The 142,511-nt window shown below is 44.0% G+C and overlaps 5 protein-coding genes across 11 annotated transcripts; 2 read left to right on the forward strand and 3 right to left on the reverse strand.

Annotated features, from left to right (window-relative positions):
- Positions 1 to 417: 417 nt before the first annotated feature.
- ZBTB6 (zinc finger and BTB domain containing 6) lies at positions 418 to 3,925 on the reverse strand. Its single transcript, XM_082068145.1, has one exon. The coding sequence runs from the start codon at positions 3,718 to 3,720 to the stop codon at positions 2,437 to 2,439; it is 1,284 nt and encodes a 427-aa protein (XP_081924271.1). The 5' UTR covers positions 3,721 to 3,925; the 3' UTR covers positions 418 to 2,436.
- Positions 3,926 to 4,024: 99 nt separating this feature from the next.
- ZBTB26 (zinc finger and BTB domain containing 26) lies at positions 4,025 to 10,740 on the reverse strand (the record flags this gene model as incomplete). Of its 2 annotated transcripts, XM_082068144.1 has the most annotated exons (3): positions 4,025 to 9,551; positions 10,336 to 10,416; positions 10,673 to 10,740. In XM_082068144.1, one exon carries the CDS (start codon positions 9,539 to 9,541, stop codon positions 8,225 to 8,227), a length of 1,317 nt encoding a protein of 438 aa, XP_081924270.1. In that variant the 3' UTR covers positions 4,025 to 8,224. The 2 variants fall into 2 exon arrangements, with proteins under 2 accessions (XP_081924270.1, XP_081924269.1); XM_082068143.1 differs by having other exon boundaries at positions 10,336 to 10,712.
- A 76-nt stretch (positions 10,741 to 10,816) lies between these two features.
- On the forward strand, positions 10,817 to 67,602 carry RABGAP1 (RAB GTPase activating protein 1). The gene is made up of 26 exons (XM_082067751.1): positions 10,817 to 11,492; positions 17,071 to 17,272; positions 20,916 to 21,147; positions 21,234 to 21,438; positions 22,062 to 22,236; positions 22,568 to 22,725; positions 23,687 to 23,797; positions 24,729 to 24,795; positions 25,672 to 25,774; positions 26,903 to 27,072; positions 29,750 to 29,924; positions 30,945 to 31,038; positions 33,160 to 33,310; positions 53,831 to 53,944; positions 54,177 to 54,251; positions 54,391 to 54,516; positions 54,668 to 54,811; positions 56,358 to 56,399; positions 56,683 to 56,811; positions 59,705 to 59,797; positions 60,134 to 60,244; positions 62,820 to 62,924; positions 63,385 to 63,468; positions 64,293 to 64,364; positions 64,874 to 65,071; positions 65,871 to 67,602. The coding sequence occupies exons 2-26, from the start codon at positions 17,123 to 17,125 to the stop codon at positions 65,991 to 65,993; spliced, it is 3,207 nt and encodes a 1,068-aa protein (XP_081923877.1). The 5' UTR covers positions 10,817 to 11,492; positions 17,071 to 17,122; the 3' UTR covers positions 65,994 to 67,602.
- GPR21 (G protein-coupled receptor 21) lies at positions 39,735 to 42,377 on the forward strand. The gene is made up of 2 exons (XM_082067728.1): positions 39,735 to 39,776; positions 40,141 to 42,377. Exon 2 carries the CDS (start codon positions 40,505 to 40,507, stop codon positions 41,549 to 41,551), a length of 1,047 nt encoding a protein of 348 aa, XP_081923854.1. The 5' UTR covers positions 39,735 to 39,776; positions 40,141 to 40,504; the 3' UTR covers positions 41,552 to 42,377.
- Positions 67,603 to 75,220: 7,618 nt separating the features above from the next.
- STRBP (spermatid perinuclear RNA binding protein) lies at positions 75,221 to 134,542 on the reverse strand. Of its 6 annotated transcripts, XR_014185592.1 has the most exons (20): positions 134,451 to 134,542; positions 112,365 to 112,540; positions 110,828 to 111,045; positions 110,209 to 110,374; positions 107,878 to 108,022; positions 102,457 to 102,551; positions 101,950 to 102,045; positions 101,119 to 101,230; positions 100,471 to 100,568; positions 100,272 to 100,383; positions 99,479 to 99,571; positions 98,418 to 98,617; positions 96,555 to 96,713; positions 95,210 to 95,344; positions 94,203 to 94,343; positions 93,198 to 93,321; positions 91,798 to 91,842; positions 85,600 to 85,664; positions 78,112 to 78,161; positions 75,221 to 77,016 (listed from the first exon to the last, which is right to left on the reverse strand). XR_014185592.1 is itself a non-coding variant. In XM_082067817.1 (19 exons), exons 2-18 carry the CDS (start codon positions 112,365 to 112,367, stop codon positions 85,642 to 85,644), a joined length of 1,965 nt encoding a protein of 654 aa, XP_081923943.1. In that variant the 5' UTR covers positions 112,368 to 112,540; positions 134,451 to 134,542; the 3' UTR covers positions 83,897 to 84,208; positions 85,600 to 85,641. The 6 variants fall into 6 exon arrangements, 5 of the variants coding, with proteins under 5 accessions (XP_081923943.1, XP_081923944.1, XP_081923942.1 ...); XM_082067817.1 differs by lacking the exons at positions 75,221 to 77,016; positions 78,112 to 78,161 and adding an exon at positions 83,897 to 84,208; XM_082067818.1 differs by lacking the exons at positions 75,221 to 77,016; positions 78,112 to 78,161; positions 85,600 to 85,664 and adding an exon at positions 88,831 to 89,277 and having other exon boundaries at positions 110,828 to 110,972.
- Between the last annotated feature and the right edge of the window lie 7,969 nt (positions 134,543 to 142,511).

Consider the following 142,511-nt stretch of genomic DNA (forward strand, 5'->3'; position numbering starts at 1 on the left):
CAATGTCTTGTTTGCATTTCGTTTATTGCGTTATGACAGGACAAGCGGTTACATGTGTGGAAAGGGCAGAAGAAACACCTTTAATCAGGTTTTGTTCACAAAGCTTACCAAGACATTCCAGCCACTGAACAGAACATGCTGCTGGCCCGTCACACAGCGCAATTCCCTCTCGTGTTTACATGCGATACAACAACAGACCAAAAGAACTCGCAGTCCTGCTCCCACAGAAGACGGACTTGAAGAGATCAGCCTCTGCTTCTCCTTTGATGCACAGGAAATACCCGTGCACACACCTGAGAAAGTCAGTCTGACAAAAACCAAAGAATGATCTTTTGAAGTGTTACCAATAATAACCATATGCCTGCCAAAAATGTATACTAACTGAAGCAACATAGGCACAGTTGAACCAAATCTGTACCATAAATGCACAATATATTTATTTACTGAACTATAGTAATAGGAGCCCAATGTAAAAAGGATGAGGAGAGGGAGTTAAACTTTTTCCTTGTTTTATAATTTCTTCCAGGGATGAAGAAGTCTATTTTAAGTAACTAAGATGGTCTGTAGACACACATGAAAAACTACATACAAACCTGTACGTATACCCAAGTTAACATCTGTAAATACAGGAAGGGCAAGTGCAGGTATTAGCATGCTTTTGAAAATCAGACCCTTAACTTTATGCAATGAAGAACCAAAATTAATGGTATTATGTGAAAAACAAGCAAACTGTACAAATCACAAAGGCTGTAAACAGTGACAGACTAATGAATGCAAACAGAAGACAGTGCTATAAAACACATTTTTTTTTGCAAAATGTCAGGCAGTTGTACCATACCTGACTCACAAACCTTTCAACTATAGTAATTATCATGACAATTAAAAAAAACACTCATGTAACAAGTTTTAAAACCTCTTCAGCTAAATTTTCCCATAGATGAAGACAGTAATAAAGCTGGTACAGCTGCCCATGTACATTCCAGATAAGAACAGGGACCTGCACGGTAGATGTTGTATCCACCTAACTCCTCTCGTAGCTGATAAATAAACCCCCAAACAATGGCTGGTGTACTCACACAGGGAAGGAAAGGAAATGCAAACTGTTAACTGACATTAACAACTATTGTCCTGTATTTTAAAACAGCCAGATGATGGAGCACACGGGCCAGACTTCAGGACTCAGAGCAAGAACTTTGTAACAGCACTTCTGAAACCTGGAGGAAAGCGTACCCTCATGGTAGAGGCACGAGCAACAACTACTGCTTTTTGCTAACTAGACAGCATCTAATGTAAGTACCATTACCCCATATTAACAACTGCATTGACTCTTTATTCATATCACATTAAGTAGAAGAAACACATTCCAGTCAAAGACAGGTACAGGATAAAGACTCTGCATTATGGGGCTTCCAATGCTTGCAATGAAACTGAAATGACCTTTGACAAAGTACAAACACATCTATCCAAACACACCTAGTTACGGGTTTACTGTATCACAGAATTAGAGTATGAGAAGACCTCTATGTCTAAGCCATTCCTAATAAGATATAAAGGATTATTTTTCAAAATTAACGTAGAAACTGCTATTACATAACAGCACACAGCTTAATGTTTCACATCAGTGTACATGTCTAGGATTTGTAAAAAACGAAGGCAAATGTTACAACTCAACAAACAGGACTAACTGAACTGGAATTAGTCACTAAACACTGGGATGACAGAAAAAAATTAGAAGAAGAGAGTTTAGAAAAAATCAGCACTCATTCATAAAACTGAAAACAAGTGGTTCTAATGAGACTATCCAGTTAAAAATGAACCGCAAGGCAATCCTGTTTCTGTTACCAATTCTCTATTGGCAAGAGGCAATTTGAAAGCTTCCTTGACTAGTTTTGTTTGCTTGTGCCGTCTTTCTTAAATATCACAGACTTGCTTATGAAAACATGCCTTCTTTCTGCTGAAAGATTAGCAAAGTCTGGGCAAGTAAGGAGGTGATTCCACCAGAAATGGTACATGAACTGGATGGGAATGACTCACTTGCTGAATAAACACAAACATCGCCTTTCCTTAACCATTCTACATCAGGAACATCACGGCTCAGGCTTCAGCTTATTGCAATATCACTGACAGTTTGAAAATCAGCAGCGCCTGCCCTTGAAACAGGGGAGCATAAAATATAACTGGGGGAGGAAATCAGAATGCGTCCAGAATAACGGAAGCGTGAAATTGTTTCCAATATTTTGCAGTTTACTTTCAACTACTAAACACCTTTTTCGCACTTAAAATAGCAATCTTAATGCAAAAGGCAAGTCTGCTTCTCACAGGGCTCTCTGCTCACCAGTCACATAACTGTGCTTCTCTCCATTATGTGGGGATCTGTATCTAGGATGTCACTAGGCAGGAGCTTTTTGTGGAGCCTGGCTCCACAACACCCTTCTGTTAATCATAGTCTATTTTAACTTTCGTAATAGTGTTCAGGTTTGGTTTTTCGCTGCTACTCCTTCCATGAACTGAAGTTAAATGCTTTTTAAGAGCGGACTTGTGTTTAAAGTCCATGTCACAACAGTGGCACTTGTAGGGCCTGTCGCCGCTGTGGATGTTCAGGTGATCCTGGAGGGTGCTCTTGGCAGTGAAGGTCTTCAAGCACACCATGCACTGGAAGGGCCGGATGCCCATGTGACCCCGGATATGTCTGTTGAGATTCTTTTTTTGCGTAAACGTTTTGCCACACTGCAAACACAAGAAGAGTTTGTGCATTTTCAGATGTCTGAGATAGTTCTCAAGATGCACAAATCCCCTCGGACACTTCGGACACTGGTGCCGCCACGAATTGCCAGAATCCTCCAGGCTCTGGAGCCCATTCACCAGACTAGAAGTTCCTTCTGCGTTGTCACTGACAAAAGCCTGGAAGTGATTTCCTGACATTTCTGTATTTCTGCTTTCAACTGTCGAATTTATCAAGGAATGCTGAGTTTCTGGAAAATATAAGTTGGTTTTAGAGGATGTGCAAGGCTGAGGAAAATGATCGTTTTCCACATTTGCTACGCTCATAGAATCCATTCTGAAGATACAGATTTCATCATCCTTGTATCCGATTTCAACCGTTGATATTTCTGGGGTTTTTGCGTCCTTTCTTTCTGAGATCAAGCTCTGCGCTGCGGGCCGTGAGATGTCCCCCTTCTCCTGTTTCACAGGGTATTCTACAGTCACTGGGCTGTCTTCAGAGATCTCAATTATTTCACAGTCTTTCTCTAAAAGCTCATCCCTGTTTCTCAGTTCGGCATCCGAGGAATGACACCCCTCCGCAGCCTGGTCACCGCTCTCCATGGAAGCATCGGTCTCCAGGTATTTCGACAAAGCCTCGGTACACTTCTCCACGATGTGAACCATCTGCAGGTAGCTGGCGGCGGTCAGGTACTTCAGCAGCTCCTTCTTTTTGACTTCCAGAGCCCCGGTGTAGCAGGAGAGCAGCAGCTTCCTGCCCACCTCGGCGCTCTGCAGGATGGTGATCCGCACCTGCCGGGACTGGTTGAGCAGAAACTGATCCCGCATGAAGGTGGAGCAGGCGGCGAAGATCACCTTGTGCCCCTGGAACTCCGTGTCGTTGATGTAAATGGAGACGTCGCAGAAGAGGTTCTGCTGCCGCAGGAGGTTCATCTTCTGCAGCACCGCATCGCCCTGCTGCTCGAACTGGAAGTGCAGCACCTCCGAGTCCGCGGCCATGGCGCCCGGCCCGCGGGGAGGCCCCGGCCCCGCCGGACAGTCCCGCCGAGCGCAGCGCAGCCCGCCCGCCGGCAGGGCCCGCCCAAGCCTCGCTGCCCCGCGGCGGCTGCCGGGCTCCGCGGAGCCGCCCGCCGCTCCCGCTCCGCCGCACTCACCGGCCGCGGCCCGGCCGCTCTCCGCTCCGCCGCGCTCCCCGTGCCGCAGCGCCCCGGAAGCGCTTCCCCCGCCCCTTCCGGCCCCGGCCGCCCGCCCCCTCCGGCGGCGCCGTTCCCGCGGCGGGCAATGAGAGGCGGCGGGACACAGAGTTAGCAGCACGTTTATTGTAAGACTTGGCACTGCTACAGCGGCTGCCGCCGGGACCGCCGCGCCGCACCGACACCGGGGCGCGCCTCGCCAAACGTCCGGTAGAGGTAGCAACGTATCGGCCCGGGCCGCCCCGAGCCGCCGGCCCCGTAAGGCATCTCGGAGAGGAGCTGCCCCGGGGCTGCTCCTCGGCCCGCCAGCGAGAACAGGCTGAGGGGCCGGCGCAGCGCCGGGCCGGGCAGCTGGCTCGGCCCCGGCCCCGGGAGGAGGCGGCTCCGCCAGCCACCGACCCGCCTGCTTTGGTTACAACACGTAGGATCAGAGTTTTGCCCAGTCACTGAAGAGGTAGCTAATGCTCAGTCCGTCGGTTATACAATCTCCAAGGAAAAACGTCCATTCTGCCTTCTCAACCCTTATCAAGTCAGGAGGGCCGACTATTTCCCCCCCTTTATGAAAAATCAACATTTAACATAACTTCAGAATTCAACAGTTTCAGTATGTACCACATTTTGATTCTCCCTCCTTGCTTTTACTCCTCCCAATGACTCCAGAACCAAAATCAGCCCCACACAATTTTGAAATTGTTTCAACAAAAGTTCAGCGGCAGCTATCTAAGTTTTGCCAAAAAGCTAGTGGAGAACAAGACTGACACTTCAATTTTATCAGTTACTAACCTGCAAAATATGTCTTCTAAAAGAAAAATAAATTAAGGAAAGCCTCATCCCTGATCTACACAGGAGGCTGTGCAGCTGCACCATCCGCTGCAGGAGCACATGCTACACAAGCTGCCACCACGCAGAAAAGTAGTGAGCCTCAACCTCTGGGAAACCTAAGAGCTCTAACATTTGCTTCTACATACAAAAAAAATAAATAAAATGCCAACATAAAAAAAATCCTAATATATTCAAGGAGCTACTAAAATATTTTTGTAATAGACTTCAGTTATTTTTAGGATATGCAGGAGGTTGTACAGCACATTGTGAGACTACCGACTTACCAGCAAATAGTATTCTACACATGAACACACAGATTATGACAACTGCTGTAGTCCTCGTCTGAATACGTGGCATCAGTAGCAACAACCAATGGGTCTAGTCTTTCACTAATCGGAACATTGAAATGAAAACATTTTACATACATGGACAATTAAGTTCATCTTATTCAATAATCGAGCTGCCTCTGTATATTCCATTTATAATAATTCTCACTCCATTTTAACCTGTAATTCCGAGAAGCAGCGTTAGCCAGGTTTTTCTTTTCTAATGCCTCATCTATGCTCTTCACTTGTCTGTTCCATATAGGGGCAAATGTCAGATGAACTCTACCACCAGTGCACTTTGCACCTTGCCATCTGTACATTGCCCTCCTAGACCTCCAGTGTTCTGGAGTCACGTAGCCATCTCCTGAGTACATTTCTTGGTCTGCACCCTTTTGCCAGGCCCAAAGCACAGACATTAGCAAGAAGTCACTTTTCATCCCACAGATGCGTCCATTTTCATTGGAGAAGCAGTCTTGTACCTTTCTGCATTTTCCTATTTATTTCTGCTGTGGTCTCACCAAATGAGCACAAGCAGCCTTTGAACTGAACAGCCAGCAGTCTCGGCCTTCTCAGACGTCGACACCACCGCAGCAGAGGGTGGACTGAACACCTATATATCTTGACCAAACAATTTTTTAGGTAAACCTTTGTCTCTTCATACCAGCTTCAGGTCACCCATGGCTACTTCATCAAGCTGTATTCTCCTTGCAGTAACATTACAACTTCATAATTCCACACAAAAAACTTTCCAGATAGAAAAAGCTCTCAACACTGTCCATTTTGCTGCCGCTTTTCCTATCATTTGTACAGTTTTATTCCTTTTTCTGGCAGAAGACCATTTTCTTTATCGTGTCCATATGCATATCTGGTTAGACTGTTCACTAGTCTCTTACAGCATGTTGACCTGGCTCTGCAAGCTCTTATTCTCCATGTCTATCTTCATTTTTATGTTAGTGCTATAACTTATTTCCATATAGTGAATAATATATTATCAAAATGTTTGAATAATACAGAAAATTCTGCCTGAAGACAAAACACAAGTGTCAGATGCAACCATCACAGTCTGGTTTAGCTCAGAACAATTCTAAAAGCAGGTTGCTTTAAGAGGAAAAACAGTTTTTCTTCCCATACAAACGTATTGTCTGTCCCAGGAACCTGAACAATAATTTTAATAAGTTCCAAATAGTTAGATTTTAGGCCTAAATACGTTTGCTACAACTTGAAAAATGTAATGCCCTGACTTCATTTCCATTGCTTCATAGCTGTCCATGTAACAGTTCATGTAACAGTCAAGTACAGTAGTTTAAGAACTCAATTGCAAGAACTGATTCACAGAATCACCTTGCTTTTCTACTTGAAACTATGTGGATTTCTGAAAACGTTCTGCAACATTAATGCTTTTTAACGTCCATCAGTGTAATGTCTGCATATGGAAATCCTGGCTTCTACACACACGTATCTGAAGATCAAGACCAACTTTTGATAATTACATACAAACCATTTTTTGCTCTAACACACCTTTGGTCATACCTGTTTAGCATTTTTAACCATACAATAGCAGCCTTTCACCCCTGCCCCTCATTCAAACACACAAACAGGACTACTTGTAAGTAGGAAGCATAATCTCAGCCTCATGGCAAACCTTGTGGAAAAGAGCTGCACTGGAAGAAATACTTACTCCAAATACAAACAGCAGTTCTCTACATAGGATCAGCCATTTGATTATTAGTTTATGCTACACTTCAATGTAATACGAGTGCTGTTCTACTGGGAATGGTGTTCCTCAGATAAATTAGTTTCTTTCAGCCTGATTGGGATGCGGATAATTCCACGGCACTTTTGAGAAGCAATACAGTATAATCGCAGAATCCCAATTAACAAGCCATTCCCGCTACATTTGATGTTTAAGGCGGTATACAAGAGGTATTGCTGAGTACAGTCTATAGCTGATATATTAACCTATGGAAATTGTGCTACCTATACCTCATCCTAGGCTCTGTAAAACACTAAAGGTCATGAACTATGCATGTCACTTAAAAAAAGTGTTCTTCGAATGTCTAAGAATTCAAAAACTTTATGTTGTTAATGTTCTTATGGTGGGTATTTTTGTTTCTTTTTTTTCAAGTTAACTGACATGTGGCCCTTATTAATGATCAAGGAGAGATACAGGAGAACTAAGGGTGGGGGGGAAGGAAAAGCGTGGAGTTGTTTTATATTGCAGCTTTTAAATCAGGTTCTTTTCACAGTGTCAGAAAGCAGTATTTCTCCACTCCAGCTTTGCTCACAAACCAACAACTGTTGTGGCTTATGTGATGCAAAATGTATGGAAGATGGATGATAATTTTTAGTTTTGAAGTGTTTAGCTTGTCTCACTACACACACTGGTATGTGCCCTTTAAAAATCCTACGTATGACAGCATAAGAAACAGGTCATACTTGCACTCCAGGCACCAGCCTCTCACATTCCAGAACTGAAATTTATTCTCATTTTGAACAGTTCTATGCAATGATCAGCTAACCCTGCCAAATCACTTAGGGTTTTATCTTTTTATAACGCATGTTGAGGTTAAAAACCCTGAGAGCTTTTAAGATAGCATTGACTGGCAGCAGAAGTTTCTTGAAATAGTTTAAAAAGGGCAAAAAGGTGACAAAAAAAATACTTCATTTCAACTGTAGGTGTCTACGGGTAAGATCAGAGAAAAATAATTTTAAGAGGTAAGTTTAAATTTAACTACATGGAGTGCTTTCAGTTATCCAGTGCTTAAAACAAAAAAAAGGGTTATTTCACAGACTTGTCCGCTTTGCTCTTTCCTCCATCTGCCCAGGCAGAGGCCTCTAACTGTACAGCAGATGGTTTTACTTGCAGCGCAGAGCAAGAGCCTTTCAAAACGTGTTAGTCTTGAGTCTCCTAATCAGAGAGAAATGAAACAATTAACCCCGTAATCCACAGTAGAGACACAGACAGAAACCTGAAGGAAGATTGCTGTTCACACAAAATATCAAGTAAGACTAAGAATGACGGCTGAAGACCTGCCAGGTTTTGCAATCCAACCTGCCATCCATCCGTAGCCTTTCAGGGCATACCACTAGTTTAGGTAAGAGCCCAAACCAACTTTTTGCTCCCCTCAGTCATGATCCCTTCAAAGGGCTGGTTCTAATTGCTTAATTGACGCAGGTACTATCATTTCTTAAACTGAGCACAGCCTGAGGCAGCTTCCCTGCATCCAGCACCTGGCTTGCATCAGCTTGCTGACAGACCTTACTGTCTGTAGCAGCGCTACATGTGAATGAATCGAAGTCCACTGTTATGTCTTGAACGTTTCTTTCATTGGCATTGTCAAAGCTGTTTTTACCATGTAGCTGTTTAAGATGTTTCCTCAGAACGGGTTTATGCGCAAAGACCATGTCACAGTAGTTACACTTGTGGGGTTTGTCCCCGCTGTGCAGGTTGAGATGGTCCTGTAAGGAACATTTCTGAGAGAACGTTTTCCCACAGATCTTACATTGGAACGGTTTGATGCCTGCGTGCACTCTCATGTGCCGGTGGAGGTTGCCTTTCTGAGTGAATGTCTTGCCACAGAGCAGACACATAAACAGTTTATGCATCTTTAAGTGATTAGCGTAGTTTTCCAGATGCCGAAATACTCTTGTGCACTTTGGACACTGATGATGCCACTGTAGACCTTTGTCTATACCGCGGTTGTTAGGCCCAAACATATCTTTAGAAGCCAGAATGATGTTATCGCTGCCAGCATAGGAAAGGGCGTAATTGTGGAGGTGGTTTTGCTCTATTTCGCTTGCTCTGTTTTCAACAGTGGAGTTGATAAGAAAGTGTTGAGGCTCTGAGGAATGCAGTGCAGTTTGTTCAGGAGAAATAAACTGGTTTTGATCCTTCTTATTCCTGACTTCTGTTACCTCCCCGATGGACTCCACCTTGATGATCTGAATATCGCTGTCCTCCATGTCCATGCTGTCTTCTGAAGGCTGGATACAAGGGGAATCTTGCTGCAGAGAGTCGTCATCTCCCTGATGTTCCTTCAGCTCAGAGGAGTCACTCTGCTGTTCACACTCCTTGCTCTCCAACGGCTGCTTCGGTTTTATAAATTTCCAGAGGGCCTGTGTACATCGTTCGACAATGTGGCTCATCTGCAGAAAGCTTGCGGCCGTCAGGTAGTTCACCAGTTCCATTTCAGGAAACTCCAGAACGCCGCTGTAGCAGGACAGAAGCAGCTGCCTCCCCACTTCTGAACTCTGCAGGATGGAGATTTTCACATCTCTGGAGTCATTTAGTAAGAACTGATCTCTTAAAAAGGGAGAGCCAGCAGCAAAGACAATTTTATGCCCATGAACTTCAATGTCGTCTATATGGACCACAACATCACAAAATTTGTTTTCTTCCCTCAGTTTGTTCATTTTCTGTAACATTGAATCTCCATAATTGTCAAACTTGAAGTGAAGAATATCTGATCTTTCTGACATTTTGGCACACCTAAGAAAAAGCAGCAAGAAAAAGAAAAGGATTTCAGACGCCTTCAGAAACAAAGGACCACGGAAAGTTCAGAAACACTGACACCATCATTGCACAGCACAACCGGTTCTGCTGAACCTACAGAAAGCAGAACAGCCAGGCTCGTACCCATCCCCGTTTCTACGGCAAAAAGTTTAATTTTATGAGGCAATAGCCTTCAGCAAGTATAAACAGTAGCAACAGATCATCGTGAAATATCTTCAAAGAATTTCAGGCATTACAGAACTATTTCTTTATGTTTTCTCTTGGAAGGCTACTTGTGAGCCTGTTTTTTCCACGCCATTGGGACACTACAATACAAATGCGGTGACAGTGCCCGTGCCAAGGTAACGCTGTACTACGCTGTTGACAGCGCACGACTGTTCCAGCCACTTCCTCGGGCAATTAGAAGAGTCACATCAAGAAAAACTGAAAATGGAAAAGAAGTGACTTGCCTCGACACACATTCAGTTCCCACTACTACTGCTCTCCAAGAAAAAAACATCAAATGAACGCCAAACCCTCCTTCCCGGGGGCGGCAGACCGAGCCTAACTCCGGGTTGGTCGGGACCCCGCCGGGCTCCGGGCAGCACCGCCCGCTGCGAGCAGGTGCCTCCTCGGCTTTCACCGCCGCGGATCGCCGCCGGCTCCCGAACCCGCTCTTCCCGCTGCTCCGGGACAGCTCGGCCGGGAGCCCGTGCGGCTTTTCAAACCGCCGCCCGAACGCGAAGCTCCTTCCACGAGCGGGGAGGAAAGGGACAGGTACCTGTAGCGCCGGGCCGCGTCCCCCCGCTGGCCCCCGCGGCCGCTCCCGCCGCAGCGCCCGCCGCGGCTTCCGGCTACGGACCTAGAGAGGGGAGGAGAGCCGCCGTGAGCCGCCGCCCGGGCCTGGGGCCGCGCCGCCCCAGCGCCAGGCCGGGCCCGGCCGCCAGCCGCGCCCCCGGGGCGGCCCCGCGACCCGCCGCGGCCCCGGCCGGGCCGAGCCGCCCGCCGAACCCGGCCCGCGGCACAGGCGGCGGCGGCGGGGAGCGCGGGAGCCGCGGCCCGTTCCGGCCCCCGCTCCGGGGCCGCCGCCCTCGCCCCGCCAGCCCGCCGGGACCTACAGCCGCCGCCGCAGCCCAGCACGGCGACTCGGAACCGCATTGTTCGGCCGCCGGAAGCGCTCGCGCGCCCTCCGCCCCGCACCCGGAAGCGCCTGGCGGGGCGCCCGCCCCCTCCGCGCGGTCACGTGGTGCGCGGAGCGGCGGCCCAGGCCCGGCACCGGGAGGCGGCGGCGGCGGCCGGGGTAGGTGGGGCTCGCGCTGCCGGCGGGGGCTCGTCCGCCCCGTCCCCCCGCGCTCGGGCCGCCCCTCTCCTGCCGCCGCCCGGCGGCCCCGGCCCGCTCCCGCGGTGCCCGCCAGGTGCGTGCGGGCGCTGCCCCCCCCGCCGCTCCGCGGCTCCGCCGTCGCTCCCCGCCTCTGACCGGCCACGGGCGTGCGGGAGCTGGGGGCGCTCCTGTGCCCCGCTCCCTGGGCCGTGTCGCCCTCCCGGTGCTGTCCCCTCCCGCCCTCTGTCCCTTCCACCCGGCGGGGGCCGCGGCCTCGGCGCGGAGCCGCCCGGTAGCAGGTGCGGGAGGCGGCGGGAGCGGGGCCGCCCCGTCTCGCACAGGGCCGGGCGCTGCTGGGGCTCTGGGCTGAGTCCCGGGACAGGTGGGGGGCGCCGGGCTGGGCCCGGCCTCGCAGCTGCCCCGGCTCGGGGGGGGGGGCCGGGGGACCCCCTCGCTTCTCCGGTGCTTCCAGCCTCGAACCCACCGGTGTCCCCGGGACTCCCTGAGCGCGAACCGGAGCCGCGGCGGGGCCGTCCCGTCCTGCGCTGGGCTCCTGTGGGACTGACGGGGATTCTCTCCCTGGCCGGGCCGTGTCTGTTGTTGCCTGTTGCTTCCAGGTGAATCCTAAAATGTGGCACTTGATCGGTGTATCTGTTATGTACCGTAACCTCCGTGTTTGTCTTGTTTCCATTTTCCATCCTGTTGGTATCGGCACGTTCGTTTCACTTTAAACATCTCCTGGATTGTGTCGGGGTGAAAATTAAGTAGAAACAAACAGACTCTGCTAAGTTGGTTTAAAAACATGCATCAGCAAAAATTAAGTGAAAATTGAACTGGTAGAGGTAGATTTTGTGGTTTTTTCTGTTTAGTTTTGCCTGTTCAAGGGATTTTGGGGGAGACCAGGAAAAGAAGAAAAAAGACTCAGGAGGGGTTTGGAGAGAGGGACAAATATTACCTTTATTTCTTAAATACAAGTTGGAGATCAAATACCGCTTACCTGCTTTGTTACACAGATACAGCTTGATCTATATTCCCAGTTTTATTCTACTTAGAGGTTTTGTTAAAGCACAACTTGATGGGATTTCTGAGGTTTTTGGCTACTTTATTAGAAAATATGTAGTTGCATAGACTTCCCCTTTGCTGACCAAATTACAGAAACACTGTATTCTTTTTAAAGGCCTCTACTCAACATTAAAAGGTCAAGGACCTGAGCAAACTTAGTTCTGTGGACACAGTAAACAAATTAACAAATGGAGCTTGGCAGAGGAGTTTCCTTTCGTTTTCCGGGTCATAGCGCGCACTGAGCGTAACTCTCCTTTTTTCAGTTCTTTCACGGCATATTTTTGAAGTGCTGTGTTTGTCTGGTAGGCGTAACTCTGTCTGTTTGCACGCTAACGAGAGCGGAGCTCCAGAAGCAGGCAGAGCGTCCTCCCCAGGGTTTGCTGGGCTCTGGGTCACCGCGCTGGCTCCGCCGGGTCCTGCTCCCCGCGCAGGCAGCACATGGTGCACCTGATGCTGATGGAGCATCAGCCGAGCGCGGATGAGCCGCCCGTTCATAGTTAATTCATTCCAGCAACATTCTTGCGATGGGCCAGCTAAGGCAGTGTCAGCGTTTCTTTTATAAGCCACGGTTTCCCAGGAACTGCTGCATATTTCTGGGGTTGGAGAATTTGCTTATTACAAGAGCCTAAAATTAGAGTTTTGTCTCCTAAGCAGATGGTTCAAATTAAGATTGTAAGCACAATTATGTTGGCAATAACTGTGAATCTGTTAAGGATTGTTAACAAAGATTGCATTAGCTTAACTCGTGTGTTTTGCCTGATCCCTAGTTTTGCATACAATGGCTATTGATTCACTCAGCTTCCTGAAATCTGTGCTTCTCAGCTCTTGGGAAGAGGATGAGGCTGAAATTCACGGCAGCGTTATCTCCAAATAATGATATATTTTTTCTGCCTGGTTCTTGAGTTTGGTGGGAACATCTGTGACTGTCAGTGCGTTTTAAAACAAACAGAAAAGTTAGTATTGCAGTTGCTATTTTTTATTAATTACTCTCTTCAGTCATCCTAAGTCTTTATTTTCACATGTGGTATTCCACTGGCTTTCTTGCTCCGTGCTGAGCATAAAATACTTCTCGGTGCTTTTGAGAATGTGTTTTGCACAGAGAAGGTGGATAAAGATCAAACATATGTTTTTGCAGACTAACCATGTGATATGTGAGAAGAAAAAGGTTGCTAGGGGTTGATCTTTCTTGTATGTTGTTTTTCCAAAAGCCGCAATAAAATACAGGCGGCGTGTATGTGCTCAGAAAAAGTGAAACCACAGCTTCTTTCCCGCGTGTCTGTCAGTGCGGTGCCACTTCTGCTCTTGTGCGTCCCGTGCTACTCAGACCGAAACACCTGCCTGACCACCTGTAATGACGACATGGTGCTGTAGCCTTTTCCAGGCTTTGTTTCGGGATTCGCTCTGTTTGTAAAACAATGAGTGTGCACGGCTTCAGTTGTGAAGGGAAAAACATCGTGGATGTCAAAGACTCTCAATAGTGCTGGCTTGTTTGACATAAACCAGCTTTGCAAAGTACACTGTAAAGCTTCTGAACTCTGCTACAAATTCCACTTTTCACTCGCACTAAGGTGATAATGGTGATAACTGGAATCCTATAGGAACTGCAGCTGAAGTGCAGATGCTGAAAAAGATATGAGTGGGGAGAAAATCTCCTTTCCTCTCTAGTTTGCATACCCGTTCTCATGCTTACTCTCTTTTCTGCCATGAAAACCCAAAACTTAAGTATATTTTTAATTGTTTTCCCCTCTAAATTCAGTGCTAAGGGTGCTACGTCTGCTGTTGACTTAAAGGTAACTGCTGTTTTAAACAGTCCAAGAAGGTTGCAGCTGAAATGTTGATGTTTCTGCTCACCCTCTGGATTTTAGTGTGGCTGTGGATGTTCTAAACACGGGGAAATGGGCACCCCTTGGAAGCGGCGTGAGACCAGCTGTAGTTCTGAGGGCCTTGCCTCACCCGTTGTGCATGTCTCAAGGTGGCATTCAAGCCTCATTCTCTTATAGTAGTGTAAAATGGAAGGGTTTCTGGTTTCCTTTTTATAATATACTGCTTGCTTTAAGCAGTACTTACAAGGAAAGTTTTGATCACAAGTTGCGGGTCAGGTGCCAAATACTTGGGAGAGGATAGGGAAGCAGAAACGTTTTGTCAACCTATGTCGCTAATTTCAGTGATAGGTTTGTTTTCCAGTTTGAGATCTTAGCAGGGCGAGTGGTGCCTTTCTGTTCCTCTGTACACTATATTGAGTAGGGAGAGGAAGGCAGGTTGCTACTGTTGTTTGATTGCTTTAAAGATAAAAAAAGAGAACATTTTTTAAAAAGTTTGATTCTTGGACTGGCATTGCAGCGTGTGTAGCAGTAGCAAGCAGAGTGACGGTGAGTTGCATTGAGAATTACAATTTTAAATAAAACTGAGAGCAGTGACCCAAGAGCCAGCTGTGTTGCCTTTCTCATTTTGCAGCTTTTTCCAATGGTCTTTTGTGTGAGGAGAGGCCAGGATACCCATTTAATTACACAGGCGAGCAAAGAAAGATGTTAATAAACATTCGCCTCTTAGTATATGTTTTACCTTGTCACTCCGTCTCCTGTAGGTGTGTGAAGACACCTTCTTGTGAGAAACATTAAAACTCGAGGTCTGCCCTTGGCCGGGGTCTTTTCTCCTTCTGCTCCAAACTGTGGGAACAGACAGTGCTGGTTCTTCCCCAGGCTGCGGGTGAGACTGAAGATCAGCCGCCACTCTTGGTTGTTGTTGTGTTTTGGTGACAGAGGAGTCATAAAGCAGCGTCACTGAGTTGCTCCGCTGGTCCCTGGTGTGTGCGTGCCCTTCTGGGCTGGCCCGCGGTTCAGTGAGCTCATGGGCTCTCTGCTGTTGGTTCTGCCATCCTGTGTTTTCCGATTCGGGTACAATGATCCGTCTGCATGGAACAAAATGTTGGCAAGGAACAGAGGAAATTAAAGGCATGTGAAACAAGGTACGGGGATGTGGAAATTTTCATTCACTTCAGACAGTACTTTAGCATTTTTAGTATTTGAAGACTCTGCTTTTGCACCTCGACTATTTGTGCATTAATCTAATCAACCTCAGTGGCTGATTCCAGCATGGTTGGATACACCAGCCTTGCTCGCTGGTGTATCACTAATAAAAGTTGCTTACCATAGTCTACTACATGGTCCCTTTCCTGTGCTCTCTTATCTTGTGTAATTTCAGTAAGACTTTTGCTCAATGTGGGGTTGGCAAAGTTGGGCTAATTGGGACCTTCTGCTGTTGCAATTCTGTGTTGTGAAACCGTGGCGGCGTTGGGCTGAGCCAGCTGTGCCCCAGGGTCCGTGCGCTGGCCGTTTACACCACGCTGCTAAAATCAGGAGTACGCAAAAGCACAGCATACTGCTTCTTTGATTTGAGTTAATATTGGTGAAAGGTGTCAGACTGAAAGACTTTGGGAATAGGTGAAATTAGCACTTCAAGACAGACGCACTATACCAAAATAAATTGCTAAATTGGATCCTTGACTTGACGATCTTTACAGCTGCTGGTGATCAAAGGCTGCTCTTCTGCTCATACTGTCTTAGTGTGGCAGATGAGTTTGCACTGTTTGAATGAAACAGTAAAAGATAAAGTGTTTGAAGCCTGGATTTATTCTGTGTTTCGATATATATTTGATATAGTTATTTTAAGATGATATGTGTATTATGTAGAAAGTGCAATAAGGAACTTCTATAGAAATGTTCTAATATGAACTCTTTAAGCAAAAGCATCTTTAAAAAGGAGATCTCTGCCCGGCCTTTACGGTACCTGTGAGTAATACCAGATAGATGCATACAGTGGGTAAAACTTTCCAAAGTATCTCCATTTCTCAGCCAGTAATTCTCATTGAATGCCAATGGATCTTAAAGTGTATTTGAAAATGATATCTAAATACCTTACATGCTTTTGAAAGCAAAACACAATAATCGTAGGTACATTGTTATCAGTGAACAACCCACATCTGTTCCTGCTCTTACGCGCCGCTTCAGTCGTCCAGTGAAACATGTTTCAGGACCATGAAGTGACTTTGTCGGGAAAGTAATCAGGTTAAAAATAACCCAGAGAAAAAAAAGCTTGTTGTCCTCCTGGCAGATTTTCAGGTCGTATTGAAGGCTGCGGAGGGAAGGGCATTGATAGAAATAAAAGCAGGCTTTGCTATTTTGGGTGCATTGTTCTTGGTTCGGCGAGGAATGCAGTGAGTGTGCGTGGGGCTGCCGGGTTCCCCTTGTGGGGACGGGGCTGGAGGCTCAAACAGCGCTTGGGTTTGGTCCCGCTTGGGAGTATGGAAAGACCCGAGCATTGTGATAAGGGTATATTTGGGTTTTTTGCCTATTTTTGTCACACAGTCTGTTTTGAGCCACAGATTCTGAGAATCTGCTGTAGAGTTCAAGGTGTGCGGCTGAACTTCACCTTTTGTTCCTTTCTTCAAATGCCTCTCAGTGCCAGTTCCAGCTTTTTAAAACCCTCTGTTGGCTCCGATTCTCAGTACTGATCCAGCTTACCCTGTTCTTCCTGCTTCCTGGAAGTCTTTTATTTTATTGTTCCTTACAGTACAGAAGATTCAGTGTAGAATCATAAAATGCTGTATGTCCCAAGGTTTTAGAGCATCCTTACTACAAAATATCAAGAGTTAGACCTAACTCTTGTTTTGGGGGAGAAGAATGGGAGTGCAGTGTACAGTGAGCTCTGATAGCTACAAAAGTCATTTTTGCATGAACACAGGCGAAGGCAGACAGGTTATCTGAGGAGAGTAAATGGACTTGATAGTTCTGGCCTTAATACGAGTCCTTTGTTAGCAGGTGTAGTGTGTGTTCCAAGGGCCTGTGTTGTGCTATGTGTAGAAAATGGTGCCTGATATAATAATGAAATACTGCAAAAAGATTGATTAACTTCCCTTCTGTGAGCTGTGGGAACCGGTGCTCTCATCGTAGTGTGAGTCGTGTGCTGCGTAGAACATCGGAGCAGGGCCACGAGTGTGCACCGACAGGAGCTGTAACTTGGTTATGCTGTCAGATGTGTGACTTTTATAACTAGTCAGCAAGCTTCTGAGAAGAAACGTTTGAGCATTTTAGCATGAAGTTTTATATAAGTATTTCTATGATTTTTGTTTTTCAGGAGTTTATAACATATTTAATCTCATTCATGAATCGAACTTCCTTTTTAAGTCATGGATGACAAGGCTTCTGTTGGAAAAATCAGTGTCTCTTCAGACTCGGTATCCACTCTTAACAGTGAAGATTTTGTCTTGGTTTCCAGGCAAGGGGATGAAACACCATCTACAAATAATGGTAGTGATGATGAAAAAACAGGACTGAAGGTAAGAATCGATAACCTGAGTTTGTTCCTTATTCTTCTAATTCAAACTAACCATAGAGAGCTTAAAGAGGGACTTCTTTATTGTGGAAAACTTGATGGAAGGGAGAACTTATTCAAGAATCGATTTTGCCGGTGATTTCTGCATTACTTTTGCTGATGTCGGGTGATAATTAGGTTTTGAATAAGCTGTCTCCATCACTACCTGTGGGGTTTTTTCCCCACTTTGCAGAATCCTTCATGAAATGCTTGGGATGAAACAGACTGACTGTCATGAGCTTGGAACTGTGATTTTATCACAGCTTTCAGATAGAAAGCAATATTAACATACACTTGATTTGACCATATCTGTCAATTTAAACATCTATTAAAGTTTTCCCCAATGCGAAATGTTCTCTTTAAGAAATGTAGAAGTGTAGTTATAACTAACAACTTGGCATGAAGCTGCGAACACAAGCTGATGTGGTAGGCTTGTGTGAATTGGAAGGGCGTTGACATCTTCTCACTTTTAAACGTGCTGTTCTGAAAAGAGACCCTTGTCACTCTGCAGTCACATCCATGTCTTCAAAATGCTGTCTTTAAAGATGATGGGAAGTCGCGTGTTCTGCCCGTTGGCCTGAGTGTTCCTCTCTTCCTTAGCAGCAGTTGTTACAGAGACTTTATTGGACGTTTCTTGATGCTTTTGCTCATCTTGACTTTACCTCCCAACTGCTTTGTTTGTTTTTCTTGCACTGCTATGAGTCCTGGACAGGACATACCGTTATACTGGCTGTTTCCTTTAACATAGGACTTCAAGCTAATTCTGTAACTTAAGAGTCTCAAGATCTTACTTTTGCTTAACCTGGCAAAATTATTCACTTATATTTTATTGCTAACGCAGGAGATTGTCACTTCACGTCATAGGATAGCCTAAAAAAACTTGCAGTTTTCTTGAACAGTCAGCCTGGTTTTCTGTAAAACCCACTGAAAGGCTGTAACCTCACACTTGTCTTTCTAGATGCTGCAAATGCCAGCAGCTATAAATACTTCAGAATGCAGCGTAGTCTCCCCAGTGGTACTCACCTTGAGAATGCTCCTGTGGCCGAGGGTGCGATGAGCTCTGGAAGTTGTGGTGCATCATTTGGGACCCCATCAGCCAGGTTCTCCGTTCCATCCCGTAACTCCCACAGAGAGTTTGGGAACATGAAGTACTGTAGTCAGCAACGCTTCTCGCTCCGCACAGGCGCTGTTGTATTGCTGGTGTAGCGGTTGCCTTGTTGTGGCTGTCCTGCAGCGCTTGTGTGACATGCTGTGTCTTTTTTAGTACAATCAGAGACATTGAAGAGACTTATATATAAAGTCATCTTCATAGAGCTCACAAATATTTCAGAGAAGAATATGCTTAATAAATTTCCAGCCAACTTCTGACATGTCCTTCTTAAATTTTCCTTGTGCGTTTACTTCCAAATGAAATGCTGGTACAGATCTGCTGTCTCTCTTGATGAGGAAGGAAGAACATTAGCACTGCTGCCTCCTGATCATCAACAACCACAAAATAAAGTTGTGCTGTTCCCTGATGTGTCACTGAATGGCACAGGGCTTTGCAGGTCTTAAAGATAAGCTGCTTTATGAATTTGGTGCCAAGACTGAGCACAATCCTTGAACAAAGTGATTCACCTTGAGCCTTTCAGTATTCGGGTGTTCGAGAGCCTGTGCTGTTTGGCTGTTGGCTGTGATCAGGTGCTTTATGGAAATACTAAACCCCAGATGAGCGGTCGGTGCGCAGTGTGAATTCCCCCACAGCGGCATCTTCCTGTTGGCCTCCTTCATATGCTTAGAGGGGTGAAAACTTTTGACAGAGGAGATGGGAAGACTTTTCAGCTGTTTGTAGGGACACAAATTGCCTTTTGCTGTAGTTCTTCAAGAGAAGAGAGATACCACTCTAGAATAGAGCTTTGTTCTTGGGACCTTTTTTATTTTCAGCTTGTAACTGGTCGCTCAGTAGCCAGCTTTACTGTGCTGTCAAACCCGGTGTGTGCAGGGCCAGCGGAGTTGTGAAGGTTGTCAAACATTTATTAAAAGTACTGTCACAGCGATATCTGAAAGTGTTTAAGCAGCATATGGAAAATTAATATTAAAACTACAACATGAGAACTGAGGTTATGTGTTTCACAGGAGCAAATGAGATTAGTTTTTTCAGGGAGAATCAATTACTTTGGTATTTATAACGAAGTCAATTTGTTTGTGTATGTTGGTTTTGATGTGCCCACTAAGAAAAGCAGAAAATAAGTTCAGGTTCATATTTGAACAGGTGTCTTTTTCTGGTGTTCCGTTTCTTTAGAAAAGCAGTTTGAGGATCTTACGTGGGCCAAATGCCGTCCGACGGTGATGGCACAAGTTTGGGCCTGTGTTTGCTGAGCGCGATAGCTGTGAAGTTCTCACATCAAACTTGAGGCTCCCATTTAAAAGCTGTTGATATGCTATAGTTTTAAGTAATAGTGCTGTGAACAGAATTAATGCCCATTTTTATTTTTGTTGTTTCTCGAGTCCAGACAGATAAATGTATCTTCCAAATACAATCAACTTGGTCATAATTAATAAATGTGGTTTTGCTTTTTGTCTATACTGAAGTAACATTGTTCAGACAATTTAAAAAGTGGTTTTCGGTGATTGTTTTCCAGAAACACAATTTGCTAGCGCTCTCTGCTTTCCAGTGTTGTTTCTGTGTCTGCTTTTGCCCCCTGCCAGTGGGACTGAGCTGGATTTACAAAGTCCTTCCTTGTGGAGCTGCAGGACAGGAGCTGTTGAAGCCCGTGCTGTACCGAGCCCTCCCAGCACAGCCCAGCAGCACCTGCCACAGGAGAAGGGAATAAACTGCAGTGCTAATAAATCCCCCACGTTGTTGTCATGGAAGTTTTGAAGGAGGCTACATTCTATTCAAAGGTTAAGGAAAATCAGTTTTCAGTTTTGTGAGAAATGGAGAAAATAATGACATGGTTAAATGGTTTCTTCCTTCTGCCTCAAGCAAACCTTCATGAAGCTTCATTAGGTATATCTTGTCCATTCTTCCCTTTTGCCCGTGGTTCTGCTGCGCTCTGCCACGCTGCCTCACGCTTCTGTGGGTTGCAGCAAAGTTCTGAGCTTGTTTACCCCTTAAGGTGCACTGTTCCCACCATGTGCTGAATTTATACGGTTGCATAAGAGACTTTGGTTGACATAGAGTTAGTCCTAGTTTGTATTTTACGCCCCGTCTCTTGGGCAGCTGGCTTGCTGCATTTGACTGGTAGGGCTATAAGAACAGCAGAGCAATTCCAGTCCAAAAGTATATGTGCTGTGTCTATTAGAATTAGTTTTTGAGGATAGTCTGGACTGAGATTGAAGGCTTTCTTTTAAAATACTTAAGATTTTGATTATGAGGTTCTTGAATAATTAGACTTTTCTGGCTTGTAATCTTGATGGAATAGAACATTTTTCATGTGCATTTTATGTTAATACCCGTCCCAATGAGCGTTTGCACGGTGCAGTTTGTGTTTACGGTTGTCACTAGGTTGAATTGTTAACTGCTGCTTTGGTTGACAGAAAAAGCCGTATGAATGACCCTGTGCCTGAGGGGCATCTTTTTCCACTTGAACAGTCTTTTTTGTGTCCCTACTCTTTGTGGCTCGTAGATTGTGGGGAATGGAAGCGAACAGCAGCTGCAGAGGGAACTTGAAGACGTGCTGATGGACCCACCCATGGAGGATCAGTCGAGTGAGCGGGACCATGGAGAAGTTACAACTGATGGAGATGGGGAAGAACCTGTTGTCCTTGAAGCTTCAGCATCTTCAACCATTAACCCAGTGTCGGTGGCAGGACTGCAGAAACCAGAAATGAGTTTGCCAGTGAAACCATCCCAGGGAGGTTAGAAAAAGATGGGGAATGTCTGGTGGTATATAATGAACTAGCTTGGTATTTCTTCTCACATTCAGCTTTGTGTCTCACCCTAGACTGTGAGGATTTGAGCCCTTTTACGCCTGTGACGGATGAGGACAGCGTGGTGTTCAGCAAGCTCACGTACTTAGGCTGCGCCTCGGTGAACGCTCCGCGCAGCGAGGTGGAGGCTCTGCGGATGATGTCCATCCTACGGAGCCAGTGCCAGATTTCTCTGGATGTGACTCTGTCCGTGCCTAATGTCTCGGAGGGAACAGTGAGGTATGAAGCTTGCTCAGGTGTACTCTCTGACTTTATGCATTTAATCTTATTTCCTTTTAGCAAAGGAAACGGGTGCCCAGTTTGCCTGGGAGGAGACATGGGCATCTTGGGATTTCATTTAGTGGAAAAGTGGGTTTTAAAGAGGTCTGACAAAAGTGATGCTTTGAATTTGTTTACCAAAGACATTTTATGCCCAAGGATCAGTATGAAATATTATGATGTCCCAAAAGAAATATTATGATGTCCCAAAAGCCATAGTGGGAGTGCTTATTAATGAAAACTTTGGAAATAGCCTGGAAAGTATTTAGTTTGTAGGGCTGGAAAACGGCTGATCCATGAGGCCGAACAGAGGTGAGCCCATCTGCTGCTGCCTGTTCCTGCGGCCTTTGGATGGCTCAGCCCTGAAAACTGTGCGGAAATTATTTGTGGTAATGTCTGTTGCATTGTAATTTTTTATGCTGTTCAATTTAAATATAATTATTCTGGTCAAGCTTTGTGGCAGTCAGGAGCTATTACAGTTTTTGTGATGTACTGAAATGGTTAAAGCTTGCAAGTTAATATTTGGCTGAAAGAATTATTCTAAAGCTGCAAGGTTTGTGTTCTTTTTCTGTCTCTTTAAACAGGCTTTTAGATCCTCAGACAAACACGGAAATAGCAAATTATCCAATCTATAAAATCCTTTTTTGTGTACGAGGGCATGATGGAACCCCTGAAAGTGATTGCTTTGCCTTCACTGAAAGCCACTACAATGCAGAACTCTTCAGGATTCATGTCTTCCGATGTGAAATCCAAGAGGCTGTAAGTTGGATCTTTCTGTCAAATGGTAATTATGTACATGTGAGCATTATTACTGAAATGAAACTGAGGATTTTTTGGCTCTTTAGAAATAATGTAATTCGTCGCTCTTTTCTACACCAAGTTAAGATAATTGTAGAAACCTCAGATGTGAAATAAGAATGCACGTGATGTCATAGTTTATCCTTTTAAGAAGTGCAGAAAACCAGTTAATTAGATGTTAAAACTGAATTATTTTCCTACAGTTGCTTCTCTTTCTTTAGTGAAAATTCAGGTAGGTTTCAACTCTTCTGTGTGTCTGTAGCTTTCTGACCCTTGGGCCGTCTCGATGCAGGTGAGCCGGATCCTGTACAGCTTCGCCACCGCCTTCCGCCGCTCTGCCAAACAGACGCCGCTCTCCGCCACCGCCACCCCGCAGACTCCGGACAGCGACATCTTCACCTTCTCTGTGTCTCTGGAAATCAAAGAAGATGATGGGAAAGGTTATTTCAGGTACAGATTCTTCATTTCTGTGCCTGCAGCATCTGGTTCTGTTGGAAAGTGAGTGAAGAGAGAGTTTGAGTCTGAGGTGGTCCCGGAATGATCTGTTTCGTTAAAATACTCACCTGTTCTGACCTGGCAAGTAGTGTTTCTTCAGCACCTCCAAAAAAGCTCTATGAACAAAGCTTGCTTCTAGCTCGTTCTGTTATTTGACCTAATTGTCAAAATTAAATTTATTTTTCCTCTTTTATTTCCTGAAGCAGGTGCTATTTGCAGGTGGTGGTGCAGGGTGAGGGTGTCAGAGCAGCTTTTCATGTTGTATCAGCTAACGCTGTTTTCATGTCAGCTCTTGAGGATAAACTTGAGTTTTTAAAAAGACCTTTCTTAGTTTATGCTAAAAACATTTTCTTCTGCTTAGCCTATGCACAGTGCCCATAGATGTTTTATGTGACCATGTATAGCGTTCTGGAATTGCCGAAGTGTCTTTATTTCCCTACAGCCTGACTGCCAAATACTCTGGCTTTTTGAGCACGTGGGCTCCTGGCCACAGCTTCAGAGTTGTTTCTGTTCTCAGATTTACATCCAGCTCAAGTTTTATTTATTAAATGAGTAAATAAATCCCATTTAATAATCCAGGATTTACTCGGTACTCCAAAGGACTGCTCAGGTGTTGAAACTGAAAAATGATTCAGCTGCAGGCCTGAGTGACACCAAAGTCTCACAACACTAAGCCCCACAGTGCAGAAACGTAGTTTTTAGTTTGGAAACTAAGTGTCCTTGGTTTTCACCTAATGATAAAATAATGTCACCTAGTTATGTTGCTGTTTCTTTCATGTTACTGTTTGTGGTGTGTGAGGAAGAAAGGTCTTGAGTGCCTGTCTACCTGGCTTCACCAAGTGACTGCTGCTGGTTTTGATACATGCGAGGAACACAGATAAATGACTGAGTTTTCTCCTTTCCTCTTCAATAACAGTGCGGTTCCCAAAGACAAGGACCGGCAATGCTTTAAACTCCGCCAAGGAATTGATAAGAAGATAGTGATTTATGTCCAACAGACAACTAATAAAGAACTTGCTATTGAGAGGTAATTTCATAATATAAAAAAATCTTTACCTATTTGCTGTTTTATGCTCTTTTCTCTGAGACAGCAGATGGGTATTTGTTCTTTGAATAGGCACGTGTGTAGTTCAGTTCCACACCTCTCCCTGGAGTGGGACTGTGCAGAAGCTCAGGTTGGTTTGTTCAGGCCTGAGCGGCAGGTGCAGTCAGATCTTGCGCAGATCTGGTTGTGGAATCAGTGGTCGCATCTGCTCTAAATACCCATTTCAAAATCTTTTTTTAAAAAACAGTGCTTTTATTTTCAGTGGCCAGTTTGTCTTAAATGCTGAGGCTATAATCAATGCCTGAGTTACACCACTTTGGTTTCCTTTCATCTCTGTTGCATCTGAGAATATTGCTGTACATGCACTTTGAATCTGCCACAGGCTGGAATTCTAGAATATGAAGCATCTGTGTAGGGAAGAGCTCAGACTTCAAATCTTTCCCTGCTTAGAAATAAACTGGCAGTTTTTGAGTAGTGATGGAGTTGAGTGCTGCTTATGCTACAGAGACAAGACACAGCATCTACCAGGATGTGTGTCTGAAATGAAATGCAGGACTGTGGTAAAGCAGAGGGCACAGTGGAATATACCTGTGTGGGCCAAAAGTCTTTGCAAAACGAAACCAGAAAAGGCAGATCCATGCACTACATCTGGAATTTCGTGATTTCTGTCTGTATGAAAAGGGTAAATTCTATGCAAATATGTCTCAAAAAAAAGGGAAGAAGAATGCAGGCATGACATGGTTTTGCTTGACGTGCTTGATGCTGCTTTCAAATGGCAAGGTTTGTTGACACTGTTATTGGATTCATGGGCTGCTTGTGAGGTATAGCAATGAATATTTAGATAAGGAATGTTAATGGTTTGCTTATGAGTAAGTCTGATTTTTGCAGTTTAATTTTTTGCCTGGCTTTGCAGGTGTTTTGGACTTCTCCTTAGCCGTGGGAAAGACGTCCGGAGTGGTGACATGCACCTTTTAGATTTGGTAAGGATCTTTTTTTAACAGCATTCACTAATAATTTTGATTACAATTGTGCGTGATCTCAGGCTAGACAGAAAAGATGTCGACTCTTCTGCTCACTTGTTGACAGGGACTGATGCTGTAGCTTGTGCTGCTGGGGGGGAAGCTCTGGGCGCCTGGGCTGGATCTCTGTCTGTGCTCTGGAGTTGGGACCTGACCTGCTGCTTGGTCAAGGGATTTGCCCAATTTTGCAGTGAGTTGGGGGCCTGAAATGAGAAACAGGCAACCTTATTTTTGGAAGTGCTGAATATTGAAGAGCTGTGCTTTGAACATGAGAAGTTTTATAGCATACTTAGCACTGTAAAAAACCTGAGGCCTAAGTGGCTTCAAATATAACACTGACAGTTATTGGGTGCTTTATTTTTCTGACTCACTTTTCCATCTGTAAAAAGATGATAGAGATCATCTGACCTCAGCAAGTTTGTTTTCACAACACACTTCTAGGATTTATGTAGTGCACACTTGTTACAGTAGTGAGTACCCAAGAAGGTCCAATACTACATGAGTAGTTTTGCTTTTTACCAGGCTTTGGATTGCCCAGAAAATAAGGTTGGTGGGAAAACAGACACGCTGAATGTGAAAGATAAAAATATTGATTTGGTTCTTAATAGTTTAATAACATGCGGTTTGTATAGTATAAATTGGCCTTTTTGTGTTATCGGCAAAGGGACCAAGAGTTGCATGGGAACTCTGTTCTTCAGAGATGACCTGTTACAGGACCGTGTCACGTGGACTGGAGATGCTTGCCCTTCTCTTGCCAGTGCTGTAGCTGTTTTATAGGGCTGAGACTTCATCATATAGAGATGTCTTTAAGTAAAAATACGTAAACTTGTTTCACAGGAGTCCATGGGCAAAAGTTCTGATGGGAAATCATATGTGATCACTGGGAGCTGGAATCAGAAATCTCCACACTTCCAATTTGTAAATGAAGAAACACCAAAAGGTATGAACTTGGCCAGAGCAAATGACTCGCATAGTGGACGTCAGGTCAGTTCTCTTTTCTAAGATGAATCCCACAGGAAGACCTTTGTCACGCTATGGGCCGTATTGTCAGCGGGAGGCTGTAGAGGTGTGGGGACAGGATGCAGGTGCTTTGTGCACCATTAGAGCTTCTGAAGAATCCCATAGAGAATCGCACTAAATGACTGTTGCAGTTTTTGTCTTTGCTTAGTTTCTGTGGTCAGTTCAGATTTATCTGAATCCAGGTTTTTAATTAAAAAATGAGACAGATTCCTGTACCTATGAAGATGGAAGTAAAACGCTCCCAGCTGTAACCTGAAAATAGCTGATGCTGCATTGCCCTCGAGTGCTGAAACAGATCTGTCATCACTTCTTTTAAGATGTCAGCTGAATTATCATCTTTTCAATCTGTTGTCACAGTTGCGTGCCAAGGGTTGGGGAAGTTAATGGGAACTGACTGGGCCAAGTCATAAAAGTCAGCTGCTGGGTCCAGTCTGCTGCTGGATTAAATGCCATCCTACCTGAAGGACAAAATTTATCACTTAGCACCAGAAGAGATCTCACGGATCACTGAGCCCAGTGGCCGCCTCTTGGAGCATCATACTGTATAGTCAGTTTTCTGAATCTCACAGCTGAGATGCTCTTAAATGCTGCCATTAATGTGGTGGGACTTAAGTGTTGTCTGAGTAACTTCTGAAAACACGAAACCAACTAAAATGTAAGTAGGCTAGATGGCAAGAGGTCTGCACTGGGGAGTTAAGTATACAGATCCTTTATAATGTTCAAGGAAGATCTTTGTATACATTTCAGTAGGATTTGGAAAAGCAAAATTTTAATTCTCTTTAACAAGGTCATTTTCTGGGCCTGAAGATGCCTGGACCCCTTCCTGTGTAACCTCAGCTGGGTGTTCCTGCTCCATGCGGGGATTGCACTGGATGAGCTTTCCAGGGCCCCTCCAACCCCTGACATGCTGGGATTCTGTGATTCATTCTGTGAAAAAATTATATTCTGCAAAAAGTTTCTGTTCTTTCCCGTTACGAGGAAAGCGGTTATGGACAACTGTGTTTCAAATATTTCCTTCAATACTATTGCATTGCTTTTTTCTCTCTAGATAAAGTGCTGTTCATGACTACGGCTGTGGATTTGGTGATAACTGAGGTTCAGGAACCTGTTCGGTTCATTCTGGAGACTAAAGTCAGAGTTTGTTCACCTAATGAGCGATTGTTCTGGCCCTTCAGCAAACGCAGCTCTACTGAAAATTTTTTCCTAAAATTGAAACAGGTAACGCTTTAAAAATAAACAAATAATCTCCGGTTAATTTGGGATTTGGCGAGGTTTTTCAAAGATAATCTGTTGTTCAAAAATAACTGCAGTATGGTCAGTTATATAGTTTCGAGACTTGAGAGGTTTATGGTATAATGCGGAATAAATATAAATGCATTGGAGGTAAAGATGAATTGTAGCTATTAGTGCCTGTTGGCGGGTCAGAATTTCACTATGGTGTTTCTCCCTGTGGTGAGTAAAACCTTCGTTAATAGAATGTTAATATGTCAACATCCTGCTCCTGACTCAGAGGTACAGTACACACTCCTCAGTTTCGGAAAGCTGTCCTTCCCGATGCCGGTCACCGCCGGCGGCCTCAAGTGCCTGTAAAAGCTGCATGTCCTCATTTCGGAGAAAATTCTGACAGCTTTGATGAGGCTGCAAAGTTACATAGTGGCTCATGGATCTTCCAGCCAAGCCACAGCAATAAACGGAACGGTGGATTTATCTGCAGACTCGGGCTATGCTGAGAGCTGCTCACTTGAGGGTATAGCAGCGTAAGTATGTAAAATTAAAGATTAAGAGAAAAAAAAGGCTTTAATATAATCCTGGTGACAAATAATCCAACTTGTTTTCTTAGACGAGCAAACATCCACCTCAAATTAGAGGGGAAAAATAAATATATTTTGGGAAAGTCTATTTTCCCCCTTGTGCATATTTGGGAACATGTTTCACACATACCCCAAGCTGACCCCGGGGGAAAAAAATGCAGCAAACCACAAAAAATCCCCAGAACTTTTAAAAAACTGTTTTCTCCAACTTGCTGTTTTACCCAATCTGCTGAAAAGGAAAGGATGCTTCCCGTCCAGGGTATTTGTAATAATGGGAGAAGACAATAACTTGGTCTCAAAATAAGGCTGGAAAGTTGAAGGTCCGTGTTGCTGAAGAGATGAGGTACTTGAAGGAGCTGCCGTTCTGCTTTAGGAATTATTGTTCTGAAATGAGGGTTGTGTTTAAAGCAATGGAAATAGAAGCAAAACCCACCGTGGGTGTGGGGGCTCTCTCAAGGTTTAGTCATTCTGGGCACAGCCCAAAGGGACAAGATTGGCTCCTGCTGCCTTGACAAGTGCTCTTCTTTAGAGAGGTTTGAGTGCGATAAGAGACTGTTCTTCGTTCTTTTTGCACTTGTCCTAAAGTGCTCACAACTAATGGCATTTTGGTAGTAACAAAGATGAGGTTCACTAAGCATTATTTCAGTGTATGACCTATTTTTTATGTAAAATATGAATAAACATTTTGGAAACTTTCCTTCAAAATTTAAAGTGGAAAAACTCTTCATGGATGAGATCAGCCTTTTTATGGAGGATATTTTTGAGGTGGAACATTGAGATTTCGAACAGTTAAGGCTGTTGGGCTATAAATACTCCGCAGCCTCCAAAAGGTGCCTGTTCTGTTTGGTGGTTTAAAGGAAGCTTATCTTACTTTGCTAATTCTGTATCTTTTGTCTGACCAAATTCACAGGCTTTGGGACTTATCTCAGCTAATTCTCTTTCTTGCACAGGCGCTGTCAGGTTGTCCAACTTGCAGTGTTTACTAATGGAAGATTATCAAAATTCATAGTGGAAGCAACAAATATAGAATGTACTGCCTGATAAGCCTGGAAGGGAAACCTGTTTCTATGGACTCATGATTAGTCTATTAAAAATACAGCTGTTGTAGAGCTGGCTTATCGTACTTTGGCAGTGTTTCTTTATTCGGAAATGGTGAAAGCAGAAGGATTTTACTTGCTCAGATTACATTTAGTGATTTAGTCATTTTTAGGTTTGATGCATTTCTCTTCATTTTCAATACTCCAAAGGATCAAACTGAGCACTGGGAGCTTAGTGTTGAGTATAATTATAAATCTCATTTCCCTCTTTTTTTACCTTCCCTTTTCTACTCTCTATTTTTATGCATTTATGAAAAAAATGTTCTAAATCCTTGTACTGTATTAAAACTTGAGAACCACTTGACAAAGGAAAATGTTCCTTTAAAGGAAAGGAAGGTATCAAAGCATTGAAAATTAAGGAGAAAACAGGGCCACATAATAGTCTTCGGGACTCAACAGTTTGTGTTCCTGCAGCTGTGTATACACAGATACCCTTGACTCGAAAACATCCCTGAAGACAATTGCCATGGTGGAGAAATAAATATGAACAATTTTTATTAAAACTCTTCTTTAGCCACCATCAGTATCCCCAGGAAGTTAGAGAGATAAATTAGACACAATTTTTAAGATTTGGCTTTTAATTTTCTGCTAATCTTTACAACAAGGCAGAGTTATTTCGTCTTGAGGAACCTTCCTCTCTTAGACCATTTGTTGGACAGGTGCATTTACAGCTTTACAAAAATCTGTGCCTTTGTGTCCAGTCCATTTCTGGTTGAAAAGATGAGCTCCCTGTGCCACTTCTGCTGCGTCTGTCCCAGGTCTTCGTGCCCTTTGGGTGCAGGATGCCCGCGGCTGCTCTGGGCGCTGGGGACAGAAGCACGTGCAGGATGCACCGAGTTGCTGTGGGGACCGAACAGTCCGCGCTGTAGAACGGGCTGCAAACTGTTTCTCAGCTCTCCTGCTCCAGGAAGAGAAGGCAGAGCCTTGGGAGGCAATCTGGGTGTTCGTATGGCTTTTCTCAGGAAAATGGAACTTCTTGTTTCCTAGATAAAGCAAAAGGACAGAAAGAATAACTCGGACACCTTATATGAAGTTGTGTGCCTAGAAAGCGAATCGGAAAGGGAGAGAAGAAAAACTACAGCAAGTCCCTCTCTTCGTCTGCCCCAGTCGGGGTCACAGGGCTCCATGATCCCTTCTCCTCCCGAGGATGATGAAGAGGAAGGTAAGAAGTGGGTTGCATGTTCTGTGTGCTTCAAAAGAAAGGGCAGTCAGTCTATAACGTAGTTATGAAATGTGTCGGGTCCTTTCCAATCAGAATCTGGCCTGTTGATGGTTTTGTTTTTCTTGCTCCAGTTCTGTGAGTGTTCAGTAACCGGTACCCCTGCATTCCTGGCGCAGCCTCTCCCTTGTCTGACACTTGGAGTTTGTGCTTTTCTCAGCCCAGGCCTCACAAAGCCTCTGCTGTGATATATTTGGAACAATGTGAAAAGAGGCTGCTAAAAATTTGGGATTATCATGTAGCTTCTGCCCCTCCCTGAGCAGCTGTGAACGCATTCGAGAGTAAAAATGAGAAGCTGATATTATTTGGAAATAGAAGCAAGCAGCGTGTTTTAGTGAAGACGAGTGTAGACATCTGTAATACATAAAACTATACCAGGACCTGCCCAGCTTGGAACTTAATGTGTTTTCAAGATCTTTTTCTTGCTTTTTAAAAATTCTCTTAAACCAAAATATGGACTAGTTCTGAGTTTATAAACACCTGGCCTTACAGCTCTGAGCTGCAACGCAGACGACTTGAGTTGCTGCGTTTTTACTTTTTCTGCTGGCCTTCTATGTGGCCTTGGGTGAATTGGTTCACTTCTGTGCTTTCATTGCCCTTTTGAGGGGAGGGTTGGTTTGAAAATGAACTCCTTTGCAAGGTGTCATTCATTAGCAATCTGACCATCTCCAATGACCAAGTTTCCACAACCTCTCTGGGCCCTTGCATCAGTTTGGCCATCCTCATGCTAAACTTTTCATTTCTGACTTTTAACCAGAATTTCATGTCTTGCTGCTGGTTTCCCGTCTCTTGTCCCATCACTGTGGGAAGAGGCCACTGCTGCCTCCTCCGAGCCGAGCGCACAAGTGCTGCGGCCGGGGTGAGGAGCAGCTCTCACCACGCACGGCACGCGGAGGAGAGCAACGGTGAATCTGGAGAGCGACGGCTGCCGAGCTCACGGCGTCTCTTCTGTTCTCTTGGCAGACAACGATGAGCCGCTCTTAAGTGGTTCTGGCGATGTTTCCAAAGAGTGCGCAGAAAAAATCCTTGAGACGTGGGGAGATCTGCTGTCCAAATGGTGAGTGGTAAAATCACGGTCTGAAAACGACAATTCTGAATATTCTCAGTCTGTTTTCTCCTTCTGCTCAGAGGTTTTGTTATTTCCAGAAGCCGGCTGAGATGGATTTAGTCTTCTTTCATCCCCATGACTCCCCTTATTCACTGGCTTCACGTTTTCTGATTTATTCAGGGAGTGTTTGAAATATTTTCAGTTTTGAGTGCAAGTTTAAATACCGTATAAAAATTCACGTATGCTGTCTCTTTAGGTGGTTCTCTCTTAAAATGAATATTTTACTCATCTCTGAGTTTCACTGGGATTTTTGTTAAAGAAAAACCTAATCCAAGTAGCATAAAAAAAGGCATCCCTTCCTTTGTCTTTATTTTGCACAGATCACTTCCAGTCCTCTTTGTAATTCTGATGTACTTCCCAGCCAGTTTTTCCTGCAGCTGTCATGTCTTAGGCACTGTAGCTTAAGAATGTGGGAGATTTGTACTTGGATAGCAAAGATGCTTTTCCTCCCCTGCAGGAAGATGCTGCGGAGCCTGCCAAGAAGGAAGAACATGGGCTCTTCTGGTTTTTTCCTAGAAAATGCCAATTTACAAGAAAAGCGTTTCTTGCCAGTCAAGTTGCTAATGCAACACCTGTCCTCCTTTCATGAAGGATCTTTTGTTCATCTTGAAGTAGCCTGAGCCGTTCTAAGAAACTGATGCTGATTATTGTGAAATTCAGTTGGTTTTTAGTTTACTCTTTTTTTCCCCGAAGGGGGCTGACAGGCACCACATCAGATGGAGCTCAGACGTGCTCCATCCCCACTCTGGCTTTAGGTGCTGCCTTCTGCTTCCTTGTGTCGCTGAGAAGCAGGGCAAGGGCTGTACAGCAAATCGAAGCTCTGAGGCACAGGACAGCAGAGATTAGAATAAGTTATGCACTTTAGACGAAAAGTATTGATGTGACCACTTAAACAGGATTCTCTTTAATTTAAAGTTATAACAATTTCACATTATTTTTTTCCATAATTACTTAGTACTGATTTGAATAAGTACTTTTGCACGAATATATTGAGCTAATTTGCTGGGAGAGTGACCATCAGCAATGGACAGTCCGTAAGCAGGGGAAGGCTGTGGGCAAACGAGATATGATCCCTTCGTCTCCTGGACGTGTAGAAACACCTTGAGCAGATGAGCTCTGTGCATCTGCTGCTGTGAGAGGGTCTCGTTGAACCTGAATTTGTTTGTAATTCTTCTGAGGGCTCAAAGACAACGAAGCCGCCTGACTGCATGCGGTGTTCTGGCAGCCCTGAGCGGGTACCGAGCGCTGCTGCTGGCACCGGCTCCAATAGGTGTTAAAGGGCTTTCCTTCTTAACTAAACCCCAGTATTTGGAAGTAATGATCCTTGAGGTTTTAACATAAGAGGATTCAAAATCATAAAGATCAGAGTTCACGTAGTCTTATGCTAGGTTTTTAGAATCCTGTAATTAGATTTTTATAGCAATTAAACATGCATTGGTATTTTGTGATTTCTAAATAATATTTGGCTCGTGTTTCCTAACTGCTGAGTCACACAATTTTTCTCCTTTCAAAATAGTTTGGAAGAACCTGGAAGTGTGTGGCTTTTAGTCTACGGCCATGCAGATCCTGTCTGTATTCATTTGAATTACTGTTGTGCTTACTCTGATCTGACACAAAGGCAAAGAAGTTTTATTGGCCTTAGCTGAATAACCACGTGAGATCCGTCACTCTGCGTCCTGCTTTCTGTCCTCTCCCCGGAGGTCCCTTGGCTGTGGCTCTGCAGAGCAGAACACGCTGCTGCACATATTCTCGGTTCGGTGCAGTTTGAGCCTGCGATCTTACACAGTGTGGGATCTGTCCTCCGGTTTTGTGCAGTGTTTTGGTTCGTTGAGCGGTTCATAACATATGTTTATATTATATTTAAATGTAATAGGAATCAAGGAAAGCGTTTGGAAAGTGCTTCTCCAAATCTGTTTTATTTCATAACTTGAATTTCACTTAATCTGGCAACATATGGACTGTCTTGAAATTCCTGTCATTTGACATGTCTGATGGTACACGTCAGTCGTTGCTCATGTACTCGGTTATTTGTGTTTGGTTGATAGTAACGGTCCCTTTACGCACACGCAGGCACCTCAACCTGAGCGTGCGGCCGAAGCCGCTGTCGGCGCTGGTGCGGAGCGGGGTCCCCGAGGCGCTGCGGGGGGAGGTCTGGCAGCTGCTGGCGGGGTGTCACAACAACGACCACCTGGTGGAGAAGTACCGCATCCTCATCACCAAGGTACAGTGCCTGTTTTTCACCTCTTTCCCCCCACGCACATCTGAAGGAACGAAAGCACAGAGGCCTGGGGGCGTGTACCCTCGCGCTGGAACGCTCCTGAGCGTATCTCCATACAGAGGATCAGGTAGCGAGGAGAATTCAGTCCCCTCGTCAACAAAAAGCCCTCACACGCAGGGCTGCTGGTGGCATTATCTCTATTTAGAGTGCTTTCTTTTTAGTAGTCCTGATTCTGTTTTGCTCAGATGAGTTCCGAGTTAGTTTGTCAAAAATTAGTATTCTATTAATTGCTTTCATAATTAACAGAGATTCAGGGAGCTCATTTCCTTTGCTTGTTTGGATTTCCTGAATGAAAGCTGAATTTTGCTGTATTGTCTTAACATTTATGCTAAAAATCCAACGCCAGTTAAAATCGCAGCCTTTTTTGATAGAAAAAACAGAACACTTTGGACATTTTTGCTCTAGACAGCAGCTTTTTAACTTATGTTGAATGCCGACCTCAGTAACATAGGAAAAGAAAATAATATATATACAGACATCATTCGGTGTTTCTCAAAGTTCTAGAGGAACAAATGGGTCACGAAATGTCCCTCCCTTAATCAGAAAACCAATCTGTTAATTTGGATTTGACCATTATAGGTATGTTGTATTTTAGTGCTTTCATCAAACATGCAAGTCTAGAAGGACTATATTAGAAATTATTAATGATGCAACTTTAGTACAAATATAACAGAAATTAATTATTCACCAGTTAAAAAGGCAGAACAACTGAATCAGCCTTTATGTATCTGTGTTCTGATGGCACAGATTCGTAAGGAGCAATTAAAGACCTTATTTTGTGGGCAAGAGGGCTTCTGAAATTAAACTCTGTTCCTGCTGGAATCATGCAGGAAGGATCCTACGTGATTTGAATGAATCATGTTAGATTAGCTAAAAATGTTTTGCCATAAGTACTTTCACACACTTATTGAATATAGAAGAAACTTGATCTGAATTTCTTCGTGGTGTTACATGTGTTGTAGAGCTGTAACTTGGATTTTATGGCGAATAAATCATACAAATAATGTGGAGGTTGAGTGCTCTGGCAAGGAGTGTATCACAGTTACTCCTGTTGTGTTGTTTTAATTGCCTAGTGAGTCGCTGACAGTGTCACTTGTTCCTCTGTTTCAGTGTTTTGGTATCAGAATGGAAAAGATGATCTCTTTGTGGCACAGTTGGTGACACATACTGCTACTATTTGTGAGCTAGAAAGGCATCGTGTAACGATTCATTTTTAAATCTGTGAAACCTTTCCACTCGTTTGCATTTGGCAGAGACAAAGGAAACAACCTGGATCTAATGTACTGGGAGCAGCTCTGGAGAGGCAGCGGCAGGCAGGCGGGCTGGCCAGCGCCGTGTTCTGCACAGGACCGGCCGCCCCGGTGCTCGCCAGCACCGACACTAATGATGGAGTAAAACAGGGAAAGAAAACGAGCACTGAATGAGCGTTCTCAGCCGAGGCGTGTGCTGGACTGCCCGCCTGCGGCAGCAACCAGCTCAGGAAGATGCTGTCTCCTAAACCTGGACGCACCTCTTAGCCCATTGTTGAGGCTGCCGGCCTTGTTGTGACTGAAATGGCAACGGCACCCGAACGTCTCTGCAGACGGGCAGATGGGTGCTGGGAGGGAAGTCTCTGGTTGGTTTGCAGTGGAACTGTGATTTCTTCAATTGCAGGCAGCGGAACAAGCGTGAGGTTTCAAAAAAGGTTATCGGTGTGGAAGTAAGAAAGATGCAAATAGGCAAAGAATACACAATTATTTGTGAGGCTGATGGGAACTTGAATTCAAGACCCAGGAAACGTTTGCAGACCCATTGTATATAGCATATGCTAACAGGAAAAGAAGTCTGGATTGTCCTTTGGCCTTCATTTATTAAATTTTCTTGCCTTTTATAGATTTTTTTGACAATTTAGTAGTTCTAATGTGACTCTTACTGCTCTGAAAACACCAGCTCAGTTATAGTCAGTATGCAGCAATGCGGGAGTAAACATGTCTGGGGAAAAAATATTTGTTAGTTGTGTGAAGGCAAGGGTCTCTTGCAATATATTGCTTTGCCATCCTTGTAATGCTTCACCATGGTTTTGCTTGTCAGTAATCCACGTTCATCTCTGGCAAGCGAGCAGTGATGTGCGTTACCAAGCGTTGAGGATGGTTTGTGTGAGAGCTGCTGTGCCGTAGTGCAGCAGCACAGCGGTGGGTGCAGAACCTTTGCTCTCCAGTGCAGGCGATGCCGCGAAGGCGGGTTGAGCGCCCCTGCTCCAGCGCCCCTGCTCTCTTCACATTGACCTCTGTTCCTGTAGCTGCATTTAATTTCCGTCAGGCTTTTCGTGACTCCGTGTGGCAGCACAGTCCCAAATTAATAAGGGTCTGTGGTGGCAGCTGCTTCGAACGCTTCTGGCCTCTTCCAGGGATTCTTCTCCCTTGTGAGCAGGGCGGTGGATGCAGGAGCCCCAGGATTTCTTGTGGTGTTTGCCTCCCTGTGCAGTTCTGGCCCCGGGTGCTCGGCACATCTGTAGGTTTTGCTTTCTTTTGCAAATTACCTGCTGCACGGGTAGTTCCTTATGTACCGTTGATGTGTGGCTACTGAATGATTGAAAAGGAAACATCTTTTGTTGTGTTCTGCCACTGAATGCTGTGTCTGGGTCTCTTCTTGAATCTGACTTGCACCTCAAGGTGTGCACATTGCATTCTAGTCATCATGACAGTATTAATTATTTGCTCCTTATTTCTTTGCTAAACATGAGCTGGGTTTTTTATACTCTGTGCTTTTGTTATTGTAGTAGTGTCTAAATTTCACCATTGTAGTGCTTCCACAAATTACTTCTGAGAATTTGCACACCATCTGTGTGCAGTAATAAAGCTTTCAGCAGCTCCAGATTGCCGCGCTCGTGCTGGGGAGTGTGGCTGAAAGCCAGCCCGATGAATTAAGGTCATGTCCCTACTGGGGACAGAAAGCAAACTCTAGGTAAAACGATCTAGACAATCCCTTTGAGAGGCATCTGCTCCCGGTAGGACTTTGGCAATCATGGTTATGGCTGTAAATCTTCAGGCTTCCAGCCTCTCAGAGGCGGGAGGAGAGACAAGGGGACTCGGGCAAGGTATTAACGGGCACCTGCAGGAAAATACTTAATGATGGAAAGCATTGTGGAGTAGAAAACTTGTGAAGCAAGCCACACGGCTTAAAAAAACCCCAACAAAACAAACAGCAAAAAACACACACAAAAAAAAAACCCAAAAAACAAAAGCAACCCCTCAGAAAACCAGGATACAAAGCAAAATAGACAGTAGCCACTTTTCAGACGAGGTTTTACAAAAGGTTCAATGCAATCTCTCAGATCAGTGGCGATCTCAGCGGAGGAGCACTTCATAACACCAACATTTTAGGAGCCTGACATTTACAATATTGAGGAGAAAATAAAAGGTTTTAGCTATAGGTCTGTGTGGGAGGAAGTAATGTTGAAAGGAGAAAAAAAATACAAACTGTTGTGCCAGATAAATGCACTATATTAAGCAAATTATGACATGAGAGGGACATACATCTTGTGGCACAAATAAAATAAAGTAATCCGGTGGCGGCAGGAGTATCCTGGAATGTTGCCCTGGGGTCACCGTTTCTGGTAGAGACTGTGGGCCTGCTAAGAAATTAATTTGCTCCAGTTTTGCTTATAGCAAGACTCTTGCTGCCCACTTCCTCATCTTCCCACTGTTGTGTCTCCCCGAGCGGAGGATACAGTACACAGAAGCTCTACCAAATATACTCATCTGGCTTGGTGCAAATGATACTAGTTTTTAATGAAGAAATAGATTAAAATGTCACTACCATTATTTGATGGAATGTGTTGCTTCATCAGCAGCATAAAATGTAACAATGCTTTAGCTGTGGGTGGTTAACACGTATTTTCCACTTCTATCACAATCACATTTCCATATGTTCATATAAATTAAGAAGAATACATTTAATTTTCAGGAGTACAAAGAGCCATGATTGTGTACAATCAACTGAAATGGAACCTGCTGTCCATCCGTGAATCCCGGTGTAGGAAGGATGGTGTAGCTGTGCTGTCGATGTGCTTGAACCTCGACATCCCTTGTTTGATTAGTTTCGATCACGTGGTGATAAAAGTTTAATTATCTTCTGCAAGCAGTAGGTTTCCCAAGAGTTCTCATTGTAACTTTGAACGATTTCTTGAATACTTTTCAAAGTCTTAGATGAGGTTTTATTGTATAAGTGGGAGAAGTCTCTGCGACACGGAAATATTTTCAGTGTCTCACAGCCCTCAACCACCTGAACCAGGCGGTTTCATGTCCGGTGGTTCACCTGGTGGCGCTTGGCCGAAGAGATGGTGAGTCCGTCTCCAGTCACCTCCCGGTTCAGTTTCGCGCCCTTGGGCCACATCGGTCCGGGCTCTGGCGCAGGGAGAATTACCGGAGGCATCGCTGCTTTGGTGGGTGTTTGGAGCAAGCAGGACAAGTTGGCATGAACGTTGAATAGTTAACACTCCCAGCTTTGGAGAAACAATAGAATGTCAGTTAAAGGAAAAAACAGCCCGTCTCTCCTACAGAAATACCTGTCAGCTGGGTACAAGTTAATCTTGTAATAAAGATCGAACCAGTGAGGAGTCTTGATGCATCTTTTGCTTCAAAATTTCAGCAGCTAGATATTATTCTGGTCATTCTCGCTATTTCCAATACCACCTTGGTTTTATATCTATGATACACTTAAATATCAATGTATGTTATTTTCGTAAAGATGTTTATAATGTGTCTGTTCATGCCTAAGGATCCAGAAATACTATTTGAATCAATTGGTATGTAAGTCATTCTCTGCTTTGGAAAGGTAGATCGTTTTTCCTGCAATGATTCAATCATAGCTTGTTTTCTGTATAACCACAATACCCTTCCCTAAATTTAATTCAAAGTTTGTTTCCTAGCTACAGTTCTCGTACTTCCATTGCCACAATCAGGAACACCATGAATTATAACAAAACTGAAGTATGATAGTGAGGGGATCTTTGAGGGGTAAAGATAGGGCAGAATAAACAAGCTTTTGTTCTCAGGCTTTTGCATGAGAATAACTAAAAATCTGCCAAGTCATGCTGTTGTCCAGCAGAGATTTTGGACCAACACTAGTGTATTTTTTTTAACTCCATGCCAGCTAAAATCCCTAGCGTTGCAGTGTGATTGCTGTGGGATCCGTCCTTTTGCCTGCACTTCATTTCTCATTAGGTATCCCACAAAATGTTTCACTTAGCTTGACTGAACCCTTGGGTCTGTTGGTATAGGTTGAATTCAGTGTCTGGACTTGCTTGTAGGGACGCCAGTTGTGCGCTTTCATTTTTAACAAAAGGAGGTTAATTGCTGAAGAGCCTTCCTGCAGTCTCTTACTGGTTTGGATGGTTCAAGGACCAGTTCCCGTAGCGATGGGCCTGTCCTGGGCTGTGGAGAAGTCTGGAATGTCAGTTGGAGAATGAGCTTCCACATACCATGGAAAGGTGTTTTCCAGCATGTCAAGTGAGTCAGGCTCTCTTGACAAGCAAGATATGAGGATCCTGTGCTGCCATCTTCACCTGGGATGCATCAGAGAGGTTTTTCTGGTTAAATACGCGTGATGGTATTAGCTTACGGTGTGAATACAAGGTTAGGCGCTGTGTTGTGAATCGCATGTTTGTTCTCTGAACGTCGTGTTTTCTAGTCTGTCCTGGTGTAGGCTGTGCCGGGACTGTCGGGGATGGCGATGCCTTTGCGTCCCGTGTGTGTGTACACGGGAGGCGCTCACCCGCCTGGCCAACGTCTGGATTACTGCTGGGACGCAGTTCTCAGCTTTGCCCTTGGTTTCGGGTGTCTCCTAAACACCACACACTACACCTGGAATAAAGACACCCGTATTCCAGAATAAGTATTTCCCAAACGGGCTTGGATGGAAAAGCCTTAAACGATGACTAAATGTTTAAATTCCCGTCCTTGCTCCGTCCGGTTGTCATTTGCCGCGCAGACAGGTGCTGAGAGGAGGAGCCGGGGTGCGGTGGGTGTCTGTCTGTCTGTCTGCAGGAGCAGGGCGTGGGTGTGTGTCTGTCTGCAGGGCCGGGCTGTGCCAGGGCAGGGCTGCCCGCCGGGAGCGCCGGGAGCCCCTTTGTTTTCCCGGGGTCGCGCCGGGTGAGGCACCTACCGCCATCGGCCCCCGGGGAGATCGGCCCCCAGGGCGCCGTGCGCGGAACCCGCGTTCGGGCGCTGCCGCTGCCGGCCGGGGGCTGCGGCCCCGCTCCCCGCCGGGTCCCCGCCGCGCCGCGCCCTCCCCCGCGCTCCTGCCCGCCTCCCTCCCCTTCCTCCCGCCGTCCCCTCCCCCCGGCTCCGCATCGCCGCGGCCGGAGCACACGCCGCCCGTGCCGGCGCTCGGCCGAGGATGCTCCCGGGCTTTTGTTCCCCCGCGGCAGGTAGGGGCCGGGCGGCGGGGCCGGGCCGCGCCCCGGGCCGGGCGGGGGCGGCGGGGCGGCCGGGGGGCCGGAGCGGCGCGGGCCGGGAGAGGCGGCGAACAAAAGCGTCGTGCAAAATGGAGCCAGGAGAGGAGGGCTGGACCCCTTCCCCGCCGCGCATCCCTCCGCATGGATGGCCGGCGGCGGGGCTTTTCGCCCGGAAAACCTCCCCGCGCTGCCCCGCGCCGAGAGCGGGGGAGGCGGCGCAGCCGGAGCCGGCGGGAGCGGGGGCAGCGGCGGGGAGCGCTGAGCAGGGCGTGGGGATGGAGGTGAGAGAGGGAGGAGAGGCGGTTCTGTAAAACACTTTCCCCTTCTCTTCTGTCAGCGTTTGGGAGGACTCTCGTCCTGGCTCGGTGAAGGTTCCTTCTCCCTCTTCCCCCAACCCCTCTTCCCTCCTTGACGAGGCAGCCCACCCAGGGGGCTTGAATATCAGCCCTGTGCCGGGTGCGAAGTTGCTGACATGACGGCTGCCGGGTCCCGGTGCAGCGGTGGCGGCGGGGAGCCGGATTTAAAGGGGAATTGTGCTGCAGACAATGCACAGCAGCAGCATCTGGAGCGGCCCTGGGGACCGGAGCTCTGGTTTTGACATTGCTACACACACAGCACCAGCCGCAATGACAGCAGCTGCCTGGAGTGGCTGCAGGCAGCAGGCAGGAGCATGAAGTAAAGAGATCACTGCAGTGCTCAAGATGAACTCCTCTTTGGTTGGCAACCAGAGTGGCCGGCCGTTCTGTCTCCTGGCCATTAGCTATTTGGAGACCATCAATTTTTGCCTCCTGGAAGTGGTTATTATTGTGTTCCTCATGGTCCTGATTATTTCGGGCAACATTATTGTGATATTTGTCTTTCACTGTGCACCTCTGCTGAACCACCACACCACCAGCTACTTCATCCAGACTATGGCGTATGCTGACCTCCTGGTGGGCGTGAGCTGTCTGGTGCCTTCTTTGTCTCTGCTGCACTACCCTATTGTTTTAAGTGAGTCCTTGGTTTGCCAAATCTTTGGTTATGTGGTATCGGTGCTGAAGAGCGTCTCCATGGCCTCTTTAGCGTGCATTAGTATTGACAGATACATCGCCATCACGAAGCCGCTGACCTACAACACGCTCGTCACCCCATGGAGACTTCGGATCTGCATACTGATCATTTGGCTGTACTCCTGCCTGGTCTTCCTCCCCTCCTTTCGCTGGGGAAAGCCTGGATATCACGGGGATGTGTTTCAGTGGTGTGCCAGTTCCTGGAACACCGACCCCTATTTCACCCTCTTCATTGTGGTGATGCTCTATGCCCCAGCCGCTTTCATCGTCTGCTTCACGTACTTCAACATCTTCCGCATCTGCCAGCAGCACACCAAGGAGATCAACGAGAGGCGGGTGCGCTTCAGCTCTCAGGACGGGGAGGCCGGGGAGGCGCAGCCCTGCCCGGACAAGCGCTATGCCATGGTTCTCTTCCGCATCACCAGTGTCTTCTACATCCTCTGGTTGCCCTACATCATCTATTTTCTGCTGGAGAGCTCCAATGTCTATAGTAACCGCATCGCGTCCTTCTTGACCACTTGGCTTGCCATTAGCAACAGTTTCTGCAACTGTGTTATTTATAGTCTCTCCAACAGTGTCTTTCAGAAGGGGCTTAAGCGTCTCTCGGGGGCTATTTGTGCCTCTTGCGCTAGACAGAGGGTGGCTAAGGACTCCTCTACCTCTAGGAGCAAAAGATCTTCCAATGGATGTCATGTCTAAGACTCCTATCAGCTGGACTGGGAAGTGCAGGGACAATTCTGTAAATTGCAAAATAAGTTAATTATGATTTTAAGATGTCCAGATTTGCAAAAAGGTTTATGAGAAATGCTGCTGACATAGAAGAATCAGGAGCACATATCATTGTGGTTTCACTTCAAAAGGTTATTGCTGTGGAGGAGGCTGTGGAGTTTCACCTCCATGTGCATTTTTAAGAATAAAGCTGTATCTTGACACTTACCTCTCCAGCTGGTGTGACTGAATGGAGTGGGTGTCTGAGAGCTTCGGCAAAATGTAGTCTTTCTTACAGCTTTACTAGGTTCTTTTGAGATTCGTGCTTCACATGCAAATGATAGAGCTGAAGTGGAAATGTCACAGTATATGGTATATTACAGGGATTTTTTTAATATATGCCAAAGTATATTGACACAATGTTCCAGCGTTGTACAGAAGGGGCCAAACAATTTGTTTTCCAGTGCTACCTAGACAGGACTTCTAGAGCAGTAGTGAACAATGTGAACGTTTTAGTGTGAGCGCAGAGTTTCCCTGAGCCGTGAGCGCAGCGCTGTGACCTGAGCGGCTGCACGCTCAGCACCGATCCGGCTGCGCGCCCGCTGGGGACGCGCGTGTGCGATGAGCCTGGCGTCTGCATGCGCCTGTTTGTTGTGAAGTTACAAGAAAAACCTGCATCAGACCAAATTTAGCAGTTAAATAAAATGTGTTTTGATAAGCTAAGAGAAAATATATGTTGCTTTATGATACCAGAGTTGTGGCAGCTACTCAAGGATGATGCCAACATGTGAAAATTATTCTCCAACCAGTGGAGAAATGCCACGGTTTTGTATGTGGAAATTTTCTCAAGAACAACTTTAAAAATAACATGTCCCTTTTTTTTTTTTTAATCTAAATTCTTCTGATATTTTACATACTGGAACTTAAGGGGAAAGGAAAGAAAACAATTGTCTTCTAAACAGCTAAGGGAACTATGTTGTAAATTTAACTGTAGTATTTGAGTTATTCATAAGTGCACAGAGCTAAATCAGCGACATTTTTCTTCAGCCTTCATGGGATTAAAGATGGTTCGAATATAGCAGGAGCTAAATCCCATTGGCAAACGCGTATCTAACCGGTCAGAGGCAGGATCTGAGAAACAAAATCTCATTGACCGCAGCTTTTTCAAGCTAGCTTAGATGGAATATTTTTTGAGTACTGTAATGCTGTTAAGAAGGCAGTATGGCCCTCAAATTGCTTAGTTTTCCTAAAGAATATCCTTTTACTGATGCCTTGTTTGGAAAATGAAAGTGAACCGTGTGTTTCCGTACGGATGGATTACAGTCTGCATCGTCTGCTCTCCCCGCCCCTGGTGCCGGGGGGTCCTCGCACCCCAGCTCTGCTCCCAGAGCAGGTTTTACACTGGTACAGGGGGATTCTCGCAGAATTAGGAATGCAGAAATACTAGGGAAGAGTAGTTTGAGGTTTTTTAGAATTGGGGTAATTCTCTTGGCCAAAGGGAAGACGCTTGTTAAATGGTTTCAGGTCTACTGTTAGAGATCAAGATCATCCTCTTTCCTGTACTCTCCGCTGTCCCTGCCGCGAGCACAGCCGTTCCCTCCCCTGTGCTCTGTCTGCGGGCTTTGCCCCCCAGGATTCCTGTTCCTGGGGAGGACGGGGCAGAACCCCCACTCTTGCTGCCCAGTTTTGGTTTGAGAGCCCCGTTACAGGGCACGTCTAAGTCATATCTCAGTCTGCTTTCCATTTACTTCATCCATAGTTGAAACCTCTCAAGTTCCTCCTTAGTTCATCTGAAATTTTAAGAACAAAAGTATCTAAACCCCGAAGCCTTCAGGAGGACGTTTCGTGTTACCTGCCGCACTAAAGCAGAGCGGGGCCGGGGCTGCCGGGGCCGGGGCTGCCGCTGCCGTCCTGCCCGGCCGCGGCACGGGAGGCTTGTTCTGCAGAGCTCCTGCATCGCGACTTTGAGAGACACAACAGCCGGGGGGGTGAGTCACTGCTAAACGGTGTAATAAGCCCACAGCACATCGGCTGCCTAATTGTTCTCAAGGGTTCTGTGGGTATTATGGCAAAGTTGGGCTTTGGGGAACAGTTTAAGGCTTTTAGTCACTAATATCAAAGCCTCTGTGTGTGGTATTTTTGGAACAGCCTCTCAGGTAAACTCCCAATAGCTTTTCTCTGGCTCTTCACCTTATCTAAGATTTCCAAGTCTTTGAAGTGATGCAATCTATCATTAAAATAGCATTCGATTAAATTTAATAGAAGAAAAGAATCTGCTAGGACTAAAATCCTAAAAATGGCCGTTTGAGGTTTAAGTGGAAGCTGGAGAGCAAAGACTGTTGTTTTTTTTTATTTTGTGGCATGGATAGAGGTTTAATAGGAGCATTGTGTGCTGGGTTTTGAGAGTATGGAAGAGTTTAACGAGTGGCGAGGGGTCTCGAGCGTGGCGTAGGAACTGAAGTGGAGGTGGAGCTGAGCGTGGCGGGCGAGGCGCAGGTGCGGGTCCACACCTGCTGCTGGTGTTGGTTTGCCCGTTCCCGACAGCCAGGCCCTGGTTCCGCCGCCTTGCTCTTCTCACAGTCTTCATCGGCTCAGGTGGTTCCTGTGAGAGGTGAAAACCAGAACCTGGAAGCCTCTTAGAGACGAGGACCAAAAGGAGGTGCGGGCAGTCGATGCGGTTGAGTTTCATCCTGTGTTTTACAGACACTTTTAAAATGTTGCCTCAGTAGTTTAGTTTTTGTGTAAAATATTTCTATTTTTTATCTGTGTTAATTTATTGACTTTTTTTTTAAATTAAATCACTTTTTTTTGTCCTGTAAGTTAATTTAATGTCGATTTAGGTTTGTATGTTATTAGTTGTTTTAAATGTTCATAGCATTTGAGTTTGTTCAGTAAAATCGCATGGGGGTGAATCTTGCTCATGGTGCCAAGTGTGGAAGAAATGCACGTCCTGTGTCCCACAGGTGACGGGAGGCGCAGTCCGTGCTGTGGATCGTTAGGCAGCAAACTCTCCAGTTGGATCATGTGCATCACGGTACATAGAGGGCTAATCCTGTCCTGTCTTGGACCCAGTTGTGCCTGATGCTTCAGAACTTGGTGTCAGGAGCGTTGCGCGGCTGAATGCCGCACTGTGGAGAGCGCAGAAACCAAACTGCATCTTCATAGAAATTGTGGTTTTGATGTGATTAAATGACCACATTTTAAAGTTCCATCTCAAGACCTTTTTTGTAATTATTTGTGTTATCTGCCTCACTTTCAAATGCAGCTGCTGGAAGGTTCCATTGCAGTGCCATGGGAAGGGTTTCTAAATGCACAACTTCTCAGAAGGTGAAAATTTGCTTCATCTAGAAGTTGTTTTGGTTTTTTGAAGTTGACTGGAAGTCCGGGTGTCATTATATTGTCATTTTTCCAAATAGGTGGGGAGAAAATCCGTGAAATATTTATTTTTTTTTAATAATCTGCAATCAAGTGACTATTTTTTAACTGAACAGGAATCTTTTGTGCGAAACAAAAGCTTTGCTGTTGTCTGCTGTTACCTTTCTTTAATTAAATGCTATAGTTCCTGCAGTCTTTATGTGTTATTAGGGGTTTTGTACTTGTTTTTAAGCTTCTCACCGCTCAGAAATCAGTTTCTGCCGTTGGGATTCTGGCCGGGTCGGTGTCACAGCGCCCAAGGGCTGCCTGCAGGATCTGTCCCACATCTTAGACCAGAAGAAGGTGGTCAGTGCTTTAACAACCATGGTTCTTAGGCAGGAATACCTGAGCATAGGGGTCTGCATTCAGACATTACAAACTAAAGACCCATTTAAAATTTTTCCAGTTACTTTATTCCACTATTGTAGGTTATTTTCATAAGAGGAGGCAGAGATTTTGGAGGACTTCTGCTGTTTTAACACATCTGTTATTCTAAGTACTTGAAGCACCCACTGAAGCGTTTGCCCTGACCTGCTCCTTATTTTGTTGTTTAGTTTAGAAACCTTTTTCTTCCCTTCTGTGACTCTGCAGGATACGATGACACGTCCTTTCTGTGGTGGCATTCGGGAGAAACTTGACTTTCACCTCAGTGCCAACCCCGTCTGAAGTTGGCAGAGCACACGTGTGTCAGTGACGCTGCTGAGATCCAGCAGCTCTAAAGGCCTCTGTGATTTTTATGCTTCAATGGGGGAATAGTTGCCCTTCAGAGTTAAAACTTAGTGTGTATAAAACCAGACACAGTTGTATTTAGAGAAAGAAACTGAAAGCTGCAGGCGGTGGAAACAAATGAAACCTCTGGGCAGATGTGCCCGTGCTGCCGGTGGACAATGGAGTATTTCAGTTGGGTCGTATCCCTTACAACATGTTTTTAGCAGGTGGAGTTTAAGCTCCTCGGGGCTCCCGCCGCAGACCCTCCGGTTCCTCTCAGGTACAAGGGCTGACACCGGCCTGCGTCGCGCTCGACCGCCCGAGGTGCTCCAGCAATAGGGAAATAATGTGAGGCAGTTTTAGTCAGCTTTTCAGGGTTGTTTTCTGTGACACAAGGTTTTCTAGACAGGTGCAGTGTTTTCCTTCCGCAGGCAGCTTTGCTCGTGGTTCTTCATGCGATAGTGACTTCTGCCACCTTTCAGTTTTTATTCCCATTGCAGAGTTTGAAACAAACCGCAGTCTGTGTCTGCTCTACACGCCTTTAGTGGTGGTTGCAAATGGAAACGTTTGCGGATTTCACCCACATCTTATTTGGATCTCTTGAGCTTTAGCCATTAATGAAAATGTTAAAGTAAGTTTCATTCCTGCATCCTGATCCAGGTTGTTCTGTTTACAGCCTCTGGTGTACTTGAGCCAGCTGTCCAGTCTAAACTGATTCTCTAGCTGTGAATTTGTGGTGATTTAATTGAGAAACAAGTTGTTGAAGCTGGCGATGGCTGCCCCGCGTTGCTCTGCGCCGCGGGCGGGACGGACAGGTCGGCTGCTTGGTCCCGCTGCTTTCTTGGTAGAAAGTTGTAGGATGAAGATGGTGATTTTGTGAGTCAAAGCTTTGGCTTCTCTCCGGTGGTCATTACTGGAGATCCTTTAATTAAAGAGTTAAATAAGTTCAAGCGACTCCTTGTAAAGATGAACTCAAGTCTTGCTGTGCATATGCGAGTCATTCTTAAACGTTACGAAGATCACGTGATACAAGCAATCAGATGCTTAATAAACCAAGTCATTACTTTTACGGTAAATTGAAAAAAAGTTCTTCTGGGATTTCAACTGTAAATGAATCCTTAAAAACCAATAATTAGATTAGTAAAGGATGACGTTTTAATATGCTGGCAGGAATATAGAGGGATTTGTCAGGGAAAGCAAAACCAGACTTTGCACTAAAGTGGCTTAGGCATATTTATAGTGCTAGTGATTTTGTGTGTGTGTGCGTGTGTGTGAAATCTTTGGACTATTTTAATATAATGTAAGGCTTTGAGCTTTAGCTAACTCAAATTGCTTGTTTTATGAAGTTACATTAGTACCACACTGTGAAGTATTTTTAAATATTAGCATTACTGAGTATTAAAAGTATTTCATAAGAACATTTTTTAAACATTTTCTGTAGATGCTGTCAAAGGAATTGATGTTTAGTGTACAAAGAAATAAAACCCTGAGGGCTGAAAGGTACCTGTATGTTTCTGATCACCTCGGTTTTTGAGGGGTTGGGTATTTCTTGAGGTTAAATTGTTGTCATTAAAACTTACTAAAAATCCTGGTGCAGCGAATCCTTTCAGCTGCCCGAGCGCGGCGTTACCTGCAGCCACGCGCCCGACCTGGCGGGAAGGATTTGCAGTCGCGCGTGTTGTCTTCACAGACTTCGGTCTTTAGCAATGCTGTACAGCACAGTGGTTTGCAAGTTCCTACGCTGATAAATTTCTCTCCATATGTAACCTTTGAAATCTAGTTTCTATTGTAACTCTAGCATGTAAACACTAGATTCAATTTTGTATTTCTCTAATGAATGCAACAGGATGGAAACGAGTTTGCAATTGCTAATTGCTTTTTTACTGTTCTTAATACTCGTGGGTATGTATTTTCTTCAGGGATTTCAAAACTGTATTAGTACCTTTTTAAATAGTTTTTCCCACGTGCTGTTTACAGTGAAGGCGCGAGCTGGGCGGCTGTGCCTGCATGTGCTTTAGGGTGTTGATGGGGCGGCCGGACCTCGAAGGGTGCTCGTGCTTCTTGCGTCCCGCTCGCTGGCCGCGCCAGCGGGACCCGCGGGGAGGGTGTTTCCGTGCGTTCTGCGGAGATTTGACCTTGTCGGAGGGTCCTTCTGAGTTTTGGTTGGGAGACAGTCCAGCTCCTTCCACGGGGAGCGTGACACTGCTGGTTCTTTGCTGAGTTCCAGTGAAAGGGCCAAGAATAGACAAAATCACACGTAAGAAAGCAGATGTGTTTGTTTGTAAGAACTTTGTGCACCTTTTAATGCTGGAAATTATTTCGTATTAAAAGATGAAAGAGGTGTGAGTGTGAAAGCCCTGCTGCGAAGAACTACGGAAAGGTCCACCCAAGCAGATGAGAACAGCAAACGGGTGGAGGATCCAGCCCGAGACGGTACCGCCGTGCTTGGTTCTGACCCGCGGGTGCCGGGGCTGCTCGGGCCCGCAGCTTGGCCGGGAGGGAGCTGGGGACCATGGTGCTGGACACGCAGAGCGGCTGAGGAGAGAAAGGGCGCTTGTCCTGGCTCCAGAATTACCTGGTTTGTGCCAACTCCAAGTGTTAAATGCAGGGGAGAGGGGGGACTCCTGCCCTGTTGTTTTAAGACGTTTCTGTAGCTGATACTTCAACTAAGACTAATAATAAGAAAAACTACAGTTGAGCCAAAAATGACAAATGTTACTGATTTAAAATAATACTTGGATATTTTAAAATATTAAATGCAACTAGATAAATTGGAAGCATGTAAATATCTGATTCTAAATCTTTGCATTCTTTCCAAGAGGTAATTTTGCTATGAGCTATTGAATCTCAAAGAAATGTATTATTCCCTTAGAGACGGTCTGTACCCCAGCTGTGTCACACATCTCTTGGCTTGTTTCCTTTTTGCTGTAGCTGTACATACGTATTTGTGTGCACTGTGTGACCGGACAGGGACTGCCCTGGTAAATTGCTTGTTTTAAAACATATATATACATATAAATACATATATATGTAAAAGACACATGTGCGTATGTATTTTAAAAGAACTAATTTAACACGGCAGTAATTGTCCGGTCACGCAGTTTAGGGCTTTGTAAAATATGTAATTTTAAGAATGTCAATGTGGTTCTTACTGAATTTTCTAAACACTTTTCTGAGTCTGTTATCAGCACATCCCATCCTAAGAGAAACTGCACATTTCTCAGTGATTGCTCCACCGCTTACATTTTTTGTCTGCCATTTGTTCTGGATTGATGTATCTTGATACTCCTAAAATTTCAAGGGCTGTTGGCGCATTTCACATAGCCTGGGATTGCCTGTTCTCCAATGTATGGATCATGCATCGACAGTACTAAGTAGCCTTACTGTTTTGCCTAAACGCCTAGCTAATTTATTGAATATTCTCTCTAAAGAGAGGTCTCTGGAAGGGGTAGCGTATTTTAGGACGCTCCTTCTCTTTAAAGGGAAACTCCGAATTGAATAGCAGTACTTGTTGATCAGTGATATTATTGTAGCCAAAGGATGCATGGGTGGTTTCATAGGAAGTTTTTGCTTCGAGTTTCTTGACGAAATGTAGTGTTCTACAGAGCTGTGTGGAGAGCGTAGTTTTTTATTCTGAAATGCACTTGTACACTTTATTTGAAAGGTCTGAATGGATCATAAATACATTTAAGAAATAAATGATACGTCACATGTTTTCACGTCTTGTCTGGGCTGGCTCGTGTGTCGCTCTGACGGGGGTGGGTTCGTTTGGCAGCGGGTGGGTTTATTCGCTGATCTCGGTAGCTCTGAATAGTCTGAGAGAGCAGGAGAGCCCGGCCGCGCTTCGCTCGGCTCCGCCGCTCCTCACGGAGCCACTGTGGGCAAACTCCGCTCTGTAATTTTCCTGTGGGAAACTTGAGCCCTAAAAGGAAACGAACTCAGTGAAATGGCTGCATATCACAAGGGATTCACTTTTATTTTTAGAATTGCACTATATTGCCATATTTGGACTGAAAGTATGCTGGATCAATGCGTTATTGTATCAAATTGCAGCGGTCCTGAATTTGTCTACATTATTCAGGTTTTTTTCCGCAAGTACTGTGTATTTGTGCATTTCTCAGTTGTGCCAGCTCCAGGTAACACGTACGTTCTGCAGACAGCAGTTCTTGTGAGCAGTTCACAGTGCATTGCTTCCAAAGTGGGTTTGTGATGTTTCCTTAAGGTCTTAGTAACAGGTGTAATTCTTATGGAAACCTCACAGTGGTTTGGTCGAAGACAAATGCAGGAATGTGTAGAAGTCGCTGTAAATATTGCTTATTGAAAGTAAACCTGGGAATGCTACCAACCTGCAGAACAGACGCGGTGGCACGGTGTCCTGCTAATGCTGAAAACAGCTATCGAAAGACCTTTTAATGTTTTCGGATGTACTCAAAATGTGCAGATCTGCTCAAAACGGCTTCTCCCCGTTGTGTAATATTACGCCTGCCGCTGCCTGTGGGAGCTGCGGGGAGCGCTGGCCCTGCGGGTGTCGGGCGGGCGCTGGGCCCGACCCGCTCGCCGGCTGCGCCAGGAGATGCCGCTGCGGATCTGGCCCTGGGCGAAGCAGGAACGTTCCGCCCGTCCACTGAGTCGCTGGGTCCTTCTCACTGTCACCTCTGACAAGTAACTTGCGAGGTCAGTGGGACCTTCCTAAGAAATAATTGCAATGTGAAAATGGCTGCCGTGGTGGTAAGAGCGAGAGCCAGGCGGTTTGGGTTGTGCGGTGGATGTGTCGGTGACTCACCCAGGGAGAACCACCCGTGTTTTGGATCATTCTGGGGTGAGAGCAGGAGGAGTCTGAAGTTGGGACTGCACCATTTGTCCATTTTCATGTCATTTGTGAAGTCAACCTGTGTCCAGGCAAAGCCTTCATGTTTCCTGCCCCCACGGGGTTTCCCCAGTTAGCTGGTGTTGATCTTTGAGTGCTGAGCCTTTTCCAGCAGGAAACCGCCTGCTCTTCTCTGCAGATTTATTTCAGATTGCCTTTTTCCACCGCAGACCCTGCTCCTTCAGCAATTCTTTGCTGTTGTTTCTTTACTCTCTTGGATTTAAGCAGGGGATTAGGAGGAATAAACCTGATCTGCTGAAAGCTGTGGGTAGATCAGCCCCATGCAGAGGTCCTAGGAGCTCCATCTCTTCTGTGTTTTTAATTGTGGCTTAAGCTACAGAAAAAGCTTCTAAAGTAGCACAGTGTCAGTGCGAAGAACTGCATGGTGTGGTCTGCAGATCCTGGGATGGGCCCGGGACATCATAAAAATACAAGGAAAGTGGCTTTAAGCGTGTCCAGTTTAGGATGCAGGAACCAACGTGCTTTTATAGACAGGGTATACAACAGATGAGGTTTTATCTGCTGGACGGCATCCTGGTTTCCATAATTACTCACGTAGTTTCTTTTTAAATCAAGCAGAGAGGAAGGTTTCAGTATCACTCCTTTAATATTTTAAAGTGCCTAGAAGAGAGGGAGGAAGGGTATGTTTTTAGTCTGAGCGTCTACATTTTCCTGCTTTCCTTTGAGCACTGAGCTGTTGTGAGAATTTTAATCTCCACTGCGCTTGCCTCAGTTCTCATGGCTCTTTTCCATTCTGTTTTCTTTACTACTTTCTTTTTCTTCCTGTCATTCTTAGCTTTCTATTTTTCAATCTCAGTTGGTGAAGGGTGTGGGTTCAGAAGGGTTTCCTTCGGTTCCCAGTCCCCTGAAAGCATGAGAAATTGCCCATTGAGCCAATTCTCACAGCAAGGTATAAAAATAGGAGTAAAGAAAAGGTTACACAATGCTTGGATTGCAGCAGTTTGTACTAATGGGGACATTTCAAAGCCACGGTTTGAAAAACATTTTTTAAACCTTATCATTTCCGTTCATTTTTCTCTCCCCAAGCTGTGTTTCAGCTGCAGGAACTAGCATTACAGATTACTTGAAGAATTGTGCTGAAACACAGGAGTCAAGTGCTGAACGAGTCACGCAAAGCCAGAGAGAGACCACTAATTAGTTCCCTTTGGTCATAATGAGCGATTTGTTTGAGAAGCCTGTCCTAAGAGTTTCCAACCAGATGCTTTGGGCTCTGCTATTAAATCAGTGGCTGAAAAGGCAGGTGGGTTTGAGATTCCTTTGCCGTTGTGCAGGATGCAGTGACGCTGGAGCAGCCCGGGTGGGTGACGCTGGAGCAGCCCAGGCCGGTGACGCTGGAGCAGCCCCAGGCCGGTGATGCTGGAGCAGCCCCGGGCCGGTGACGCTGGAGCAGCCCCAGGCCGGTGATGCTGGAGCAGCCTGGGTGGGTGACACTGGAGCAGCCCCAGGCCGGTGATGCTGGAGCAGCCCCGGGCCGGTGACGCTGGAGCAGCCCGGGCCAGTGACGCTGGAGCAGCCCGGGCCAGTGGCGCTGGAGCAGCCCAGGCCGGTGACGCTGGAGCAGCCCGGGCCGGTCCCGCGGGCGCCGCAGCGGCTCCCGTGTCTCGCGCCGCAGGGCTCTGCTCTGCACCCTGGGCTGGAAAAGCCTCGGAGAAGCTGGAGCTCCTCGCTAGGACGATATTCACGTGCTTTCGAGTTCTCAGAGTTGTTTCTGAGCATTGTCTTTCTCCACTCGCCGAACCAGCTGAAGCGACAGCTGGCCATTATCTTACTTGTCTGTGTTGACTTAAAGGCTTATATTTATATGAAATTTATTTAGCGTTTGGGTTTTGTTTGTTTCTGGTTTCCTTATAATGAGACAGACCTCTTTGGCTTGTTAATTATTATAAAATCGAAATGCTGAACAGTAGTTTTGATATAATTTCCAAGCCAATCCAATAACTTGGTTCTGCTAGCCGTGTAATTCTTTCCTGATGAAATGTCGGTATTAAGCCACTGAGAGGAGCATTAACCTTGGATTAAAATCTGAAGTGAAAATCAAGCACGCTGTGGTAATTTTGTTCTTGTTTGCAAAATCATTTTGTGAAGAAAAAGATCACCTAAAAGCTGTATTTAACGATCTTCACACTGATTACATCAAACACTTTTTTACTGTCTGTTTTACTTCCAGCCCTTTTCCGTTTGTCTAACAGAAACACGGGTTGTTTGGACAGAGTAAAACTTGTTAAAAACCAGAAGAGTCTCTCTTGCTTCCCCAGAGCATCGTGTATGTTGGCAGTGTTGTTAACCCGGACACTGTTGCTCAGTAATGGCACATGGGAAGGAGGTTGGCCTTTTATTAGTGCGTTCAGTCGCTGCCAGGGAAGCCACCTAACCAGGGAGCCGCTGACCCGTTCATTAGCAATGGTGGCTTAATGATTGTTGTGGCATCTTTTCAGATGATTCCTAGTACCAAGGAGCTCTTGCTCTCCTCAGCTGCCCAGAAAAGTCATCCTTGAAGCAGCAGAAAGAGGGACCGATGGTCAGCAAAAGGAAATACCTGCAGGCGAACAGAGGGCTTTTGTTTCTGGTTTATTTTGGCAGTTTGGGTAATAGTTGCAGTTGCGGTAATCAGGTGGATAACAGCTGGGTCCTGGCTGCCTCCAAGGCACAAGACATCAGAGCAAAGCAGAGCACAGAGTTGATGTTCCTCAGCTGCAGTGCCCGGCTCACGCGGGCAGCTCTCTCTGCCTTAGCTGATGTTTTACCATCCGACGGTGTCTGGGACACCCGTGTGTGCTGGTTCTGCTGCTCTTAGCTGATGTTTTACCATCCGACGGTGTCTGGGACACCCGTGTGTGCTGGTTCTGCTGCTCTTAGCTGATGTTTTACCATCCGATGGTGTCTGGGACACTCGTGTGTGCTGGTTCTGCTGCTCTTAGCTGATGTTTTACCATCCGATGGTGTCTGGGACGCCCGTGTGTGCTGGTTCTGCTGCTCTTAGCTGATGTTTTACCATCCGGTGGTGTCTGGGACGCCCGTGTGTGCTGGTTCTGCTGCTCGCGCTGCTCCCAGATGTGCTGTGGGCAGCAGATCCGTCAGGGCTGTGACCCGGGGCTGCCCGCCTGCAGGCAGCCTGTTCTGCTTGAGTAGACTCTGTTTCGTTACGTTTAGAACAGTGCGCAGAACACAGTGCCCATCTCTGAACTCTCAGTCCTAGCGGATTGTAATTTATATTCTTTTGATGTGTTTTCATTTACATTTTAATATCTTTTCTCTAATAGGAGTCTCCACAAGACAGTGCTATCACCCGAGACATCAATCGAACGTTCCCTGCTCATGATTATTTTAAAGATACTGGGGGAGATGGCCAGGACTCCCTGTACAAAATATGCAAGGTATTCTTTAAATTCTTCTTGACTGGTTACCATGACTTGTATTTCCCATCACTGTGACCAACCACTGCTGCTAGGTGTCCCAGTTTGATTTTCATACAGGTTATCCCTTCATTAGAATGGCAACTGATGCACCCCGTGAAAATTTTATGGAACTGTGTTCAATGCAGCTTTTTGTTTTCTTTGTTTGTAGCTCCAGACAGACGTGCTCTAAACTCTTCATTTCTTTTTTTAGGCCTATTCTGTCTACGATGAAGAGATTGGCTACTGTCAAGGCCAGTCATTTCTTGCTGCTGTGCTGCTTCTACATGTAAGTGGGGGAGTTTTCCCCTTTGTTTTAAGCTTTAAGCACAAATGCTGCTCCGCTTGCCCAGAACAAATGTCAGGGCAAATGGAACTGACATGGAAGGTTGAAATGCTTGTGATAAATACTCTTTTCTCCCTCCCAGATGCCTGAGGAGCAAGCTTTCAGTGTTCTGGTCAAAATCATGTTTGATTATGGACTCAGGGAACTTTTCAAACAAAACTTCGAAGATTTGCACTGCAAGTTCTATCAGCTGGAGCGCCTCATGCAGGTGGGTGTTCAAATTGGCAAACTGAATGGGTCAGAGCCTGCAATTCAAAACTGCCCGTTTATCTTACATGTGATGAATTAACTTTCAGTGCTTGTGCTTTTTTTTCCCAGTTATTTCCAGTTATTTCCAATTATTTTCCAATTATTTTTAGGAATACATTCCTGATCTGTATAACCACTTTCTGGACATCAGCCTCGAAGCGCACATGTACGCGTCCCAATGGTTCCTCACGCTCTTCACTGCAAAATTCCCTCTCTACATGGTCTTCCACATTATTGACTTGCTCTTATGTGAGGTGGGTGCTGTGGCTGGACACTGGTGCTGCTGGCAACCTCGGCCGGTTTCTCACTGTCTTGATTCACGTCCTTGTTTCGATCTGTTCTTGTAGAGCGAGGCACGTGATAATTACTTTTATGTAGAAGTGTTATGTTTCTGCAATGAGTTCTCAGCATTTTAAAGATATAAATTAGGAGTCAATATCTATATAACATATTATAATCTCCTATTTCTTGTAACACTTGAATGTCTGAGATTCTGTACAGTGCTCATGGGATGAGAGTTAATTTACAAATTTGTGGGTTTCTTTGCTGTTAATTGTATTATACGCAATGCTAACTTTTTTTTTTTTTTAATGGAATATTATTGCATGGAGGCCATTGTGACTAATATTGCCCAGCTAACTCTCACGGTGGTGATCTAACAAGCTTGGAGTTATTTCTCCTGGAAACTTGAAGTCTCTTTATACTCACAGCTTTAGGGAGCAACATTCTTTCCATGGAGATTTTGTATGTAATCACGTTTAGTATCTTGGCACTGTGCTGGTAAGTAGTGTAGTTTGAGTCAGAGCTTATAATGTAAGTGAACAAATCCCATTTTGTACTGAAGCATCCTTGAGTTATTCAATGATTTGCTTTCTCTACTCGCTGGTTGACATTGCACATCCACTCTTCGCTGGCTCTGCAGTTGTTCAGCTTTGTGTGCGGTTCCTCCACTGCAGGGTTCCGGCGTTCACGGTCTCCCCATCAGGGTTCTCACCCTTCCCGTGTCTCTGCTGCGGTGCCAGTGCAGTGGAAAGCAACAGATGGCACCGAGAAAATCGGTTCTGTTTGTTTAGGAACACATTTTAAATTCATATTCATATATTCATATTAGGAACACATTTTTTCAATTCATAGTTTTAAGGGGTTTTTGTCATGTAAAGTAATAGAGAAAGAATAATGTCGTGGGAAGAAGACAGAATCTGGAAATAAGGCAAGGAAGGTGTCTTGGTTGCCAAAGGTGCCCTTGAGGAGGTGTGTGCTGCTGCTGACTAGGGGATCTGTTTGTGTTTAATTGGGCAATATAAATAAAATACTTGTAACAAGTATTGGCAAAATAGATGATGTAGGAATCTGTCCTAAAGTGAGTCACTTGCTTTTTCTTTACATGAATTATCTCCATTTTTAACACCGGAACTTAACATACTGATGTATATATTGCTGCATTTGAAGTTTCTGCATGAAAATGATCTTGAGCTAACCAGCTAGTCCTGAAAAAAATGCAATACAGTATACAACAGTGCTTTCATCGTTTCAGAGTTTCAAATGGCTAAGAAGATACTAAACCCCGTGTTGAAACACTGTTCTCACTATTTATAATGGCTGTCCAGTAAAAGATATTTTCCAAATTGTTTGCAAAGTCCTTCTCTGGGCCTTTGATTTAATATAGTATCTGGTTACACTTGTATCCCCGTTCTTCTTTTCACAGAAACCACGCAAACAACAAAACCCGCTGACTAAATTAATATCTAGGCTTGTAAATACTGAGAAATTAATTTATCTTGTCATTGTTTTTCTCTCCAGGGAATAAGTGTTATCTTCAATGTTGCCCTGGGATTGTTAAAAGTGAGTATCCAGCATTACATTGTGTTTTCTGCACTATCACGCACAGTATAAAAAAGGAAGATGCCCATCACAAAACTGTTGCGCTGTTTTCCTAAGAGCGAGCGGGTCTGTGTGGCGGGTGCCGGGAGATGGGAGGTTGCAGAAATAACCACTGTTTGCAGAAGGCTAAAAAGTAGTTGTGTTCTCGGAGCTTGACAAAGCTCTCGTGGCTTTATTGTCCCTGGGAATTCAGTCATTGTACAAAATCTGCTTTGCAGTTACTGGTTTTCTTTCTTGTCTCCAGACCACCAAGGATGATTTGTTACTGACTGACTTTGAAGGGGCTTTAAAATTCTTCCGCGTGCAGCTGCCCAAGAGGTATCGCTCAGAAGAAAACGCCAAAAAGTTGATGGAATTAGCGTGTAATATGAAGGTAAAGATGTGATGGCAACTGCAGTCGTATATTGAATGGGCACAATTTCTGTCTCCATATGTAACCGCAGCTCTCCTGTCCAGATGCAAATGCTTTGCAGGTGCTTTGCAGTGAAACAGTAAAGCCCCGAGATTCTCAGAGTGATATGAACCCACCTGGAGAGCTCAAAACCAGCAGCAATATTCATTGCTACTGAAAATCAAACTGCTTCAAAGAAAAACCTTAAATGACTAATGGCGCTAATATAAAATAATTGCAGCCATCTCTGTGGCTCTTTGATGAAATCTTTCTCCAGTAGTGGCTGCAAACAGGCTGTGGTACCTTTCAAAAAGAGGTAGTGGGGCAGTGGCCTCGCAACTGAGAGTCAATTGCTTTTATAATCAGTAAATATTGTAACTAAAGCTTTATGTGGGCACTTTGGAGTAAGCCCTTAAAGTGAAATTTAATAAAAGAGTGACAGGAAGTTATTATTTCCTCTTTATAGTTGTATTGATTGAATTCTAACATGTTATCTTGATCATTTGGTTTGTGTATTTTGAGGAAGCTGAGATTCTTTCATTACAGTTTCACATAGATTAATTTTTAGCCAAACAGACTGGTGTTTTTCAAAGTATCCTTTTTCCCTAAAGTTCACCAGGGGAATTCTTCGTAGCATCAGTTCACAGTTGCACAGCTTCGCTAGTATGTTGACATGAAGGACTCCTGGTGCAGCAGCAGCTCACATAGCAGTGTTCTGTGTAGAGTTCAAGCATGTCTTCTATGATACTAGTGTAGAAATTACAGAATAATCAAGAGCACAGTAAGCTATTGTAGCTTTCCAATGATGTGACATTAGCCACAGGTAAGACACTGCACGTGCATCTGGTTAAGATTGTGTGTAATGAGCGCGTTTGCCTCTCATTTGCCAATAGAAACTTGTTCCTATTCCCACTCTGCCCGGATTCCCTGCGTGCCCGGCGCTGCGTGGAGGGTTAAAGCAGCAGGGGCGAGGGTGTCGGTGGAGCTGGGGATGAGGTGGCAGGTTGCGCAGAGCCAGCCTGTGTCACAGCTGCGTGTGATGCTCTGATGGCAGGAGTGCGGCACATAATTGCTTCCTTTGACCTAAAATAGGAGTCCTTTGCTGTCAGGAGAAATCTCCGGCTCTGTATCTGGAAGTGCTTTTGAGCAGAAAAGGGCCTGATGTCAGAATAAATCATTTATAGGAAGGGAGAAGTAGCCTGGCTAAGGCACGGTGATTACAGCAGCATTCTGCTGGAAAGGAGGTCAGTGAATGAGCAGCTTGAGACAACACTGGAGTCTTAAAGTCACCCCTCGGTGCTGCAGTCGATGGTGCCAGAGCTCCCGCTGCCTCCCTGCGCTGCTCGGCCGGCCCCGTGTCACCGTGCAGAGCCCAGGGCACTGTCCCTCTGCGCCCCAGAGGGGGGGACAGGAGCAGATCTTCGCAGCATCACCTCATTATTGGCATCTAGAGGCGAAACTGGTTTAATGCACGCAGAAAAATGGAAGATGAAAATCCAGTGGTGTGTCCGCCTTCCTTTCCTCTCACCTGATGGATGCCTCTCAACATGTAGCCTTTAGATAGCTTGAGATTTGGCATGTGAAACCCAAGAATTTGGGTCAATGCAGTGAAATAACTGAAGATATTGGCTTCATTGTCAGTGAAGGGTTAATACTCTGCATGTTTGGCTGGAGTGCTTAGTAAGAATAACTTGAGCAGTTGGGATGTGGCTGGAGTGACTCCAATTAAATGGGCTGGTAGCTCCAAAAGTCAGCGGCAGTACAGGAGATGTTTCTGTGCTGCCCTCGCTAGAGGGAGCTGAGCTACCAGTTCATTTCAAGTAAGGTGGTAGCGATAAAACCAGAGAGAAACTAAACATGGTTTCCATTCTGCCTGTCATTTATGCTTGTAAAATTAGTTTAACATGTTTCTTAGATGAGACTTCTTTAGAGAGGAAAACATAGACATAGCCTTTTAATTTACATGGTTTACTGAAATAGTAATAAAGGTTCAGCAGCAACTTGTAATGCTAGTGATTTAATTTAGATGGCTACTAACTTGCATGTGAAATGTTCACAGTGGTCTTGGCATGATCTGTGTTGCCGAACCACTGTAGCACCTGGCACAGGTGACCCCAGGAGAGATGCCAATTGGGATCTGTTAGAGGTTCTTTGTGTTCTCCATCCCTGTAGGACTCGAACACTGCACAAAATAGTGGGTTCCGTTTCTCTCCCTTCTCACAGAAGGGAAACTGGGACCCTGAGAGAGTCACATTCCTAGTGGTGTGTGTGTGTCAGAGCTGAGCACAGGGCTCCAGCGTCTCGGGCCGGAGCAGACGTGCCTGGGGCTGCCGCTGCTCACAGACACCTCGGCAGCGCTGGGACTGGGCTGTTGTCTCCCAGGCTTGAGTGACACTGGCAGAAATGTCAGCTGAGCCTGCACTTGCCCTTTCAGCATTTGCAGTCTCATGTAAACCAAACACTTCTGCGTGATGATAAATGTTACAGCTGGAGAAACCTCAGCATCATGCTAGTTCAAAAATAAAACACGTCCTGTGGGTTTCGAGGCAGGCGGTGACACTGAGCCGCTGTGGTATGTGGAGCAGCAAATAGCTGCGCGCACCAAGGAGATCTCGGGTAGGATGCTCCTGTGGATGCCTTTCAGAAACTATCCTGTGTTCCACGAAAGGATAAGAGGAAGGGATGCTTCTGGCATTGTATAGAGTGGAATGGAATTTTTGGCCATGTCTAATGGTTTGATACTCAAAACTGAATGAAGATAATAGCTGTGTTTTGTAGAAGGCAGGAGCTGCCTAAAGCTTGTACCATAACCATTTGCGAATTGTGTTCTTCTATTGATGTTCTGGGCAGGAACTAATGGGCTGCTTTTATTTAGATTAGCCAGAAGAAGCTGAAGAAATATGAAAAGGAGTATCATACCATGAGAGAGCAGCAAGCTCAACAGGAGGATCCAATCGAAAGATGTGAGGTAATGCTTCCCTGCTCCAGCCTGATGTCACACACGGTACCTGCAGGAAATTCCTGCTTTGACTCCTTTTTCTTTGAGGTGTTTTCTTTATTTTGTGCCCAAAATGCACACAACATGGGACTCTGCTATTATACATGAACATGAAGTGAATCTCTCTATATTGGCAATGTTCATCAGTTGTTTTGGGCCCACCTTCACAGTTTAATAAGAAATAGTATGAATTTATATTTGGGCATATACAACTGTGCGTATTTGTGCTTGGGCACAGTAAGCATTGTGTTTTATAGACAAACAGCTGGGAAAACCTTTTTTCTTGATTAATTTTGTTTCCCACAGCGTGAGAACCGGCGCCTGCAAGAAGCAAACATGAGGCTTGAGCAAGAAAATGATGATCTCGCACACGAACTGGTGACCAGCAAGATTGCTCTGCGAAAAGATTTAGACAATGTAAGACGTGTCTTGATGCTGTCTAGTGGAGACGGGGCACTTAGAGCTAATTCCTCACTCCTCCTCTCACTGGAGAGGAGACACACAAAGTAGTTCTTATCTGGGTGGGACAGGACTCTGCAGACTGATGATATATAGGCTGTGTCAGCAGCCCACGGGAAACGGGGCTGGGGACCGAAAGCATCTGGAGGCATTTGAGGGAGAGGAGAGGGTCTGAGCCTGTACCTGAGCAGTCGCTTTCTTCTCTATATTAAAGTCTAGCAGCAGCTAAGTCAAGTCTTTGAATTGTCACAGAGATGGTGACATGGATGCTGTATTCTGTTTTCCTTTAGCTGGTATTCTTATGAATAAGATTTTGCAGCAGACAGGGTTTGCAATGTGCCTAATAAACCTGAGAGTCTGAGTCTGTCTGTGGAATCAGATTCTCAGGTACCTTATGCAGCTCCGAAAATGTTTTTGTGGTTTCCACTTGGCTTGTTGGAATCTGCCCCTGTGAACTCATCATCCTGGGTTGTTTCCCATATGAGGAGGGCTCTCAGGAGGAAATGTTGGGTTGTCTTTGTGTTACAGGATTATTTTTTAAGCTTACTGTCCCATTCCCTTCTTTACATATTCATGTTTGGGAGATTTAATTAGGACATGCCTTTTATTTCACAGGGCGTGCAGAGACAGAAAGATACGGGTGTTTCTGGTGCTGGTGGTAGGCTAGAACGCAGTTAGTCTGTCTGCTTGGGGAGATGAGGGGAAGAGTTCAAGTGCTCGTGTTTTACCGTTCTCGTTCTGTACCAAGATAAGTGCATTTCTGAAATCTCAAAGGAAAATGATTTTTGAAAATCATACAGTGCAGGATTTGACAGGCTTCAAAACATTTCGCCTTATCTGCTTCAGAGAAGTCAAGGTTTCCCACGGTCTCCTGGAAACCTGCTGTTGGAAAAACATTCATAGTAAATGTTGATGCTAATGGGTGAATGTTGCTCTTAATGAGGTTGGGTTTGACTTTCAGGTTTATTACATCTCCTGCTCTTTAGTGTTAAAACCTGTGAATCATAGCAGTATGTTCTAGAAGCAGGTTTTTCACAGGGCATCGGTACGTTCACTTCTGTTCCCTTGGCCTTTTCCGTTCATTAAAGCCAGTTCGCAGCGGCTGTGCCGACTGCACCCGCGTGGACTCCAGCAAACACCTACCGAAGCAGCTTTTTGTGTCAGCTCTGAACTGTTGTTTGTGGCCGCTTGAGCCTGTGAGACAGTTGTGCTCTTACATTGATTTGTTTAAATGGAAAGCTGAGAGAGGAAAGAAATTAAGCAAAATCTTTGAGGTACCTCATTGGATATACAATAGTCGTGCCTTCGAAGATGGTGAATGATGTTGGCAGCGTTTGGGTTATCCGCAGGAGGAGATGGGTGGGTTTGATCCTACTTTAGGACCCTGATTAATTCTTCTAATTGGATCCTGAAATGATAAATTTCATTCTACTAGCCAGATGTCCTGAAGGAAAAGTACCAAAGGACACTGTTCAACACACCTTTTCTCATACCTTCATGGCATCTCTGAAATCTTGCAGCCCAAAAGATCAAAGCAAAGCATTTGGAAATACAAGAATTTCCTTAATATTCTTTGCACTAGACCAGAAAATAGGCTTCATTTTTCTACTGTTGTTGGAGTCTCACATCCCAGTTTTCTTTAGCTTTAAAACAGCTTAAAAACCATGTATAATGAAAAGATGTTCTCTTTGCCTTCTGTTTTAAAGGATCAGCAGGACATTAAGGGACTAAAATTCACTTTTTGATTTGCTCCTTTTGAAGGGAATTGGTACAGCTCCTTTCTGCAGATTTTATATATCAGTTGAGTTATTGATCTATTTTTATGTAGAACTGGCACACCTGTTGGGAAGTGCTGCATTGCTGTGTGTAAGACAGGAAAAGGTGTCTTGTCTTTGCAGAGAGAGTTTTCAGTGCTTTATAAAGAGCCAAAGATTTTCAGTGATACATCTTGACCCAAAAACTGCAGTGAAAAAGGATTGCACAGCTTCTGGTGGGACGTCTCTTTTCTTCGAGGGGGCTCGGACTCAGTGTGTGCTCTGGCAGCTGGCTCTTCTTGCAGTATTTTCTGGGTAACATAATAAAGATGGTCTCACATCCACTGGTAGGTGTCATAGAACTCTGGGGGTTTTTAACATGTTCTAGAGGTGGTTTTCATTTCATTTGCAAATTAAACGTAGGCCTAAGCTGGTTATAGTCATTTATCCATCTTGCACATTGTGATGTTGTCTTCAAAATGCACTGGTCAACTTCCAGTCTGGCTGAGAAAACAAAACTGATTTCTGTTACTGGATTTCTTTGCAGCGATCTCTGCTGCAGTTCTGCTAAAACTAATCACTGAATTCGAGGAGGAGTTTTGGAGCGCTGAAGTGTAGCGGTAATATTTAGAGAAATAGTTTTCAGAATGAAGTTTTATTATTAATAACAATGAACAGACCCATTTTACTAAGGATGAAAAGAATGTGGGCTTGGCTGTGTCCTGGCAGCGCTGGCACAGCCAGGGAGCCTCTGCTCAGCGCTGCGCTCTGTGTTCCAGGCGGAGGAGAAGGCAGATGCTCTGAATAAGGAGCTGCTAATGACCAAACAGAAGCTGATTGATGCAGAAGAAGAAAAGAGGCGCCTAGAAGAAGAATCAGCTCAGGTTCGAGGCTCTTCTGTCGTTTTCACGTTTCTGTGCAGTGCAGAAATTTAAAAAAAAACAGAAAGGTGACAAGTGTGGGAAGGGCTTAATGCTCTAAGTCATGCTTGTCCCTCTTCTGGAGTGTAAAGCACGTCAGCAAAGAAGAATTCTTCACTTTCCTGCCAGGTGCTTCATAGGGTAGTGAATTTCTGACTAAATCACGAAGGCGCAGGCGGTGCCAGAGGCGGCCGCACACAGAGGCGCTGCAGGCCTTGGGCTGCCAGCACCCGTTTTTCATACTTGCTTCTGTTAGGTACTCAGGGTTTTCTTCTTTGGTGTGGCCACCAAAGTCCAGGTTTGCCTTGTGTGCGTGGAGCTGAGCTGGACGGGTGTTCCCGGGTAGAGCAGAGCAGTGAAGGAGGAAATACCACCTGCTTATTTATCACACGGTACAAATAAACAACCTCTTTTTTTTCTGCAGCTCAAGGAAATGTGTCGCAGGGAACTAGATAAGGCGGAGTCAGAGATCAAAAAGAACAGCTCTATTATTGGTGACTACAAACAGGTAAGTACAACTGAATGATGATGTGGTTTGCTATCAAACTGCAAGACTTTCAGATTTCTGGAAATAAATGTAATCTGCACCATGCATTTGAGGAGACAATTTAGGTGTTTTAAATGGGAAGTTTGGGTTTGGTTTTGTATTTTCTTTTGCCGAGACCCCGAGGCTTGGTGGTCGGTTCTGTTTGCCCCTGGCGTGGGTATTTGTGGTCCTGAGTCAGCACAGCCTTGGCTACAGCCCGACGCTGTTCAAATGGCTCTTGGGTATCAAAGGTTCACCTCATTCCCTCCCAGCTTCCCTTCCTCCAACAAATGGTAACGGCACTTCAGAAATTAAAAAGATGCATTTTTCCTTTCAAAGATTTTGCTTTGGAATTTAAACTCCTGATCATAAGATATCAAGGGAGCATATTCATGTATTCTTTTAGTGGGCCAATAACCTTCAAATCATTGTGAAGTCTGCATCGCACAGATCTCGAGGAATGAGCTGGGGTTTTTCCTGCTCTGGCTGTCTTGCCTCGTTCATTTATCCTGAAGGCAACAAAAAGAGCCGTGCTATTCCTGACCTTTTCTGGCTCCTTTAGTAAGACCAAACTGCTAATAAATAATGTTGAAACTGCATCTCTTCCTCTGGGCATAGAAGAATATGTAGAGAATGAGAATATGTACAATGAGACAACTTAATGCAGCAGCCCAATTTTCCTGGCTTTCTAAGAGCCCTCAGACTATCCATGTTAATATTCCTGTAGCATTTATTTGCGCTTTAGCATTCATTTGGGAGGAAATTTGCATTTATAAATGGTCTGGTAACATAATTTTGCTTGTCAGATTTGTTCCCAGCTGAGTGAGCGACTGGAAAAGCAACAAACCGCAAATAAAGCTGAAATTGAGAAAATACGGGTAAGAGACCAAACAGATCCACAGTCTACAATGTTTTAATATCTTAGCAAAATAAGACTAGAAGGAACATTACTGAAATGGCGGCTGAAAGAGTTCATTACCGACTTACAGTTTTGGAAAGAAGGATATATGTCAGTCCTCCCATGCTATATCTGTTAGATACTAATCTTCATGCTGGGCAATAACAACTGTTAAATTTTGAAGGGTTTTCTTTTCTGGAGGAGATTTCTCTGACTGTCTCTTACCATAAAGTAACACGTAGGCAGTACAGAGTCCATTATTGTAGTGATACAGTTTTACCAAAACTACATCAGTGTTTTCCAGAGCCCATAAACGTGGGGGTGGCAGGAGCTGCTGCTTGGCTGTGCTTCCCCAAAAGTACCTGAGCTTGGAAGTCATTAGTGGTCCCTCTCACGTTGTGCTGCTCTTCCAGAGCAGAGGCAGGAAAAGGCTTTGATCATATGGGCAGCACTTCACCGCGAGCGTTCACAATCAGCTGTTTACTTTAGCAAAAAGTGGATGACTGCGAGCACTGCCGGGAGTTCTTCAATAAAGAAGGCCGTGTGAAGGTTGCCAGTGCTGCCAAGGACGGTTCAGATGAGGACACGGATGAGGAGAAGGAAACGCTGAAAAACCAGCTGAGAGAAATGGAGCTCGAGCTGGCCCAGACCAAGCTGCAGCTTGTGGAGGCGGAATGTAAAATACAGGTAATGCTTTGGAGGTTCATTGTGGGGTGTGTGTGGTATGTCTGCATTCCTAGAGAAAGATGTGTGGTGTAGAGGGATTGGAAGAGATCCTGTTGGTTGAAATTGTAACCTGCTATTTCCTGCACGGGTTATTTAACCAAACATCGGGTCTGGAACCGGTGCATGCAGACAAAATAATTGAAACCGCATGAACCGTATTTACCAGCTTCTGCAGCTCCCAGACATCTGCCTGGCTGCAGTGCAGACTCACTGACGGATCTGCTGCAACTTCTTGGAAGAAATCCAGGCTCTGACAAAGTACTGAATCATGCGTTTCTTTATCTCACAATTGATGGGAAGTGAAGAAGTAACATGTGACAAATGTTAGACATGTTTCTTAAAACATGATTGGAAAGCACTCCAGGTATTTGAGGTATTTGTGTAAAATGTGACAACGTTGTTCTTTTAGCTTAAAACCAGAATGTCGGTGCTGCTTGTTCACAGAAAGGTAAAAATGAGTTGGTAGAAAGTTCACTTCCTGTGGGAACGGCTCCTTCTAAGATGGGAAGGAATTAAAGGGCTTGATGTACTAAAGAAAGCCGAATGTTTCACTGAGGGCAATGACATGGCTTGTTTTGCTTTTCAAAGCTGTTTTTTTTCCTTCATCAGCTTGTTGTGCTACTTTTAATTTATGTAAGACTTGTTTAACTTCTAAATTGGCCAAGAGATTGTAGATGCCCTAGAGCCTTCTAAGTTTAACCTGTATAACCTTGTGCTGCGAATACATAACAAATTAATGAAATGACTCTTCTGTTTGCAGGATTTGGAGCACCATTTGGGTCTGGCATTGAATGAAGTACAAGCTGCAAAGAAAACGTGGTTCAACAGAACAATAAGCTCTATAAAAACAGTGACTGGAGTCCAAGGAAAAGAGACTTGTTGAAAAGCAGTTCTGTCAAACTCACCTTCTTAACACAACACCTTTTGTTGCCTTCCTTGGCCAGATGTTTAATTCTGTGACATGAGAGGACCAGAATGTAAATAAAATAGAAACACAGCATGTCAGGATTTCATTAGGTCAGTGATAAAGAGGATGGAAACACGAGAGAGGTTTTATTGCTAGACATGGGCTCTTCATACTACTGATATTTACCAGGTGATGTAGCTAGATGGAAGCTCTTCAGAGAAACACTCCATTCTGCCGTCTGGCTGGAGGCTTTTCACAGACTAGGTACGAGAACTTACCAAACCCTAATTGTTAAGTTTACATATGATAGGTTTTTTTACAGTTATAACCTTTTTTAATATTTTATTTGAAAGGAAAAGTGTCACTAACAAAGTTAAAAAAAAAAAAAGAAAAAAAGAAAAAAAAAAAAAGGAAAAAAGAAAAAGCAAACAACAAAAAAGCAACTCTAGCAAGAACTACTACAGCAGTGCCAGCGAGCAGTCCCCAGAGGTAGGATATGGAGAGTAGGAGGTGACATGTTTTGCTTTATGAATGGGGATGGTTTCAGCATTCCTGTCGAGCAACCCCACTTTTAGTAGACGCAGCATCCATCTCTCTGTGTTTGGCATCTCTTTCTGTTACTAATCAACTCTATGCAACTCCAAGCTTTTTTGGCATGGGCTGCCAATCAAATTCACCACCTGAGGCTGGAGACTTGTCCAAGTGCTAGACAAGAATAATCAGAATCCTGAGCAAATTTCCGTTTCACTTCTGTGTCATATTGTTTGATCCACATATCAAGAGCGTTAAAATCCCCAACACCGGGACTGCTATTAAGTACTAATGATGTGGATGGTCTGACATTTGAGTCTTTCTGTTTGTTTTTGTCAGGTGTTTTGTTCTGTGGTGCGTGTTCGTTTTGACGGGCTGTAGCAGGCCGCCTGGGAAGCTCTGCAAAGCTTCCGGGATTTAGTTTTGCACATAGGTATGAATGGGACAAAGAAACAATAAACTGAGATACATACGAGGCAAAAATCACTGCGCGAGTGTAGCTGCGAGCATCGATAGCTGTCCAGCGGGCTTCCCTGGTGACATGTTCCAAGGTTGTGTAGGTCATTTTTCACGCTCGATGCAGTTGCACTAATAGGTGCTAAACGTGCTTGGATTTCTTATTCATTGGATTGTCTTGAGTTCTCACCAGAAAGCTGTAGAATGGAGTTTTGCACCTTGTAATTTTTTTAATTTATAATGGTTTGTGTTATGCTGAAGTATCTATTGCATCAGTGGATAAATTTTTTGTGCAGTGTGAGTATAAGCTGGTAACAATAAGAGGCACTGGTTTGTATATAAAGATATTTGGTTTATTTTGTATTTCTACCTTTTTCTTGTTTACTGTACTAATGCTAGCTAATGTACTCTGTAACTACGGAATAGAACATGCTATGTCCAAGCTTTTTCCTTAACTGCATACATTATCTCTATTGTTTAATACCAAAAAAAAAATACTGTAACTCCATCAATATTAGATGCGTGGACATTGTGGTAGCATAGTTGCAGTGTGTATACTTTATGAATTGAAATATAAACTAGTAAAATTGTATAACTATTTTGTTGTTTCATTTCATTTTAACAGGAAATTAAACATTTTGCAATATAAAATTAGTTCTCAAAGTAGAAGCAGTAGCATCTGGAAGCTTCTCTAGGGCTGAAGCTAGAGTCATGCTGCAAAGGGCTTTGCTAAAAAAGTCTGCATGTTCTGAGTGTTGCCAACACTGTTTTATATAACAAAATCTAGGGTTTGCTTTGAAAAAAGAAACTGCAAAAATGACCTTGTGCAGCTTGAGGCTTGTGACTCAGTATTTCTCAAACATGTCCAATTTAGAACAGGGTTGTTTTCTTTCCACGGCCCTCCAAATTCTGCTTGGATCTGCAAAATAAATGTAGGCTCGCTCTGCTTATCATCATCAGTAACAAACTGTGTGGGGTCAAGTGTTGTTCGCATCCTGTTCACTGGGATTTTCTGGTCACAGCTGCATTGGGGTTCAGCCGTGCGACGGGATGGCTGCACTAATTGGGTCGCGGTGCAGCGCAGGCTCCCCCAGCTCCGCGTGTGCTGCAGAGATAACAAGGAGTGGAAATGTATTTTTGTCACCAAAACGACTAAAGGTGACTCTGAAAGCAGCCCTGCTCTAGGAGGCTGTTCTCACACTGTCACTTTTCCAACCGTACTTTTGGTTTAAGGAACGGCATTATAAGGTTGTGCGTGTCTTTGCTGCTTCGTCTTTCAGAGAGGTGCATCCCTTGGTAACTGCAGCTCTGCTGTTTCTCAATAATTACAACTTTGGGAGAAAGCGTGAAGCTAAATGTGGGAAGGAGAGGTGGGGGGAAGGAGGAAGAACTCGAGCCCAAAGTACTTGATCTACTTACCTTCCCCAAAGCGACTGGGAAATAGTGTAGCTTGCTCGTTCCTCCAGAAATGAGGCATTAACAGGAGGAGAAAAGCTGCCTTATTGTTCCGATCTCTTCCACTCCCTCAAGTAAAACTCAAAACTGCATGCAGCATATACTCCCTGTTTTAGTATGGACGTGTAACATGCATTGAGAAACTGATTTCTTCACAACATTTTGTAAATTTCTAGCTAGTTTCTGGTCATTATGGATTATTTTAGATATCTACCTGAAGGATTTTGATATTAGGATATAAATATTATCAATGTATTTCACATCTGACTCCATCTAAAATATCCACAGCTAATTAAGAAAAATGGATCCTGTGCTGAGATGCACATCTTTTGGAGTGCAATGACGTGAAACACGAGGAAGCAGGTCGTTTTGTAAGAGGAGGAAGATGAATTTGCAGATGTTCAAGACTATGATTAAGCAAGGTAAAAAACCCAAAAGACAGCTGCTATAAGCACCAGTATTTTACACAGCTGTAAAGTGAAAAGGAATGAGCGTATTTGGTAGCATTCTGGCATGAATAAGATGGTTAGTTATTTGCTGGTAGTCAATCACCCGTCTGTTCACATGAGCCTCTGAGCTGGTTTTGTGCACTGAACTCAAGATTAGTGCCCGGGTGCTGATGCTGGGTTTAAGTGCTGTGTGCTCCAGGCTCCGGCTTCCTAATGCTTTGCGTGTTTGTGCTGCATCATTAAGCTTCTTTGGTCTCTAACGTGGTAGCTCTAGTGTTACAATCTCATTTTTGTTGCAGAACTTCTTGGCTGCTCAAGGGTCTGCAGCTGGAAGTGGATACTCAAGTTCTATTAGAAAGTTTTACCTTTAGGCATTGCTGGTAAGCCTCCTCGAAATTTATATAACCACCTCCCTGACTTTTTTTAGCTGCCCTTCTTATCCACGGCAGTGATATAAAGTTCCTGTTATCAAGACGAGGATTTCGCTCCATCTGTTCCGCAGCTTGGCTCGCGTTCATCCAGCCTAACTTTAGACACTCGCAGAGGTGCCTCATGTAAGAGCCTAATCCAGGGAGGCTGCTCAGCCCTGGGGGGCAGCGGCGCCTGTCCCTGCCCTGCTTGAACAAGGACGCTCATGTGAGCAGCCAAACCCATGGTCCTTCTTAAATTTAAAAATAACAGAAATGCAGTGTCTGTGTGCACAGCGAGGATTGCCATCTACTTGAAATGTTCCTCTTTTTTTCCTCACTTTGTTGTTGTTGTGCAGTATTCCTTCTGTATTACCAATCAAGGACTCTGCCTACAAAAACCTCCAAAACGTTGCTAAAATTCACTGCTGCGTGTCCATATGACTTTGAGGAATGAGATCTTGATTTTGCTGCGTTTTCTGCATGATAATGAAATATGACGTGTCATCTTGTACTGAAGGGTTTTTCTTCAGGTAATGTGGCCGCACAGGTGCAGCCCTGTCACAGGAATGGCGGGAAAGGACGGACTGTGGGAAAAGTCTCCTCTGCAGACATTCCAACCCGCCTGGACACCTTCCTGTGTAACCTCATCTGGGTGTTCCTGCTCCATGGGGGGATTGCACTGGATGAGCTTTTGAGGTCCCTGACATTCTGAGTCTGTAAAAAGCATGATTGCCCCTGTTAAAAAACCATATTGCATTTAAGAACATTGGGTTTAATATTGAAAGTGTTTTCTCTCGATGTTCTAAGTTCTTGAACATAAGAGCAGCAGAACAGAGCTGACTTCGAAGTTTATCATGCAAATGATTGTCTGATATCGATTTACTTGAGAAGGGGCAGTGCGGAGCACCCGAATTATTCAGGTGGCAAAAGCCCCTCAGCGGCGCCACGCGGCCATCGCCTCAGCAGCGCGCGGCGCCCTCCTGACGAGTGGGGGGCAGAGCCCGAGAGTCTCGCAGCGATCCCTGATAGGCTGGCGCTCTGATTGACAGCAGGAGCAGCCCTTGAGAGACGGCGGCTCGTGCGGCTGGTGTTGGGTGTCACCCTCGGCCGCCTCCCACGGCGCCATCTTGTTTGCTAGAAGCTTCCCGGTAGGTGGGGCCCGGCGGTGCCCAGGGATGGGGCTGTGGGGCGGAGAGAAGGCGGGGTCTGGCCGGGCAGGGGGCACTGTGTGTGCGCGCACACACTGCTGGTATTTGTGTATCTTGCTCAGAACTGCTTGGCACCCCTTCATCTGAGGCCTTGAGGGCAGTAGGGGCCTTTCAGCACGGCAGTTCCCTCATTCCCCACGTAGTGTTTGTGGGAGCCCCCGTGTCAGGTTGCTCTCCCTGAGCTCTCCAATCATCTGCAGTGCCATGTGCTGGTGTCTGGAGAACGCTAGGGCAGGGGAAGATGATAGAGGTTTAGAAAGAAGTGTTAGTTGCTGGAGATCTATGATACTTTGGGGAAAACCTGTGCTGAGCTTGGTAGTGCATTGATGGTTTTTGTGGCAAAGACAAAATTTTGTCATTTGCATGAGATGTCGATGGCCTTGTCGTTTTTGTTGCCCTTCGCAGACAGCGCCGGAGGCCCCTCAGGGTGAGGAGGGTGCTGAGGGCTCTTCACGTGCCGCAGCAGCACCTGCTGCTCGGGGGGTTGCTCTTCGTACTTAGCACAGTCGGGTTTGTTCTTCCTTGCGCCAGCTTTGCTGTGGGGCGAATGGAGGCCTCCTTTAGTGGAAAGCTTTGAAATAGGATGTGAGAGCTAATAAAGCACTGTGCGCTTGAACCGTTTGATCTCCAAGGCGATGAGCGCTGCCTTGTACTGCTCTGCCCATGGAGACCCTGCACAACAAGAAGCCAATCAAATCGCTGGCTGCTGAGCAGGTCACAGCAGTTTGTGGTTTCCTCCTCCCTGTTACAGGCTCTGCTGAGTGTTGGTTGAGTTCTGGTGCTGGAACTACAGAAAGCTTGAATAAGGAAAAAAACTCCTTTTCTGCAAACGTTAGAATCGCTGCGGCAATGCTTGTATAGATGTGTAAAAGGGGGCTGTTTCTGTGCAGCACCTTATGTGTGTGGAAAAAAATTTACTACTGCTTATGTGTTTACGCATGTAATGCATACAGTGTATTTATACATGGTAAAATTATCGTAAATAGAACTTTTCTGATCTCTATTCCTAAAGCAACAGGAGAAGAATATTATTTATTTGATCTCTCACTGAGGACTGCCAGTTTGCTAACCAATTTTGTGAAATATAGTTTATTTTTAATTGAGTAATTATATTACACGCTTTGGCCCAAATTGGCATAGATGAAATTGCTGCAGATGGCATGGGGAAAGTCCTGGACCTTGGAAGACTTCTAAAGAGCAATGCTAAATAGCGAGGTTCTTAACAGAAATCATCTTTCTTGAATGGTCTTTTAATGTTAAATTAAATGTTCTCTGTGCTTCTAGGGAGCTAAAATCTGGTTTAATAAAATTCAGCAACTAGATAATTCAGGCAGTGAATTAGCAGAATCTGTCAGGATGCCAAATAGCATCCAGCCAGAGATCCAGATTTCAAGATAATATTTATCTTTGTCCTGTCTTATCCTTACTACCTGTGCTATTGCGTCTGCTTGGCGTGTCATATCAATTCTATGTATGTCAGAGAAGAGGTGAAGAAAGGAAGCACTTGAAGGTGCATTTTTCATGCTGCACTTTTTTTGTTTGTTTGTTTGTTTGTTTGTTTTTGCCTTAGGACACTCAAATCTGTGCTGCATTTCTGTGTGTCTAATGATTACAAGTCCTAAACCTTCAGTTTTGCTACAAAGCACCGTCTTTGATGAATATTTTCCATCTTATGATATGCAGATGTACAGTGTGGTAGAATGCACTGAAGGGTCACTCCTCCCCAGTGCAGGTTCCTTTGGTGCCAGCCCTCCCATGAGGTGTTGGTGCTGGAGTGAGCGCAGCAGATCTGCACCCGGTGGTCATTGCTGTGGTGCCACATCTTTAGTTTGCAGCAGTAGGGACAGAGTGGTTAAATTTTAACGTACATTTAGGCTCTTCTCAATCTAGTAGGATTAGCTCAAATGGTTTTGCAGTAAAGACATCCTGTAGCACTATCCTTACGACTTTTTGCTATATGTAACTCTGCTGTAAAACTGCTGCTTTTTGCTTTATATAGTGAAAAGTTTTTGTCATAACTGTGCCAGGAGCTTGATGTTCTGTAGGCAGGTGATGTAGGAAAGATGCCAGGCATTTATTTGGAGATACACTATTGCTGATTGAGCTTTTTCTAAGAGAAGGGTCTGCCTTAGGTTCTGTCCTAAAGGGTATTCAGAACTAGATGTAGATGTAGTTTAACTCTGTGCATGACTGTCTCTGGAGGCAATAACTATTCGGACTACGGGTTGCTTTACAGGAGTGAGCATGCTGTCTCAGTTATGGTGTTGCAGAGGGTTCACCTTAATCAACAGCTTGTATGACAGAAGTCGTGATTTTTAGGCAGGTTCTGCAGTGCTTCAGATGGAATCACAGCGTCTCTGGACTCTCAGACTCCAGAAGGTGCAGAAGTGATGAGATTTGCAGGCTGCCAGATAGGAGCAGAAGCCCTCATCATGTCGACTGTACAGTTAGTGTATACCATGAATACATCAAAGCTGTGTTTTTAAACTCCCTGCTGTGAGTGTCTGTTAATGCATAGAGTTGTCTGTGGAATCCAGGGTGAAGGACAGGCTTGGAGCCAGATACATAAATGAATTTTGGGAGGTGACACTAGAATGACTCCTGATGGGATTTTCTAATAAATCTGGCCAGTTTATCCCACCTAGGGAAAACTGCTGCGCAGTTCTTATTCCACTTCTGTGCCTGAGAAAAGCTGGTAAAGTACTTGCTGAGATGAGACTAAGAGCTGTGCCACTATCAGCTTTCATAATGTGAGCAAAGGGCTTTTATTAATTCTTTTAAGAATACCATAGAAAACCACTGTGGTTTTGGTGTTTTCTGGCTGATAAGAAAAGAGGGACGTGACTTAATGTCTTCTGTGCCCTGAAGGCTTACGCCAGTTTAAAGAAGAGGTCTTATGGTAATTTAATAGTGGTGCACCAGACTGAATGGATGGGAAAGAGGAGGAGGATGAAGGCTTGTTGCTTACAGAATAGTGTGTATCTGAGCTCCCCACCTACCCAGGGCACGGCAGGACTGCGGCATAATCCCCCTGAGAATTCCTTGTGGAACAAGATCTCATCTAGCATGGAGGGGAAAGGATAGTGTTTCCATGAGATGATGACTCTGTCTCCCTAAGGTGTTTTTTGCATGGTACGGTGAAGAATGCAGCATGCTGGAGGGGCTATAGAAGCCTCTGCCAGACTTCTATGAATTATGGATGAGATGTCTGCTGCACAGACATGAACAGCAAACGGTAGAGCTCCTGAGTGCCTGCAGTCTCAGCATTACAGTAACAGACTGTTTTTAGAATCCACTAGCAGCTCAACAGCCTGCTCTGATCTCTTAATGTCTTTAGAAGTTATGTGGGCAAGTTTAGGTTGGCTACAGCAGGATGGGAATAAAACTAAGTAGGAGATACCAGGCAGTTGCACAGTGAGGCAAGATGGATGTGCCCACCTCGTTGTTCAGTCTAGTCAGTATTGTATTACTCGTCCCTTATCTACCCCTGGTTTCATTCCAGTGAGTCTACAGAATGCCAGTCAGCTGCTGGAGCGGGCCCAGCTCCTGTCACAAGCTGTCACTAGCTGTCACTGACCAGCCATTGCCAGGCTTCTGCTGAAGAGCTGTCAGCCTTCTCAGCACCTCCGAGATGATAATCCTGAGGTAGCTTTCTGAATGACCTCTTAATAAGCTCACTAACGTTAAGCATGTACATAGGTACAGTATTATACTGATATTTAGGGTAAAACTGACCTCAGTTTCAGCTGACTGTTAATGATGTTTTCTTAACTGACTGTGTTCAGTTCTTTGTGGATCTTGCGTGCTAAATATTTGATGCAGCTCTGAATTTTAAGTGACGCATGGTTTAGTGGTTTTTGGTACAGTGGTCCCTCAGCAGTTCTTACGTGCATGACTGTTTGCCACACAAAAGCACACTCGGGTGGCTGCACACTGTTTTGATGAGTGCACCAAGTCTTATTCTGGTTATTGTATATACTAAGCTGTGGGGTTCCATACATCACATTTTATTAAGAGCAATCTCAGCTTTAATCAGCTCACAGCAGTTTTTAATCCTTCCTCAAGGTTGATCTCCTCTGAATTTGATTAACGACCTCTGCACTGAGACTTGAAATGCTGAATTATAGACCAGAAGAAACAATTCTAAGAAAATACAAGGGCATATGATAAAATGACTTCTCTATCTTCCCTTCTAGAGTAAAACTGTTCTGTAACTCCAGGCAACTGGCCATACTTGTATATTCCAGTAAATCTTGTAAATCTTAATGTAAGTTGCAAGAACCACAAAATTCTTATGGTATCCTCAACTCTTGCCCTCAATGGCTCTGGACAAGGAAATTGCTCAGATTTGTTTCAGACCTCAGGGGACAAACTGGGACCACAGGAATTAAATGTTTAGAAAATAGAGTGAAATGAGAGGGGCAGGAGAAGAAAAAAAGTTTGAGAGAACCTTACTCGTTCTTTATGTATCCAATTTATCTTTTAAGAAAATATACAATGAGGGTGTTTTTTTTTCTTTCCTTTTTTTTTTAGCCTTCTCTGGGCGTTGCTGTTGCCACTTCCATTGGCTAATGGCCGGTCGTATTTGTGTGCAGCAGCCCTTGCACAATTCAGTCCTGTGTCCTCTGTTCTCTGCCTTATTTGTGAAGGAATGCATCCTGCTTGTTACTGACTGAATGTGCTTTAGGTTTACATCTCAAAGTCACAACTTTGCTAATAATAATCTCTAATAAAACTGCAACCTTAGGAAGTGCTGTCTCTATGTTCTGCTGAGCCTATTACCTGACTGAAGTAGAAAGGACTTCTGTGGTTTGGCTTCCCAGGCTTCAAAAATCCTTAAAGCCAGTTTCCTTACTGTAAACAAAAAAAGCTCAACCCAGTCATACAGCCATAATTCCTGTTTACAGAGATAAGCCTTTATTGTGTGCTATTGGAAGCAAATGGGACATGGTTACGGTTTTATATACAGAGAAGTCTGTAGCATCGGGTTACAATCAGTGGCATATGAACCAAGATTACAGTGCAGATTGAAGTGTTGTGTACAGTTAATAACAGTGGCTGGCGTACACACCACAACACAGAAGCCAAATGAAGCCAAGTGTACAGGGTACAGCATCACGTGAGGAAGCAACTTAATGTACAAAGAGCATTCCATTTACTTTACATTTGCAGGCTTATTTTGGCTAGTGAGTAGATACGGCTCAATTTAAAATTCAGTGTGCAGTTATTTTTCTTCCCACTCAACTGCTACCAAATTAAGACAATTTGAATGTTCAGATTACATTTTAAATGCTATAAATAGCTAAGGTTGTCACCGAATTACTTTATTTGAAGTTGCTTTATTTACAGTAGAGTCAGGAATAGTTTGTCATTGTTCTCTACAGATTACAAATCGGGAGAAATCTTAAGTATTTTGAAAGTAGGCTGTAATTAGACCACAAGGATCTCCTGTACTTCATTTGGAAGTTTAATTCTGGGTAATTTCTTTTGAGAGAGATTTACTGGGAAGAAAGATGGAGTTGTCCACCATATTACTCATTTGTGGACTTCGTTCTAGTGTTTCAGGTTTAGATAGTTCAAAGGTCATACTTCTTTTTATTCCATGCCATATCCAATCTTAGTGTAAAAATAAACACTGTCCCTCTGTGGATAAATAAATCCATCTGTTGGCTGCAGGTCAGACCTCTATTGGTGAAAGAGATTTAGAAAAATAGACCTTTTCTTTAATGTTTACTATGCTGACCCACAAAGGAAAAGTGAAATTCATTCAAGTCTAGAAACAGAAATACAGTACAAGTGATTTATAGAATTGCATTCCTCCCTTCTACAAACTTGCTGAGCATGAAACACTGCCCCAAAGCACTGCCTCTGTCTTTTCCTTGTCTTGTGGAAGTAATTGCCATCAGAAAAGTAACATCATGCTGCACTGCCAGATTTCGTGTCTGCCTTCTAGTGTGCAGACTGGTGGCAGGGCTCTGCCTCTTGAGCATTCTCTGCTTAAGAGTTCTTTAGATGGATGTGTGGTGGTAGTTTGGGATATACAAGGGGGATGTTTTTGCCCAAATTAGCAGTAATTGTTTTAATGGATTTGACCGATGGTGATATTTGGTGAGTGGAAACTCAACCATTAAAAAAACAAAACAAAAAAACCCAAGAAAACCCAACAATGCATGAGCTGGACTTGGAAAACACCAGCCTTTCCTCACAATCGCTGCTTCCCACAGATGTCCTTCTCAATAGGGGCCGGCACATTTGGCAGTACAGATTTCATGCTCAACTTTGTCACCAAGAACTGGACAGGACTTCAAAAGCATACAGCCCATGGGGATTGCTCTGCTGTCATATTTCAGTGCTTTTGAGGGTCCCCCCACAACAGTGTTGCTCTCTTTGAAGTGCAAGTGTCCCAGAATGGCTCTGGGACAGCTGGAGGACAGGTGACATTCTGGAGTGGAAGTAGTAGTTGAGCACCAGTTGTTGGCCCCTGCAGAGGCTGGAGAACAGAATTGCTTCATGGAGAGCTTGTCGACCTAAAAAGCTTAGTCAGTTTGATCAATAAATATTGACTTAGGGTTAGGATCAGAAATAGGACACTGCACTTTGGAACTGGAAGACAGAGTCAGCTTCCTGCCTTTTCTGTCCAAAAGGAGACTGGCTTTAACACATCCGTCCTTAAGGACCTTTGTGATGTCTGATGTACAACTCACTAAGCGCATATGAGTGTATATGTCCCTTTTTCAGGGAAGAATAAATGTATGACTGGACAAAGCTTCGAGGCTTTCTTTTGCAGCCTTTTTAGTTTAAACATCTGTGTTGTGTTGTCCCTGAAGGCATATTTACCCACTCTTAAATTATGCAGCATTGCCCAGAGAATGGCTCTGTAGTTGATTATGCTCTCTGCAGTACAGCCTCCATTTTCTTCCAGTATATGTGTATTTCCATGCAATAGATGCTATTAGAAAACTACACTTGTCTTTATCCTGTTATTTTGAGCAAGGAAGCAGTGATTCTAGTTTAGAAGCACAGGAAATAATCTGTACAACAAATCAAAATTTTCATAATTCATATAACTAACTTTTCAAAAGCTGTACTGCTCTGAATGCTGTTCTTTAGCCCACCATTATTTTGCTTTGAGCAATATCACTGTCATCTTATAAACAGTTCTTCATGGAAATAATGGAAGAAGAGTACGCACTCTCCTACACTGACTATATTTTACTGTGTTAGTTTACAGGATGCCCTTACAGAACTACAAGAGCTATTGGGAGTGTGCAATACACACATTTCTGTATGCATAGATAATTAAATTGTAACAGTGCCAGTAGAAAAGCAAAACCTGCCAAGATGGTCTGTTCCTTTTAATTAAGCTTGATTTATATGTGCTTCTTGACTTAAAATGCAGTTAGTGTCCACTGCTGAGATGACACAGTACCCTGAGTAACTTTGTATTGATTATTCTTACACAAGCTTGTGCTTTTCTAAGAACATAGAAATGAGCACAAAGAAAATAAGTACATCAGGTTGTTTCCATGGAACACTGTTAATCAACTTATTCATAGCAGCTTCGAAGTATGAAGTTGAAACTTACCTTCTGCTCTACTCCCTTCGAAACAGCTGAGTGCTATAATTAACTCCCTTCTAGCTTAAAAAAATAGAAGTGGATAGAATGTCAAAAGATGCTTTTCTGGTAAGATGAATGTACTTTGTCATAACTCATTACACCAATATTGGTGACCTGAAATATGTACATTACAACATGTAGATGTGGAAGCAGTATCTGCTTTTCCTTGTTGCCATGCTGTTCTGTGTTAAAGCAAGTTGTCTACAGTACTGTGGGCATTGTGAAAATAAGTTACTAGTAGTCCTTTACGGAAATTACTATTATTTCTTTCCTTCCCTTCCCAAAATTCAGTTGCATGTTATATACACTGCCTGGAGCAGCCTCCCTATTTTGGATAGGGCTGCATCAGGAAATGTAATTTGTTCATTGGAATTTTCCTGTTCTTCCTCCTCTGAAAAACCTTCTGTCCTGGGCTTGTTTACTGAACAGAAAAAAAATTAATTAATTTCCTGTAGTAACATGACTAGCAGCTTTTGGTCTGTTATATGGCTAGCTTAAAACTCTTATCTAATTTCTTACAAACTCTTGAAAAAACAATACCATCTCCCCCTCCTTTTAGTTTACTGAGGCTCCTGGTTTACCAAAGCAGACATAAATCTCCTGGTTTTACCACAGACTCTATTAACAGACTTGGAAAAGGCAGTGCAATATTCCTGCCAACTTCCTATCCACAGTGCTCAACCTTTAGGGCTGGAGAAGGGCATTCTAGCTTCATTGTCTTTTCTTGCTCTCTCTTGCCTCAGTCTGTTCTGCAAGGACCAGATGTATTCAGCAGGCATGTGTTCAGCTAGGAGTGGCACTACGCGAACGCAAAGCAGCATAAGGCACCTGGAGCTTCTAGATCTAGGTAAGAGGCAGGAATGAGGCTTAAGTCTATGCTGGAATTGAAAACTAATTGCAATTCTTACTCATTCCAAATCCCCTGTACCAGTGAACGAAAGGTAGCCAATTACATTCAATTAATGCCTTTTAGTATTAGTGTAATTTGTTCAAGTAGAGATAACAGTCAAGAGGTTTTCACAAACATGCACTTCTGGCTAGCTGTAAACCACTTTGATGTTGTTTACTTACACAGCTTAGAAGAGACTGTACCTTCCATTTGCTTACTGCCACAAACTTTTGAAGTTGGAAATCAGATAAATTCAGTCTCAATCTGTGGTTAAAATTTTTACGTGCTCTTTAAATTCTTGCAACTCTTGTTTATCAATGGATTATTAATTAAACATGGAAGAGAACTCTCCCTCTGAGAAGGCTTCAGTCTTTGCAACAGTTTCTGTAGACTTGATGGTTTCTTTTAAAGTACAGTATGTATGACCTTAGATTGTTCAGAGTTAAGGCACCAAATAAAAGATAAAACAACATCTAAAATAAGAAACTTGCTTTAGAACTACACACATCTCCACATACCACTTCTGGACATTTAACTCCTCTTAAATGTGAATGTAAACGTGTGATCTGAATGTTTCATACACACAGGAACTGGAGAAAAAAACACTTTCCTAAATTTAAATCTTATACTGTGATGAACCTTTTCTCTTACAAACTCACACAGCTACTTCTGGTATGGCATTGTGTTGCCTACACAGTATGAGACAGGCCTAGCAGAAGCAGCACCCTTTCTCCTAGAAAACCCCAGACTAGAGGAACAGGCATATCTGTCCTACTCATGGTTTCATATCATCTTAAACATCAGTTACAAAGGAACAACTGAATCGGTCCCATTTCTATGAGCAGAATGGGAAAAAGGAGGATGCTTCAGAGCACTAGAAAACATGGACATAAGTATGGATTTAGATGAGACAAATAAAGCTAAGGAGACATAAATTCTGGGGTTAAGTAATAAAATAGCTTTATGATGACAATTCTGTTAATGTCAAACACTTAATTACTAGTGGTTAATGTTGAAGGGAAAGTACAGGTGAAAACTGCTGCCACAGTCCATAGGCGTAGGACTTCAGGGCTGAGTTTCTCCAGTTAATTGCTCTAAAATGACTGTAACAGAGTCTTCACCTTACAGTAGGGATCAGATTCACAGCAAACTAGATGTGCTAAAACAGAAGAATGAAATCAATGAGCTGCTAGACAAGCTGTCTCATATACTATAGATAGCGGATACAACTATAATACCCCTTTGCTTTGCTTTAAACAGGTCAATGAAGTATCTCATTTTTCAATAGATTTATTCAGTAGGAAGCCCAAGAGGGCCTGTATCCTGAACATCTGAGCTGAGTTACTGTTTTTTAAGATGGTCCAACCGTTCTTACAGAACTCCTCAGTGAGTCAAGCAGAGAGCTCGTTTTCGTTCTTCCGATGCCAGAGAGGTCCTAAGTCAGCTTCATGCCTGAGAACAGCAATCTGAACTTCATATTTACGTATCTCATCACGTATCCAAAAGAATCCACTGCAGCAGAGTTCTGTGATTCTTGTGTGGTTTCCCAGAGCCACCGGAAATAGTAGCTGGTTTTATAAGCTGCTTCTGTGACTTGGAACTCATCTGAGGCTGGGACATATTTTTCCCTTGATTAAGTAACAGGCAACTGTCTAGAGAGAATTTAGCTAAAGGCAAGAAGTTCTAATACTGAATAATACTACCAAGCAAAAGAGACAGAGGGAAACTTATAATTTTGTCTGAGTAAAGACTGAAATACTATATTGTCTGATGGGTCTTCATTTATACACTTCTGGAGAGGTGTTCAGGAATCCCACCTCTAGACGGTGATGATCTACAAGCTCTCAGAAGCACAGATGCCGAATTACAAATGAAGCAAGGGACACTTTCTTTCAGGGGATGGGTGACTGAAAAGACAGAGACTGCCAGGCTCACTCTCCAAGACATTGCTGGGACTAGATCTATCTTGGAGTTTTAGAACAAGTACCAAAAGTTTGATGTTCCACAGTTGAACAGACAACAAACAGGAGACTTTTCTTCACAGAATCACAGAATGTCAGGGATTGGAAGGGACCTGGAAAGCTCATCTAGTCTAATCCCCCTGCTGGAGCAGGAACACCCAGATGAGGTTACACAGGAAGGTGTCCAGGAGGGTTTGAATGTCTCCAGAGTAGGAGACTCCACAACCTCCCTGGGCAGCCTGGGCCAGGCTCTGTCACCCGTACTGAGAAGCAAAAAGTGGCAAAAAGTCTCAATTTTAGATTTGTGCACTTTTCCCCAGTTAAGTTCTTTCAGTGGCTACAAGATAAGAGTTTTTTATTAAGACACACTTTAGATCTTTTTTTCCCACCAGAAGGCAAGTGTTGTCATAGAAAGAATCCTAGTCTCCAGTGGTCAGAGATACCAGATCAGTTTTCACAGATCTTTCTAAATGAGTAGAAATAGTCCCTTGGCACATGAGTAAGTTGAAATGTTGAATACTTGATTCTCTGAAGATCTTCATAGGCTGATTAAAGGTTTTTAAGAAATCTAGAAACTTCTATGTAAAAGTTCTGTAATTTGAGAGAATCAGTTTTTTACTGGGATGTTAGGAGATAATCAGAAAAGGCAGGGAAGGAAGACAGAATTCACAGAAGCAAAGGTATTCAGTTGCACTGGAAGTCATGGCAGCAGGGTTTAAAGCACGTTAACTGGGAGCCATGATAATTGCTGAATCACCTAATTAGCTCACTTTGGCTACGTGACAGCAAATTAGACCGATTAGAAACCACCTACCCAGGCACTAAATTGCCTTTGTGAGGGCTGGATGGTGTACTGTGTCCAACAGAAATTGCTGGGGCAACAGAGGCTGCGTGTTCCACATTCCCTTGGTGAGCGTGGGCTGGCCCCTCTCCATCCAGCTGGCACAAAGCCCAGCAGTAAGGTCTCCGTGTTCCAGTTCCTGAACGTGTGCTTAAGGAAGCCAGCAAGCACTGGCAGAGGGGCCAGGATGGCAGGAAGCAGCTAGCCAAGCCCTCCAAGCCAAACTGCTCGCCTTAAAACCTTCCCTAGATAGAACGGCAAACAAGAGCAGCTAAAGGCAAACAAATGCCGTTGTAACAATGGAACAATCTATATTTTAATCTCCCCATCTGTAAATAGCCTCACTTTCCTCCTCCAAGCAGACAACTGAAGCTCACCAGTTGTTCTTCCAAAGTCAATGGTAATGCCATTCACCTCCAACACAGACAACACATTAACCAGGTCAATTCTTGTGAAGCTCTGGCTTCTTTTAATCCTTTAAGCGTCAGACACCCAAATACTCCCAAAATACACCCGATCATCTGGTTAGCTAAAACTAGAGCTAAGGTGGGAAGTGTACAGGCAGACTTTCCCTGGTGTCCTATTTATATATGTACTAATTGAAAGGAACTTTTTTGGAATTCTTTTCCATGAACCAGAAATTCAAGCTATAACATTTCTGCTTCACTGAAAAGGTGCCACAAAATAGGCAACAATATGAGCAGCTGCACAAAGCATATTTAACTAGGTTTACATGTTTGGCTGCTGGGTATATCCACCCCAGGTACCATTGGCCTTCCTGGCCACACGGGCCCAGTGCTGGCTCATGGTCACCCTGCTGTCCCCAGGACCCCCAGGTCCCTTTCCCCTACGCTGCTCTCTAATAGGTCATTCCCCAACTTATACTGGAACCTGGGGTTGTTCCTGCCCAGATACAAGACTCTACACTTGCCCTTGTTATATTCCATTAAATTTTTTCCCTGCCCAACTCTGCAGCCTGTCCAGGTCTCTGGATGGCAGCACAGCTTCCAGTGTCAGCCACTCTTCCCAGCTTGGTGTCATCAGCAAACTTGCTGACAGTCACTCTATTCCCTCGTCTAAATCATTGATGAATATATTGAATAATACAGGCCCCAGTACTGCCCCCTGAGGCACTGCACTGGATACAGGCCTCCAAATGGACTCTGCCCATTGACCACAACTCTCTGGCTTCTTCCCTTCAGCCAGTTCACAGTCCTCACTGCCTGGTCATCCAGACCGCACTCCCTCAGTTTAGCTGTAAGGATGCTGTGGGAGACTGTGTCAAATGCCTTACTCAAGTCAAGGTAGATCAGTCCACCGCTCTGCCATCATCCATCCGTCTTGTTATGTCCTCATAAAAGTCAATGAGTTTCGTCAAGCACGACTTCCCCTTGGTGAAGCCATGTTGCCTGCCCCTAATGACCCTCTTATCCCTGATATGCCTTGAAATGGCAGCAAGGATAAGTCATTCCATCAGTTTCCCAGGGATGGAGGTGAGGCTGACCAGTCTATAGTTACCCGAGTCCTCCTTCGTGCCCTTTTTGAAGACTGGAGTGACATTTGCTTTCCTCCAGTCCTCAGGCACCTCTCCCGTTTCCCAAGACTTGGCAAAGATGATGGAGAGCGGCCCAGCAATGAGACAGGTTCCTAGGCAATCTTGCGCCTTAGGATCTTATCACTGATTCCAAGTAGCTGCAAACCCCAGGATTTAGGAGTCTTAAGTACACTGGGTATTTCACGTGTCAGGAAATGGTGTCTCTCCTACTGAGAAGGGGAGCAGCAAAAGCAAGGAGACAAATTTCGTACGAAGTACATGCATGATGAACAAAAATGTATTAGAGAAATTTAATACCTTTTCAGTGAAAAAAAGAAGATCCAACAAAGCGAGAATTTTAAAAAAAGCAGAAGAGTGGAATCTTAGGATTATTAGAGTTAAAAGGGTAATGACAGAAAAATATGGAAATCCATAGTCAAAGCACTCCTGATGGAAACCAATACAAATGGATTAAGCTGCCAAGTACAGGCCACAAAGAAACAGATCAAATGAGTCAGCGAGACATTTTATTAATCAGTCCTTGAACTGGACAGTGCTTGTCAGGCTGGCATCAGTTAAGCCTAGGAAAGAATACTCCAGAGAAGTTCATTATAATGCACCTTAACATTGCCTTGACGCATAAAAAATACTGTCTTCTGAAGGAAACAGAGCAGCCCGCTGCTCCGCTGTCAGCACTGCTAAGCCTGACAGGCTGAAAGAATGAATTGAATTTTAAGTGAGCTTCAGACCAAGCCCCAAGTTTTCATCTGCTGTTATCTTCAAGGTGCAAATCTGCACCACCAAATGGAAAGGACGTTCTACTGGCTCATCACTTGCACCTGCAAATGTAATCAAATGGTTCTGTGCTTTCATGGCTCCTGAAGTTTGTTTCCCCAGGTGCAAATGTATAGGCCACTTGCAAGATCAGTTTTCTGCCAAGAGCAGCAAAGCTAACAATATTTAACAGCTATCTTTCTATATCTGGCCATGAATTCTATCCAGACATGTCCTGAGTTATGGATAACCTACACATGCAGTTATTTACTGAACTAGATGTTTTCAATACTGAAATGAAATCTAGTTTATTTTTGCTGTTATATTTTGATGCAAAACAACAAGCTCTGGGCCTGATATACTACTATATATTCCGTAACAAGTGTTTTCCTGTTTTACATCAGTATAAACTGTGATCAATCAGGGTTTTTTAATGCTTTCATCTCTGAACTGAGACCCTAAAATGCTGTTAATAATACAACATCATCAACTCCCTCCCTTTTGCCCCCCCCCCTTTTTTTACCTTTTTAATATTAAAAAAGTTGTTTCCAGCAACTTCAAATACTGCAGGTACTGCAATTGTGCAGTACTGTACGATGCAACTTTGCATAACACAAGGTTATATAAAGGCAAATTTAAAAAAACCCACACTAGTATTTTAAAACTACACATATCATGTGCACCATATAGGTCATAATCCAAAACAATTTTAATCCAAGTAAAATATTTGTTAAAACATTTACTACAGAACTAAAAATAGTTATTTATGGGTGGCTGTATCCTAATTTCTAGCCTTAGAAAACCACAGCGAGGCAAATTACTCATGCAGAGTTAAATCACTGCCTGCCTTCCTCTCCTCCCACTGCACCCACAAGAGGGAAGCAAACCTGGCTGCTTCATTAATTAATTTGGCCTAATGTAACTTGATCTCTGCAGATTTTAACTGTACTATCATCAAAGTCTTTCATTCTTCATTTGAAGTTTAGCTTTAATAGTTTAGGGAAATAATTTCTCTCTTTATTAGTTAGATAATATCGCACATTCCACTTCTCCTGATAACCATGGTGCAGCTTTCGGTGCAGCCATGGCTGTGGTTTGGTACCTCCCCAAATGTTCTCCCCAGGTATGCAGGGAGGGTAGTGCCTGACACACAGGCTATCTATACAGCTTTTAATGCTACACAAGAGAAAAATATTCAAAGGAGAACGGTCTGTTGATAAACCCTAACTATTTCTTAAAAGTGTTAAGTAATATTTTCTTTTTTAACTGAAACGGGAGTATTTGAAGTGGCCTTGAAAAATACAAAGCTGGAATTCAGACCTATGTATTATCTGTTCAAACATTTAGTTAGACAAGACAATAAAAACATGTCATATACAAGATTGTCACAGGTATATGAGATTATTAGAAAAAAAGCAATAAAAATATTCTTTAAGCTGAAAATAAAATCTCTTACCTTTTATATCACGATCTCAGCTTACAGTCACTACATTTCTGCTTATTTTATACAAGTGCATATGGCTATGAAGGTCCGGAGAGAATGAGAATAAAGTGGTATTAACCTGCTGAAAACTGCTTAAAAGTCTTAAGCTTCAACATATAGATGTTCCAATACCATTAAAAAAAAAAAAAAATCACCTTTCAGTTATTGCTGATTCACAGTCTCAAAATATCAACATACAAATATTTAAGAGGAAAAAGCTCAGTAAATTTATAGCAGCAAAGTTTTTTGAACTGGATGTTTACCAGATAACTATGTTTCCCTATCACTGGTGATGATTTTGAGAGACACAAAAGCAGTCTATTGGGAGGTCAAGTTCAGGCCTGCCCTTTTTGTGCCTCATTTAATGATGTGGGGAAGAGAGAGAGAATACATCATTTAGTTAGATTTTGGAAAAAAAATATATTCTATGTTTTTTCTTCTGCCTTTTTGCTACATTTCATGTCCGCAGACGTGCACAATGGTACAAAGCACTACTGCTGCAAGAGTGACCATTGCAAGTCTCTGTAGCAATTTTTATAGGAACCATGCAAATATAGTCATAGTATTAAAATTGTAAAGTACTTAGCTAGTGAAAGTGCAGCATTCGCTGCTTAAAGCAGGCACTGCGCTAGGTTTTGTTGCTTGGTTTCGTGCTTGTTCCCCCCCCCGCTCCCCACCATACCCATCTTTCCCTTCAGAAGTATATACACATCTATTGCTATGTACCCAAAGAAAGGACTGTGGCTTGGAGTAAGTATTGCTTTTCGTTAAATGGAACAAAATTCCACAAGTGAGAAAAAGCATTTAAAAAAAAAACAAAAAGAGAAGGAAAAAAGTTGAGATTCCACGTCTGAAGTTGAGAAATCTCAAAACGAACCACGTTCTTGCTTTTAAGACATGTACAAAATGCCATTTCGAGCCACACAACCTGATGGTTCTAGAAGTCAGAGAAGAAATCTTGAGGGCCCAAGTGAATAATAAAAGGTGCGATGCTGAGAGGCTGGCAATAGGGACTGTCAATGAAAAAACCACCTACAGTGGGAAAAGAGCAGAGAAGCAAAAACTTCATGTTAATTTCAGAGAGACTGGCTGAAGCTAAAGCTCCATTTAAATTTCTCTGCTCTTTCAGCTGCAAGTGGAATTTTCATTGTAAAATGGGCACTTTGAATTCTATGAAGGTATTGAAACATCTAACACTTCCAAGGTTACCACTTTCTAAACAAAGAACTGACAGCTCATTCATATTTTCAGTAAAGCAGAGAAATGTAAAATATGCAGCAAGGGGGCAAGTTTACAATGTGGTTAGTAACTCCCAACAAATGACAAAAATAAAAAATGACTTCTATAAATCATCTGAAATGACTGCCATCATGTTGGAAAAGAGCATAGCGCCCTCCTTGGTTTTAAAATAAGAGCAAGTTATTCAGCTTATGAATGTTCATCGTATAGAATTGGTTCAGAGAATATTTTGTTGAGAATTTTACAAAGCTGGGGATTAAAAAAATAACTACAAACAGTTGCCAATCAGGGGAACTCCAAAAGGGGAGGAGGGAGGGAAATCTGTGCAGAGGCAAGATTCCTTTAATGAATATTTGATTACGAAAAATGGGCTCTTATCAGCCATGCTTTTTCTGCTCCGTGATGGCTTCCTTTCATCCATAGGCCAGCAAAATAGATTGTGATTTACGAGCACCACTCATCTGACGACATCCCCAAGACCCTGCTCTTCAACACTAACGTGGATGACGACAGCAGGCTCACCACTACTTGTCAATACACCTACAATTTTTATTAAAGTACCACCAACACCAAACGAAAGTTAGAGCTATGGCAAAAGAAAAACCATTTAAGATGTAAACACAATCCTCAGCACAAATACTTAGTTTAACAGCTGCAGTTAATTCCAAAAAAAGCAGCTTGTTACATAAGCCACGGCTTATTAAGCTTTTCTAATGTTTCTTTGCCTATAATGGGGGATGTAGGGGAGGAGGAACTTTACGTTGCTTTAAGCACCGTTCTTACACTCTCTTGATATACAAAGCTCCCCCGCCTCAGCAGCGGAGCATGTTGGAGAACAGAGTGCATCAAGGCAAATCTTTAAAAGAGCTCGAACTAAAGCAAACCTACTGAAAAGCAATGGGTGAGGTCTGAGTAGAGAAGTGCAACCAACAACGCTGCTTATTTTGTGGGGTGATACCTTAATAAAGACTACTTGGCATCCGCGTTAGAGCCCACAGCAGCTTTTAATGCAGAAGTGGTGGAGCTGGGGCCTGTCCTGGAATTGCAGCCAGGTGCACGCGCTCCTCGGCGCAAAGAGGATTCCCTCGCTTTGAGCACCAACCCTTCGAGAAGTACTGGCCTATGGCTGAAGTGTGTCACTTTTCACAGCAGCACTCAACAAGAACTGGGACAATTAAATAGCAAGTTTCCATGGGGACCTTGTTGCTGCTTTAGATTCTTATAAATGTAAGGGGGAAAGAAGAAGCCTTTGTTTTAATATAAGATTGACAACTAAACTGCTTTCTGTAGCAATGGTGGATGGAAAATCAAGGGTGGGCAGACAATCTGAAAGTGAAGAAGGCCACAAGAACAAGTGCAATTTTTTAAAATTTTTTTTCTTCCTTTTTTTTTTTGTAAAAACAGAAAAGAAAGGAAAACAAGTCGGTTTTTTGAGCTCTAAAGAACCTGATTGTAACATTACTGTTGTCCTTTCTCTGGGCAATACAGACTTAGCTGTGCATCCCTGGAATTACATAACAAGAGTCTGTCTGTGGGAGCTTCCTTTGTTCAATACTTATTTCACAGAATGCAACCTAATACAGAGAGACGGCCTAAGATTAACTCCATTGGTTTTGTTTGTTTTTCAGTATTTCGTGTACGAGTGAAAAGCCTTCCTGGATAATTAAGACTGTGTCTAAACTCACAGTTACAGTAATGCTGATCTCAAAGACTACGTGGAAACTCAGGTACTGATGTTTAACTATAAAAAATAAGATAAAACAATATTTTAACCCATATTTTACTAAGTTTATTACACACCATAATATTTACAAAGTTAAATGTTAACTGTGAAGTTTCTATTGTGTGGGTTTTTTTTTTTCTAATTTTTATTTTAAGTAACTGTGCCCTGCATTTAATAACCCTACAGCAAGTACAGGTCATTAACTGAGTCTGTGTGACTGCATGAGGAAACAGGCAGTACTCTTGTGTTACAACAAAACAGTTTATTTGTGATCAGTGTTTTATATTCTATACATCCTTCACAAATTTAATTTTACATAATCGGATACTTCATTTAAAACGTAAGATTTAAGCTTCTAGTTCTTCCCTATAACAGAAGGCTGGTATAAGTTATTTGAAAATGAGGTAACATTTCACAGAACATTTTTTTTTCAAGTTTTAGAGAACTAAATTTGCATTTTGTTAAAATCAAAAAGTAGGAAAAAGATGTTTCTTTACAAATGACTTTGCTCAAGTATGTGTTCAAAGAAAACAGGATAAAAAGGCTTTTTTCTTCTAACATTCTGTACTGTACTGTGTTGTTCAATCAATAGGAATTAGCTTCTGCCATTTGCTAAAAGAATGAGTAGTGGGGAACAGGATATGTTGGGAATTTCATAACTGGTAACAGAACCATTCTCTTGGGTAAACCTACAGAGAGAAGAAAGGGAGAGGACTCCAAATAAGTTTAGTGATCCAAAAAAGTCAGACAAGAGCTTACAGTATTGTTCTCATTAACCTTTTCCAGATCAGTCAATCAATGTGATTTTAGGGTGCAGAGACCCATAAACAATAAAACTTCAACACTTGGCACTATTTCCAACAGACGATGAGCTTAATGTTTGCTTTTATTTTGGTTTTGGTGTTTGGTACAATTAAAGTAAGCAGAACTCTCAAAAGCAGAGTGTGTGCTTGGACTTGAAGCTCTATTTCATCATCTCTATGATAATTCATCTCTGCTATCTCATTCTATGCTCTGAGTTAATTTCATAGGCCAATTACAGTTGCAGACACTCTAGACAGGCACTGCTGTGCATACAGGAACTCACAGGGAAACTGTTGAGCACTTTTGATAAGCATCCAGGTAGGTCAGCCAAAAATCAAGCACCTACACTAAGTTCTGCATCTGTTTCATTATTCTGCATTTCCTCTCCTGTATTGAAGTGGCAAATCTGGAAAGATTAATATCTGCCTGATTTCATTATAATTACAGAGTTCTTGTGGCCTCGCAAACTTCTGCACAATTAAAAGGTTTTTTTGATCTTGCCTAGTTAAATTCTAGTATTTAACCTATGTATCCATTTAGAAATCACAAAGCAGCAACAGCAGGTATTCCAGAGCACCAGATGATCAAAGTGAAGTTTCCCAACATGCAACAGCTTACAAAGGCAAAGAGACATGTTTACCTTACAGCCAAAAAGCATTATCCCAGTACTTCGCATCACAATCGTAAGACATTAAAACCAGAAACTCTTTATGTGAAAAATGGGGGCATTCACTTCCACAATGCTTTGAAGTCAGTGATATGTCACATATACACAGCTAAGTGATTAAAATACAGCTCCCAGAACAGGAATCATGAGAAAAAAAACCCAAACCAAAACAACCACAAAGCAGAAGGAATGAATGAATGAAAAAAGCAAGAAAAGCTGACAGCAAAGTTGGTAACAATTGTACTCTTTCCTTCAGCAGGGAAAGGATTCCTCATACGTGTGCAGGTACCACTCGTCTTAGTTACAGTCAGTGACTACAGCTTGGAAAGAGCCAAAAAATAAATCTATATCATGAAGTAAGCCCTCAACTAAATTTCCTTTCATTTTTCCTTGAGAAAATGTGTAGCTGTTCCTTGTGTACTGCAACAGAAGAGAACACACGGCTGTCAGCTGCTGTGTGTTAAAGCACACGGCCAGTCAACAGGCCAGGAGTTCTGAAACCAGAGAGGTTTGCTTGAGTTTTGAAGGGAGAATCCCACAGTCTAAGTGCCGTCCTTGGGCACATTCTCCTTCCCCTTTCTGTTGCAAGAGTATAAAATAGGCCAAGCTGATCTTAGTCAAGAATAGTGAACTTCCACTGTTTCTAGCTTGTACTTCTAAAAGAAAGTAATGAAATCAATGTTTCTAAATATTTTAAACTTTTATAATGTTATCAGGGGAGTTGGTATTGCCCAAGCTATATAAATTTGAGAGTAACAAGTAGTATGAATGCTACAAAAGTTAGAAAATTAATAGCAAATTGCAGGCTTAGTTTCCTGTATGAAAAACCGCAGGCCTAGAACCATGCTCAACTTGTGATGTGAGCGGCAGGGTTTGACCCAGCTGGGGCCAGGCCAGGGCGCGGGACGGGCTCTGGGGGGCGCGCTCTGTGTGCCCGGACATATCACTGACTCCAAACTGCTTTGCTCCCATTGCCACATAAACCTCATTCAAAGTAACCAAAAGGGCCAGTTAGAGGTATGCATTGTTAGTCTAGCATAAAAAAAAAAAAGCTGCCGGGCAGGGAGAAGCCAAGTTAAGAAAACCCTTCCATCAGAGCTCTCTGAGTTTATTTACAATCTTCATGAAAGTAGTGCTTTGCCAGCCTGATATCACTACGTTTCTTAGTCAAAAGCCTTGTGGTGAATTACCGTGTCCTCGCTTCCTTGCAATCTGCGTGCTAACGGCATCCGCTACACAAACCCCATTCTGCTTGTCCCAAGCAGCAGTGTTTTAGCCTGCAGGGGAGGTGTATATGCACATACTGTACTGGAGATTTCAGAGAGTTGAGAGCATTAAGGAGCTTTGTCCACAAGCCACTTACACTTGGGGACAAACATTTCAACGTTACTGTAACGCCATTTAGATAAATATTGGTCAGAGAGGCTGAAATAGGCCCTTCGGTAGTCTTTGAATGGAGCACAGATTGGCTGTAAATAGTAGGAAAACTACTTCAATTCAGTTTCAGTAGGAAAGGGAACAGGCAATTAGAACAAGCAGTCCTTCCACAGATCAGGCAAAGCATAGGCAAAAAAGCTACTCCAACCAAAAAAGAACCACAAGGTTATGGCATAGAAGTGTTGTTGTTGTCATGGTGTAAGAGCTTTAATCTCTGAATTTCTGCTTGGACTGCCACATTTCGACCGCCACAACAGTTTTGATATAATTTCTAATTTGTTAATTATTGGGCTATACATACCGTAAGCTGGTGCAGCTGTACTGTACCCATATGGTGCTCCATAGCCTGCAATATAAACAGATAAGGGATGGGTTTCATTTCCTACAGTATCTGCAGACGGTGTTTGCACAGTGGCACGCAGGGAGGGACCCTTTCTGGTACAGGAGGCAGGACCACAGAAAAAACCAGCTCGCACTCGTATGTATGAATTTTGCTGAAAACACTAAAATCCTTCTACGTGGTCACTTGAAGAACAAGCTGCCCAATGACTTTATTAAGCTTCAGGATCAGAGAGTTAAATTGCACATTTCATTTCAGTGGTGTTTTCTTTCAACTGAAACCCTTAAATCTGTATTGTCCGAGCATGGAGTGGGCATGATCCAGACATCCCATCTTTGCTTATGTTCTTCCTAAAATACAGATACAATCTAATGCAAAGAATGGTAATTTTCCTCAATTCTATTATAAGGTAGACAATGCTAGATTCCTATGGCAGACACCACATCATCATCAGTAAAGCTCCTGCGAATTCTGCTTTCTCTGCCATTTCTAACAGACAAAAGAAAGTTTCACGAAGAACATCTGAACACCTCAAGGCAAACAGGGAACAGTATACTTTTTTCCAAAGAACTAAGCGTAACTCTGGAGCGAGACAAAAAGCACCAGTGGTAACACCAGTCTTGGTTACTACATCTTACTGGTTCGTGAAGGCTTTACAGTTTGTTTTTCTGGTGGGATCATTTGTGTCCATCACAAAAAGCAAGAGATTTCTGAGAAGAATAGGGGATGAAGAGAAATAATCTGTGAAGGCCAAGGCAAATAAAAGCTTAACAATTACAGTGACTAGGAAATTAAACCTATTTCTGGAGTAATTCCATGCTGGCAAGAAGCATGCCCCTGGCAGGTTAAAGTGTCTTATAAATGACTCTGTGGGCAGCAAGACAGTTCCAAACACAATGTTAACAGCCATTAAAAATGAATTACTGGTTTTTAATATTTATAATTACATCAACATACAGGAAAAATGAAGACAACATGCTGTCGACTGTGCCAGGAAGCAACAAGAGGGCTCTGCTATTAGCATGTGTCAACTGCTGAGGGGCACGATCATAGCTCAGGCTGTCATCCAAACACTTGGGCATGAGGAATATAAGTTTTATTTTTGGAAGCTATTGGATTTGCTTTGACTAAGGAATCTCCAGCATCCCATTCTTACAGATCTGTGATTCTTATTCCCAAGTAAAAGCAATGCCTAGATTCCCTTCACTTCACCTGCAAGACTCAGACACGCTACAGAGTCACAAAGAACAACACGCTTTGAAAAGCAAAGGGAACACTTCAGGCTCTTGCAGAAGTGACTGACATACATGGAAAAGAACACCCCACCAGTCAAAAATTAAACTATTAGTGTCATGCCTTACCTGGTGTTATGTACCCAGTTGCAGCAGCTGCCCCAACAAACGCCCCTCGTGTTAAAGCACCTCGTCCTCTGCCTCGAACAGCCTGGACTGCTGCAGAAACAGCTGTATTGACAACCCCTTTAGTCTGCCCAGAGTAATAAAAAACAGCAATTCAGAAAGTGAGAGCAGAGCTGGAAATACAAGGCCATCTGCATTAAATCATCATCTTTTAAAATCTCTTCAAACATGCTTGATGTGCCAGTCTTGTTAAAGGCAGAACACAGAATGGAAAAGTACTGTCCTAGAGAACAGGATTATTAGTTACAGAAAAAAAAAAAAAATGACCATTTTCTTTTGCAAATGTATTTTACGATACACTCTGCTCCAGCGTGAAATGACAAGAAAATCTAATTCTAATGTATTTGCACAAGAGACACAAATTGTAATCCTCAGGGCTTAGTTCAGACTGTAATCCTCTGGAGGAAAACCACTGTTGATTAGTTTCTGATCTGTTCAAACTTAATAGATTTGAAAGATCATTGTGGCTGTTAAATCTAATGGACAAGACCAAGCTTTTGATTATACAGGTCTCCCTCGCCAAACAAAACAGCTCATCTGAAAAGGTGCAAAAAAGTGCAAAAATCTCAGCTTACTCCAGAATCTGGAGTGAAGGCCTTTGCCTGGCTATACATGACTTCCAGGAAGAAGGAGCACGGCTGCGGCGGAGCTGCGGCTCCAGGCTGAAACACGGGATCTCACATCCTCACTGCATCAACCACTGACTGCACTGCACCTCCTCAGCACCTCTCTTTGTGCTTCCTTTTCTACTATATTTCCCACAAAATGGTCCCAACTATCAGATTATATTGTTATACTACAGTTATTGTAGAAGAATAAAAATAGAAACCTTACATGTGTGCATAAAACTGGACTGAAATCAGTGGTTTCCTGCAGAAGTTCCTGTATCATAAACCAACCCAGAGCTGTGATAACAGAGCAGTCTAAAAAGCAAATAACAAGTCTTACCTGAGGAAGAATCTTCTTTTTCTTGTTGTTTGCTGCGTTAGGCCCAGAAAACAGTTTTTCAAGTGCTGCTAATGCAGCACTTGCTTTTGCTACTTTCTTATTTGGGCCTGCACCTCTGAACTTCTGCCCATCTACTTCTACCTGAAAATTGAGACATGAGTTTATGAGTATTTATCCTTAAGAACGCCGTGCTGCACCACTGCTCACTGACGTGCCATCCATAAAGAACTGATGTGTCAAAATATCCTCAGTGTTTTATGTGACAAATTGCTATTGCTTCTAGATGAAGAAGTTGATGAAGTATACTTAAGTGATCCTGTGAACCATTATATTGCAGATATCAGAAATCTGGAATGTACAGGTGCAATTCAACAAGGACCAGTATATCTATTTGATACTAAATTTAGCCAATATGCATGAGCTTCTCAACACATGAACGATATCACTACAGAACAGGGGTTTTAAGATCATTTGAGGCTCTCTTTATCAGGCCCATATACCAACATCACTGCCAACACTATATGTACACGACTTTAGAGCCCAGGGCTACTTGAGAGATTGCACAAGTATATGAAGGAGAGAAATCGAATGAGTTTACCCACAGCTACTGTTATTCTAAATATCCCTGGCAAGCTGGCAAAAGGAGATTTGAATCAGGTCACTAACATGAGGTTACCAAATATGTTTGCAAATCAGATATTTATGTCAAGCTGTGGATCTTCTACTTCCCTCCTCCTCCTCATGTCAGGACATGATGTAGTTTGGAGCTGTCAGAATCTAGTTCTAATTCTTACTGTATCTTCCTAAAGCATAAAAGACATTCCTTTCCCTGGTGTAATCACCACAACAGCGATGAGAGATACAAAAACCTGAAACCATTGCTACCAGATATGTGCATTGCAAAAAGCAAAACAAAAAATCTGGACCGTAGCAGCAAGCAACTCCAAAGACAGAAGCACTGTTAATAAAACCACCTACCAATGACTCCATAACCCTGTTGCACTCACCTCCATCACAAAGCGCTTGTCATGGCTTCCACCTGTCTCAGAGATGAGCTCATACTTCAGACCTCTTCGTTTTTCATTGAGCTCCATCACTGGGTTTTTGCCACTTGCTGTGAGTATAGGACCCTGAGTTCTTACCTGGAGAGACATTTACAGTGTTGCTTTAGAGCCGCCTTCTCTTCAAAATGCAGACAAACATCTACAGCATTGTGGCATATAGTGCCACATGGGCAGCCACTGAGAGACAGCAGCATGATCAGCGTGTCAAGCCTCTGCAATAGCTTGTTCCTCCCACAACGTGCAAGGCTTCCCAGAACAGACCTGCAGCAAAGGTAACGCTGCCTTGGCTTCAGTACAACATGCTGTGCTAGAACACCAGATGGGAAGTCGCTTCGCTAAAATACAGCAGCGGGACAAACAATACTGTAAAAGAAGTCTTTATTTCTATTGGTGAGAGCTGCTGTCCTGATGGCCTGGCACAGCATCTGCACAGCACTGAACACGACACCAACTGCACGTGGAATTTAAGCCCTGAGGGTATCCAAAACTGAAGCCATGGTGTCAAGTTCCTTGAAATCGAAGGCTTTATCGCTGAGAGATTAGCCTTCCCAACCTTGCACACATCTGCTCGATCTAATTATGTCCTGGCACTCCTGAGCTGACTGAAGGAGTCTCACATCCCAGGTCACATGTTTCAGCAGAAATATCTGTAACTGTTTGGGATGCGAGGAAGGTAAAGCTGAGATCTCAGCAGACCAGCAATCAGCCTGCATCAGAGTGCATTCAGCTACAGCTACAAATGACTTCTCACTAGTGAAGAAAAAGATCATGAAGGGATCAAACCAAAGTTTTCAAAAGCAACATCTTATTTTGGATAAAGATCTGGAGTCCTGGTACCAGGACCTGCCCTTGGAAAGTAAAGTGTGTCAAAAGTGCAAACATGGAAAACTGGAGTCATGCACCTTGGGAGTATCTTGGTGATTTTAAAAAGCTGTCCCAGTCATAATGACGTACATAAGCTGACTACAAGAGACAACACCCATCTCAAAGAGTTGACGGTCTTAAGAGGACGAGATGGCTGCTCCACCTGAAACCTCAGGAAAGGAGGCACCAGGATCAGTTATTTGTCCACAGGGACACAAAGTCTATGGCAGATCTGAAACTGGAAACTATCTCTTCATTCCTCATCCACCACCCTTGCTATAAACGCCATCCTCTTCTGGGAGAAAAAGCCAAAACCAACCAACCAAACAACCCCCCCAAACCTCAGCCCCCCTCGAGCCCCCACCAAATACAAACACAAACCCCACATCTCTCCATCACTTCTACTTTTTAATGCAATACTCACCTCTAGGGTAGCAGAGGTGTCAGCTGTGGAATTTCCAGTATTATTGCTTGAGATTGAAGACGTTGTTTCATTTTTACCTTCAGTATCTGATTTTTCATCAGAACTCACACACTCCACATCTGCATCAAAACCAGTTGGATACCCCATGGCCTGTAAAACCTACAACAAAACCACATGAAATGAACTGTAAGACAGGCAGCGGTACAGAAACAAATACAAAGCTGATCACAACACAGAACAACGCTATACACCTAATAAAGGCAGATTGCTTAGAAATATGTTTCTGCCTGTGTTAAAATGGAGAAAAACATAATAGCAATGGGGAAAATAGTTCCAGGCTTCCAAAACTGAAATTAACACAAACAGAAAATCTGGTCTCAAAGACAGCAATGACTCATGAGCACCATTCTTCACACAGAGCCAAAAGAGTCTGGAAAGAACCTGAAACTCCCCAAGAACAAAGTTTTCAAAAATCACTATGTTCCAACATCAAATTGAGAAGCTCGGAAGTAACCCTGAGCTCAGCTCCCACACAATCGTAGGACATGTGGCTGCATTTTCATTTTCTAAACTTTAAAAAGGTCAGATATAGAAACAGAAGTGGGCACATTATTCCATCTTGTAGGTCTGGGAAAGCAGGACCCAGACCTGCTAGGAAAAAGAACAGGGGCAGGCACGGGAAGGCAGTCTCTACCACACCATCTATTTCCTCTTGGCTTGAATCAGGGATGTTTTGAAGTGTAGCCCAAAATTTGTGTATGTGTAAAATTAGAGAAAACAGAGCTGGGTACACAGCAGCATGGATCTGGCTGATGCAGAGAAGTTCAAGGGCAGAGGAGTCACAGCTTTTCAGGACAAGTTTTCTATGACTTTTTTAAAAGACTGCAGGGAGGGAGGCAAAATAAAAGAATGAGGCAGAAGGTCTGGAAGGACACACATGCAGAGAGCTACTTTTCCTGGAGGAATAACACATTCCCTTAGATACTTCTGTACACTTTGAACTTGAAAGCACATGGGACAATGGGATTTTCAAAACTGAAATCAAAGGAAAGCAGAAAGTTGCCAGATGAAGCTTCTAAAAAGGAAATTCTTGTTCAAAACAAAATGAAGCACAGAATGACAGATGGGCTTGTTTCTATCAGAAGTGCAGTTCTATTAAAAGAGGTTCTCTTCCATATAAATCTTCTGCAGGAAACTTCCATTTCTTCCGAGAAACCCAGCAGGCTTGTTCTGCTTTAGCAGTCTGAACTGGCCTCATGCAATACAACACGGATGCTCATGTTGGGCATTGCAGTCTATCACTGTGTTACAGACCTGAGCTCGGTCATGTAGAGCACCTACAAGAAGCAGGCGCAGGTTAACTAGTACCGGAATGATGCCAGTCCCTACTGCAACACCGACTGGAGACCAATCAGTTCCATGCACTGTTTCCCCCGGTGCGCAAAGGTGCTCTTCAGACACTGAAGACAGGAAACAATTCCATGTTTCCAGGAGCTCACAACCCAGAGATGGACACAGCGAATGAAAAGGAGAACAGGGGAGCCACCAATATGCCGTTTTTAAACCAAAAGGAGGAAGGAGTAGAACAGAACAAAACTGAACCCCTGAGCCCAGAACATAAGCACCACATTCAATCCATTGTCACAGGAGCTGACCTGCAGAGCCCTGGGACATTGTTCCTCCACATTTGCACATTGTCTCTCTCCTCTGCTGGTATACAACCAGGGATGCTCTTTGAGCCGTGCCCAGCTGTGTTCAGAGTACACGTTTTTTAAATTCTGAGGTTGTGTATCACTAGTTGCAACCATAATTCACACACTGTTCCAAGATCTGGGGTTAACAGGTCACTTCAGGCCATCTTACCTTCACTGCTACATGGAGCTTGGCTGTTTTCTTAGAAGGTCCTGATGCTTCATACGTCGTACCATCAACATCTACAGACATTGTGAAGACTGGGGCGTGGACCGGACCAGACTGCGACAGCAGCTTATACTGAAGCCCTGGCCTGATTTGGTTGAGCCTCATCAGAGCATTCATGAGATCTATTGCTTTACTATCTAGTACTAGTATTAGACAGTAGAAAAGAGGGGTGGGGGAAGGAGAGAGGGAAAAAAAGAGAAAAAAAAAGGAAAATTAAGAAAACAAGATGAACAGAAAAACAAACAATTTGCATTTCAGTGCCTTCTGTCTGTATAAAGGAGCAAAACAACGCCTCCGCCTCTCGGAGGTTGAGTATAGCCCTAACACTGGTACGTCTTTAATAAGCCATTTCATTCTACTTTGGGTAACAACTATAATTACCCATTTTTTCATATTGTTAACACGATTCTTTTGCAGCTAGCTATATTCTTCCTGGCTGCTATAAAAGGAGTAACAAATTTTATAGGTAGAGAGGAACCAGATCCAGAACTGGCAGCGAAGTAGCACAATGCAAATAGCCCCAGAACCGCCCGGCTGCCAGCAGTGCTGGGAGACTTGCAGGCTGTGCACATACGCAGTGTTGACGTTTTGTAGATTAAGCATTTTCTTTTTCTTGTGAGAGGTCTTGAGAGACCAACAACCAGCTCAAGAGGGGGAAGAATGCAAGAATGCAAATCTTCATGCAGCAAAGTCACTGCAGTGAAAAAACCCAACCTACAGGGACATTATCAATACAATACCTCAGCTGCTTGGGCAACTAAATTTTGCTGTAGCTTGATGGGGAGTCCCATTTAAAAATGAAATCATTCAGTTAGTACAACACATCAGGGAAAATTCACAATAAGAAAGGTGTTGGACATTCTGAATGTGGGGTAATAGAGATGACAGTTTTCGTGCCAAAGACTTTTTCACATGCTATTCCACAGCAACACGGAGAAGCTTTTAAACCAGCTCCCGCTGCACAACAGATCTTTGAGAACAGAGGGGAGAGGTGTCACACTTACTTTTCCTCAGATTACGCTTCATCTTTTTATTTGGATCTTTATCGTCCCCAACACTATCTTCAAATGGTCTCTTAAGAGCAGATGAACCTGTACCTAGGGTATAAATTTCCTTGTAATATGGATATGCTATTAGAAAAACAAAATTCCATAGCAGGAGTCTGTTCCTTCCCATACTGTTCCTTGCACGTTTATAATGAGAAGAACTCGACCATCAGTCAAAGCTTTCTTATCGTTACCCATAAGCCAATATTGGTTTATTACTCACTGTACCATGCCATGCCTGATACCTGTTTCCAACATAATGTGTGATATAAGCAGTGTAATTCTGCAGTGTTGTTTTTTACATTTAGTCCAAGTAAAGGACTGTAATAGTATTGTTTTTACAGAAAAACCTATGGAAGTTTATTTTCATTATATATTGTTTTCTAGGAAGAACTCTTGAGTAATTCTTATCATGGACACTTATCATTTGCTTTTTGACCAGTTTAAAGTCTCTCCTTCCCCAGCATAAGAATTATAAACACTACTTTTACTCTTCAGACCCCACTGCCTTGTGCCTAAAGAAATCACCGGCTGTCCTCTCCCTGGCTGCTGCCCCTCTGCTGCTGCTTCTAAGAGAACAGAACTGCCAGATTCTCTGCTAACAATGAAATATTTTTACAAAACCCCACATTTAACACAAAGAAAAGCCTTTACCTTGCAGTCACAGCGTATAGCTTAGGAATTTCACCCATTCTAAACTAGCCCCTAATTTATTGCCCAATTAGTGATTTTTGGAGCAAAAACCACCTACCTTCTTTGTCAGTTACTGACCAGGAATATTTCTGAAATGATTTATTTGATGGGAGGGGATCCATTTCCAAGATCTTATAGATCTGGCCAAAGGCTGATAATCTGAGGGCGTGCTAGAAGGTGACAGTAGAAACCTAAGTTACACCAGAGCACTCGTTGCTGGTAGAGCCCCCGGCTGCTCGGCAGGACACGTTTTCTACCTGTGCACTGTGCGTAATGGCTTCTTTTTGCTGAACTGTCATATAGGACAAAGCATCTGTTGGCTCCCGCTCACAGGGGTCGTGCAGACCAGGGCCTCCTAGGAGGGAAAAAGGCAAAGCAGATTGTTCAGAGTAAACAAGAAGCAATGTGAAAATGGGGACTGACGGATACTGCAACAGCCCGTCTCGCTCTTCGGCGGTACAGGATTCGAACACCGGACAAGGCAAGCTAACCCCAAGGCCACAGAACTTACCAGGGTTAGCACTGCACGTGTACAAGAGTGTCAACTAAAAGCAGTAGCTTTAATAAAACAAAAATTTCAGATAGAAAAGTAGATTTCGGTAAATCTGTAGAAAGCAGATCATTGTTAGGTTTATTCGTTTGCAACCACTTAATGAGATGGGGTTAATTTATACACAAACCTAGCATTCCCCATTAACTTCTACTGCATTGGAAGTACTCATTCAAACAGTTACAACTCTGCAACTTCCTTTTTTAAAAATTCTAAACAAGAAACCATTCATTTTGCTCCAGTGCAGGTTAGGAGTTCAAGGCAGGCATTTTTTCATCTCATCATTCAGCAGCAGCAAAACGTTAAGGCTGCCTGATCAATCTTTTGTGTCCCTGAGGTTAATTTGGCCCCTTACCAGGAAGGAGAATTCCAGATGCCAAACACTCCATCACTCGTCGCAATGCTTCCCCAGCGCCCAAAGGTCTGTTACAAGTACCTATAGATTTTTCACATAGAAGCTCGAGTGGCTAGAAGACATTAAATTGCAATTAGTATGGACACAAGGGTAACTGTAACTGCAGTTAAATACAGAGGGGTAGAGGGGAAGAACACTCCCGTCAGCTTGCTTCAGTTGGAATCCACTACGGCTCTGACAGAGACATCCATCCCAGGGCAATTCATGGCACATGGATTTGTTCCCTTTTGAGGAAACCAACTGCTCTCCATTAACTGCCCAGGAGATCTAAAAGGAGAAGCCTTCTAAAGCCAACTCAGGCAAATGTTCTCCTCCTCTCCCAGGGTGCTCAGCTCCACATGAGAGCAAACACTGCCTCCCGTGAGCTCCGGGCTGTTCCTCTCGGGTTCTGCGGTGTCTGGCCCTCTCCAAAGCCGCTAGGGTGAAATGGCACCTCTGGCAGGAGCAGCACTGCCATGGCAGCAGGATGGTTTGGAAAAGCTACACTTGGAAACAACGTGTGGGATTCTATGCAAATCCACAAGGATGTCCAAGGCCCCACAACATTGTGCCTCCTTCCATGGTATCTGTACCTCCTACAGAGTGAACGAGTACTCGCATTCTCTTTCCTCCCTGTACGCACTTTCTGCTCAGGTAACAGAGGTGAGCAAAAGGCAGTGGGGTTAAAGAGGAGTTCCACACAACGCGCTGTGTGCTCCAATCCAGACACCACTACAGTTCGCAGGAGATCCCAGACCTGACCTTGTGGCTTTCAACTCTTGCCGTACTTACCCAGCCTTTCAGGGGCGCCCATGTGGGGACTCTGTTGCACAAATCCCGCAGAATACGAAGGACAATTACACATGATTTTAGTCCATTTGCCCTGGCCTAAAACAAACAAAATGATTCCAATACACCTGCAAAAACCTGGCTTTCAATTTTGCTTTTCTTTTTAAATGCACAGAGTTCTGGGATAGATTTTTTTAAAAAAATTATTACTTAATACTTCATCAGCTTCATGCAAAATAAATGCAGTTACATTAAATACTTCAATTCAGAGAGACATAAGAAAAAGGAAGCAAAATGTCAAGTTTGCTTTTGTAGCCTCATGACAACTCTAGACCAGTTGGCTGTCTCCCTGTCACGTCTGCCCTGGTACAGTACAGCACTGCATTCCGAGTTCTAGACCTTCGCTCTACTAGGGACTAGTCAGAAATTAAAGAGGCATTAAAATTAAAACTGTCTCAAATTAAACCTCGTAAGGCTACAATAACAACAAGGTAAGAACAAAGAGCCAACCTGAAACCATTTGGCGTGCCGCAGAGACGCCAAGGCCTCCAGGCATTTCTGCCTGTCCAATAAGTCCGGAGGATCTTTCATCGCAACATTATCTACTGGTAAAAATGGGATAAAAAGAGACAGATACAATTTGACCAAGGGGTTTCTGTCACAATACAAAAAGAGCGGCAGCATCTCAATGAGATAATAAGACTCCCAGAATTTAAGTGCACTGTGTTATTTAATTTAAACAAGCCATTAAAAGTAGTAAATGTGCACATGTGCAACAGAAGCAAAGGCATTCACTCCTTGTAAAATAATAGTAACAATAAAGATGGCCACTGCTACAGACAATCTGGGATCTTATTAAAAATGCAGAACACATTTCAGGGCAGAAAATAGCTATATAGCACTTAGTTTTGTTGGGCTGTATTGGGCTTCTTTTTTCCTCTTCTTTCCCTTCTTTGTGAATTTTATTCCACAAAAGTGGCAGGGAATTTCAGAGACAAGCTGCTCTTCATGACACTGACATATTTTGGGTGGTATAAAGAAAAGAATCTGTAATAGGTAGAAAGTGAAGTTATGCCCATGCAATTGCTGAGAATTCCAAAGAACACTGAATATATTTGAAGCATTAGTGCATGAACAGTACTAGCCAATATAATTCAATGAAATAAATATACAATTAAATTCTAGTACGAAAATTTACAGTTTGATTAATCTTTCATCTAAAGAAGTTTGGTAGCGTCCGGATTATTAATGCATTAGAGAGTTGCCCCCTCCTGTAAAAATCTCTTCCCAACAGCAACCGAAATCAGAGGAAATTCAAAGGATTTGAGAGACAAGACACCGATATCTTCTGAGGAGGTTTACAATGGTTTATTTCTCCCTTTCTCTTTTTTTATCCAGCGTGCAACAAACTGCTTTTAGCAGTCACATCCGGGTCTGCATTGAGGGACATTATGCATCACTCCTTTCTTTCCTGATTTTATTTCTGTCATAAGGAGTGATTAGCACCCAGATTCTCTGGAAACTCTGCACAAGTGACAGATTTTGCATATCCGTGAAATCAGGTTAAAAATATTTTAGTTTTTGGCTGACATGCAAAGAACAAATTGGCTCAACTAAAACCCTGAATACACTCTCCTTTCCATGCACAATTACCCTTTATTTCAAAATAAATAACTGGGAAGTACAGTCTTTTCATTATTCATAGCAATCAGTTCTCCAGGTCTTGAGATGCCTATGCAGGTCTGGATGAAATATCCATTCCAAATTTAAGACTATGCTAGATAAGCAAAATCCAGCAAGACATTTAAAATATGAGGACAAGTTAGGAGAAAAAAGTACCATCGGTTTGTAGTACAGTTTATTAGTAACACCTCAAAGTACTTTTCATAGGTTTCTTTGGATTGCATTGGTTGCAGGTGCAATTGCATCTTTAAACTCACTTCACCTCCTGTGCCATTCAGCGGGAAGGTCACTCTGGCAAAAGCACATTACGTTATGATGGATAAAAGAGCCCAAAGCCAAAGCCCCAATCCAAGCTACAGTGTAAACCTGCAGAAAAGCAGGTAACTTGTCTGACAGCCCCCAGTTGCGTTGGCCCCTGCTGGCAGCGGGTGACTTCAGTGCTATAAGCTTATTTTCTAACCCCAGTGAACTTCACAGCAGATATTTGCATTGTTTCTTATTGCCCTCATCGACAATATTACAATATTGGGATTAATCACTCCTCTTGCCTGTTTTCCAAATACAAGCTGCAATGTTGGATTTCTATGAGCAGAAAAGGTCACTCTGGAACACAAAACTTGCTTCTAAATTTCCTTTGCAGTTTCATTATTTTCAGGAGTAATGTTTTGCAGCACACAGTTACTAAATGAACATCTGTATAGTTCTGTAAGAAAACTTTAATGTGGACAATATAAACATCTGCTTAAAGCTCGTGTATTGTATAAAACAACTAGTCAATGAATGATCAGAATCTTATTTTAAAACATTAGAAATGGCAAAGGTGACTGATTGCAAAATCTTTAGTTTATTGCAGTGAACTGGGACTCGAAATGCCGAGGGACTTTTAGTCAGCATTGTACAAGGCCTTGCTAAAGTGTGGTGCAGCCATTGACAAAGTAATTTTTCCTTTCAACTACACAACATGAATAGAATATGCATCATCTGTCATTCAGGTGAATGAAAAGGCTTTTCTATTCTCATAATTTGTGTTTTCAACAAGTTAGAATCTTACTTTTTCCTACCGGATTAAGGCTATTTCCAAAGATGTAAATTACAAACATCTTGGAGAATTTTGCCAATTGCAAATTCAGTCCTAGTGGCCTGAGCACCTTTCGCAGATGTTGCAGTCAGCCAGCTTTTGGGTGCAAGATTCTATTAAACAGAAAGATGAAGAGAACAGGCAGTGGAGAGGGCGAGCGGCTTGCGGCAGGCTCCCTTCCGACACCCCCGGGAAAATGGCATGTTTCTTCATGCTCTGCCAGTCAGGAAAGTGAGACCAAATCAAAAGTTTTAAATGTGATTGCAAAGCTTTCCTTTTTTCCCTTGTGCTTTGAACAAGGAGTTTAATAACAAGTTACTAATAAAGCCCTGACATTAGCTCACTGTGTGCAACACAGAACCAATCCTTCGGCAATTCTCTCCCCACGTGCTGTGTTTGTTCTCTCGGCACAGCGGCTGCAGCTCCTCTCACTGGAGCCCACGAGGAGCGCTGCCTGCTCCGCAGAGGCAGAGCCAACCACCTCTGGCTGGCGGCCCCTGGGGCGCGTCCGGCCGCGCGGGCGCAGCAGCGGCACCGCAGCCTGGCTGTGCCGGAGCTGCTCCAGAGCACGGCTCAGCTCAGCCCCGCTCTGCTAAATGAACTTGAGTATTACTAAACAAGCTTGTTGTTACCGTACACTCAGTAACAACAGCTGATTGGCAAGCTATGAGGTTCTGGTCTGGAAAGCCCAATTTATATTTGATGCTATGACTAAAAATTCAGTTTCTTAAGAAGTTTACATTTTAAACAGTTGCAAAATGCAGCAGTTTTAGATGCTTGACTTCTCGACAGGAGAAAGCAGAGCTTTATGGATAGCCATTTGTGAGAAACACCAAAATGCACACACACACTGGTCCACTATTTATTTTTGCTAACAAGCAGCAAAAACAAATAGGACAAACACCACATCTTAAACATGAACACTTTTCCAAAGAGGTGGGGACTGAAGAGAAATCCAGGAATGTTTTTCGATGCATTCTGACATCAGGGCATGAAGGCACACACAGCATTCCTACAGAACAACGGGGACCCCGAGGCCCCGGCCTCGCCGCCTTGGTTAGAGGAGAGATTAGTGCCCATCCCACCCAGCGCGAAATCTTGGTCAGCTGCCCGTGGGCTCCGCTCCCGGAGCGGCACCTGGAACCCAACGGCCCATCTTACGTGGGAGATAAAAGGCAAGTCGACGAGCAGTTTAAGCTCCTTCATTCAAAAGCTTGTATGGAATAACGCAAAACAGTTTTTAAAACTGCACAGACAGTGTATTTACATTTGTTTGCATTAGTCGGGGGTACTAAAAAAACATAGCAGGACTTTCTTGGAGATCAAGGTATTTTCACTGGACAGTTTCTCCGAGTATGTTTCCTTGGTATTAGATATGAAACTTTTTTTGGTCTGAATCTGAGTGAAAGTGACCTAAATATGGTTGGAAATATTATGAGAAAAAAGTATCCCCTCCCCTTTCAATTGACTTAGTGACACCTGCACAGTGTTTCACACACCTTTGAAAAGGACTATGATAAGTGTCTCTGTTCACTTGTTGATGAATCAACGTCAAAGAACTTGGGCTTTAATCCAAGATCCATTACCCTGTTAACTATCCTCATCAGCTGCACAGCAGTGACAGTGTAACACCACTCTAAGAGGGGTACTAAAACCATTTTAAGTTTGAAAAAAATCAGTAAAGAACTTTGAAAAATATTTTAAGGTACTGGAAACAAAATAGAACACCTACGTTTTAAATATAGGAAATCATAAAATTTCCAATCTGCATTCAGTTTAAGATTAATTTAGGAGTCTCTACAGTTTACTGCCACAATGGGATCACTTTTTGCAAGAAAATACTTGGACGGAAGCCTTTGTGCAGAACTGTATCCCCTTGTGAGACTCTTACAAATCCTTCACATTTGTTCTGCACTTTGTGCTCTTTGTCACAAAATTGTATCAGCTGCAACAACTACAGGGCTGATCTCAGCATCTTATGGGGAGCTGAAGAACAACTCAAGTAATACACAATTTATTTTTAGCGGTCTTGCAAAAGAGCATGGTTACTAATTTGAGAATAAACAGACATTGCAATAAGGGAATCTTTGCCATTCATCTGTGTTGTAAGATTTTTCTGCATCTAAGTGCTGCCAAAGGGTTCCAGGTCATTTGAGAAGGGATCCGTCCAGCCATCGCCCCCAGCAAACCAGCGAGAAGCTGACCAACATTTCCCATGGGTCGGGATTTCGGGGAAGGGAGGAAGCAAAGGGCTTGTGGCGAGTCTAGAAATGGGAGGAGAGCGGCAGGGAGTTCCCTCGCCCACTCGGGCCCGGCTGCCTCGTTGTCATGACAGAGAGTGGCCAGTTGGTCAAAGGTCTGACACCATCCAGTGGCAAAGTTTCTAGGGACAGGTTTGGGGAGCAGAAGCAGAAATTACTGTCAAGATTTTAAAAATAAAGTATGGCTACGTTTGCTCTTCTCTGTTTCTCTTGGTTCATATCCAACCTCATTGGTACTACCAGTCAACACTCCTTTAACAAGGGGCATGTAACTATATGGACATCGCGCAGTTAGGGAGAAGGAACAGAAAGAAACTAAGTTACAGTTTTCTATATCTATTTTGCTCTAAGGACATGAGGTACAATGTTCAATTCAGAAGCAGAAGTGCTGTATTGTAGGCACTGTAACTTCAGTTGTATCCCAGTTAGGAAATTCTTAAAGATAGAAACATACACATATGTATCATCACTTAATCAAAATTGAGGGCCAGGACAACATACTTGCGAGCTTTGCAGGAGAGTTTTGTGTCTTTTTTTTTTTTTTATGAGAAACAATTTTATGAGTTTTTCAAGATACTACAAACCAATCCCACTTGACTGACTTAATTTGATAACAAGACTGTGCAGCGCTGGGGTGCTCAAGAATTAATTAGCAAGTCTGAAAGAAAGAACTAAGATCTAATTGTATGTCAAAGTTAACACTATAGCAATACTGCTTGCAAATGAAATCTGCGTATTTACAGGAAAACCAAGTGACTGTCGTCTTTTTAAGGCACAAAATTTGGCAATAGCCAGTCTAGTTAGTACAGGATGCACAATTAAAAACCTACTTCCCAATTAACCCTGTGCTGCACAGTCAGGGCATTTAGATAGAACAGTCTTAAAAACAAGTTAAAACGCTCTGTGTACCTCCTTCCTTCTTCTCTGCTTCATCTCGAATGAGAGGGGATGTAAGGATCACCTTCAAAGTTAGCTTGGGCTCCTTTGTGTTACGAATAATAATAGCTGCCTCATTTACATGCTCCTCCACGAGATACTTCTCTTCTGTAAGTTTCTGAAAGTCACCAATAAAGATTTCAAGAACCTTCCAATCAACTGAAAAACTGCAGAATCTATGTGCATATGCCTTTTAACTAATGAGAAGCCTACAGGACATTGCAACAACAATTAAGGCCTTGCCTCCCTCATTAAAAACAAACAGAAAAACCCCAGTAACATGCTTAAGAAGAAAGGTCTGCAGCAAATTTAATGAGAATACCAAGTAATCCCACTACATTATCACTTCTTTTTTTTTTTAATAAAGACAGAAGCTGCTACTTCCTAGCTGCTACTGTGTGAAATACCACCAGCAGGTTGTTTTAGTACACACCTCTGCAGTAATGCTGCATCTAAACGTGACAGCCTTCGTGTGCACAATGACCGGCACAGCCGTAACCATCACTGCAAAGGGAGGACGGGTGCCAGCGCAGGAGCTGCACCGGCTCACGTGGCCCCTCTACCTGCCATGAATTATCACCCAATATACCTTGGCCATCTCTTACCAACCCCAACTTATTCTTCAGATGCCGTAGCAACAGAGATGTCACCACCTCTCCAAACAGTCTATTCTGATTCTTAGCCACGTATGTCATCTATATGACCTATTTTGCAACGAGCTTGCCCTTTGCTACAGTTCAAATTTAAAAATAACCATTAACGCCTTAAAGCATACACTTCCATTCGGTCTTGCCTTTTTCCAAACTAGATTATTTTAATTACATGGTTTTCTAGGTGCTCATTCTCATTTGTCTGTTTTTCTCCAGTTTGTCCATCCACCTCTCTCACTCCCTTTCTACACAGCACTTGAAACTGGATGCAAGACCTGACTGTCACCCACTTTCTCTCTAGACAGCACACCAGTAAATCCAGCGTTTCTTAAATTGTTTTCCGTAATTTTTTTCTTGCTTATATTTCTTTCGTAGGTAATACTACAAACTGTCTTTTTGTGCACCAATGCACCCACACCTTCCTTGTCCCTCCGGTACGGCTGTGTCTGCAGAACCTCCTGCCGTCCTTCCTGCCCATCATCGCTGCAGCTTGTTTCATGAAACAGAGTCCTCCTACCTCACCTCCTCTGCGATCCCTTCCCTCGCAGTGCTTCCCCAGAGGATCTTACCTACTTGTCCCTTGGATTTATTGCAGGCTCCATATCTTGTAATTATGTCTGTTCTGTCACTCTTTTTATGAAGTCTATGCTAACTTTTCTTATCACTTTCATCCCTTCTTATCTCACACCTCACTACAAACAAGTCAATGCACCCCTATCCTTTCCAACAAGTAAAATTTACTCTTTACTACTCAATAGTTCCTTAGCATTTTCAGCTATAGGTAGGGCCACATGTGCAGGCACAACATTATCTCACTAAAACAAGCCCTTTAAGTGAACAAACAAACAGTGAGAACAAACAGCTGTCAAGAATGGCAAAACATGTGGAAATAAACACAAGGCAGAAAAGCGGATCAGGAGAAAAGCAGATCAGGTTTGGCCGCAGTCTGGAGAGAGGCGCTTGCAGTGGATACTTGAGGGTGCCGTTTCTCAGCAACAGTGCGTGTCAGTCTGGAAGCTGGACTGATTATTCAGACTCAGAACTCTGCCAGAAAGGTATTATCCCTTGCTGCTCTAAGGAGACCAATATTAGCTGTAAGTGCTGCCTACTGGATGCCAACATCAGAATTAAATCACCATAAATAAAAATAATTATGAGCTCATGATCAACGTGAGCTAAAATGAGCAACCACCTAAAGTGACTTGTTCTCACTTCAGAAGTACAGAGGCATTTATCTTTACCCAGGAACAGCCCAAGCGAAGCAAAGCAGCTGCAATGTAGAACTTCAGGGTGAGGCAGGGGACAGGGGACAACACCACAGACCGACTCACATGCTCGAGCAGGGAAGATTTCTGGGACTGCAGCTGAGCTCACGTTAGTGGTTGGACCACAGAGCAAAAATCAGCTGGGTTAGTTACCAAACAGAAAGGTGAGCTGCCGTCACAGGAGAACTGACATCACAGATAGGGGTTAGGCAACCACAGGAATAAGATGTTAAATTTTGTGAAGTTACTTCATGTTGCCACACTAAACATGTCACATACCCTTTAATCTATACCACTTGTCTTTTTCCTGGAACAAATTCCAGCCTTTACCCAAGCACACTTTGCAGTGCGCTCAGCCACTGTTAGAGGACCACCCTAAATTAACTCACCTGAATTTGAGCTGGGAGATTGTCTTTAACTGTACATAACAAGGTCTTTGTGGGTTTCTCTTTGCACATGAGAACCAGCTCCAGATCCATATCATCTTTTATCAGCAAGCCCTTTGCAACCAAGCCAATTCTCATAACACCACACAATGTCCGACCACCTTGATCCCTGGAAATGAAGTAATTTGGAGTAATTACAATGGTATTTTCACACATGCAGAATATTTGTCTTATCCTATCACAGTGAGGAGATAGACGGGACTGATGACTGTCCTAAAGTGACGTATCAGCGACCAGAAAATGAAAAGCATACGCTCCCTTTGTGCAGGTATCTCCTGTGAAAAAAACAATTGAAGCACTGCTTGGCAATTCACCTGAACACAGAAGTTGCCCAGCTCAAGTTACAAAGCTTCACAGAGCTCAAAAAAGCACAAATTCACTATCTGCAGATCTCTTCCCTGCACTCACCCTACGTGCTCCCATCTCAAGAAGTCCAAATATATCCCCTTCCTCCCATGAACATCAGTACACAACAGAATCAAGTGACACTATGACCTATGGAGAAGGAAAGGAACCCATTCCGAGCAGAACAGTAACAGATGATGAGGCTCAACTCACTCACTTGGCATTGCTTTCTGCAGCATCCTCCTTCGCTTCCACATCACCCTCACATTTTGTAGACTTGTTCTTTTCATCCATCCAGTCAGAGACATGTTTAAGGGCACATTCTACTGTTGATACCATGTTCTGGACAGCTTCAAGTTCCTCTGGAGATGGATAAATGGTTGAATGTTTCACCATAACATGGCGGTCATCATTAGCAAAAGATCGGATAGATCTCTGTTGTAAAGTGGGAAACGGGGGGAAAAAAGAACAACGTTATTGGATTATCAAAGCAAAGCCACTGCCTGAATGGAATCCTCCCTGACACCATTTCTCTCCTAACTTTGGTGCTCCAACCCAGATGGACAACTCAGGTAGTCAAAGAAACTCATCAGTCGGGGTCTGGTTTTATCCCGCGCACTTTCGCAGGTTGCAAAATGCTTCCCGGAGGTCCCTCTTGTGGCTTTTCCGCCACATGGACACCGAAAGAGGCTGCAGCTCAGCCATCAAAACCGACAAGCTGGACTTGTTCATTCATCCCACCATCTCTTATCTCATGAAATATCAGTTAGGAAAACAGTCCAACAGGAACAAATTAGTAACTCCTAAATTAGTAGATATTTGTTTTCTAATGAAGAGGGACTGACAAGATCGGTTCTTTATCACTATTTAGGCCAAAAATAATAGCAAAATACGACACTATTTAAAATACAATATATTGATAACTCTGCTTTGTCAAGTGTTCTTCCTCCCTTTGTGCTCTGTAACACGTAGAAGTCTTCTCTTAGATATTTTTTCTTTTAATATAAATGTAAAGACGCAGCCTGTCAGCAGCACTCAGCTATGCAAATGTTACAACACTCTATTTAAAATTTATGGCATTTATTCTCATTTCCATTATCTCAGGAATAACCTTATAGAACTTAAAATTACACAAATACACTTCAGCTGTTCTCCAGATATTTTTCAGGAACTGGGTAGGTTTATTGGCTTTTCATGAACACATATTCAGAATCTTACCATCACAACATTTCACACTTGCACAGATTTAAAAATTCAACCTCTCAGGCATTCCCAATTTGCAGCCGATACCAGCTAGATTGGAAATGACTCCCCATTTAAACAACATACACCAGGTATATGTGACTACACACACAGAACCACAATCAATCAGCTTTTCACACACATGCACACAAGTAGGCATCATCATTTGCTTTTGTGAGGAAGAGGTGGAAGGGGAATATCAGCATTTGGTTATGCAATCTGCCAGTTCAAGGTCACCCGTGTTTGCTGCAGCTTGCTAATGCCAGTTTTATTAGAAAACCTTATGAGCATCCCCTTCATTCATATTTAATAATTCATGTAATGCAGGCTCACAAGGCAACTCTCCAGTTTTAAGAGGCTGACAATATATCAAACCTCATTCGTTTTGCTCAAAGCGTGCAGCACCATCTGTAATTTACTGCAAGGTCAGAAAACCCCCTTCCTCTGGATTTGTCACACTGGCAGCAGAGAATGTTTTCAACGCAAGCCTAGGAAAGATGACCAGTACCTACCATGGTTTGTCAGTGTTTCAGCTCTCTCTCCCTCCCTTTCTCCTTTTCCCTCCTCCTCGGTGTCTTTGCTAAGCCCTGTTTTGTCTGACAGAACCTCTTCATAAGCCTCTCAGTCCCTTGACAGCTCCAGAGTTCATACAGCCAAGATGCTCCGGGCGTCACTTTCTGTAATTCACCTGCAAAAAGAGAAACAACTTGAAACCTGAAGAAACAGCATGTTAATGCCAGTAAGTGTTCAATGCAGCACAGTAAGTCAAACCACCAATTAAAGCAAGCAGGCTTCAAGATGGGGAGGCAGTCACTGAACCATTTCTGCCTGAATGACACACAGATGTCACTGTGGAAGCAACTTTTGCAACATGCCTACACGTATGTAATGACTTTCCCATGCCAGTGAGAGCTTATCTCAGGGTGCTTTGGCAGCCACCAGTAAACTAAGGTTCTGATATGAGGCAAGTGGGAAATCCAACATCTCAAATGTGCTCTATATGAAACCAGGTCAAGAAGTCTATTTTTATGTCACATGTGCTTTAGGAATCAAACGCGCTATATTTAATTATCAAAAAGTAATTATCTGTTGAAATTCCCAGTGCAGCCCTCAATCCCAAATGTGTCAGATGCTGCACAAAACCCAGGACTTCGCGTGGCAATAACTGTAAGTTGTTACTTAAAAAGAGACAAGTGCATTACAAGAAACCGAAGACAAAAGACTTGTGAGAATGTTCAGCTGAACTCATCCCCGCCACTTCTCCTGCCCTCGCTCTGCTTTTCTGCTTTTCCAGCACACAGCCTTTCACAGCTCCTGCGGGAGCAGGATCTCGTACTAACTTAGGAAACAAGCCCCAGCGCTGGCAGCACAAGGAACTGCAAATAGCACTGGTAAGACAGGAGAAGAGCAGAATAACAGGACAGGTACCGTGAGAGAGGAAAGGAAAAGCTCAGCGCGTAGCATGACACTCCGGTCCTCACAGAAAGTTCCTGTTTTCCTTTCACCGCACATATTGTTGCATCAGCTTTTCAGGAATGTTTTGAAGCAACCGGAAACCCCGTCAGTAAATTTCTGCAGACTGACACACACACTCAAATGTTTTCCTTTTTTCCTGTGTGTCAATCCTCCTTCTCTAGCAATATGTTGCATATTGTCTGTCAGAGAATCCTGACATTGTTAGAGATTAAAAGCATGTTTGGCAACAGCAGAGGGATAGACGAGATGACTTGAAAGCCTTGTAGATCCTTAAACCTCGGGGGTGTGACAGGGAATAATTAAAATGTTGCATCCCATTGAGATTTGAACATGCCAGGGGAAAGGCAACCACAAATCCTGCTTCACTGTTTTCCTAGTAAAGAAGAAGTGAAGTGTTTACAGGACCAATAGCTTTGGCAGCAAGTGCCTAATAGTTGTTTGTACCCTCACACCATTGAATTTAGGCTGCAGAATTGGCTAAAACAAAAAGCAGCCAGACAAGGATACTGTGCAGGGCCTGTCTGCTCCAGCAGCTCAGGACTGCCAAGGAAGAAACCCCAAGAGCGTTAAACGCAGCCACACTAAAAATACTTGGGAAAAGCAAGCTAACGAAAGCCCTTCTTATTACAAGGCTATATACCCTACCAAGGTAGACTGACACTCTACCAAATTGCTTCCCAGAAGCAACCAAGGAAGGGGATGTGTTTTCACAGAGCCAGATTCTTCTCTTAAGAGATCCTGAAAGCCAAGCAGGGACAGCTACGAGGAGAAATAAGCAAAGATTGCTGCTTTGGCTGCTTTCTGTGAGCTCGTCAGAAGCTCTGCCACACTAAGTAGCCTTTGACCATCGACAGAAGCAAACAGGCTCTTCACAAGGTCTCTGTTTTGCTTTTCTATAATAATAATATGCTTTTTGAGTCAGCAGATGGCAAGCTAGAGAGACTTTAATGAGATGTTCAAATTGGTTTTCTCTTCACACTAAATCCCAGCTATCTTCTTCGCCGGGACTACTACATTTCACATTTCCAGTTTGCCGTCTCCTCTGGTAACTGTAACTGGGCAGTTCCAGGCAGAGAAGGGCACCGAACTGTGCTGCTGACTCCAGCACGTGCCCGGTGCGATGTCCCAGCCCCGCAGCGCTCCAGGTAACCGCGGGCTGCTGCTCGTCAGCTGCGCGGCGTCCTGAAAGCAGAGGGACCCCGAGAGCCGAGCAGGGCCTGGGGCACCCCCAGGCTGCTGGGCAGGGCCTGGGGCACCCCCAGGCTGCTGGGCAGGGCCTGGGGCACCCCCAGGCTGCTGGGCAGGGCCTGGGGCACCCCCAGGCTGCTGGGCAGGGCCTGGGGCACCCCCAGGCTGCTGGGCAGGGCCTGGGGCACCCCCAGGCTGCTGGGCAGGCTGCTGTGGGGAGGACGGGTCTGAGCCGCCTCACCACACACCCCAGGCTGCAGTTCCAGATGTGCCAAGTGCTTTTTGGTGTTCTTTCAATATCTGAAATGGACCGAAAAATAAATGTTTCACAGCTATGATGGGGGTTAATCTTGTACTGGACCAATGAAGCAAAAACACCAACACCCTCTCAACACTCTACCTTCAGCAGGTAGTAACCATCTTGTTTTCAAGACAGGTTCAGGTTTCAGTGACGAGCAGAAGTTGTTGGATGAACGTATTTACAGGCTCAATTCTACCTGCCCTTTTTTCTCAGCAGTGAATGGCTGAGGTGAAGGCATATACAGCTGAATTACAAAGGGATCTTTATTATAAAACTCAGAAAACTGGGAAAAAAATCCTGAGAGTTGAGTTAAATGATGCCTTTCTAGTCATTAACATCCTAAGAATATTTCATGGAAATGCGCACAAGAGTGAAAACCTAATATAGTTCAGACTTTGAGAGAAATCTTTCAATAAAAGAACTAAACAGGAGGGAGTTTACTATAAAATTGCAGACACAATATACAGAACAAAGTACATTTGACAGCATGCAGAATTAAATTAAGGAAAACTAAAATCAAATCTGCTCCAACCATATGGACTAAGGCAGCTGAACACAGCTCAGCACCCAACACATCAGAAAGCATTATGTAAAGTGAGCAGCAATCCCATAAATCCAACAGCCTCGTTTTACTACCAGGCTCCAGCAGGATATTTGTCCCTGCATCCTCAGGGAAGGAGCAGCTGATGCCCAGACTGAAAAGCACAATATGGAAATGGTTGTGTTGCCCAGGAGCTGCCACCCACACTTGCAAGAGAATTTCTAGGAAAAGCTACTAGCACTACCAAGACCTTGGCAACCTTGACAAAGTCACTTTATCTCTCCATCATGTGGCCCTAAAGTGTAAAACAAGACTAAATACTGTCTCCAAACCAGGCCACAGGGGAGCTGAGTAGAGTCTGCAATGTGGTTTAAAGTCACTGGGGATTTGACACATTAGAAATGTTATTAAAACACCATGACAGTCTAACAATGTTTCCATTAAACATCCCATCCTTCATAGAGGAAGTTTATGCTTTGGCACCAGACAAACAAGGGAAAGAATTTCAGAGGAGGCCTTTGTAGTAGGATCCATCCCTGCATCTGCAGTTGCATTCCCAGGAGACAGACATTTAAACAGCCACAAGTAATGAATGTGCTCAGCTGCCTTTGAGTGCTTGCAAACAGAAAAGGGAAAAGCAGGAGAAATGAGTACTTGCACTCCATGGGGACTGAAACGTAACATCAGAATCCGGGAGCTATCGTCTTCAAGAAGGGAGACACGGGTACATTTGGCACCCTGGGCCCCGCGGCACAGGGTGGTACCTCGCCTGGAGCGTTACCGCTGCGATGGGAAACCGGGGCACCAGACTCACCTTCCAGACCCCTGCTTGAGTGAGCTGCTCTTCGGGCTCCTGGCCAGGCCGAGCAGAAAGAACACCAGGACAGTGGGCTTTAAATGCTACATCAAGAAGGCGCATGCCAACGATATTCAGCTGAAAGCACTAAAAACAGCCTCCACCCTCCTAATCTACCCTCACACCAGTATGTGCCCATGAGAACTCCAGTTAGAGCGAACACCACCCTAAGGTCCCTCCCAGCCTGTGGTAGCAGAGCAGCAAGGACAGCTAAGGTTGCTAATGACAAACCAGGGAGTATCTAACACAGCCCAAGGTCTATTTGACACAGTAAGAGAAAAGAAATGGAAATTTATACAGAATAGGAAAGTGCAACTTGTATTTTTTTTTTTTTTGTACTTTTAGTAGTCAGAATAAGAGACATGTGACCTTAAATTGGAAGTTTATTTTGACTTCTGCTTTGCATTCAGGAGACAGGTAATTTTTCGTCACTTTCTGCAAAGTGCTGCTGAAAATATGCTGCGTTTTTCTGCAGTATAATTTTATTGCTGGCCTTCTGCCAAGAGTCTTTCTGGCAGCATCTCCCGCAGTTGGAAACTGTGTATCTGGGTCAGAAAAGACAAGCCGCTTTTCAGAACAGCTCAATACAGTTGGCAGAGAGGCCGATATTATAATTGAACTCTTTCAGCAACTCTTTTTATAATGTACCCAGACACCAAACAAAACAAGATCTGCAGTGTTGATTAATGTCAAAATAACTGACAGAAATATCAAAATAGTTTTCCCTCATGTTATAAGTACCAACAAAGCGAGGGGAACAGATAAGAAATACAATTCCTGAGGATTCAGTGAGGAGTACGGGGCAGAGAAACAGGCAAAGTGTGGCTGACCTTCTGCTGTGCTGGCATTTCCTACTTTAAATCCAAACTCCCTGTACACTGTACAGAGCTGCTTTCTTCATATGAACAGAAACCCTTGTCACTCACAACCACACAAGCATTCTGTAAAGAACTGCAATTGTAACCCTGGGATTCATATTTAATAAGACTCAGAATGTTTCCAACAATATGCTCAGCATTCAGTTTCACCTGGAGACGCAGAGTTTTGTTATGTTCCAAGTACCGCAATTCCTGGCAAAGCTGCATCTGGGTTACCCTCTAGAAGCCTGGAATATTCCAGCCAAATGAATAATTACAACACAACACTACAGTTAAAAGCTGGAAAGGTGCTTCCTCTGGCAAATTCTTACACTTCATACAAATACTTGAGCCTAGAATTACTGCTGCCTGTTCAGTTCCCACAACAATTTGAGAAAAGGCTCCTGTGCTCAGGAATCTCTGACTGATTTATTAAGGTAAAAGGGAAGGGGGATGTGCAGGATTTATATACCTCATGTTTTTAGCTCCTGAAAGAGGGTGAAGAAAAGATGGTCTAAGGGGAAATCATCACTAGCCTGACAGGAAGGTTAAAGAAAGAACACAGAGCCACAGGGTGAGCACATACACCATCGTTTGAAGAAGAAAATGCTGTATTTTAGATAGAACCACACAATCCAACCGCAGGAAGAAATACACATTAGTAGAAATAACTGCAGATATCAAAGTATTATGTATAACAAAGAGAAATCATTTTGGAAGGAATAGAAATCCTTTAGGATTCAAGCTTCTGTTGAGTACTGAGGACAGAAGGTACAGCACCACCCTCTTCAGAGCAGCGCACCAGCTACAATCCTCAAGGTATTTTTTATATATATATATATCTCCAGATTTTTATATGGCCTCATGTTCCCTGGCACCTCCGCAATGCTCAGCACACCAGTCCCAGCCAGTGCTACAGAGGCTAATTAAATCATTTTGAAAATCCCTTCATGTCTTGGTATGGGTGTCAAGGTACAAGACTGAGTAAAGACAAAGTTTAATGTATTTCCTGCTCAACCAGTCAGAAACATCTGAAACAGAACTGCCTGTAAAACTGAGCACTGCAGAAGACAAAACATCTTAAAAGAACTTCTTGGCAGGTATCTTAAAAAAAAAACAACCAAAAAACCCCATAGATTAGATAGTACATAAATGATTAATAGCAAAGTATTCATTCGAGACAAGACAGAAGCCACCGCTGGATTCTCAGAGTCTGTGGAACATTAAAATGATTTCTGACTCGCAACATCCTACCATAGGCATTCCTGCTCTTCTGGCTACACCTGACAATGGAAACCTGCTGCTGCTTGGCAGTGCGCACCCACCTGTGAGCAGCCATCACTTGACAACTGCACTCACATCTTCATAACACAAACTACATTCATTTACAGATGAACAATTAACTAAATTAATGAAAAGGATTACATTACACTGAAATGACACTCACCATCTGCAATGTTATTTTTCCAGAGACAAAGCTGGTTTAAGCAAAATTCTGGACCTATGCCTGAAACTACATCACAGAACCGCAGTTGTACCTCCTCAAGCACACGGTGCAGTTCGGTGCCGCGCTGAGCTCACCCTCCCAGCCCTGTCCTGCACCCGCATCCCAACGCTAAAGCTTCACGGACTCCTTGATCTTCCCATGCCCACACCATTCGTGTCTCATTCCCTACCTGCGAGGTTTGCTGTGCCCCAGGACCATGGCGGGAAGCAGCCACAACGTTTAAGCGCTGAAGAACAGGGACGTTCCTTCTCCAGCACCCTCCAGCTCAGCTGAAATAGCTGCAGTGCCCCAGTTTCTTCCCTGCTATGATTCACATCCCACAGGCTCAGGTTGACCTGAGCCACAGCCGACCAGCTGCACTTGACACATGCAGCCTGCACAGGGAAAGGCCACCAAGGTGTCCCTCTTCCACCAGGAAAACGTGTCTTCTACAGAACTGTGCGGCCACGGGTGTATCATGGAAATGGTCAACGGCACGTGCCCAGCCTGCAAACTGGAAACCGCGGCACTGCTGCCCTGCGCTGGGCACGAGAGAGGATGACGAGCTGGCTACGGTGAAACGAGACCTGCACCCATCGGTGGTTCGCATTTCTCATCAGCCGCACGAGGAAACAGCAAAACACGTTTGCTCTGCTCTCTGTTCCCTCTTCTGTGTTTCAAGCTAATACATATCTTGGCAATTTTTAAGATGAAAGAGAAAAGCAACGTGGATCCTAGACCTCTGTGTTATAATTAGTAATTCTTTCTTACAAGTAATACAATGTAAACGCTCTATGCAAGCTTCACATTTTTCTAATGTTTACATAAAGTTTCCAAATATTAATATTTTTAAAGAATAAATGCTATCCTTGCACCTAAAATCCCAGCAACCCTTAAAGGCAAAATTCAAGCAGCAGTTTCTCCCCCCGATATCAGTATGTAAAGAAGCTGGCAGTTTCAATATTGCAAATGCACACTGGCTGCTGTGCACATCTGCCTTCAGCCAGTTTAAACATTCATGACGCTCCACTCCCCTGCATTTTCCAGTGTGGCAGTCCTGCACTCCTGCTGCCTCAGTGACTTCTTTTTTTTAATTAAAGAGAGAAGATTTAAAAGGATGTGGAAGAGAAGACCACAAGACTCCGCAAGTATTGTGCAAAGAGCTGGTGTGCCCTGTGCCCATAACACATCCTCCATCAGGCTTTTACCTTATATTAGTTCCACTACAACTACTGAACAAATTCAGGTTAATTTTTCACTTCCTGTATAACTGGCTATTTTGTCAAAGAACATCTTGCCAAAGGTTCTAGGTTACTAAAAGCTTCTTTAAGGGGTTTTTTTCTTGCCATCTCTCACCCACCCAGCCCTGTTATTTTCAGTTAATTTCTCTATTCTCCTCCTTTGTCTTAGATTACTATTTCCAGGGAAGTGTGAAGCTCAGTGTCACAACATGTAATGCCATGGAAGCGTCTGAAGCAAAATCTGTAACCTTAGGCTGCTTTGGAAAGAAAACCCGGCCCTTTGGGAACCCTCTTCCCTCACAAGCCGCCGCCCGAGCGGGTCTCAGCCGCGCAGGGTCCACCGGCTGCTGCTCCGCCGTCACCGCTGGCCCTTCCGCTAACGAGCTGCTCCCACAACTGACTTGAAATTGATTTTGTAAGTCATTCACACGAAAAAGAGATTTTTAGTAGAATTGTTTCTAACAAGCACATGTTTCAAAAAAATGTTATTCAAAGTCAGTGCATCAGTGTTATTAATGGAAGCACCTGGAGTCAGACAAATAGTAGAAATACTGAAATACTATGTGCCAGCAGAAGCTACCAAATATGATTCAGAATACAGTGCAAGAGCCCCTGCAACAGAAACACCAGGGATCCCCCTCAGGAAGGGTGTGCTGGCTGCCGTCAATTTTCAGCCTCAGAATGCAAGTATTTACTTCAAATGCATGATAACCTAATGTCGGTTACAACTTGAGGTCTCTAATGTCGGTTTGACATTAGAGACCTCAAGTTCTGTCTTGAACAAGATTTTGCAGTAGAAAGTCCTAGCTTGACTAACAGGAAGAAAAAAAAAAGTCAAATATTTTTGGGGATTTACAAAACTAATATTAAAAAAAATCCTATTTCCCTGGAAAACCGTAGGAGTCTAAAAATACTTTAAATTGGCTTAATCCAGCATCTTCTTGCTTCAGCAGATCTACCCTGCATCCGTGTGCTGTCACATCTGCCAACTCCAGTTGCAAAACTCATCTGTTATTCTTCTCTCCGGTTCGTACAGCGCAGTGTTTAAGAGGAGAAACAGCATTTGGGCAGCGCCCATCGCGCTGGCCTTGCTCAGGGTGAACACCACAAGCTAAACTGCAAAATTAATTTCTCAGTGCAAGTTGTATCTGTCAGTCTCATCCTTAGAAATCTGGGCGGGGGGAGGGTGGAGAAGCTTTTATCATTGATAATCTGCCAATCCCACCTGGACGTCATTTTTAAGAACATGGATACAACTTTATTGGTTTAGCCTCTTTTCTTTAAATTTCATATAGGACTATGAATTAGCTTAATCTGTCTTCATAGATAACAATGCCATCTCCAGTGTGCCACTGGATTCTCAACAGCGTGAGACACCTTCAGTTCTCTGGTTAAAAGAGGTGTCCTCAGTCCTTGCCACTCTCCACTGTTTTCTTTAGATCAGGTAATCCACATCATACCTTGTTTCCCTCTCAGCATGAAGCACCACAACAGCAAAGTACAAGGCTGTGACCAACACCAGCATCGGGGGACAACGCACCGGCCGCAGCCACAGGAACCTGCTCCGGAACGAGCTGGAGGTCGACACCGCGACTCCCGGTAGGATGGCAAAGCCAGCATGGGACGGCAAGCGGCTGCAAACCCGCTTTCCTCCGAGGGAAACAAACCGACGGTGCAATCAATAGCAGCATTCAAAATGCTCTCAGCTTTGCTGGGAGATCGATTTACAACAACAAAAATCTCACTTTCTCCCCAAAGCTCACTTCATACACAATAGTTGCTAAAAGTAACACTTGAAATTACTATCAGGGGAAAGACTAGAGAAAAACAATCAACGTTAGTTTATTTGGGGCCATTAACTTGTGTTTTGTGTCTAGCCACTTCAGTTCCCCGATAACAGGAAATCTGCTGCTCCTGAAAGCAACATCAATGGGATTTATTTTATTTTTCAAAAGGTGCACTTGGGAAACCACAAAGTGCCAAGGTAGGAGGGGGCACAGTTCAACACGCAGAGAGCAGGGGCAAAGCCAGAAATAAAACCAGCTGCTATTCAAATGGATGGTATTCTCCTGAGCCGGACAACGGGATGTATCAAACCTTTCATCCTTCAGTGGGAAGTTATGAGAAAGCTGGATTAGAGTCTGAACATTTCTATTGCTTGCTTAGCCACCTATGTAAATCTGTGCCCATATCACACCACCATCATTATGAACAAGAACCAAAGGGACAGGAACACCTACTTCTGCTCTTGTCGGCACAAAAATCCTGCTTGTTTTTTACAGCCTAAAACTATACTTGTAGTGGTAAAAGTATGTCAGATTATAATGCCATCAACCAAGCTCAATCCACAGTTCAAATAAAATTCAACTCTAAAACTGAAACTTTTGTGTTAATGAGAAAAATCCTTTTAAAGAAAAGTAAGATAAATGTGTTGCTTTGTTCACGGAAAGAGCATTTGCTTCTGTTGTTTTCTGAGTTCTTCTATTTGCTCTGCATAGCTCGTCTGTCGCGGAGACAAAGTCTCTGTATTTGGCATTCTCCGTGATATTTGGAAACTCCTACGCTTACTGCAACCGAGCAGGGGCCACCGAGAACCATTTCAATACGTTAGTTCATCACTAATGAACTACAGAAATATGTTAAAGAAAACAACAACAAGGTGAAAGAATATTCTTCCAGAGGCTTTTTGCTTGTTTTGAGAGAAACAGAAAGGATGCCATCAAAGCTAGCTGACACTTTTTCACTTGGCTTTTTGCTCTGAAACATTTACAAGTCCTACACTGCAGGACCAGGAAAACAACACCCGAACCACCAGTGCAGACCCTGGACACAAGACAAGGTTGTCCCCGAAATTCAGTGGGCAAATACTACCAGACACTTTCACACTTTACCGAGACAAAAACCACAAGTTAAATTTAGAATGATGATTTCTGCAGGCACTCAGATGCTTCTGCTCTAAATTTTCTAGAAATTGCAAATTAAAACTTGGCAGGCTTTAAACTGACCCAGCATGTGTCCTCTGTAATCCAAATCATATTCTGTCCTATTACTCTGCAAAACTGTTAGGAAAAGAAATCAAGCCTTTCAACACATGGTTTCAGACAAGTGACAGAGACATTCCATTTATCCCTGTGCTAAGAACAAAACTTAAGTAGTGTTTTTTCCTCTTGGAATATACCCATGAAAATTAAAAGCTAATAGAGGAATCAAAGCGATCTCCATTGGAGAATAAGCATAGTTTGCTGAATACAACTACTCACACAACTGTATTGGTTCAAAGTGCTTGTGGTAATTTTTTTCCATTTACTACGGGGAGAATATATCGCATTTCTAGGTGCTCTGATCTCATTCTTAAATCCTGTAACCAGACACCCAGCAAAGCAGGCAGGTGTCACCCGGCTGTTCTGTGGAAGACACCGCCAGCCCCTGCGAGTTCATCAGCATTGTCTCTGCAGCCACGAGACTGAGGCTTTTTGCAACACCATGAACAATAAATTGAATGAAACAGCTCAGAGCTTACAAACCAAAGAAATCTGGGAAACTACTTCTCCATCTACTGGTAACCAGACAGTACTACCCACCGTTCCCTTGCTAACCTGTGGGACACTGGAATCTCCAGGCTGGACTTGACAGCAGAAACTAAAAACCATTACTCAGTCTCTTCCATCCTGATTGCAGCATCAAGCTCCAACCCCTTTCATTAGAAAAAAAAAAAAAAAACCAGAGCTCAGCTACACACAGAAGAATTTCACACCACTTCTGTTGTGCCATTTGCAGTCAGAAGAGACCCCACTGCCCAGCAACTTCGGTGACTTGCCCAGTGCCACAGTAAATCAGTGGTAGGACTCAGAAAAGCAGTTAAGTTTGTCAATTCCTGTACACACCAAGCACAGACTTGACCCCCTTTCTAGCTGTCCAGCCTTCCCTTAGGCTTCTTCACTTCGATTGGAACAGACGCTGCATCACTTTTGCCATTCAGCCTCTCGCTCGCAGGACCAGGGCGATCCTTCACAGGCCAGCCTGGCAAACTCTACAGTACATACTTGACAACAATTACCTGTAGATTCATGAGATTCAAATTAGCAATTCGATATCTGAATGTGGTGTGATTAAACTCAAGAATCTAATTCAGAATGTGTCCTATTTTCAGGCATCAAATTTTTTGAGCACTCCGCTCTTTTGTAAGGAAAACTGATGTGGACTTGGGAACCTTATGTGTCTTTTTCAAAAGAGGACAATGGAGTCCCTCTTTTGTTAGGCAGCAGGACACAAACTGTCTGTTCTCAGGAAGAACAGGAGCCAGAAAAATCAGAACATTTCAGGACACCAGCCATTCTGGGACACGGGACCTGAGCCATTCTGCACAAGGGGAAGCTCAGCAGCCCCACTTTCAGAGCAGCCCACTCCTCAGCACTGAGCTTCTCACTCTGGGCGAATTTCGGCCTACTGTTTGGTTTTGAAGAAAAAAACAAAGCCAATTGTCTTTGTCACTTGGCATTTTTAAAGCTCTACATGGCATAGGAGCAGGTTATGGAAGATAAGGGAGCTCACTCTTCTCTCTCTCTCAAAACAACAACAAATCAACCAGTCAAAAGAAACAGCCTTCACACTAGATACTGTGTAGTCATCCAGAACACCCAAAACCAACTGAAACAGATGGAGGGTCAGAAAGCATCTGACTTCGAAATCACAAAGAAACTGGCAACTCCTGGGTGACCAGCAGCGCGTGTGTCACCGCTCCCCTGCCTGCACCCAAGCCCAGCTCCAACAAACCTCCTCCACCTTCACACCGCGCTCCAGCCGCCCAACAGCAGCGCACTCAGAACAGGCATCGAGCAGACGCAGCGTGTGCTTCCATACGGCAACCCCGGCTCTGCCAAACAGCCACTTTTCCTCCCCGCTGATTATACTGGTTTTCTCCTTTTCTCCCATCTTTTGTTAGGCTCCTAGGGAACCAACAAAAGGAAAGCAAACGCACACGTGACAAACACGTACTGCTTCCCTTGGACTACACGCATTCTGGATATTTAGATCTCCAGACAAGCAATTCTGTCTCCTGAACAGCAGATAAACACAGAAAGAGGCCTAAAAGCTACCCAGCACTTCTCAGCTCTCAACCAACATTCAGTCTATGTACTGTGCATGAGACTTGCTACTGTACTGTGTGAAGGGAAAGAGAACTCATTGAGACAAGGTGCACCTGCTAAAACTGGCAGTAAAACCAGCCGACTACTGCAAATCAGTCGTGGCCAGTGCAAACAGCAAGCAAGTCTTTGTTCTGCCCCAAGAGAACTCCCTCACTGCAAGTACCACATACAGATCAAACATTTAAAAGCAAAAGAAAAGAAGTTAGCCAAGGGATTTAAGTTAAAATAAAGATTACAGATTGCAGTGTGAAGGAAAACAATAAACGTACCACCGAGTCCCAAGCCCCGCCAAGCTCTCCTCAAGCAGTTCTTGCTCTGGAGGAGAACTGCGAGGTGACAGCCCGAGCCAACAGTTTCTACAGCAACTGCAGAAGCACCAGTACAACGATATTCAAGCCCTGCAGTAACTGCAGAAGCATCAGTAAATGGATACTCCAAATGCTGAAGGAATATTTGACAGTTTCAGATGGATTCTCTTACCTCACTGGGCAACTCATTGATCCCAATCAGCTCAGCTCAACTCTGTATTTGCCTGTTTCTCTGCAAACTCTCCTGAATCTCCTTTACCCTTAATACTATTTCAGTATATTGTTCCACTCCAGAATTTCACGGAACTCGACACAGCCATCACAGAAAGCTTTGCAGACGTGGTGCTGGAAGGATGACCAACATCATCCTGGACAGGAGAGATCGACCACGTCTCTGCACGGTGCTGCTGCAACTCCTCACCGGGTGGAATGCTGTTATGACAATGACACTACACTTATGTTGCAGTACTAAAAGCACACTTGGAAGCATCTCAACAGGAACCAAACCAGAGGTATGTTACTACCCAACTGCACAGAAAAAACAGATCCATTTGTAACACACGGTTATTTTAACACTAACGCAGAATCTATATTAAGGAACAGAAAATACTGCACCTAGGCACTTGCTAAGTTTTTCAACCAAGAACTGTAATTTATTAAAGAATGTTCAAGGCAGGCCATTTCTCATTTCTCTTTCAAGAATCTCCTTTAATATGTCACAGTGCCTCAGCAGCTGTGGCTTTCCCAGCAGCTCCATATGAGCGTTCTTTGCAGGAGATTGCTCCTCACTCTGCAGCCTCGCTTTGTTCCACACAAACTTGGCGTGAAGCTCAGGCTCCCGACCCACAGCAAGAAGTTAAACAACATCGCTCGGTTGTTTTTAAAAGGGTGAGGAACTCTCCAGTTTCAGGTTCTTCAGTGTTTGGGATGGAGGGGAACAATATATAGAGTCACGATTCAGGAATATCTGGTATTCAACCCCTGCCTGTAAAGAACACGGTTTAATCAGAGAACTGCCAAAGATTTACTTTGTAAACTGCTCTTATTATTATTGGTTTATTACATGAGGCCACATCCACAAAAATAGATTTTTGGTCAAGAGTTCATTCCTTATATAATGCTGACTCCCAACTACCTGCTTTAAACAATATCCTTTATCTCATGGGCCAACAAAAGGAAAAGGACTGAGTTCCCCCAAAAGATAAAGCAGACTGCGCAGAAATAATAACCTTGCAAAAGACAATCTTATTCCCACACTAACCTTAGTAAAAAAGAAACACGAAGACAAAAACATTTTGCTTTTCTTTTTGTGCCTTTTATCATGATTGATTCAAATAGCACCATCACTATTTACATGGAGACAGCTGCTTTTTCTGAAATGTGAAGTACTGTGAAATCTGGAGTGGAAAAGTATCTTACAAGTTGTTAAAGCATAAGCATGCAAAGAAGACTTCTAGATCAAATTTAGTCCTCAGCGGGCTAGTTTTGAAGGAGTAAAGAGTACAGCTCCAGCCAACCATCTCTTACTACAAAGTAATATATATAATTAAAAAAAAAATTAGAAACTACAAACTATGTCAGGCTTCATGTAACTTGCTAAGATTGAAAATCCAACCAAATTTTTTTAATTGTCAAAAATACCCCCGTTCCAGGAGGTTCTTGTTTGCCTCCAAGGTGGGAGTCATGATTCTTTTCTCTCACACAAATTTAGACAACTGTGTTCTCTCTTCAGCCTCCTGGCCATCTGTAGAGATGAGGAGGTGTGTACAGATGTGGGCTCAGCCAGAATGAGCTGCTTCTCTGAGCTCATATTATTGGCAGCCACCAATTCCACCCTCACCCACCAGAAGCAAAGAAGTTCTCAGCCTTGTCTCCCCCTCACCTTCCCAGGATTTGCCTTTCTTCCTGGCTTTCCTAGAACACTTGCCACTCTATCTACCAGAGCACATTTATTACTGGTTCTAAAATAACAGTTTTTATAAGAGAGAAGAACATTTCAGGTCATTATAGGGGAACTTCAGACACAAGAAATTAAATTGTGCAGTACATCAGCGGCAGAACCTGAAAAGGGACCAACTGCTCCCATAATCAATACTTGCAGTTTGATCACCAGACCCGCACTGGATCGCAACGTTGCCCTGTGCCCAGTATCGCAGAGTTTCCGCACCGGGCTTTGCACCAGTTTCCAGCTTTAGAGGGAACGCTCCCAGTCGCTCTGGGCTGCACAGGGACGCACACCGTGGAACGCCATGGGGAGCAGCCGTAAGACACACTACAAGTCAAGCCTACAGAGGCCCGGTGATGCACCCACCCCTCTTGAAGGTCATCCACATGGAATAACTGATTACTTTAAAGAAACAAATAATGTTTTTATATGATTGAAGATTCGGACGGCATGTCTGGGTAACCAAAGAAACCCTAATCTATTTGTTACGTCAAATTATCAAAACATCAAATCAAGAGATCATGAAGCATTGGGACACTGAACAGCTGTTTACAAGACACTTTTAGCTCTCTGAGAAGATGACGATCACTAAGAATCTATGACATGGGAAAGGCATTCTTCAAAGCAGAAGTGGGGAGAAACCGTTTCTTGGGCATTTATTTTTCCTCTCATCTTCTGCAGAGTTAAACCACCTGGGAGAGTAAAGGGAAAGACATTAGGATTGGAAGTGGAGTAGAATTCCAAATGTTCTAAGTGTCTGTACCATCTGCATTTACAAAATAGCTCCAGCAGGTATCGGAGATGACATCTTGAGATCTCATTTCTGAGTCCAGCAATGGCAAAAGTCTTCACGAGGGAAATAAGATGAGCCCAAGTTCCTTCACTGCAGTTTGAGTGCAGCTGCCAGCTCCAATAGGTTCTCAGGTAGGATTTCAGTCTGGTTTACTTAAGAAGAAAAGAATCTCCGGTTCTTACTGCATTTATTGTTCAGGAAAGGAAATGCAGAAGCCAAGAACTGAGACCATACACATTTTCCCCTCTCTTTATTTCAGGGTGAGGAGTTACATAACTAACTCTAATCTGAAGTATTGCTAATTTACATTGACAGAAGACCCACCTAGGCACCATTTTTATGTCTCTACATAAAAAATAATTTTAAAAAAATTAGCTAGTCAGGTTCCTAGACTCCACCTCCATAGTAAAGTACAATTCAACCTGAAATCTCTCTTGCTAATCTACTCTCAAGTTGGTCGGGCTTGGCTCTGGGGTGCAGAACTACCACAATATATTGTATGATGGGGTTAAACACTTCCCAGATTTCTATGGGTGCCTTCCAATCCTCCATTTTCTCTACAAGGACTTTATAGTCTTCCATACGATGCTTTACAGATTCCTTACAACCCCTTCCTTTGAGCTGCCTCCCCCGAGTTCCACGTTCCCTGCTCACCACAGCACAGCCCCAGCTCTCCGGGGCTGTGCGTGTGCTCCAGCACTTCACCCCCTGAACACACACACACACACACACTGCACTGCAGCTCCCCTTCTATTCCAGAGGTTTTTCCGTTCCAGCAAATATTCCAAATTTGCTATAGTATACACGCAGAAATCAAGAAAAGTAGGTAACGAAAAAAGTACTAAACCCACGGAGGGTCAGAGAGCAAACTACAGCACCCCGCAAGCACAGAAAAAGAGCAAGTTCCCGTATACAAAGAGCTGCCTCTGCAGCCCAGAAGTATCAAAACACAGCAATAAATTACTAACTCCTCTTCCTGTCTTCATGCTGGGGAATTGATGTCTGGGAACATCACTGGAGAACCAGCCACCAAGCGAGGCTTGGGCCCAACAATTAACACCCCAGAAAGAGCTGGTATTCAAATGCCAACCCCAAAATTGATTAAATGTTAACACACATTAGTCAGCATTTTCAGATCCACTGATAACATGTTATTTGTTTCTATGGTTAGCAAAAACATCCACAACCCAACCCCATTCAGCTTATCTCCATAAGGTTACACCGGGTGACCTCTTCTGCTCACACTACACAGCGACAGAGCCACAGCACCTCCAGAGCTCAAATGCCTTTTTTCTTTTTAATACAAGCTCTTTTTAAAAAAAGCTGACTGATTTGTACCCTCTTACTGTAGGCTGACACCCAGTTTCCAGGTGATATGTTTAGTACAGCCATTCAATGACTTGCTAAGCAGGCTGTAAAAAGACCATTCAAGTTAAATACCTTCATTATTGAGCTATATACCAGCTAGCGTTTTTAAGAGGTCACCTATTTCAACAATGGCAACTAAATTCAGTGGGGTGGAGCATTCTGGCTTTTTTCCTTGATGAATTTAAACAGCAAATATGAGGACATTCAAGAGAGATACTGTGTTTATGGACAGGGTTACTTACTCTTGAGGACCCTGCTCCCAAGGCTCACGTCTCCTCAGCCTCCACAGCGACTGATTTGCCAAAGCTCATTTCCACAAACACGCAACACTCGTTCCCAAACCAGCTCCACAGCCGCTGTGCCCGAGTTTCACCCCGAGCCCGTCCCGGCTCTGCTGCTGAACCGGGAACACACCGAGATCTTGTTTAGGGTCAGAATCAGCTCAGCTGAGGTTGCCTGGGTGAACCGTTTCCACACGTCACATCGCACCTGTGCCCCAGAGAATACTGAAGGCAGGCAAGGCCCAATGTTTGAAAGCCTGTGCTGACTCTCAAACTTGTGGTATTACAAGTCAAACAAGAAACGTGTTTAGTGTCTCCCCTCCCAAGAATCAGAGGAAATGGAGAAATCAAAGCCTCTAAAATCAGCCTGTCCTTGTCTGCTCCTGCTATGGTGAAAATACTAAGAGGCAACACCAGTTTCTCGCCATTGAGTTCATTTTACTGTCAAGCCAAATGCCAAGTTCTGCTTCAATCACCGTTTCACTTCTTCAGCACTAACTACATCAAAGTTTAAGGTCTAAAATCTTAATTATGTTTTCTAAGATTTCTTCGAGTTCTGACATCTTGTGAGTGTTCTTCCCAACCAGATACTCAAACATTCAATTTTTCAATAAAGCCAATTAAAAGTAAATCCACAAAAAGAACAAGAAGCAGCAAAACACAATTTACTGTGATGCCAGACACACCCCAATTTTGTTTCAAGCATACAATTAAGAGTCATCTAATTCCCCTATGTAGACATGACATGAAAGAGAGACATTACTGTAAGAAGAGCTTAATACTATTGGTACACAAACCTTATGACTGATAAATTAGAGACTAGTAAAACAGCATATAATTTACATTTTGTTATGTCAATCACAAGTAGCATCTTGAGGCTCCTAAATAGTACGCCAAACCACAATGTAAGAGAACTAATTTAAATCAAGCCATACGGCAGGATCACTTACGTTTTCACAATCCAAGAGATCCCCTAAAATGACTTAGCAACCGGATTTCATAAGATTATTCCTCTTCAACATCCATTTACATCTTTTATTTACCAGCATGTTATGAAAATATTTTACTACAAAAGAATGACAACATTTTGCATGGCTACAGAGAAACCAATGAAGTAAAACAAGGGCATGGGTTTAATAATCCATGGCCTTTACTGCTTGAGAAGCCAACCTGCAAATATGAAAATCCACACACTGGATTAGCGCCAGAGTTCCTGGGTTTAACCAGCAGGACAGAGCAGCCAGTACCATGGTCTACGTACCTTTCAGTAACAGCACAAGTGACATACTCTGTATTTTTCCTTATGTTTCTCATATAACCAGCACCTTGCCTACATTCCTATACCACAGGGAAAATTAATGAAATTAATTAATTAATGCATTGCAAGGCAATCTCAAGTACAAGGCAACAGACCAACATGGAGTGGCACCCAAGAATTCTCTCAGTCCTCTTCCCTTCCATCACGTTTAGAGGACCAGAAACATAAGGTAATTCAGCTACGAAATAAAGTCCAGAAATCCAAAGTGTGAGAAGCTTATGTTAACTCATTCGTAAGAATTCCTATCTGTGCTTTTTGTTAAAGGGACACAAATTAAGGTTTTCAAAGAAGTTACACAGCAACACTGTCCCGCTGTGAGCTGACAGCGTATGCGCCACTATCTGTGCTGCCATCGGCGCTCAAAGACTCACATGTAAGAAGGAAAAACTACACAAGTGCCAAGAAATGCAGAAGTACAACTGAAACAATATTGTCTCTGGTCTTGTAGCTTGTATTAATCATCACTTTTATTAAAAAAATATAAGCAAATATATTCAGGTAGAGCAGGTTAGGTTTTGGCTTCCTTAAACATGAAGTACAAAGTTTTCATTTGTCGAATCACGCTGTGAGTACAAACGTACTCAAACTATGGTTTCTACAGAAATGTTTGAGACTTGCATTTTTCTGCTATTTAAATCTATAACAGGAATTTTCCTTTTAATTTCGTCACTGCAGCATATACAGCAGTAATCTCTACTTGCCAATACTGCTCCGTTTATAGCAAATCCAGGACAGTATATCAGCCAAGTGCTCCTCATGTGTATGTTGTTAGAACGGAAAAGTCCTCCCCCCCAAGCTCGATACAAAGCAAGTTACAGAATTCAGGATGCTAAGCTGGAGTCCTCGGCCGGCACAGCTGGACTCGCCGCAAAGCCCAGCTTGCTTGGAGCCAGCCCAGCGAGGCGCAGCTCAAACCTCTGGGCACGCCAGCTCTCCAAGCATCTCCCTGCGCTGACCAACACGTTCCAGGTACCTTCCTCAGCCGCCCCCAGCTCACTCCATAGAAATACACAAAGTGCCGCTTTTTTACCATCTCACATTTACACTTGGACATGTTGGCCACTTCTAGGTGTGTGGGCATCACCACAACCAAGGACAAGACTCTGCAAACTCCTCCCATGTGTTTTAACAGATACTCTATGAGGGTGCTCACAGTGGCTTTTTCACGCACTCACAAGCTTGTGAAGCAGCCAGGGCACTTCCCTCTCCCCTCTTCCAGCCACCGACCTGCTCTTCAAAGAGCTCTATTTACATGCCAAGTTACAAAGTTCAGCTGCTTCCAAAGCAACGTGGAAAAAGTGCAGCTTTTATAATTCTACAGTGAGGCTTTTCACAACATGAAGCGGCTTCTTAGACTAATTTTTTTTTTTATTTCCAAACAGGATTTCACAGTTAAAAAAAAATCAGTCCACACACAGGCCTTTGAGGAATCTTAACTAAGGGCCTTCAAAAGAAGAGAGCTCTGCAACCTTCAGCATCACATTACTGAACACCCACAGAAAAAAAGCACCACAAGTCAGAAAGATGGGTCACCAAGAGCTGCACATCCACCAGAGTTTAAGCTGCTTCTCCAATGCTTAGGCCAGCCGTGCCTTTTGCCATCTCCGCTATATCTTTCCATTTGCTTACTCTTCTCATGTGCTTCTGAACTTTGGGGATGAAGCCCTCACTACCAGCAATCCTTACCCACTCTCTTCCCCATCTCTCCTTCCATTCTCCACCAACATGAAGCAGAGAAAAATGATTGGAAAGTTCCAGAGAGAACAGGACACATGCCAAGAACTTCCAGCAGCAGGTTCAACTTCCCCCAAACTACCAAGAATGTAACAAAAGCTCCAGGCTGCCACAGCCTGACAGGGATTTCTTCTTCCTCTCCAGCCTGGCAGGGACAACTACCCCATCTTCCGCAATGTCTGACGGCCCATCCAAGGGGTGGACTATCTACACTCTTGGGAAAACACTTGCTTTTCAGAGACTTTGAGCAACCACCTTGTGCATATGAAGGAACACGGCAATTACCAGCTCAGTGGAGACGCTCTTGCCTCCCTTCCCTTCCGGCTCCACAAGTCTGGGTTTTAAGGCCTCCTCTCCAAGTAGAGGAGGCACTTTTCCATCTTCCTGCAAACGTCAGGCCCTCTTCTGCCTCCACAGTTGTTTCCTTTGGGTATCTCAAAAACGGTTACCATATCTTTAAAAATAAACTAAAATAAGCCCAAGTTTTGCAAATAGTCCTTCTCCATTCTTTCCAAGAATGTCAGATTATTCTGCATGAATGAAGGGAGTTATTTCCATTTTCTGTCTTTACCCTAGAAGGGCAGGTTTTGAATGCTCACTAGAACACACAACTATTTTAATTTAAGTTAAATAGCCCAGCTATTTTAATTTAAAGTTGTGAAAACATTTTTTGGAATTGGAGACTTGAAATACCTTATGATCCTGACAACAATGCCCACTTAAGTCTTTCTTTACTTTAGCCACACTTTGAATTGCTAAGCTTCCAGGACAAAGTATGATACAACTTTTAAAAAACGTTAACAAAGTACAGCACACAGTTCACAAAAATGAAATCCAGACACATCCAGGACCCCCCATGTTATAAATTTTTCGTCCTGCTGTACTGTACAAGCCATTTGGAATGCACGCTCTCTGGAGCAGGACATTTTATTCTTACTTTCCGTAAATCGCACAGAACCATTGTCAGAGCCATGTAAATAAATAATAAGACATTTAGTTAGATAATGCATATTTCTGTTTTGATTCAGAACTCAAGTTTTGCTTTACTTAGTAGCCTGAACGCGACTCCTCAGTTATCCTTTTAAAGTTATCACTTGCAGAAAAGAATAGTGGGTTAATGATTAACAAAATCCAGTGCAAAGCAAATCCAGAGTGAAAGAGAAAAAAGAACCAAAACACCGATAATTTTTCGATTTCTTTCCTCCCAGCCAGGAAGCCTGTGAAGGTACCAGAGGGACAGCGCCGGGCTCCGGGAACATCGCTGCTCCAGAGGCGGGTCCGGGTGAGCCATGGCCGCCGGGTCACACCCGCACCTGGCGCTGCCGCCCGGAGACCCGCGCCCCGCACGCACCGGCCGATCTCCCTCCCGCTCCGCCCGCCCGCACACACCTGCGCGCCGGGGACAGGTACGGAGGAGCGGCCGCTGCGCGCAGCGCGGCGCCGAGCGCCCATGGCCGCCCCCGCCCGCGGGCCGGCGGCCCCTCCGGGCGCGGGAGCCCCCCCGCCCCCCGCCCGCCTCAACGGCTCCAACGGCAGCCGCGCCCCTCCGCGCGCGCAGCAGCGCCCCCCGCTCCCGCACCGCCTCCCATCCCCCGCACCGCCCCCCGCGCCGTGTCCTGCCCTTGCCTCCTGCCCGCAGTGCCCGGTGCAGTGGGAGGAGCGGTGCCCGGCGCCCGCCTCCCCTCCGGGGCGCGCAGGGAGAGCTGTCTGCCGCCCCGACCCCTCCCCGCCGCCAGCGCGGCCGCTCGCCCGCCTCACCCCGCTCGCCGCCGGCCCCGGCGCAGCCCCCCGGCCCCGGCCCGGCTCCGTGGCCCCGTCCGGCTCCTCCGGCTCCGCAGCGGCGAGCGGGGCTCCGGCACGTGACAGCGCCCAGCGCCCCCATAGGCTGGGGCTGCCGGGCAACGTGAGCCCGCCCCCTCCCTGCACCTGAGAGAGAGCCTTACGCCAACTGCGTAGGGAGATGCCGGGCGGCCGCGCCAATTTCGTAGCGGCGCGGAACCAGCCGTTTCCTCCCTCCTCGCGGCAGGCCGGCGCAGCCTTACGGAATTGACGTAAAGCTGCTTGGCTCGGCTCGGCCGGTTTCCTACCTGGGGCCGCTACTCCTTGCGTTAACTGCGTAATCCCACCCGCCTCCCGAGGAGAGGGGTCTCGGCAGCTCAGAGAGCTCCTGCAGCTGCGTGGGGTAGGAGCAGCCAAGCCTGCACCCAGGAACGTCACTTACGTAAAGCCCCTCAAAGAGGTTAGTGTTTCTTACGAATTCTCCGTAATGTCGTCAACGCGGGCGGTGCACCTGAGAGGGCTCCCGTTGCGCAAATGCCGTAGGTGCTAGCGTGCCTGGCGCAGAGTGCGTAAGCGCCGCGATAGGGTCGTCCCTATCCCCGGTGAGGGGCGGCCGGGCCTGGCGGCGGGAGGCAGGTGTGTGTGCGGGGAGGCTCGTCCCTGCCCCGTCCCCGCTCAGGGCGGGGAGGAGCCGCCGCCCCCGTGTCGAGGCACCTCGGCGGAGACTGGGCGTGTGGTTTCATCGTCACCCGGTCCCGCTTGCAGCCGCCCAGGGCCGTGAGTGTAAAAGTCCCCAGAGGCAGCCCCGTTCCCGGCCCAGGGCGGGGTGAGGTGTGAGGCAGGGCCCTGGCACCCTCGCCTCGGCAGCGCCGACCTTGGTGGATTTTGCACCCCACTGCAAAATCTAAACCAGTGCAGAGGAGTTCTCGAAATTGAACTGTAAATTAGTGTTTCCATGTGAGTAGTTGTTCTCTGTGTGGAACCCTCCGTGGTTGTCTGGGGACATGAAAATCAGGGCAGCTTTAGGGTGGGTTTAGACAGGTTGGGCTTCACAAAGAGTGCGACGTTCAGTGAGCTCTGTCCTTGTCTTCTAGAAATCGATAGAAGTGGGTCCAGGATAGCTTTCAGCTGCCCTGTGGCAATTGTTCCTGATGCCAGACACCTGGCAGTTCCAGAGCAGGTGGGCACCCCGGGCGGCTGCAGAGAAGAGCTCCGAGTTCTTTGTTCATCAGATGCCTCAGAGAAGTGCTAGCCTGCTAAAACCTTTAGGTATGAGGATTTTCTTTTCCTTTTGTATGTGTGTTCTGTAGAACCTTTATGGTTTTGCTTCCACATTCAAATGGCTGATATTTTCACATGGGTGCTTCAAGCTTTGTGCCAGGTTTTCTAGGTTAAGTGCCTTTTCAAACTCAGCTTTTGACATATAAGTCCAGAGCAATTGTATTTAATATAACTTTTTACACTTTTCAGAACTGATTTTATATGGGCTCTAAAGATGAAAGTCTGTGGAGCTCTGTGCCAAAATAATCAATACACAACATGCTGTGCTGAAGCGGCCTATGAGGGAACGCTGGCAGAAGGCAGTGGGATCAGGAGATTTGCAGTGCTGAACCGAAACAGTAACTTCCATTCAAAAGAGCGATTTGCAGCATTAGCGTGGAAGCAGGAAACGTGCATGCATAAATAACTTTAAATGTAGTGAGACATCCAGCTTGTTCAAATTAAACTTCTATTTTGTATACTTCTTTGCAAGCCTGTGGCTAAAGTGTCACTGTAGTTCTGAACAAACACACGTAGTTCTACTTTTGTAACAAACTTTTATCTCATGCTGTTTAAGGAATAGAAGGAGAAACAAATATGAGAGATCTCAGTTACTGCTTTCAAGTCTAGAATCAAAAAGGTTTCAAAGCAATGACTGAGTTTAACTAAATCTCCTGTGTGGCCTTAAAATATCAGTGTAGGCCTTGAGAAGGGGCAGGAAGATAATAGCTAGAAAATCAAGGACTGGTTGAAGGACTTAGTGTGAGAACATTTTTATTTGAAATTGATTACAGCGAATAGAGAGACACAGTAAAAATATAGCCCAGAGGAAGGCTGCTGGAACAGATAGGGAATGGGAAGGGGCAGCTGTGAACATCAGTGGCTGTGTAGTGAAGGTGGGAATGTAGTCAGGAGAGAAAAATCTGCAAGAGATGGCATCTCAGATACTGAAGCTTCTGCAGAGCCACAAGAAAGTTATTTTCAGCTGTGGTCTGAGTGAAATCTTGAATTTTTCTGTTGAGTTCTCCCTTGGTCTAATGATTTGCCAAGGGCGAAAACACAGAGGAAAGGGGATTGATAGATTAATTTAGAATACAGGGGATTGGAAGAGCTTTGGCGCTGCACTACAAGAATATAAATTTAACAAGGAAAAGAACATCTAAGGTTTGGAAAAAAGCTAACATCTGTTAACAACAATCTGTTGTTAGGCTTCATGGAATAAAAAGGGAGAAAATTGAATTTATAATCTAAGTTTACTGAGTAGGAGATGTGGACTTCAGTTGGGCCAAAAGTAACCTGGAATTAGTTACCTTGGGTAAAGTTAAAGTGATTAACATAATTTTCCTTTTTTGGGGGCAAAATACTGGCATAGGAAGATTTTTTTGTTGTTTTAAAATCTATAACTATGATGGAAATAATGTGTGTTTCCTGCAGATGTTTTAAGAGAGATAGGTTAGGGTGGTCTAATTTTAAGTACTATGGAGGTTTTGTGCTGTAACAAGTGTATATAATGGAATAAAGCCAATTCTATGAGAACAGTATACAGATCTGAGCTGTTAATGCAGAGAACAGTCATGGTGACTGAAGTCTAAGACTATTTCACTGATGTCTGACACAATAAACGTAGAATTAGTTTGTAAAAAAAAACCCTCTCTTCCTGGACTGGCTTTCCTGCTTATAGCTCTCATACCTGATTATGCCGTATTCTGAAAAAAATGATAAAGAAATTATGTTACCAGTATTAAATAAAAAAGAGAGGCAAGGCAGGAGCCAGTATCCATGACCAGCATGTGAAAGCGGTTTTCCTGGGTACCGAAAAGCCCCAGAAAAACAGAGGGACCTTACGAAATGTTGATAGCTACCGGTTTGAAGCCCTGAGTGGAGCGGGCACTGAAACATGCAGTGGGGCAGCTCCGCGGGATGGGGGGCACGGATGAGCGAGCGTCACCTACTAATTCTACATTGAAGACTAAATGGCTATTAGCTATAGTAAAGGGAAAGCTCCTACGTGAACAAGGATGAAATGGAACTTACAAAATGTAAAGTGTTTGGTATTGTTTACAGACAAATAGGAATGTTCACTGAGTGCCGGATGGAAGAGGTATTTTTGTCGTTACAACTCAGAAAAGAAATCTCTGTTTGAGACTTCACCATTGTCCACTGACCCAGTTCTTTACAGGTTTCAAATTCTGCCTTTAGACGTGTACTGAAGTTAATGGAATTTGTGCAAAGGTATCTGAGGACAGACTTTGAAATAACTCTGTATGAGGCGTGTATTTAAAAAATCTTTACATGTGAAATTAGTCTCATAGGGTTCACAAGAAATTAAAATAACTAGAAATTGGAGAATTTGAAAAGAACTTGCTTGACTTTACATCTTTTTAATCTATAAAAAAAAAATAATTGTATGTGTTAAACTTTATTTCAGTGGGAATAATCGCACATTGAATGTGGCTGTTTGCATGCTTTGAAGTTTGGCAGTGTTTAAATACTTTCCACACATGAGGCTTGGGTTTAGGAAGGTGATAAGCTAGGAAGATGACTTGCAAATGTGAAGTGTTTTGAAGAAAATCTTGGCATTTGAAAAAACAACTGATGTTTAATGACAAGAATGAAGTTGGGAAACAATTCCATACAACATAAACCAGTGTCCAGAGCCACTGTTCTGTCTTGCTGTGTTTGCTTGTTGGAAAGGAGTCATGAGAAAAGGAGGGAGGTGGAACGCCAGGGGACAGAGAAAACAAAGTGAAAAGCCCTGATGGCATCTGGCTTCCACAAAAAGCCACAATCAACAGCACAGAGAGCAGAAGGTGAAAGTTAAAAGGTTATAATATAAGCAGCATAAAAATAGATGTTGAGCGGATTAAAGCTGCATTCAGAAAGGGTAAACATTTTTTTTTAAATCCCCCATCTTTGCAAAGTGTGCAAGTATTAAAACCCAGAGTCAATAAAATATTTCTGCAAATCTGCATTAAAATCAAAGGCTAAATATCCGGGTAGTCGATTGCTGGGAGTCGTCTGGGGGTGGAGAAGGGGAACTCAACAGTGAAAACTTGGCAGATTTGAGTTGAATCTGTTTCTCTGCAGGATGTGGGCACAAGATTCACAGAGGGAGAAAAGAAACGTGAGATGATAGCAGCACTAGAAAAGCCTTTGGGGTAGATACCCATTGCCTCCCTGTTTCCTAGCATGGATCCTGCAGAAGTTGACTGAGTTAGTGTTTGGTAGTTCTCAAATGCCATCTCGCTGTTCCTCGAACATCCCGTGGTGGTCTAGGTGTCAGAATTTACCTTGTTTTGTGTAGACTTGATACCAGCTTTTATTGTTTTGTTTCATCCTGTTCTGCCTTTGTCTTTGTTTGGCCCACAGCTACTAGCTGATTAAGCTGGGGCATGATATAGCAAAGAGTGTTATTCTGAAAAATGCTTACAGGATCTGTATTAATATATTTTTAAACTATATCTCAGGCATAAATGGGAGAGAATCAAGCTAATGACTATCCAGTGTGGAGGGTACTTAAAAATCTAGAATCTGTGCTGCAAAACAAAAGATGACATACATAAATCTGGCAGTTCTTTGTGTACCTAACTCATTACCAAGAGTTTCACAGAGTACTTACCAATACTCTGCAGTCTGAATGATAGTTGTTTGACTTTGGGCTGGAGCAAAGGAGATAAAACGGAGGAAAATTAGGCGCTAAAAGAGGAGGAATCACACCATGAAATGTACCACAGTGCTCTTCAAGTCCCAGGGCAGGCTCTGTGGGGTAGCATTTCAGAGATCTTTTTAGCAATGGGGATGAGGATTGGCTTGAAAAGCAAGCAAAACTGGAACCAAGTAAGTGGGAAATACTTTCAGGTTATGACTAATGCAATTATTAGAGAGGCTCCTGCATGCACTGTGGTGGATTTAGCTTCAAATAGGAACAAAAGTTATGCCATGTGTGATTGATTCCAGGTTGGGTTACAGTTTAGAAGTGCAATTAGTGAGTCATTTGCTACTTTATATCAATTATTAAAAACAACAGAGGTCTAGGTTTTAAAAAAGCATGCATTTCTCAGTATGTTCTGCTCTACTTGGTAATCTTCTGACTTGCCGTTTTTGTTGGATGTGTCTTGGCTCGCTGGGTGTCACGGTACGGAGTGTTCCTTACCCTCTGCTGCAGTCCCTGTGCTGTGACCCTGTCACCGCATCCCTTCCCTTCTGTGTCTGCTACAACCCGCCAGAATGAGCAGCTTCCTGAACCCCGTGTGAACAGAAGTGCTTGAATCCCATTGTTGGAGGTGCTGTTCAGGGCACAGTTGACACAGCTAACCTTGCCCACCCTAACATCGGGATTGGTTTGTAGACTGTGCTGCCTTTGGTCCACTGGTTTTATTCTCTTCCCCATCTGACAACTGCTGAATGTATAATTAAAACTTTTCTACTAGTGGCCGGGACAAAGCTCATAGCAGCGAACAGCCTTCTTTAAAATGTGAGTGTGCACATGCGGACATTTTTCTGCTGAGATTATTTCACTGTCTCGTGTGTCTCGGGAGTATTTCCTGAGAAATTAAAACTTCATAGTTAATTTTTTATTAGTAGTTAATAGGTTTTGTTTGTTTGTTTTAAAAAAAGCATGAGCTTACAGGGCATCTGCGCAAGGAAGGGTGGCAGAAAGAAGGTTCTAGATCCGGGTTCTAGAGCCATGTTGTGGCTGAGCCTGTGGGGCTGGCAGTGTCTCGTACAGCGGGTTTCTCATTGCAGTTTAATGGGATGAAGTACCAAAGACTGACCGTCGGGCTGCAGCTTTCCTCCCTAGGTAAGCCCGGGCTGTAAGAACAGACATCCAGAGTAGGGCTGGACCTCAGAGGTGGCCAAGGTTTCGGCCTTATAATACTTTATAATACACATCTGAGATTTGATCCTGTGATTGTTTAACCCTCACCAGGATTGTGATTGATGTGGTTAACACTTCTCTATTATTTGGATTGTAGATGTGATGAACCAATCTGGAAATCAGCTGGGTTTTTTCCATTGTGTGGGTAGGATACATATGTGTTTATCTCCTAGCAATAGGAGATAAGTATTTTCATACATGTCAGTGGCAAGTAGATACATATTTGGGGAAATATGTATGTTCTTTCTAGAAAAATGATGATACAGTTGTAAGAGTGTTTTATGGAAGAATGTGATTGGACCAGCTGAGGGAAGACAGGAGTTTTGTGCAGGTCCTTAGATATATTAGGGTATTTTTCCTTTTCCTTTGAAGTTTAGGATTGCAGAGCTGCCATCGTTCCAAAGTAGAAACAACTTGGGTGGCCTTTTTATCACTAATAGGCAGAGTAACCAGGCAGGACTGTGACTCCGCTGAAAAGAGGCTCTGTCATACAAGAGGTTTTCCAGGTCAACATTAAAAGCAAAATATCTCTCATCACATGAGCCTTTGTACTGCACCCATATTTTCTAAATGCTCTTGGCTTATCTTTAATGTTTATGCTGCTATCAAAAATAAACGCAGCTTCCATCTCTGCGGGTGTTGTATTTAACATCAACAGTGAATAGGCTTTTTCATTCCTAAATGCTAATTTTCTTTCTGTTTTCAATCTGTTTCTGGTACAAAAAGTTTTTGTCTTCAGTGGTGTTTTTTCTTTTCTCTTTGGTTTTTTAGCTGCATGTTTTCTCCCTCCCTTATCTCTTTTTTGTCTATGGGTATCTGTATTTTTTTTGATGGAAGCAAAAGCTGGGTGACTTTTGATGACCCTGAAGCCTAAAACTTGAAACAGAGTTTGTCTGAGTGCAGCTGGCGGTACAGTCATCATAATAGCTTGAAAAAAGCTTTACCGAGATTCATTTTCATCAGTAGAAAGTGGAGATCTCTTAGGAATAATAGTAATTGTTAGATAGAAATAAAACACTTTGAACTGTGGTCAGCAATCTGATCTAAAAATCTTGCTATAATGAAAACTTTGGTTATAATTAAGTAGTTTTATAATTTCATTAAAAATTCTGTGAGAGTACAGCCAGAATTCAATGGCATTTGGGAAATGTTCACGGGCTGTACCCTTGAGATCAAATACTGACCTTGCTGAAGCTGATGTATTTCCTGAATGCACTGGTACCCAAACCTGGTATTGCAGTGCGGGGTCAGAACAGTTTGTGATTCTGAGGTCTGTTCATCTCGAAGCGGTTGAAGTTCTAGAGCAAACAGATACAGCCAGTGCACTAAAACCTCGGTCTGACATATGGGGCTTGGCACATTCCTGTAACCAAAGTCACGGCAGAAGGCTCACTGTTTGAAATCTCTTCTGCCTAATCTATACGGTTCTGTAGGGCAGATCTTCAGAATTTTCCTGCTCCATGTCCCAGATGCTCTGTGTTTGATGTCATCAGTCAGCTTTTGCAGACAGCGCTACCTGCCTCTGCCAAGTCTCTAACAAGGTGCTGTGAAACAATTTTCCCGAGTATTGGGATGTTCCTGCTGACTTGCAAATCGCTCCTGTTTCCTTGACAAGAGGCGAGTGGCCAATTTGATTTGTTTCTCAACACCATGAGGGTCACTGGAAATGGGGAGCATAATACGTAAATAAGTGCTCGCGATGTCTGTTGGGGGGAGACTTTCTTCCGAGTTTTGGCTCATCAGCCCTGCGGCTGGTCCGTCTTTGGGCTGGTGCTGCTGGTCCCCTGGGCACAGCGGCTGCTCCCAAGGGCCCCGGGCAGCCAGCGCTGCTCCATTGATCTCTGCCTTGCTGACTCCCAGCAAGGTCACACAACTGCCAGCTACAAAAACAGTGTTCTGTG

This window comes from Streptopelia decaocto (genome assembly GCF_964273445.1).
Source record: "Streptopelia decaocto genome assembly, chromosome: 17".
Taxonomy (NCBI): domain Eukaryota; kingdom Metazoa; phylum Chordata; class Aves; order Columbiformes; family Columbidae; genus Streptopelia; species Streptopelia decaocto.

What these genes read in the sequence shown, in the direction of transcription:
- RABGAP1 (XM_082067751.1), top strand. Translation starts at nt 17,123, where the DNA reads ATGGATGACAAGGCTTCTGTTGGAAAAATCAGTGTCTCTTCAGACTCG. An exon ending in GATGTGAAATCCAAGAGGCT is followed by an intron (nt 22,237 to 22,567) that starts GTAAGTTGGATC and finishes GTCTCGATGCAG; the next exon opens with GTGAGCCGGATCCTGTACAG. An exon ending in AGCTGGAGCGCCTCATGCAG is followed by an intron (nt 54,517 to 54,667) that starts GTGGGTGTTCAA and finishes AATTATTTTTAG; the next exon opens with GAATACATTCCTGATCTGTA.
- GPR21 (XM_082067728.1), top strand. Translation starts at nt 40,505, where the DNA reads ATGAACTCCTCTTTGGTTGGCAACCAGAGTGGCCGGCCGTTCTGTCTC.
- STRBP (XM_082067814.1), bottom strand. An exon ending in ATCTGGAATTCTCCTTCCTG is followed by an intron (nt 100,569 to 101,118) that starts GTAAGGGGCCAA and finishes TTTCCCTCCTAG; the next exon opens with GAGGCCCTGGTCTGCACGAC. An exon ending in ACACCTCTGCTACCCTAGAG is followed by an intron (nt 95,345 to 96,554) that starts GTGAGTATTGCA and finishes ATGTCTCTCCAG; the next exon opens with GTAAGAACTCAGGGTCCTAT.
- ZBTB6 (XM_082068145.1), bottom strand. Translation starts at nt 3,720, where the DNA reads ATGGCCGCGGACTCGGAGGTGCTGCACTTCCAGTTCGAGCAGCAGGGC.